Source organism: Sminthopsis crassicaudata, chromosome 2 (genome assembly GCF_048593235.1).
Source record: "Sminthopsis crassicaudata isolate SCR6 chromosome 2, ASM4859323v1, whole genome shotgun sequence".
NCBI classification, from domain to species: Eukaryota; Metazoa; Chordata; class Mammalia; order Dasyuromorphia; family Dasyuridae; genus Sminthopsis; species Sminthopsis crassicaudata.
This window is the reverse complement of record NC_133618.1, coordinates 585,516,011-585,660,189: the sequence shown is the minus strand read 5'-3', so window position 1 is coordinate 585,660,189 and position 144,179 is coordinate 585,516,011. Positions and strand designations below refer to the sequence as shown.

General features: G+C 36.2%; 2 protein-coding genes across 7 annotated transcripts; one reads left to right on the top strand and one right to left on the bottom strand.

The window, feature by feature from the left end:
* The first annotated feature begins 1,610 nt into the window (after positions 1 to 1,610).
* SMNDC1 (survival motor neuron domain containing 1) lies at positions 1,611 to 14,239 on the top strand. Of its 2 annotated transcripts, XM_074295566.1 has the most exons (6): positions 1,611 to 1,813; positions 4,025 to 4,144; positions 9,114 to 9,256; positions 9,696 to 9,857; positions 11,351 to 11,504; positions 12,793 to 14,239. In XM_074295566.1, exons 2-6 carry the CDS (start codon positions 4,025 to 4,027, stop codon positions 12,928 to 12,930), a joined length of 717 nt encoding a protein of 238 aa, XP_074151667.1. In that variant the 5' UTR covers positions 1,611 to 1,813; the 3' UTR covers positions 12,931 to 14,239. The 2 variants fall into 2 exon arrangements, with proteins under 2 accessions (XP_074151667.1, XP_074151668.1); XM_074295567.1 differs by lacking the exons at positions 1,611 to 1,813; positions 4,025 to 4,144 and adding an exon at positions 7,073 to 7,207.
* A 14,117-nt stretch (positions 14,240 to 28,356) lies between these two features.
* MXI1 (MAX interactor 1, dimerization protein) lies at positions 28,357 to 135,795 on the bottom strand. Of its 5 annotated transcripts, none has more exons than XM_074295565.1 (6): positions 135,283 to 135,795; positions 109,088 to 109,220; positions 79,877 to 79,906; positions 32,787 to 32,901; positions 31,983 to 32,154; positions 28,357 to 29,405 (listed from the first exon to the last, which is right to left on the bottom strand). In XM_074295565.1, the coding sequence occupies exons 1-6, from the start codon at positions 135,542 to 135,544 to the stop codon at positions 29,242 to 29,244; spliced, it is 876 nt and encodes a 291-aa protein (XP_074151666.1). In that variant the 5' UTR covers positions 135,545 to 135,795; the 3' UTR covers positions 28,357 to 29,241. The 5 variants fall into 5 exon arrangements, with proteins under 5 accessions (XP_074151666.1, XP_074151661.1, XP_074151664.1 ...); XM_074295560.1 differs by having other exon boundaries at positions 28,357 to 29,402; positions 135,283 to 135,794; XM_074295563.1 differs by lacking the exon at positions 135,283 to 135,795 and adding an exon at positions 110,693 to 111,104.
* Between the last annotated feature and the right edge of the window lie 8,384 nt (positions 135,796 to 144,179).

Here is a 144,179-nt window from a genome sequence, read left to right as displayed (position 1 = left end):
TAACTATAATAATTCAAAATAAAATAGCTTTGAAAGATTAAAAAATTATCTTTCTTCCTACTCTTTTCAAATATTCCTATTCTTATTGAAGACATCACGCCATCCTACCAATTCAGACACATTGCACTATATATAAGGCAGCCTTTTAAATATCTACGTTGCAGTGATGGAAAGGTTGGCCTTCCTATCCTAACCTAATAAAATTATGACTGTCCGGGAGCCCAGATAAGACCTTCAAACACTGATAACTGCTCTGCCCCTGAGGATCAGGGAAAAAAACCACATCTTATCCTCATCTTGAAATTCTTAGAACAAGAATACAAAGTTTTTATTGGCTAAACTTAAACAAGTCTCTAATGTCATCTACTATGTACTCAATGAGAGAAATCCTCAACTTCGACATTTTTTTTGGCAAGCTAAAATGAAAACAGCAAAGAACACCAAGTTCTCTCAATCATTCCGTCTACCTTCTCAGCTTCTCCAAGCCAGTAATTATTTACTTATTTACACATTGCTGCCCCCTGCTGTTGGGGAGTGAAATGAGCTTGTCAACTTTAGGCGACAACCTAAAATTTAACAGAACAGAAGCCGGCTTCCTGGAGCCAAACTAGACAGACACCCCAAGATAGAGTTCCCGAATTAAACCTCTCCGCTCCCTCCCGTCCTTCTCAAAGCAGACATTAAACTTAACCCGCCAGCCCCCATTCACTCCACAAACACCAGGACTATCCCAAGTGGAGCCGACTCTGGAAATAAAAGGAGATAGATCTAATTCCGGTAGGGATGACAACAGGTAGGCCAGTGATCACAAAACGTCCCCCAGGACCGCCAGGTGAGACTCCAAAGGCCCCCGATCGTTTCTAACAACTGAAACATCGTCACTCCGCACTCAGCATCCACCGCGGGCAAGGCCATCTAAACCCGGCCCGGCAATGACCGAATCCGAAGGATCACAATTCCAACTTGCTCTCACTGGGGAAGTCCTGCCTCCAAACTGGTGAATCACAGAAAGGGGGTGAGACTCCAGGGCCCTCGGCTCCCGGGCTTCTCGGCCCCGGCCTTACATACTCTGGGCCTCCTGGGTTTACATCGCCCCCACCTCATTTTCGGTCTTTAAACCGCCCCCTTTTCTCTTCAAGTCGGATCCTCGGAAGAGAAAACCCCTCGGGTGACTCTTGGCCGGGGGTTAAGAGATTTCGCTTTCCCACAACTTTAAACTTCCCCTCCCTTTGGGCCTCAATTTCCTAATCCACATAGTGGGGGCACTCCCTGCTCAAAGTCAAAGGCAAATTAGAAAATCAAACGCAATCAGGCAAAGCAGAGACAGGGGGACATTTTTATAATCTTCACCCTAGCCACCTCCGAACTACAAGACGCCCAACCTTCCAACCGCAGCCAACTCAATACAGGATGTGACGCAGACGCACCCTTCTCCCTACCAAACCATAACTTTCCTTCTAAGTCACTTCCTCTCCTAACAGTCTCTAAAGGCCTAAAACAGAGACAGAATCCACTGCGGAAAATCACGCGAATGATCTGTCGCCTCGCGAGGCGTTAGAAATATCGCGAGATTTCCCTCGCGTCTCCGTCCCTTCTTCCTCTCTTCCCCCAGCCCGCTCTGCTCTTCCCCTCCCCCTCCCCGTCGACCGACACCCTCCTCCTCTCTGCCCCCGGGTCGAGTCGTCGCCGTTGCCGCCGCTAAGAAAAAAAGCCGGTGCTGCTGCCGCTGTCCTTGTCTGGCCTTTTTGCCCCACCTTTTGCTGCCGCCGCCGCCTCGGCTCCGGCCCCGGCTCCGGCCCCGGCCCTATAAAAGGTAAACCTCCGGGTAGGCGACGGGCGGGAGGGAAGAGGCCTAGTTAGGCCAACTGTGGGCCGGGCGGAAACCGAGGCCTGAGCCGGAGGCCTTGTCGGCTTGGCCTAAGGCGGGACGAGCGCAGCCCAAAGCCGGCCGCTTCTTGTACTCCAAGGAGAGGAAACTGAGATCCTCTCGGCCTGTCCCAGGCCTGGAGTGCTGACTCTGTGGGGCCTGGCCTTGTGATGGAGTTGCTGGTTGTCCAGGGAAACCAGAGTCCGTGCGGCCGGCCCTAGGGACTGAGGAAGCCGGGGACCCTGGGGACCCTGAGGAAAAGGAGAGCGACGTGGTTCCCAGGGAGGGGAGGATATGGGAAAGGGAAGGGGCAGACTTCGACTTAGAGGGAGGTGGGGGCAGCGGCCTGAAGCCCCGACGCCCTGGGGCAGGAGGAGCCACCCCCGGTTCTCTGGGCCTGTTTGTTGTACGCTGTCCTGTCGCTGCCCAAAAGTACTCGACTTTCCTTCCATTGGTGCCCTGGGATTGTAAGAGAACTAGACGTGCCTTTCGTTGGAGACTTAGTATCAGGAAGAGGCCCCGCCTCTGAACCCCCGAGTCTCGTGCAAATTCGTCCCATTTTGTATTCGTTATTTTTGTGTACCGCCACTGAAGCTTACAATTCTTTAGGCTAGTCTGTTACTTCTTACTTAGCTTTTGTTTTGCACATTGCACCAGCCTAGTATAACCCAACAAGCTACATTGAGAGCTCCGTACTTTTCTACTTGTAAAGTCCTGAGTTGGCGCTTGGTGGAGATACAAATCCATTGATCCAGCCCTCCATTGCTTTATTTTTTCCTCCTAAGGACACTTTTATGCCTAGATATTGATAGAACAAAGAAAAGATGTGGTAAATACTGATGCAAGCACTAGCCCCCGGGGCTTAGTGATCCCATCCTGATTTGGGAGGGGCTGAGATCGGAAAGCTTTATAAATCCCGAAAGATTTAGAGTGGTAAGTTGGGGAGCCATCATCCACTCCTAATACCCACGTTCTGCTGTTAGGCAAATATAAATAAACGTGTGTTAGATTTGTTTGGTTTTAAGCCCCAGATCCCTTTAGATCCTTTCATTTTCATGTCTCTTTGTATAAGGCAATTCAGACTTTGATTTGAAATTCTGTTAAAGGTGTTGTGTTAGATTGTAGTGATAGAAACACAACATTTATCTATACAAGCTAACCTTACAGTGTCAGACTGTCATGGGACAGAGGAGAAATTCAGGCAAGAATGCTTCCATTGGATCAGACAAGATCTGGTACAAATTTGCTTTAGCACATGCACTACCTGACGGTTAACATAAGTCATTTCACCTCTTTGAACCTTATAATGAGATTAAGTATCTTAGTTCATAGGACTGGGAAACACACATAATGTATGTAGAGAGAGCACGATATGAATGTAAGCCTTACAATTTGAAGGTGAAACTTGGTTTGGGAGAGGGTCGTAGAAGACTTTATGGAGCAAGTAGTATATTTGGTAAAACTTGGAAATGCGAGAATTCCAACTTGTAGAAATGAGGAAGGTAATGCATTCTGGGTAAGAGAAGTGACCTGTGTGAAGGCAGTAGAGTGAGAGATTAATGTCACCTTGCAAAATTGGAGAAGCAATTAATAGAAATGATGAAATAGGACTGGAAAGGTAGTTTACATCTAGATGATGGAGTTTGTATTGTATTACATACTTGGGGCCTCTAAAAATTTTTTTCAATAGTTGAGTGATATGATCAAAAACTGGGTAAATATTGTAGGTGGATGGTGTCTGTTTTAGAGTAGAGGTATTAAATAAAGTTAGGTTAAAAAAAAATCCATAGTCCCTCAGATTTGAAAGAGAACATAGGTTGAGTCCAGCTTTATTTTACAAATGAGAAAACAGACCCAGAGGGACTTTATTTGCCCAGTGTTTTGTAGTAATAAGTTTGTGCTAGAAACCAGTCACTCATCTTTTAATCTTCTCTCCTCCTCCCCCCCAGTTTCTGGTTTCCCTTTCCTTAAAAAAATTAAGGTGGGGATAATTGTAAAAACATATTTTAAAAAGCTATAATAAAGAATTGACAGTTATTTTGAAGTACTGTGAAGTACTCTTTTTCAGGAAATTTTTTTTTTAAATCTAATTGTGTCATTTTATTGTGTTATTGGTTCAATATTTATATTTTAATATTCCTTTCCCCTTTCTTGAAGATGTCTGAAGATCTAGCAAAGCAGCTGGCTAGCTACAAGGCTCAGCTTCAACAAGTTGAGGCAGCATTATCTGGGAATGGAGAAAATGAAGACTTGCTAAAATTGAAAAAAGATTTGCAAGTGAGTATGGGGGACACCAGAAAATATTGCTTGAAAAATTGTGCTCCTGATTCTAATTTCCATATAGTTATACTTTTTACTAGAGGCACAGACACATCAAAAAACACCAACACAAAGCAACTTGTTATTGAAGAATGTTTGCATGGTTAATGTTGCTATACATTTGGATGGAATTGCATAAAGGCAAAATGAGGACCTCTTCCAAAGTTTTAAAATGTTTTCTTTCATATTAGTTATAATTTTTAAAAAAGATCATAAGACCTAACAGAAAAATTGTGGGTTTTAGATTTTTAAGAACTCTTGGGAAAAGTGCACGTCTGTAAAAATTGCAAGATCTAGATTTCTTCTTTAAGAAATCAATATATATGTAGGAATGAAATTTAAAGGGATTGTCAAAAAGACTGAACTAGTCATGTATTAAAACTTAAAACTGGAATTTAACTCAGAAATTTTAGCTTTAAGTCCTATGGAATAGTGTTTTACAACTCAAAGCTTCTGCTTTTTTGTTACTTCTTTGAAAGTAAATTGTAGCAATGTATCTTTCAGGGTTGTTTTTTTTTCTGAATAGGAAATGTTACACTTCTGAACTTAAAGGTTAGAGTTTATAGTGTACTCATTTGTCATTTGCAGATTACAAATACTATGTTGTTGGCAGTCCAACTTTTTTTGACAAGTAACTAAATTGATGTCATAGTATATTGCAAATTATAGTTCGTAAAGTTTTTTGTAAATCCCTAATCCTTACTCTTACTAGCAAGTTACTACCTATGCCTTTTCTATAAGTTGAATTTTTAGGAAAGCTAAGAAAATAGTTTACTGCTTAAGTAGAAGTGTACTTGCAATTTAAATTGCAATTATAAAATTTGGCATTCATTTTTAAAGGGTAAGCTATTAAAGGGGGGGTGAGTTTTCATATTTCAAATAGCTACATCTTTAAGTTTTATAGTTTTTTATAAGTATATTTAGATTAAAATGATTTCCTTTTTCACTCACAGATATAGCTCTAAATAGCTGTCTTTATGCTTCCACCTATCACTCACCTTCAGTTTCAACCCTCTTAATAAAATCAATGCATATTAAATCCTATAGTGTTTTGCTGGTATTATTCTCAATGTTGATATAAAAATTAAAGTTTTTATTCTAAATATGTTCCAAAGTATGAGGTCATAAAGAATTCATCTGAGATACTTTGTTTCTTTATAATAAATTCTAAACATAGACATAAATAAATGAACTTTTAAAGTTAAAAGTAGTGTGCCTTTACAGAAAAAGTCTATATAATTTGGCTTAATTTATGTAAAAGTCAGATTTGGATATTTTGGGAAGAGGAAAAGTACAAAGACTGGAGAAGAGAAATAAACAAATCCTTCTTATATCTCCTTTCTACATTCATACCTACTATCCTTATCTGTGATGCTCCATATAACATATGGACAGGTGTGGGTATTAAAGATAAAACTGATATACTGACTAACCAGATGTTTATCTTGTGAAATCTATTTAATTAAAATATTTTCAAAAATTCCTAGTTTCCCCTTCCTCAATATCATTTTGTCAGAAACATTCCTTTTTTATTCTTAAAAATAAGGTAATTGATAGATAAGGCATTAAAGCAGTATGCCTAAAATTAGTGTTTACTATTGAGAAATTAATAACCCCATTGACTTGATTTTATTTATTTTTGCTGAGGCAATTGGGGTTAAGTGATTTGCCCAAGGTCACATAGCTAGAAAGGGGTTAAGTGTGTGAGGCCAGATTTGAACTCAGGTCCTCCTGACTTAAGGGCTGATCTGATGCTCTATTCACCGTACCACCTAGCTGCCTCATGAATAACCCATTTTAAAAGATCCATATTAGAAACTTTGAAGAAGATAAAAGTGTACGGTTAGCTTTAATATAATGAACTTAGAAACTGTGCTGTGGGATAGTGTTTATGGGTGAAAGCCTTTTTTTTTTTTTTTTTTTTTTCATGAGGTCTTTACTTCCATGAAAAATATACTCAACAAAGTCCAAGGCAAAACTGCCTTATGCCACTGTCATTTGTATTAATTTTAGATATCCAGCAATATAATCTTTTTATTATAGAATCTTTAATTTTAAATACTCATTTAAGAGATCTAATTAAGTTCTAGTTCCTCATTCAGCCATGTTATATAAATTCTCTTAAAATTAGAGCAATAGGGTGTTTTCTTTTTTTCTCCTGCTTCCTAACATGTAAAAAATGTCACGTTACTGCAAAATACAGGCCCATTATTAATGAAACAGAGATGAGTTTTATCTTTTAAGACAAAAGGTTCTGAGAAATATATGGATTTGTTTCCTCTCTTTGAAACTATACAATTAGAGTTTATATTGCAGCATTTAGTATTTCATTATGCCTTAACAGTTGGTTTTAAGAAATCTGTTTAAATTCAGTTCCTCTTCATTGAGTTTTTTGGCATTTTCATTTTTTTTGCATTTACGTATTCAAGTCATTTCAAAACTTCCACTTTTTTTTTTTCTTTTACTGAACTTGACCTGGTTTTTAATTTTCTGCCATCCATTCATTTGATGCTTTGTCACATGAGATGCCCTTTTCTACTTTTCTTTTAATATCTTGGCTTTCTTCTTGCCATTGAATTTTTTCTATTTGTCCTTTTAAGTGCTGTCTATTATGGCCAGTAAAATTACTCTGCAGACAGCAAATTAATCTTTGTAAGTCATACTTTGCATTCTCTTTTCCCTTCAAATAAAGTGAGTATAGTAACTTCTAGGTTTGCTGCCCAGTAAGTCTATGGATATTCACAGAAATAGTCTATATATTAAGCTGTTTTGCTAAATAAGCTGGTTCTAAAGGAGGCAGGGGTCAAGTCACCTGTCTCATATATTACAGTGGCTCTCTGCATCCCCGAAACGCCTTCCTTCAGTAAGCACAGTGCTTGGGTGCACCCCCTTTGACCTGCTGATATGTATATCACAACTCCTGATGCTTCCTGGAATTGCCGATTACTGTAACTGCTGCCCATCTGTCAATGAAGGAGCAGTTTCAGAACTCAGACATGGGGGAGGAAAAGTTAATTAATGGTATGTACCTTCAAGAACTCCCTCATACATAAAATACTTTCTATTTCTAATACCTTGGTCCACATGCACAATTGGGGAAAGCATTTAGAAGTGTGTGTGAAATAAGGATTCAAATATTGGCAAATTTTAAAAGGCCCTAGGTAAATCTTTTTTGGGGGGAAAACAATCTTCATATAGAATTTTGATCATTTCAGAGTTGAGCTCTGTGAATTTTGATTTCTCTTTTAACAGTTATAGCTTTTCAGGACCTCTCTTTATTTACAATACCTCTTTATCATGAAATAAACAAAAGATTGTTATTCTAATATGAGGTCACTACTTTTAAAATGTGGAACACTTAGATTGAGTCAATTTTTTTAAAAATTTGTTTGCTTTTTATTTTATTTTATTTTGGTTTTTTGCTCTGAAAAAATCCAAAAGAGCCAGAAATTAGTGTAGTTCATTGATTAGAGAATAAAAAGGCAGTACAAATAGGTTTTCTGGGTTCTATTCCTAGTACTTAAGTGACCAGCTATGAAGAATAAGCTAGTTCATTAACTCCTCTAACTCAAGTTTATAACAAATTTTTAAACTTTATTTTATCTATAAAAAGCTATATTATTATTATTAAAAACTATTTGTATAGCTACTTGGTAACAGAATTTCATTAGTATAAAACTACACTGTTTTTAGCTTTTATTTTTCTTTTACTAAAGGCATCTGAATCTTTGCTTTTATGCTCAAAATTTTTACCTTTCTTCAAGGATTTGATATTACTTTACACCAAAGTGAAAATAGCAAGTAGAAATCTGTTAGGAGTAGCCTAGAAGATTTGGAAACTTGAAGTGCAAAGTAATGTTTAGGGTTTTTTTCTATTCACTAAAAACCACCATAATCAACTGTAGTAAGAGCCAGAAGAAACTCAGTACTGATATAACTTCTCTGACTTCTCACCCTAGGCCTTCAAGATAACATTTAAAATAATACTTAATATATAGCATTGGAACAGATTGTTAATGCGCACATTTGTTAGAAGTATTTGTGTTCTGATGCTTTATAGCTAGTTAAGCAGTGTTTTAAAAATTAGAAATTAGATAAAGTTGATGCAGAGTAAATTTGTTCATCTAGAACCTCTAGAAGACAGATTTAAAATGCCTCTTTTCACAGTAATTTTTTCAAATATTTTTAAAATGTTTTTTGTTTAAATGTTTTTTAAAATACTAGTATCTATCTTAGCCTGATAGTAGCAGAGCAACTATTAACAAATGATTGCTCATCTCTTACCTGATTGCTTTTAAACCTCAACTAATACCTTTTTATGAATCTGTGCTAAATTGCATGGTTATTATGAAACTAAAATGCCTTAAGTTGTTTTAAAAAATATGATTTCCTTACCTTTGCTGGGCAAGTAGGAGAGATTGCTGATTTTTATCTATTACCTATATAACTTCATGGATATTCTAGTGAAACATTTAGTGTGTGTTGACATACTTTGATATTAATAAGGCTGCTTCTAGTGCTCTTTGGCCATTTTGGGTTTTTTTGCAGAGGGGGAGGAAGGAGGGAGGAAGGGATGCCAAGCTCCCAATTCCAATTCAGTCAGTACTATTACCTGGTAACCTCTTTTAAATAGGACAGTCACATTAAAAGACATACCAATTATGTTTCCCTTTTGAATGGTTGACCTTATTTCTGTTCCTTAGGAAACAGTGATCTGCTAACATAGCCACTTCTAATATGCTATATAAAATGTGATATTTTATATAGGTACATGTTTAAGTATAGTCCATTTTCACTAATGTTTATAGATAAAGGGGTTTCAAAGTTTAATGTGTTTCTTGAGTTTCTTCTGCTTGAGAATCATTGAATTCAAAAGACTAATCAAAAGAATAACAATGTGTTATATCACTTTTGCTTTTCCCTATAGGAAGTTATAGAACTAACCAAAGATCTTCTTTCAACCCAACCTTCGGAAACCCTTGCAAGTTCAGACAGTTTTGCTTCTGCTCAGCCTACTCATTCCTGGAAAGTAGGAGACAAATGTATGGCAGTCTGGAGTGAAGATGGACAGTAAGTGTAGAAACAAACTTCTCTAACTGTAACATGAATTATTACAATACAATGGTAAGAAATTTTCATTAAGTTTGAGATACTCCACTTGAATTCCTCTCTCTAGCTAATTTTACTCTTGACAGATAACAATCAGTGATAATTTTCAACTTTATATTTTCTTATAAAGAGAGGAATGGATTATGTTAGCTTGGCAGTGTAATAAGATAGTCCAAGCCACTTTTCCCCTAGATTGTAGTTTTAAACTTAATGTAAGCTCTTATCGAAAGTAGTAGACCATCCCAGACTTTTCTGAAATATATGCTATTTTTATGTACCAGTTAATTATGGAAGATTTATTTTAGCTTCCTATATAATAGCTGAGAGACTGCAGTATAGATCTTATGAGGTTGAGTACCAAACCTTTACTCACCTGCTTACAGCCATGATATCTTTACAGGTGTTATGAAGCAGAGATTGAGGAGATAGATGAAGAAAATGGGACTGCTGCCATCACATTTGCTGGTTATGGTAATGCTGAAGTCACACCTCTACTAAATTTGAAGCCAGTGGAAGAAGGAAGGAAGGCAAAAGAAGACAGTGGAAATAAGCCCATGTCAAAGTAAGTGATCAAGTGATGAATTTGTGACATATGAAGTTAAGTTGTGTTTTATCCATTTGAGTTCTTTTGTACTAACAGTAATCAGAATACTTGTGGTTGAGGCAGATTTTTTTAAATTTTATTATTATTTTTTTTTTTTACTCTAACTCATTTCCCATTGTCTTGATTATTAGGTAGAAAATCTTTTCAAATTAGTGTGGAATTTTGACGAGGGTGACACATTTCCATTAGAAAATATGTTTCTTCAAAGTTTAATGTTAAGTCACAAGAGTTTAAAGCAAAAAGTGTGTTAACTTGACTACAAGTCAGTTTATCTTTTTGATTCTTAAGAGTAAATGAGAATTTTTTATTATGATTTACCATTAAAAATTTTTCAAGTAGAAATATTCCTCTATCTGAAGCATGAATTTTTCAGTTCCTTGAGAATAGAGGTTGCAATTATTTGGGGAGGGAGAACACAGTTTCTCACTAGTGCCTTAGCATATAGTAGCCATTTACTTAATATTTGGATTTAATCCTTGACAAGTGATTTTACTTTAAGATCTTAAAAGCCAAGAAGTTATTCTATTCTCTAGACATTTCATTTCTTTTGGTTAGCATTAATTTTTAGGATGTTGTGCCATCACAGAAATAAATTCTTCCCTATAGCTTTTATCCATTAGTCCCATTTTTTTCCTCTTTGGAGCCAGGCAGAGAGCAGAATTAAGAAATGAACATTTCAAAATTTAACAGAACAAATAGGTACTTCAACAGATTTGAGACATTACTGTCTTAGAGCCATTTAAAGTAAATCTTGGTGAAGCGTCATAGTCTTTATTTTACCTTACTCTTAATTTGTCATGTTCCAGTTCTCAATTGTTATTTTGCCCCTTTTTAAGGCTCTGGAGTTCAGTATAAAGCTGTTCCCTTATTTTTGTATTGACTTAACATTATTCAGTTAGTGAAAAATCTAAACTCTAAGTAACAATTATCATAAGAAACTTTGTTATTTCTGAACTATATTCAAAATAAAAAAAAATCTACATAGTTACTTTGATGTATTTATAAACTCTGGGTGAAGAGATTAGTTTTTCTTTTTGATAACAATATTGCTTATGTAGATGGAGAAATTTTACTGTTTTTTCCTGCATGCATGCATGCATGCGTATGTGTGTGTGTGTGTGTGTGTGTGTGTGTGTGTGTGTGTGTGTTTTTGAGGGATTTCTTACTACTACTCTTTAAAAAAATGTCTGATACGTCTTGACTGCCAATAAAAAGTTAATACTTTATTCAGATACATAGTAACAAGAATTGTGTGATCAAGTGAAATGTTAATTATTAGATTCAGTTATTATCAGATAATTGAGATTATATTTGTGCTATATCCACAGACACCATTTGGCTAAGGAAAGGTTTTAAATTGTTGCTTTTGATTGGCATTGGTTTGGGTGAATTATGACTTTTTTTTAATAGTCACTGACTTCAGAATTGACATCTTATTTCTTTTCATATAGAAAAGAAATGATTGCCCAGCAACGAGAATATAAAAAGAAGAAGGCATTGAAAAAAGCTCAAAGAATAAAAGAACTTGAACAGGAAAGAGAGGACCAGAAGGTGAAATGGCAACAGTTCAACAATAGAGCCTATTCTAAAAATAAAAAAGGCCAGGTTAGTAGGTCCTTTTATTATGCTTTGTTTTCCAAAGGTGAAACAGCTATTTTTAAAAGAATCTTTGAAGAAAATAAGGTTCTGCAAGAAATATAAAAATTAATAACTTTTTCCCCTATTTAACTTTAGTAAATTGAACTGGAGGATAAATCCCCTTTGAAAATCTCTGATATCTTACAAGACTACTTTGGGTTAATACATAAGTCCAAGACATTTTCCTTCTAAAATGTGAAACTTGGAAAATGTTTTACACAAAGGAGATTTACTCTACTATACAACATATGATTAAGTAATGCTGTGTTTTACCTGTTTTTCTAAGTATCTATTCTCTCTCCCAGGTTATAATTATGTCTTCACTTAGTTTCACACTGATACTAAGTATCTTTTACTCATATTCAAAAGTATACATTAAAGGATGGGGAAACAGCTGCAGTATAGTCTAAAGGCAGTAGAATACTAGATTGGGAATCAAGATTTGAGTTTACATTTTAGCTATGTGAACATAAATCAGTGTGTCCTTTGAAAAGGTCACTACCTCTAGAAGTCAGAAGATCTGAATTAATCTGTGGCCTCTGTAGCTTACTGCCTGTCTGACCTCAAGAAAGAGATTTGGACTTGATGACTTCTAAGATCACTTTTTGCTTTTGTCCTATGAGGTTATTGATGTGCTTACCACTCTGTCTCTGTGTTACGGGTAAAATGAGGACACTGTACTAAATTATCACTAAATTGCCTTTTAACCCCAAATCCTTTGACCATGATGTTTTAAGATCACATATAGGAATTAAAGTATTTCTGCATAAAATAGTTGTCATTGCTTAATATATAGTTCATATAGTAGAGGGGCTTTTTTTCCCTAGTGAAGTTTATTTTTCAATTATCAAAGAGCAGAGCAACCCAGAATTTAAATTGTAGGTGCCTGGCCTCCATTAAACTCATAGTCATGATTCTAGCTGGTATAAATTTAAATTTCCCAAAATAAAATTGAATAATAACTTATGAGGACTTAGTTAATATTTTTTGAAGAAAGAAGTATTTAATCAGTGCCTATGACATTTAACACTTGCTTCATGATGTCTCACCCAAACTGAAGTTCCCTGTACCTGGAAACTTCTTTGCCTAGCTTTAACATCAATGCTTCTTCATCATAATTGGTAGGACCTGTGTATGTGTGTAAATATAAAAATATAAAAAATATATATATATATCAGCCTAAATGTGTATAGTATTTTAAATTTAAGAATTACATTTTACTTAACGCTAATCAGGAATTTTTTTTCCCCCTTAGGTAAAAAGGAGTATTTTTGCCTCACCTGAGAGTGTAACTGGCAAAGTTGGAGTAGGAACTTGTGGAATTGCCGATAAACCCATGACACAGTATCAGGATACCTCTAAATACAATGTCAGGCACTTGATGCCTCAGTAATCAGAAACTGGTGGATTTCATCTCTGCAGGGCTTTACATTTACCTTTTTATCCTTATATTTTTCTAAAGGTAAATTATTTGTTAGATAGTAAGGAACAGACCATTGTCATCATTATCCGACTTCAAACAATAGACTGAGACTTGAAGAAAATGCATTTGATAACTGCTTTTCAGTTGACTTTCTTCATTACTACCATTTCCCCCAGAATATATCCTGTAATGCAACTTTTGTAGACAGACGCTGCCTAAATTCAGCACTTAGATGAAGTGTTTACCTTCCAGATATCAGACTTTGCCACATACCTAAGAATTGTACCCTTTCCAAGTTATAACTTGCAACTTTCAAATGCTTTGAATTTGCCACCGTATTCCAGCAGCCTTTGGAGTGTCATGGTAAATCACCATCTTGCCGAGCAGATTTGTTCTTTCCAATTTGTTCTAATTTCAGTTTATACCCTAATTGTTATCATCAAATTATGCCTAGATACAGGTCCATTTGTGGATGGCAAAGTTTGTTGTGAAATTCCCTCTCCCTTTCCCTATTCCCAATACCTTCTTGAGTCTCTAGCCTTTTCTGGAATGACTTCAATCCTCTTACACTTTTCATTGAGACTTTATTTTGTGTGAGAAACCATGTTGAAGACCAGCTACCTTTTATAAGTTTTGTACCTGTTTGCTTTTCTCCTCCGTTGACTTTCACTTCTGGTAGTGGTGCCACCTTTGGATGTGTAATGTTTATATGAGAAAAAAAAAAAAGCTAATGTATAGCCCTGTATACAATGTAGATATTATTTTTGTAAAGACTAAGGCTGAATTAATGAACAAGAGTACTCTGAATGTTTCACCATTAAATTCTACTGTATTTCTTGTGCATTAATCTGACCATAATTTCCTTGTATATTATGTTCATGTAGCTGAGTTTGTAATTTTTGTTAACTAGATCAGGTTGTCAGCATTCATTGATGCAAGTGACCATCACAATTACCTGAGTTGCATTCAGTTCAAGCTAATATATGCAACTGATAGTTTAGAATGACATGCATAGAAAAAGGTACTTCCTATTAATGGAAGATGGTGATTTTTATGACAAATGTGTTAATTTCAGTTTTGTATGTTTAACTTTTATTAAATAAAGTGTTTTTAAAATCTCTAGCATGTGTGTAGAAAAGAAGACAAGTCATGAGTTCCTCAAGACTTGCTTCTAGCATTTAAGACTGAATATGACATACATTTTAGTTATAGAAGATTTTGATGCCTGGTGATGACAATAATTGTTTCTTTTAATAAATATGGGACTCAGCCTTATAAATTCTGCTTTTTAGAAAGAAACAGTGGGGTCTTAGAGATTGTGGCTCTGGGAAGAAAGGACATAGGTGATTTAAAGAACTTTTGTTGAGGTTTCATGGCAGAAGAATGGGAAGAAAATGGCAAAATTTATGTTTCAATAGACAACTGCCCCCCTGAATGAGTTAAAAGGAAGAATTTTCTCTCCTATCAACTCTGGGAGAGAGATCTTTTTATGTTACCATAGGCAAGTCATGCAGAACAAATGGACTAGAGAGAAAGTTGAGATGGAAAATTCCAAATATGCTTAAACAGAGAAGCACAACCCTAACTAGAGAAGAGATAAATAGCAAGAAAGCCTTTGTATTGCAAACAAACTGCAAATCTTACGGATGTTATGTATGATTATGACTAAATCATTTTTTCAGCCATAGGATTTAAGAGAAATTTGTGTAGTTTTGCCTATTCAAAATGGTTTGTCTGTAGAATGATCTTTATGTGTTTTCTCCGGAAGTAGCTTATACTACATATTTCTGTACCTGTATTATTTCATTTGAAACCTCCAAAGACTTCTGGGGTCTTTCCCATGATTCTTCCTCTCACACTCTAGATCCTCCTTTCTTCCTCTGTATCTGTTTTGGTTTTGGTTATATGAATATGTATATTATATACACATATACATACATTTAAAGAAGGATGAAAAATAACAATGAAATCTAAATCTTCAAAAACATATAATTTATTAATCCCATCTTCCTATATTTACATATGTATGACCTTTAGAAGAGATTTTTTGCTATGTTCTGATAGTTCCCTTATTATTTATATTACCAGCCTTGACTTTTTTTTAGCATTTGGTAGATAGTTTTTTAACTATTAGAGCTGAACTAATATTCTGTAATAGGTGCTGTATCTGTATTCCTAGGATATGCAAAACTACATAGACAGTCTTACATTGTAAAGCCATACTTAAAAAAGGCAGAGGAAAGAGAAATAGAAACAAAAGCCTCTCTTGGAGATGGGAAATTTTGTTATCAGGTTGTAGCCTTTTGTCTGTATTGCAGTGATGAATGCAGATAATCAGAGACACCTAAGGAGATTGATCCTCCTATCTAAAAGTGAGAAGTTAATGGAACCTTGGGCAGCTACCCCAGTCAGCACCTGCCCCCAAAAAGACTTGAATATTCCCTTATTTGCTACTGAGTTGAGAGAATTTTTCTTAATTCTCTATCAAATAGCCAACTGTTCTATAGATCTTTGTAGTTTTTTCTCAAAAGAGATCAAATTCTGAGCTAAAAAATTGTAACAGAAAAAACAGCCTTTTCATCTGTTCGTTGTCAGTCTTAAAGACTGCCATGTGGTGCTATGAGGCAGCTTTGTAGAATAGATACTAGGACTCCTCCTAAAGGGCTTTTGCTCAAATCCAGCTGCAGATGCCTACTAATTATGTGACTCAGGTAAGTCGCTTAATTACTGTGTGCCTTAGTTTCTTCATTTCATAGAGATATGCATGTGGTGCCCATCTCAGGATTATTATGAAAATCAAAAGAAGTAATCTTTGGAAAGCAGGTGCTGCTTAAATGCTCAGACCCTTCCTTTCCCCTACTGTTGCTGTATCATATGGTGCGTGTACATGGCAGCTGGTCTTTGGGATCCATTTCAGTCAGTATTGTCAGATCTAAGGAACTGGTTGGGGCCAAGAAAATCTTAGGAACTGGAGGCAACCTCAGAGGTTGTGTCCAATCTGCATTCCTCATTTTACAGATAATGCCCAAGTCATTTTTTGTTCCAAGGTAGGAGTTTAATCCATGTGCTAACTTCACAAACACACTGACTGGATGTGTGTCTTAGGAACCAATGCTGTCTGGCTTCTTAATCTGACCCAAACGTTTGCCAGTGTAAAACTTGAGTATGGAGCTGCTCTTCTTTTAACCATGGACACAAAATGGTAAGGAAAAGTTGGAGACTAGTCAGGAACTTCTCACAAATCCTGTTTCTCTGATGTCTACTCTTAATTCTGCCTAGGTTTTTCACCCAAGTATCCATACTCATCAACTTTATCCCCATTTCAGTGGTTTTGATCCCTTAGGTCATTCCTCATCTACCTCCCACTGCCCCAAAGCATACTTCTTTCACTGTTTTCTAGAATGTTTGTTCCATAGGCAACAAATTTACTTTCATCTTGAATCTTTTCCATTCCCTTCTAATCTAACTTTCACTGTGACCTGGACCGTTCCTGGTGATAGGTTCCCCAGGCATTCAATTTGTCTCTGACCACTTTGACTCATTCCTGTCAGCTTAGTGGGGATCTAAGAGAAGTTTGAATATTCCTTGCTCCCCATTGTTACATTTCAGTTCTCCACCTTATCACTATGACTCAATAACCTCTCCTCTGATATTCACTCAAATCTAAATTTGGGGCAGCTGGGTAGTCCAGTGGATAAGAGTGCTGGGGCCTGGAATCAGGAATACATCTTCCTGGGTTCAAATATGGCCTCAGACACAAGTGTGTGACTTTGTGGGAGTTACTTAGTCCTGTTTGCCTCAGTTCATTATGTTTAAAATGCCTGGAGAAGGAAAAGGAAAACCACTCCAGTATTTGCACAAAATAACTCTAAATGGGGTCATGAAAAGTTGGAAATGATTGGAAAACAAATGAACAATCTATCTGCCAACCAATCGGAATCTTGGAACCTGTTGTCTCCTCAGTGAGTTTAGTGTCTAGTTCACAATCTTTCCTTCCTAACTAATGACTTTATACTAGGAACTTTAAAATATATTGATACTCTGTCAAACATCCTACCCTATCAGTTCAACTTATTTAATTCCAATGCCTTAATTTTTTTTTTTTATTATGAGACTGGGGTTAAGTGACTTGCCCGGGGTCACACAGCTAGGAAGTATTTAAGTGCCTGAGATCAGATTTGAACTCAGTTCCTCCTGAATTCAAGGCTGGTGCTCTATCCACTGCACCACCTAGCTGCCGCCTCCAATGCCTTGCTATATCCTACCTCATTCCCATGATTTTGCTGTAACTCAGAGGTGCACCAATTTAATGCTCGTGAATTCAAATTCTCATACCTGATTGGTGGTTATAATATATTGACATTTCCAACTCTCCCTTTACCTTCTGAAACCAAACTTTGTTCTTCATCCACATTGTAACGTGACTTCAGTGAGAGAACATCTCAGTTTTTTTTTTTCCCAGAGCATGATCCCTATGCTAACTGAATTAATCTTTCCCTGTCTTTATTTACCTCACAGTGAATTCTACTCATCACTGTCTTTCAAGTACCCTTGCCCTTCCTCTATCACCAATCTTTCTCTGGAAAGTCTCAGCTCTGGATCACTCCCACCATTCACTGCTTTCTCTCATGTACATGTGTTATTGAATGAAATTTGGAGGAAAATTACAAAACTGCTGAATGCCTCCATTAAAATGTGTTAGACAATCCCAAATAGGCCTTCACTGTTAGGCAATCCTTTATCTCCCTAATTCAGTAGCTTAGTCAACAGTGGCTCTTCCATTCTTTTCATCTCTTGTGGTTCCTATCCTTCCATCATTTCAGGCTATTGTAATAGCCTGCTGATTGGTCTACTTGCCACAAGTCTCTTCCCCTCTTCAGTCCATTCTCCATTTAGCTGCTCAAGTGATCATCAGAATCTAATATAAAATCTTCCGTTAGACATTCAAAGTCCTTCATAACCTCTTGCCACCCCAACATCTTTCCATTCTTCTTACATAGTACCCTATACCCTTAACATATACTCAGTGATTCTTGCCACTATATTACTATTCCTTGAACAAAACACAGCATCTCCCAACTCCAGGCATTATCTTTGGCTGTTGAGTGGAATTTTCTCATCTGGATCTCCACTTCCTGGCTTCCCTGGCTTCATGTTGCAACTAAAAGTCCACCTTCTTTGGGAGGCCTTTCCCATTCCCTCTTAATTCTAGTGCCTTTCCTCTGCTGATTAATTCATATTTATTCTGTCTATAGCTTATTGCCACATAATTATTTGCATGTTGTCTCTTCCAATTGGTTTGTGAGCTCCTAGGAAGCAGAGACTTGACTTTCTTTGTATCCTCGGCACTTAAAACAATACCTGGTACATGTTCATAGTCTTAGTAAATATTTTATTGCCTGACTTTTGTTTTACTCTTTTTCCATTTTTGATAAATTACCCATTTTTGTCACTTTTTCAGTGTATTTTTTTGCATTCTTTTCTGCCTACATCTTTGTGTTAAATGGTTACAAGGACCATAGATTATAACTTAAATATTCAGTCCTATTTGAAAATCATAAAACATGAGATTTGTCATGTGTCCTGATTCTTGGTTCAGGAAAGATGTTTACTATGCCCTTTAAGGAAGTTGAGGAGGGAACAAAACCATGAATCCAAAAGAGAGGGAAATCTCTTGATGGCTCATTTCTATATTTTTGGGTGTTGAAAAAGATTTTTCTCCCAAATTCTGCACCAGCTTTTGGTGAATTTCCATATCTGTGATGCTTAGCCTCCTTTTCATGTTCTTAGTAAGTTTAAACTTGGGTCAGGGTTTAAAAGAAAAGTTTTGGTCTTTTGGAATTTTGTTAAGAAATACGGGAAGACTATTAAATGAGGCAGAAGTAAGAACTAAGAAAGCAACATACATGATTGTAAATAATATAAATAAATACTAAGACAAGCTGAAAGCTATATAATTTTAATGGCTTTGCAATGGCAAAGAGATGAAATGCTCCTCCTTTCTAGGAAGAAGGTGATGAATGTAAGGATATTGCATGTGCCAATTAGAGTTCCTATATCATTTTCCTAAACTGCTTTTCTTAAAAAGGGAAGACTTATTGGGTGGTGGTGATTGGGGACAGCATGTCTGAAAATGACTGATGTAAAAAAAAAAAAAAAAAATTAAGAACCATCCCTTAAAGTGAATTAAAAAGTTGTAGGCCTAAAAGTATATTACAATTAGGTTAACTTAAATTAATTCCAGAAAAAAAATCAAATTTTTCTTAATTTGAGCAGTAAAGACCTAAGTTTTAATGTGATCATGGGCAATCACTTTTCTTTGGGCCTCTCATCCGTAAAATGAGAAGCTTTACTTAATGAGCTCAAAAAACCCCTGAAGCTCTAAATCCTAAAATGATTCAATTCAATATTTGTTCAGTAACAATAATATGCAAGCATATTCAAAGTGTGAGTAATCTATAAAAATGTCAAATCCCAGTTCCTTCCCTCATTTAAGAGTTGCAAGCATCAAGTAGCATGTCAGTGTGATGTAGTTTTAAAAGTCTATGATTTAAGAGTCAGAAAGTTGTTGGAATCCTAAATCTGCTATTTGGTTGTCTTGACCATTGGCAGGTTACAATTTTTCCTTTGTCTCAGTTTGCCTATTTGTAAAATTAGGGATTGTTCATATTAAAAGGTCCTGAATATCCCTTCCAATACTAAATTATATATGAACATAATGGGGGCAAAGGAATGGCACAAAATGTAAGACAATCTGAGGAGAAGGGAAAAAAATCACATCTGAAAAATCAGTGAGGTCCTGGAAGAAGAGTAGTACCCAAATTTATCTCAGAATGAAGAGGCTTTTTGACCATTGGATGTGTGGAGGAAATACAGGCATGAATGATAGCTTTTAAAATGCTTGGAATGCAGTGTTATTTAATGTAAGGCCAGGAAAATGCTTGAATTGCACTAAAGAAGGCTTGAGCTTTGATAATTCAAATAGCAATTTTAGAATCAGTTTGTTAATAACTGATGAGAATTAAGTTCTGGGACCATCACTGAGCTTGTTTTTGTTCACTTCTCCAACATTTTGTTCTTCATAGGTTTTGGTCAAGAAATATAAAGAATTTATTCGTAGACATAAGTTTACCAAATTAACTGGACTACTAAAAATACTTTCTTTAAATGGAGTAGGGGGGAATCTGACAATTATATTTATGATAACTCTAGAAATACATGGCTTTGTGCGTAGATTGAACATATGAAAACAATGGAATAACGTATCTAAATTTTTTCCCCCATTTTCTATTTAAAAATTCATCCTTAAAAAAAGTACAAGTACAATTAGGAAATGACTACATTTACACAGTTCTTCATGGTTTATATCTCTTTTCAGTTGTTTGATCTCATTTGATCCTCACAATAAACCAACCAGATAGGTACTTTTATTCTCACTGAGGCAAACCATATAAGTAACTAGTCTAGTCACACAGCTGGTAAATATCCGAGAGAATTTGAATCCATATCTTCACAACTATAAGTCCACAATGAATCTGACTTTAGACTCATCACTTTTATCTCCTGTACCATCTAGTTGTACTCCACTGGAGCTCAGAGATGTACTATTTTATTAGACCATAGGAATAATCATGCTTAGACTCCCTAGACCCACCACAGAAATCTCTTTCAGAGATACAAACGAATTCAAAGGATAAACAAGCCAGGACAGATTGTGAATCAAAAGCAGAGGGTAAAGCAAAGGCAACCAATTCTGGAGTCTTTTTAGAAAAGTCTCTCTGGGACTAGGGTCCCGTTCTCTATCTATTATAGTTGTCATGGTTGTATAAAATAATTCTGAAAGATGTTAGTTATACAAAGAGGCCATTAAATGTCAAGCCAAATTTTGTGTTTTGTCTTACAGATAGAACTATTAAAAGTTTTCAAATAGGGAAATAGTAATAAAAGTTTGCATTAGATTATTTTGGCAGTTGTGGAGAGAAACCTATAGAGAGACTAATCAAGAAGCTACTTAGGGTTATCCAGGAAAGAAAATGATAAGAGTTTAAATTAAGGCCATGATAGTGTAAATGGAAGGAGAATGGATGGGGAAGAGAATGAACAGGAGAGATATTTTAGAGATAGGATTTTACAACAATTTTAAGAAAAAAAAAAAAAATCCAAGATGACTCAGGTTTTGAGTTTGAGTGATTGGAAAGACAGTGAGTGTTTTCCCCAACAAAACAGGGAAGTTGAACATGAACACTTCAGGAGGTGGAAAAGATAAATTCAAGTTAGTCCATATGAAATTGAGCTATTAACGTAGACTGTCAGGTAGAGCTGTCTAAGAGGCAGCTTGCAATGTAATCTTGAGATGGAGAGATCAGAGCTGGATACGCAGATGTCTGCATAGACTATAAGCCCCTATAAGGCAAGGATTGTCTTCTGCCTTTTTCTATCCACAATGCTTACTACAGTGCCTGGTACATAGTAGGTACTTAATGTTTATTAACAGAGTAATTTTTTTTTACATATTCTTTAAATGTCAATTGAAATGCTGTCTCTAAAGTCTTCCCTTAACCTTTTATTTGATAGCAGGTACCCCCTTTAGGACACTGTAGCACTTTTGTTATGTATTATATGTAATAGGCACTTAATATTTATTAAATTTAAATTATATACTTATTGTATATTTTTGTTATCCAGATACGCTTTATTGAATTATAGAGTTCCAATTAAAAAACAAAAACAAAAAAACCCACTACAAGTACAAAACTTAGATTCCTTCTTTCACTAGCTCTATGAGGGCAGGATCTGTATCTTAATAACATTTTGTCTCTTTCCCAGTACCCAGAATACTCCTTTTAACACAGTAGGTGTTTAGTAGAGAATGTAAAGAAATAACATAGCCTTGGAAGATATTCATTCTTACAGGGCAGAGATGGAAGAAGAGGAATTTGCAATGGAAAATAAGGCACTGATACATGGGTAAGAAGAGAACAAAGATGGGATTGTTACAAAAGGAAGGGGAGAATAAAAAAGACCAAGGTGCCAAGGACAAATGCTGCAGAAAGATCAAGAAAGAAAAATACTGGAGGCCTTGTTTTCTAGGGTCTATTCCTAGTTCTATCATTCTATATATCTGAATATTTGCACCATTATAGTTAAAATTCTGCCATTACCTGTCTGGTTTTTATAGTTCCAAGTTAATAGGAACACTAAACTGTCATGTATATAGTATAATTTTGTTTTCATGAAATTTTTAAAAACCTTATTGTCAAGGGTCTAATACCCCATCCTAGATTAACATTAAAATTTTAACTATACTGAGATTTTTAAGATTTAAGATTTGTTTAAGTGTGGGATTAGCTAACTCTAAGCTATGAAAAATTTACATGGATTTGTGAGCTAGTTAATTTATTCAAATCAAGATAATGTTTAAAATCTTATTCTATATTTTTGGATAAGAGCATAACAGTTTTATTTGGAGGAAAAATAAAACAACTCAATCACTTACTTGTGGTAATTCTTCATAGTTAAGCACTATAAATAGATTCCATAGTTTGAGCATTGTAGTATTTTCCTCCATCAAGAATGCTTGCCCAGTTTCTTAAATATTCATGGAACCCCTCTTCAATTAACGTTGTACTTTAATAACTCATTGTGATGAGGAGTTGACCTTAGATTATTTGAAGGTTATGCCAGCAAAACAAAAGATAGGTTTTAATCAGTGAAAACTCGAAAACCAACTGAATATAGGCTCAGGGATACCTTCTTGTCTGTTATCAGAAGACCAACCAAATTTGAAGAAATGTGTCACTGTATTGAAATGTCCACTGAAGTCATAATACCTTAAATATTATTGTATACCTAGGATTATTTTTTACATTTATTTTTAGACTTAAACTTATTTTTAAAAGAACCATAGTCTTTAAAATGGACACTTCTCAAAATGAAGCAAAAGTATAGCTCTATCTGCATGCAAGCAAGTCATTGAATAAAAATGCCTTGGAGATAAAACTATTATGAGATCTTTTCAAAAGGTCTGGGCTGGCAATTTATATTGGTATTTTCCCAAAAGAAAAGACAAGATTCCAACTTCTCAAATTAACCTGACTTTTACCATTTTTATGACTTTATTGTCAACTCTGAGCAATACTTTAAGGAATTCAATAAGTTACTAGTTAAGTTGTATTACATATGCATATCACACCATGAAGCAATCAACTAATGTAATATACATTTTCAAGTTCAGTACTAAAGGCAAACATTCTTGGTTGACATTCAGTAGTTTCCTAATATAAATTAAATTGAATTTTTAATTACAAAAGAGATTAAGGGAATGGCATGTAGAATATAAAATATTGTGGTTTTAAGAGACTAAATCCAGTCATTTAGTTCCCTAATCTAACATTTTTATAGTTTATATATAAATACCTTTTTAAAAAAAATCAAACTCTTCTGAGAGTTTCAACAGTTTATACTTTAGTCAGCTTATTTTATTTACTTTAGTCAGCTTATTTTATGGACTTTCTTGTTCTTGAAGTAAGGACTGTTTCATCTTTGAATCACCAGCAGTTAGTAGGTGTTAATAAAAGTTCATTGATTCTGAGATCCAACTAATGAAAGGAAGGATAGATTCAAATAGAGCAATTTGCAGTTCTTTATTCATTTTTTTGTCCTGTGCCTTTTGTTCTGATAAGAAAGCTGATATTTATAGTCAGCATTGGTAAAGTAGTTCCTAGCATTGGTACTAGGCTTGTTTATCAAAGATACCAGATCAAATAGTTGCTCCTTTCATTTTTTCACCTTCTAATTCCTTGACAATTTGTCCTTCACTAATCAATTACATCAACTCTGTGGTTAGTTTTTCTGGGGTTTTTTTTGTTGTTGTTTTTTGGTTATTTTTGTTTTTAAATAAGACAATTAACAAATTCAGAAGAGCAAGTTCCTGGAAATCTGTAACTTGTAATCAGTTTCCCTATCAGCCACAGGAAAATGCCAGGGCAGAAGTTACTACTCAACTAATTAGGGAGGAGGTAAGTTCTCTGTTTCAAAGGCTGCCTTAATTTCTTAATCTAATAAACTCCTACCCTCTTTTCTTCTGCTTGGTAAAGGTGATATATTCCTTTTCTTTCTCTCTCCAATAACTCCATCTTCCCCTTCCCCTCTAGCCCTAAGACCCAAAACTGATTTCATCACTCATTTCACAGTGAATTTCTAACCAGAAAAAAAAAGCCAGACTTGGAAGGGACAGTTTCCACACATTATAAGACCTACAGCCAAGCTAGTCTCAGCAACAGTAATTACATTGTCTTTTGCTCAGAAGCAGAAGGCAGCAGCAGGTACTTCTTCAGTCTCCTTGCCTGGAGTGGTTTATTTATTTATTTTTTTTTCCAGAAGGGCTGTCAGATTTATTTGACCTACCTTTCAGTTGGCAGGATGGATGAAGCTACCACAGATGTCACAAAGGAGCTTCAGTGAAGCTGCTGACTTAGAAACATGCCATCCCTCAAAATAGCTATCTTTGGATTCAGCTTTAATAATCACTGTTGTATTTTAAGGAATTTTAAAATGACAAGAAGGCTGAAATAATGTATTCAGAAAAGGTATAATTGAAAACATGTAAGAAAATAAATTCAATGGCCAGAAGTTGTCCTGGAAAAAAAAGTTTGTTTAGGTTCTCCCATAGATTCTAATAGCATGAAAAGAAATAACAAAAAACTAGCTGTCAATACTTTAGAGAGCCCTTTTCCAAGATGATTTCATCCAAAAAAGTCAAAAGTGACAATGAAATTATACCATCGCTTTCAAATCTAAAGTATGCAAACAGTATAACATGGAGAATTTTTAAAAACCACTTTTAAAATCATTGCCACAAGAAATCAGTAAACAGAATCTTATTAGTTCATTCTAGAGCTGGACCAGTAACATTATTTCATCAAGCACTCATGCCCATGTGCCATTCCTTACATTTAATGAAATTCAGACATCACTCCCATACATTACATTTTAAAAGGACTCAATACCCAGTTCCATAGGAAAATCCATTCCTTAGTAGACCATCTTTAAGCCACACAGATCCTAGGCTGGCAACTCCAAGGAAGCTAGGGTTTTTCCTTAGCAATTTAAATTCAGATTAAAATATCAAGAATCCTTAAAAGCCCTAATGAAATCTAAAGATTTCATAGTATTTCTTATATATTCTTCATCCAAAATTCATATCAAAATTATTTGGTAGCCAGTGTACTTCTAGTAGATGGTGAGACTGTTTAGAAAGTCAACAGATTCCTTATGAAACAATAAATTGAATATGTAGGCCACGGTCAGATGTACTTACCAAGTGTTTTTGGTTAATAGGCCGAAGTGCCACTGATGTACAAAATGCTCTTCTTGTGGCCTCAACTTAGGCCTTTTGCAGAAAATTAGAAATGAAACACCATTGTGACTCATCTGACTTTGAAATACAGTACACAGACTTTTATAACAATTTCACAAGGCATTAAAAGTTTTTTTGTTTGTTTTTTAGGAATCAACTTGTCATAGAATTTTGTTAAAACGAATTGTAGTTCTGATACCTCATTGTGATGTGAAAATGATCTTACATTATTAAATGCTATATAGCACTTAAAGACATGGCACGTCATGAGACTGGGGTCAGCAACAGACTACATTATCTAAGACCAGCCTAGACAAGTTCTGTGAGGATTATATATAGAAGGTTGGCTACCAGGTTATATGTGGATTGGGGGAAAGGGTGTTGGTCAAGACTCATCATATTTGGGAAGGTGATGAACACTATAAGTAAGGGAAGGATGTTGATAACATAATAGATTTTTTTGAAGAAAAATTCATAAATAGAAACAATTTACTGTGTCTAAGACAAAGCATTGAAACAGAGTTCTATTTTTTCTGTAGTGCAATATCAGAAAGGAAAGGGAAAAGAGAAATATATGGAACTCAGGAAGTATTTTGCAGCTCCTTGATCTTCTTGTTTTGGTGGGTACTTTTGGGATTCAGGTTATTTTACCTGGGTACTCAGGATGCCTAAAGTGATGTGAGGGCTATAATAAGCAATGGCTACTTGCTTGCAAGAGAAAATCCTTAATTGATTAAGGGATAATTGCTTTGCATCCAGGAAGAAATAACCCAGAACTGTTTTCTCCTTTTTATTAAATTTCAGTGATGAAAAAACAAATGACCATAGTGGCTATTAGTTTCATGGACAGGGACTAGGGAGAGCACTTCCACAGAAGGAACCTTTGCATAGAATTGGCGTAAGTAAATTAACACCACATCATTTCTATCTATGGGCATGTGAAAATTTTGCTACAAAACACCCTCCTTTCATGTTATCATAATGGGACATTAGCTATACTACAGGGATAAGGGATTTGGGATGCCTCCAATCAGGTAACTAGTGACTTGAGTAGGAACCTGGTAGATTTGAAAGCTATAGATAAAGTCATCACTAAAGGACTCCCTAGGAAGCAAGCTGGAAAACAGATAATGAACATGACAGATGGGTTTGTGCTTGACCTGCAGCGGTTAAGGTTATCAGATACATTAAACTATTTCATTTCTGGTTGTGGTAGTCTATTATCAGTCAGTTGGTCTAGGTACCTCTTTTAAATCCCAAGTCTGGAAACAACAATGATAATTCAAAATGCCATTAATTCCTGACTTCTCTATATAATATCAGTACATGCACATTTAGGAGGTAAGTGAACAAGAGAAGGGAGCAATCTGTCAATGTCTATCAAAGAAAGGAGTGCTTTCCTGAGATTTATCTTCACAGAGAAACATGGTACAAAAAGCACTCAAATAGTCTTCATTAATAATTTTATTTCTTACAATTAATTTCACTTTTGAATCTTCAAAGTTGATTTGTCTTTTTAAAAAATTAATACTTTTTCCTCATTATACGATTTTCCCCCCAAAAGGGAAATAACCCAGGAAAGGGAGTTGTCTAGGGGGCAATTGAAATCCATAGTATATATTCCCAACAAAATCTTCCAAGCTCACCATTTTGTGACTGCAACTAAAGAAGATGCAACAAGATGGTGGCATCTCAAGCTCACCTGAATAATGTCACAAACATCAAACCCGGGCTAAGTGTTTCATCTCAGGGTCATAGAAATAGCTATGGAAGTTTAGTCAATGGCTCCAATTGTATTTCTATGATAGACAGCCATCAAATTGTGCCTCTCAGAAAAGACAGAAATAAGCGGATATAGAGCAGTAATTTGGCCCAGGCATGAATGAGATTAATAATAAAATTAGAAATGCTTCATCTGGGCCACAGCAACATATTTGCTTTGTCATGTTTTCCTTGAAGGTCCTTAGTGCCTGAAGTACCATATTATAATGGAATTCTAGTTTCAAAACATGCAGTGGTTTTTTTTTTTTTTTTTTTTTTTTTATATTAAAACAAAAAAAAAATCTACTTTTAAGAATTTTGCAAGAATTTCTTCCACTCTGATATATCACATAATCAAGGTAAGATATTTTTGGAGGCACAGAAGAATACAAGAACAACAAGTATATCCTAAGGTCTTATGTATGACCAAGATGGCAGAACACAACACATCTCATATATAGGAGTGGCGAATGTTGTTAAAGTGCTACTTATACAGGATAATCTAATTAACACACAACTCAACTGCACTGCTAAATAAGGTTGTCTTTATTTCTTTTTTTTTTTTTTTTTTTATCTTGCCCAGCCCTACCTAAAACATAAAATAAATCTACAGGACTGAAATTAACAACCCATTAAAATCAGCAATAAGTTATGAAAATCATAAAGTAATTCTTTTAGTAATTAGGGGTAGTTAAATTACTTAAGGTATACAAAGTTCAAACAATGTCAGGGTTGAGGTTGCCACAAAGGCTTCAAGGGGACATGGAGGGAGGGGCAGAGAAGTAGTAGGGAAGAGAAGAGGATAACTGGGTAACTTCTGTAGTCTGCAAGACAGGGGAAACACGAGACATCAAAGTGCAGGCTAAAAATTTCTCCTTGAAGAAAATAACATTGCTGATAATATTTGATATGAGCAATAGCACCTGCACAATGGGACTGTGAGGATGGGGAGGGGGAGAGACTGCCCGAAGGGAAGTGGAGGCGAAGTTTTACATGAGACAAGTGCTGAACTTAAACTATGTTAACTATGATAGTGTAGGTACCGATGGTTAAAAGCTGGTCAAGGGGAATGATTCTAAAAAGAAACTAAAAACATTAGCTCTGACCTTTTTTCTACCTAGCCCCGACCTCATTCATTTTGTGCACTATAAAGAGTGAGGTGTGAGGTGTTTGATCATTATCAAATGCTGCATCAAAATAGATGATTTTTTTCCCATGTGTTTTTCCACTATAAAAGACATCTATGTTTTTTATGGACAAGCTTTAAAAAGATGTCAGTTTGGTTTTTTTTTTTTTGTTTTTGTTTTTGTTTTTTTTAACACATACAAACATTTATCAAAATTGGAAATAAAAACGCTGCCGTGGCTCAGACCTGGGCCCGCTTATGCTGTGGGCACAACTCTTCAGGCCCATGCAGACATGGAGGCGTATGAAGCTCGAGCCTTCCTATCCCCAATCCAGACCCAAATGGGCTCCCTTCAGTCACCCGGGGTGGGTAAGTGAGTTGGCCCCTTCGGTGCCCTAGTGCTAACAATGCAGGAAGAGGAGAACTTGCTTTAGCATGGAGTCCAACAGAAAGCTGAGCTGCATGATGATCCCTTTCAATAGGCTTCACGGGAGTCTCTCCTTTTGCAGGGCATGAAATGAGCTTTAAAAAAAGAATTGATCATCCACAGGCTTCATGATAAGCTGTCCCGGGCTGAGCTACAATAGCTCTCAGTTACACAAAATTAATGCCTGATTGTTTTACTGTTTCATTACTAAGGGTTGGTTTGATTTTTTTTTTTTTTTTGTAGGATCATAAAGCTCAAGAAGGGCTCAAAGCCCAGTCCTTAAATGTGTCCATTCAATGCAGTGTGAGCAAACTGGAAAAGAAGAGAGAGGGTTGAATCTCCAATGTCCTCTTTCAAATCAAATCAATTCAAGGACAATTCACATGAATTTTCTGCTGCCATTTAGAAATTATGATTTTTGCAATAGGAATAACAACTAATAGGTTGATTCTCCTAGGGGAGGTCTACTTTATCTATAGGCCTGTTTTGGACCCTTTTGTTCAAGTATAATTTTTGAAAGAGGAGACTGCATGATGAACCCAATTTAAGAAACTGGGTTGGCTTGGCCCAATGAACAATTTGCCCTGCACTGTTTTGTCATGCTGAATTCTAGGAGGTAAATGAGAGTTTGACACTGGCACTGGAATAACCTTCATCGCTCCCAATACTCTGCAGGCTGCTGTGATCGTCAATGTCACTGATGCTGGTGGTGCTGATATTGTCCACTTCTCCATGGGAGAACTCTGTGCTTTCAACATCCACTTCAATCTCTTCTGGTAAAGGGGAAAGAAAAGAAGACTATTAGTATTTGTTGGTGTATGTAACTTTAAGGAGGAATGGGGCTGAGAGGAAAAGGAATTGCTTTTTTGGGCACTAAAAAATTGTTACATAACAAGCTTATTATCAGTGATCTCTCTGGAAAGCAGGAGTGGGTGAGGGTGGGGTGACTTGGGGATATTTTTGCAAAGGGGAATGTCTGGGATACAGTGGTGGTCTCAATTTAGGGAGCAAGTTACTAAATCCTTTGACGCCAGCACGTCTGGACCTCCCACCAAAAGTACTCAGCCTATTTGGAAATTAGTGCTTAATATTAAAAAATCCCAACCCCAATTGGTTAACCAACATCTGGTTTGCATCACACTAGAAACTAATTCTTAGTGTTGTTTATTAATCAGTGTTGCCTTGAGAGGAAAAAAATATATATAAACTTAAGTAAACATAGGCTAATGGGAAAATATATTCAATCAGAATTCTGGTGGCAGCAGTCCTAAGGGGTGCCACTAACTACTAAGATTTAATATAATGATTTCTGCATCTAGGCAAGAACCCATATTCAATTCAATTCAACAAAGAATGAGCTAAATCTATCATATAATTAATATGGATTGCATCATTCATGTAATAAACTTTGAGGGATAGATGTCCAAAATATGACATAATTTTAAAAAATACACTAGATTTTAAAAAGACGTGGGTTCAAATTACAGCTGTCCTGCCTACTTACTCTGTAATGAGAGGTAACTTCATAAACTTCTGTGAGCCTGAGTTAGTGGTTGTATTAAATGGGTAGAATCATTCATGGCCTTATGATCTGAGAGATACTTTGAGGATCAAATGAAATAATATATACATAAAGCACTTTGAGATGCCATTACTGAAATTTAATTATATCAACTATTGAAATTAAGTGACTAATGATTTAGAGATCACTATATAGTAAACTTCATTTTAATGGCATTTCATGTGGTAAGATGAACAAGAAAGCCCAATCATACCTGCAATCTAAAAGCTAAATTGGTGAATATGTGCTTGCTTAAATAAGCATATACAGGAAAAAAAATATGTTTGGAAATAAAAGCTACTTTAAATTTTTTAAAAAGCATATACCAGACCAAAATATATTTAAGATTTTACATTTCTTCTCCAATAAATCCAAGCCTTGAAGTCTTGTATTTGGCCCCAATTCCATAGATTACAAGAGGCACAACCACTAAGGAAAAATGAAATTCTGCCTGCTGGGTCCATGGGGTCAGGATGAAATTAGTTTCATGAGGATTTGTTGCTTCAAAAGTTTTGGAGGCTTACTTTTCAAATGCATCCAGCTGTCTAAACAAGCTATACAACATAACTCTTTGCCACATCCATAGCATTCTGATGCTGCTTACTTTGCATTCTCTGATTCAACCCAATCCAATAAGCATCATTTGTTAAGCACCCACCGTGTCATTGCACCATGTGCATGTCATTGTACTGGCTGCTGGGGAGAGAAAGACAAAGGAAGGAACCAGTAGGAGTCCTTTCCCTCAAGGAGCTCACAACTTATTAGCTGTAAGTATCTGAAGAATAGCCTGTGCACTGTGAGCTTATGCTTTAGAAAAATGGCTGAATCTAAAGAGACTGTCCAGGAAATTATTTTGAAATTTAATTAGAAATTAATTATTATTAATTAAGTTAGGAATTAATTCATTTCTTCATTGGGAAAAGAAAAAAAAATTCAAAGAGCAGCTAATCAGGACCTACCTCAACAGGCTGTTAAGAGACCCAAATGAGAAAATTTTGCAAGGTTCTTACTTAGCCTAATGCTCAGCACAGAACAAATACTTAATAAATGATTTCCCCTTTCCACTTTCCCTATGAAGTCAATAAAAGTTCCTTTTAGGAGGAAAGAAGATTGCTGAATAAGCAATAAGGGTGCTACACATACAATAGGCACTCAGCAAAATATTTGATGAAGGAGGATGAAGAAGATGGTTTGCCTCTTGGCTATGAGGATTCCTTCCCCTTAAGGAATTACAGAATCACGTATAGAGTTTAGAACTGAAAGAGGTCTTAAGAAATCATCTGGCCCTAACCCTATACCTTCAGATAAAGTCTTGTTTTTACAGATAAACTACTCAAGTATCAGACCTTTTCACTCATTCTAATGATTTCTCCAGAAAGTGGTGTTTTTTTTTTTTTTCATCCTCTGCTGCAATTATATCTAAAAGATTTTCCTTCCTTGGTGCTGCCTGGGTGTCAATGAGATATTGCTTTGATACTCTCAGCCAAATAAACCCCAGAATCCCTAAGACTTAATAGTGCTCCCTAAGAGGTAAGCAACTTTTTTTTCAAGAAGCCTGGAAAAAGAGAAGATTCAGCTGACTGGTAGATAATGAGGATGTAGCCAATTGCTTGTTTTTCTCCTATCCCTCACCCCCAACTCCAGAAAAGCATCCCTTAGATATCGTTTTTAAGAAAATCACTGAGTTTTACATCTTTGCTTGAGAAATAGCTCTGGACTCTCCCAGATTAAACGAGAGTAAAGAAGGCAATGTTGTGGGAGAAGAGGAAGGGGTGCACAAATCGCCTACCTCGCTCTGAATCAGAACGATCTGAAGAAATGGTAGAGCCAATGCTGTCCATTCGTATTCGCTCCATCTCCTGAGGACCCTGCAGCTGTTCCAGTCGGCGCTTTAAAAACCTCTGTTCTCGTTCCAGGTTTTCAAGCTGGTGTTGGCTCTTTCTCTCAGCTTCTTCAAGTTTCTAAAATGATAACGCATTGTTTATTTATGTTTGGGTACAGAACATCAACAAATAATGGTATTTTCTGGTCTCCTACCCTAACATCTAAAAGGATTTCTTCTAAGGAAGAAAAAAGAAAAACTGGAAGATTTCCTCCTTTTTCACCATAAAACTATGCCTTTATATTTCACTAATTTTGAGTTTGCAATGAATACAATGTTTGTTCAAAATGAGGAAGTAAGTAAATAATCTCCTTGAATAAGAGACTCCTCTTGCTTGAACATCGATGGAAAAATACTGAGGAATAGCGTCAAATCTGAGCTTTTTCCACTAGAGGGCCTTATTTCTTTCCTTCCTAAGGAACAGCAAAATATTTAGTATTTTCTCACTGCAGCACTCCAAAGGGCCACACTGTCTAAACAACTTATAATAGGGGGCTGTGCTATTCTATTTTGCTTAGCTCATTGGCAGTTTTCCTTTAAGGCTTACTTATTATGGCCAATAAGTAGGCAGAATGAGCTGCTGACACACTAATTTGGGTATATAATGTTACCTAAGGTCAGATTAACTTCTGTCTAGGTTGTGGATACCATACCTTAGAGTTAAAGTATCAGGTGCACACAAGGGAAGGTGCCTTTGGCCACCTTTCTTACCTTGATGTGTGCTTTGGCTTTGTTGAGCAGCCCAAGGGTTGTGTGCCTGGTGCAATCTGGTCCAAGTGGGATCAGCACTTTTAAACGTTCCAAACAAAGGCGCAGATGAGCTCGTCTGAGGAGATGGAGGAAAGTCAGCTAAGGTGATAAGTGTCTAAGAAAAACCAGTATTGCTGTCACCTTACATTTAATACATCATGAAACTGATGCTTTGTCAACAGATAAGCAGTCTGTGCCTTTTCCCTTTCATACCCATGTTGCCCTTTTGGACAACTCTCTTATGTTACAAACTCCAGCTGTGCTAGGCTATTATCCCTATTTTGATAAGTCCTGGCATAGATGGATCATTTCTTTGTCCTCACATAAAATAATCTATTTCAAACTGATAATATCTAGAGTATGGAAAGCACACTGGGACAATTAAATATGGTTTTGGCTATCCAAAGCCTTTACTTTACATACGTAAAGGTATGTGTGTGGGGAAGGAGGGGATTCAACTAAAGTATCTTGTAGAGATATAAATTTTTTTTCTCAGAGTTTTATAGTTAGATTTAGATTTAGATTTAGAGCTAAAAGGAACCTTAAAAGAAATCACCATCTACTCCTTATTTTGCAGATAAGAAATCTGAGGCACAGATAAGTGACTTGCCCAAAGTGTCACAGTTAATATCTAAGGCAGAATTTGAACTCAGGTTCTTATGACTGTATGTAAGGCCACTACAATGCAGTGACTATACTCTATTATCTCTTTTGTGCACCAGCCTTCAATGTCTATCCAAAACTAAATAAGTGGCAAACTATCTCTAACATTTCAGTCTTTTTGTGGAGGCAAAACTATAATGAAATACTGAAAATCTGTATCTTGCAAGGAGGAATAGGAAAAGATAGAAAATGTGGCCATGGAATCTCCTTTAAGTCCAATCTCTGAAACCACCTAAGTAATTCCACTTTTCTTTCTTTCTTCCTCTTCCTTTATAATTGCAAAGGAAAATACTGATTGACAAAATTATTTTTAAAAAGTTACTGTTTCACAAACACACTCTAATGGAAATTCTGAGGCAGATCCTCCTATAAATCCTGACAAACTCTTGTCTTTTTTGGGACTAACAAGGTATGATCAGGTCAGTCTCCAAAGATATGATCTCATCCAATAGTAGCAACAGTCCAATGCAAAGTAATCTATCAGTTAGCATCATATATTAAGAGAAAGTGGAAGAATAGTTTTTCATATCACACATCCTTAGTCCTGCTAGTACTCTTGTAAGTGAATGTGCAGTATCTACCATGAACAATACAGAAACATCCTCCATATTCTCACAGAGGGTTTTACCAAATCACCAACCCTAGCCCTCTTCATCTAAATGGGCAGAAATAGTGTTAAGTAAAATTCCCATTGTTAGCAGGCTTAAAAAGCATCATACATAGGCAATTCTACCACTGACAAGCAAGGATGATTCAGAGTAGGGAGGTTAGGGATTTGGCTGATAAACTATTAATATTCTTTTTTTTAAAATAATTTTTATTATATATATTTTTATAATATTATCCCTTGTATTCATTTTTCCAAATTATCCCCCCCTCCCTCTATTCCCTCCCCCCATGACAGGCAATCCCATACATTTTACATGTGTTACAATATAACCTAGATATAATACATGTGTGTAAATACCATTTTCTTGTTGCACAATAAACATTAGAATCCGAAGGTACATGTAACCTGGGCAGACAGATATTAGTGCTAACAATTTACATTCATTTCCCAGTGTTTCTTCTCTGGCTGTAGCTACCTCTGTTCATCACTGATCAACTGGAAGTGAGTTGGCTCTTCTTTATGTTGAAGATTTCCACTTCCATCAGAATACATCCTCATACAGTATTGTTGTTGAAGTGTATAGTGATCTTCTGGTTCTGCTCTTTTCACTCAGCATCAAACTGTTAATATTCTTGTACAGTCCAACTATCTTTAAGGGTCTGTCAATAATTCCATTACAAGCTAAACTGAAAATTCAACTCCAAGCAAAAATCTGGCAAACTCAGTTTTAATAAAGGAGTGCTTTTTGTTTTACCCAATTTATAAATACATATATACATATATATATGTATGTATAAACTCCCAACTTATCAACAGATTTGTCTAAAAGAGGCTTAAACTTAAAATCTTTTACCTGCTGCCCTATACCCTCTAATTTCATGAAGCTTTCCACTCATTTCCTAAATAAATCTCCCAGGTGAGGCAGGTCACAAGATCACAACAGACCTTTATTCTTACTAGAAGAAAAATAACTACAATGGAAATTTTTTTAAGTCATCATTAAAATTATACCATTTAACAAACAAGGAACTCATGACCTGAATGAAGGGAGAAGGCAAAGGTCTACATCTCTCTTGTCAATAATTAGTGTAGTTATTGAAGCTCCCAAAGAGACCACCAAGAATGAACTATCATCTTTACAAAAAGCCAAAACATCAGGCTGCCAGCTTAATTAATCACTAATATTAACATAAGAAAAACTTGTTCCAGAGGAGACTGAAGTTGTTCCAAATGATCTACCTGTAGTACCCATGGGAAATATTTTTTTTACTTCTGGTTTCACTAAAGAATTAAAAATGATTTTTAATTCAACTATAGTTTCAAATAAAGGGAAAAAAAGCTCAATTGAGAATTGTTTGGTCACTAAAATATATTAGCATAATGTTTATACTAATAGAAAATCAAGTTGTATCAATGATTTATTGTTACTCATTTGTTGCTCTAACAAGTGTTTTATAAATCTAGTCTGATATTCATAATATACTTTAATGTATATCTGGTGTGTGGTAGGCACTTAAAAATGCATATTGATTGATTAATGATGCTGCTTTTCATTGTCATGTGTATCTACCTAGTAGCCAAAAGTCAGGATAATAAACATTAAGGATTAACTATATATTAATTTTTTTAAAAAGGATTAACTATGTGCCAATCATTGTGTCATGTGCTGGGGCAAATAATAATTCTTGTTTTCAAGGTATTCACACTCTAATGGAGGAGATAACATCCAAATAACTATCTACAGACAAGATATAAACAAATAAGAAATAATTGACAGAGAAAAGGCACTAGAATTAATGATGATTAGAAAAACTTTTTTTTGAAAATGGGATTTTATCTGAGAGTCAAAAAAAGCCAGAGACGCCAAGAGAAGAGAAATGAGGAGGAAGAGAATTCTAGGCATAGGGGACAACTGGTGAAAATACTGAGATGGGAAATGGAGTATTTTCTGAGAGGAATAAGAAAATTAACAAAAAGACCAGTGTCACTAGTTACTGAGTACTTGGGGATGAATAAAGTATGAGAAGGTGGGAGAAGTAGAAAGTGGCCAGTTTAGCAAGGGTTTTGAATGCTAAACTAAGAATTTTGCATTTGGTTTGGGTGGAATAAAAAGCCAATGGTATTTACTTCAATATGTGTGTGAATTAGCCTGAAATGAAAAGTATCTTAGTTTCTATAATATAACATTTCAATGATCAAAATCATCCAATGTTATTGATTTGGATACTGAGAATAATCTCGAAAACGGTAAATACAATGTTTGGGTCTTGAAAGTGGCAAAAAGAGCTACCAGAACAATTACCTGGTTTCTTCTACAGAGTGTCAATTGGCTGCATGTTCTCTGCACGAGGTGCATTGTAACTTAAGAACATACAAACATCATAAAAGAACATACCCTGTGGTCAAACCTTAGAGATAATCTAGTTAGTAATACAGAATCTAAGACTTGGAAAGAGCTTCCCTCAGAGGCCATCTAATACAATCTGTACCCAGCCAGTAGGGTCCTCTACATTTTCACTAATAGTGATTATCATGCCTCTGCTTAGAGACTTAGTCTTCATATCTAAATCCTTCATTTAGACTCTACCGAACTGATTTGTCCATGGTTACAGAAGTAATAAGTAGTCATATTTTCAAAAAAATTTCAATTAGTTGATTTTTTTTGGTAAATAGTATCTTATTTTTTCCAATTACGTAAAAAGATAATTTTCAATATTCAACTTTTAAATAAGATTTTGAGTTTCAGAATTTTCTTTTCCATCACCCCTGTCTCAAACAGCAAACAATCTGGTATAGGTTTTACATGTGCAATCATGTAAATATATTTTCACATTAGTCATGTAGTTTAAGAAGAAACAGGAAAAAAAGGGAAAAGCCACTAAAAAACCTCTCAAAAAGTGAAAATAGTATGCTGTAATCTGCATTTAGACTCTACACTTTTTTCTCTGGATGTGGATAACATTTTTCATTGTGGGTTTTTTAGAATTGTCTTGGATCATTGTATTGCTGAGAAGAGCTAAGTCTATCATCTTAAGTTGATCATCACACAATGTTGCTGTTACTGTGAAGTAGCCAGATTTCTAACCCAGGTCATTTGGCTGTAAATACAGTATTCCTTCCACTATACCCTGCTGAAGATGATGTTTCTCTATCTTCGTCTGGAGGAGTGTCATACTCTGTGCCAATGTAATTTTTGCTCTCTTCTGTGCTCCTAATTGGGTCAGGCATTTGGAAAGCTGAGCAACCATAAGGCTTAGTAGCAGATGCAAGAGAGCAGCCAATTGGGGGAAGCCACATTTTCCAAAGTCACCATCTGAATCCTGCCTGCAGGTCTCCAAAAGTGCTTATTTATATGCATGCCACACTTTGGTTTAAAAAAAAAAAAAAAAAAAAAAAAAAAAAAAAAAAGGCTTTTCCAAGGTAATGGAGGTCATGTGCATATATGCTAGGAAGAACCAAATCAGAAAAACCTGTTCTCTCAATTTAGAAGACCTCTCTTCCTGGTAGATCTGAAAAATTGGAATTATTGAGTAAAGCACTTCTTCCCTTGAGGTGGTGCTGCTCTCCATTCTTTTCTACAATCTCATTGCTTTTAACTGGACAAGAAAGGCATATTTTTCAATGCCATCTGGTCATCTTTTTTCTTGTCTTCATGCTCAAATGATTGATGATCCAGGAAAGGCATCTGCATATGAGGGCAGAAGGTCTGTGGGTTGGGGGTCCTTGTTGATGTACAACAAGGAAGTGGAACATCCACGATGGGCAGAAGACATTTAGGGGGCAGAAATTCATGAGTCTTGTCATTTTCTTTCAAAGTGAGGGCATGCTTCTGATTAGGTGAAATGATACTTCTATGAATATTCTAATCATCTCTGAGCTAAACAGCAGGAAAAATTATCAAGATTGGACACTGAGTTTTTCTTTATAAAGAAAGATGGAGCTTAAATGAGGCAACTTTTTGGTTCTTTGATATTCCCTTAACTTTTCACTTAGACCTCTCCCCCATGTCCTTTCTCTGTCCCTCTCTCTCTCCCTTCCTCCCCCCATCATGGTATAGTCTCTCCCACCCCCATTCCCATTTCCATCCTTATTTCAACAGAAACGCTAAAGCTGAAATCTTTCTAATTTTGATTCTGGGACAATAAACTAAAGTCAAGAATGGAAGAAACAGCAGGGGGTACCCTGTGGGAAAACTGGAAGCTCCTTACTAAGAGGGAGGGGGTTGGAGAATGAAGAAATCCCCAAGCGCTTTTATTTTCAAAGACACTCTGGGGTCTGTTCTAAAATGAGACTAAAGATGGGTTTGTGTTTGCTTTTACCCAGGGGAAGAAGCGATTCCCAGCCACTTAGCTTGCTACAGAGGAGAGTCCTGTCAAAATTACCCACACCTTCAAAAGGGGTAAATCCCCTTTTGGGACAAGGAACAATTATGGTCTGTTTGGCTTCTGCTCCGGCAGATTGGGATCACTTTCCCCTAAGAAACCAAGGCTAGCTTTGGATTTCAGACCCTGTAAACTCTGCGGGCCAAGCTGAAATGATTAACATGGAGCTGGGAGGGAGAGGGAAAGGGAGGGGAAATCAGCAGTCTTTTAAGATACTGGCATCAGCAACCAAAAGAGGAACTCCCTTTGAGCAAATCTCCATAAACATCATATGATGTTTTTCACGTCTCTAGTCTTTCCGAACTCTAATCCCCCTGCCCAACAACAATAAGAAACCAAGCCCAGTCCAGCCCTGACAGCCTCTCATTGGCTGGTGCCCTTGGAAGCACACTCTTTTATTGGAAGCCTCTTCTTTCATTCCTCCGCTACAGGATACCAAGAATTTGCCAAGTAACTAAATCAGAAATTGAAAACAAGTCAAGTGTTGGGGACAGAGTCAGTATTTTCCTCGCTGCGGAGTGTTACGTAATGAACCACAAGCCCTTGAGCTATGCTCTTTAAAGCTGCTGTGACGTGGAGCTAATTTTCTTTAAATGTAAAAATGACATCAGTGTGCAGCCCTTATCTTTCATATTCAATTCTGAAATTTCCTGATGTCGAACTGTCCTATAAATATTCTATTTCAAAATACAAAATACATTCCTCATTCTCTTTTGGAAAAATATCCTCCTCCTTTTTTGGAAAAATGGCATGCTATAGAAATGAAATGTTAAAGAAGTTAACAAGGATGTGAATCACTATTATCTCTGCCCATAACATAAGTGAGCCCCAAGAGGCTGATTAACAGAAAAAAGTTAACCACAAGATATCAGTCTTTATATATTCGTTACCTGTGGATAAAATATGATTGAATACACAGAAGATACAAATTCACTAATTATTGGCAACGAGGACTGGTCAATTTGATTGAGGTTGTCATGGACTTAGTGACAAACTTAGTAGACTTTTCAAGACTTTTTACTGTTCACATCTCAAAAAGGGTTTTTTTTTTCCCCTTGTAACTCTTTAATTTGGTAAAATAATCAAACAGGATCATCTGCTGGAGCTGGGATGAAGTTGCAAAGTATGGTTATACACATGCAATATATATATACATACATATATATATATATATTCACATACACATAACATATATACACAAAGTATATAGAATACATGTATATGTGTGAATATATGTTTGTGTATGTGTGTATGTAGGTATATGATTCTACTGTGACAAGACATGCTGCAACTTCAGCATTATAAGCAGACCAAGCAAATCAATTAGAAATGAAACTGTGGGTTTGGCATATAAGCACTGTTCACTTTTTTTTTTTAGTTGCAGATTTTTAAATTCTTTTTTTAAATTATTAATAATTTTTATTTACCACCTATATGCATGGATAATTTTACAACATTGACAATTGCCAAACCAATTTGTTCTAATTTTTCCCCTCATCCCTCCTCCCCCAGATGGCAGGTAGACCAATATATGTTAAATATATTAAAGTATATGTTAAATTCAATATATGTATACACATCTAAACAGTTATTTTGCTGTACAAAAAGAATCGGACTTTGAAATAGTGTACAATTAGCATGTGAAGGAAATAAAAAATGCAGGCAGACAGAAATAGAGGGATTGGGAATTCTATGTTGTGGTTCATAGTCATCTCCCAGAGTTCTTTCACTGGGTGCAGTTGGTTCAGTTCATTACTGCTCTATTGGAGCTGATTTGGTTCATCTCATTGTTGAAAATGGCCACATCCTTTAAAATTAATCATCATATAGTATTGTTGTTGAAGTATACAACGATCTCCTGGTTCTACTCATTTCACTCAGCATCACTTCATGTAAGTCCCTGCAGGCCTTTCTGAAATCATCCTGTTGGTCATTTCTTACAGAACAATAATATTCCATAATATTCATATACCATAATTTATTCAGCCAATCTCCAATTGATAGGCATCCACTCTGTTTCCAGTTTCTGGCCACCACAAAGAGGGCTGCCACAAACATTCTGGCACATACAGGTCCCTTTCCCTTCTTTAATATCTCTTTGCGATATAAGCCCAGTAGTAACACTGCTGGGTCAAATGGTATGCACAGCTTGATAACTTTTTAAGTATAGTGCACTGGTCACTTCTAAAAGGCTTTCACAAAACTCACATCCTTCCTAAATTTCCAATCTTTAGAAATAAACAGGTTTCCATACAAGACAACTACAATCCCTCAACAATTTTTGGTTTCACTTACCACTTTTTTTAAACCTACAGTTAGAGGGTCTCAATAAAGCTTAGCATAGGTTAGCTGGATGGTTAATTAATTTTAAATAAAATAATTTAATAATCATATCTGATGCACCGGACACAAAAATATGATCTCTTTTTATGTTTGTACTTGAAGGTATATTCATATGTTGCTAGACATAAAACATATATGGATATATAATCAATATATCCACAGGTATGCATGTGTGTGTCTAGAACATCTAAGATAGAATGATATATTCCTATTTTATATATAGGATCCCATATATTTTCTGTTCTCAATAATTTTCAGTTATGATATCAACATTTATGACATATTCTTTTTCTCAGAACACCCAGAAATCACAACAGGCTAAATATTCAATTGGCCTTTATTTCTCAGACATAAGGATTGATGGGTTAAAGAAACAATAAGAATCAGTTTGTCATCATCAAACATTTATTGAGTCTTCTTTCTGTGCCACTATATTAGATACTACAGGAGATTCAAGGACATATAAAATTCAGCCAGTCTCCCTGTTTTCAAGAAGTCATAATCTAGCAATTACTTTCAATGCTGATTTAAAATAATCAGTGAATGACAGAGAAGCTGAAGATAGCAGAAATACTCCATGAGGCCACAACCATCCAATTAAGGTAAGGAAAATGAAGTTCTATTGCTATGAAACTTGCATTTACTACATGTGGCATTTTACTTCCATCCCTCCTTCTAGGAGAAGATCATAGTGGTGAGGGGAGTAATGAGGAAATTATAGAGAATAGTCTCCATCACCCTTTCTCAATCTTCTAGACCTGTTCACAGTCACTATACACAAATTTCACACAGTATATGATCAGGCTGGAGTCCAGTATCAGAGAGTAATACATTATGTAAATGGAACATGCAGCTGAAATGGTATACAGAAATATTAATATGAGTCCATGATTTTTTCAATATCCCTTCAACAAGTTGCCTGATAAAACAGTCTGTCACCCAAATGCAAGCAGTTACAAAAGCTTCCAGGAACATGAAGAGTTCATGTTTTGCTTATGAAATGCCAGGTTTCTAATATCTTGTTATTTATGCAAGTCCAGACCCAAGATAAGAAGGGAGGTCAAATGACTTGAATTCTCAATTTACTTCTCAACTTCCTTTCTTAAAGAGAGTAACAAGGTTCCTTGAATCTTTAAAGAGTGCTGCTATCTAACTTTCAAGAAGGCAGGTAAAAGTCTAATGGAAAAATCTAAGAATTAAACTAGTAAAGCCGAACAGACTATAAATTACTTAATTATTCCTAAGTGATGTTGAACAGAGATACTCTGTACAAGTAAAACTCAAAGATAACTTTTAAAAAACTCTTGACCTTTTATCATCAATTTCAACTTTTTTGTCCTCCTTAATAGAGATCTTATAAAAGTAGTAATTTGATAAAAGTTTAACTTATTCCCATAACCTTGAAGGAAAGAAAGGTGTTTGGTTAAATCAGAAAAGTTTATGAGCCAGTTATACATACTCATAATTATTTCAGGAAACGGTTACTAATCAATTGACAAACAAGCATTTATTAAGTGCTTACTCTATGGCAGAAACTGCTCTAGGGATATAAAGAAAACCAGAAATACAATCTCTGCCCTTAAGGAACTCAAGTGACAAAATGCTAGTAACAACTATGTATATACAAGAAATACAGCCACAATATAGGGAAGATAATCTCAAAAGGAAGATACAAAGGGACTCGGGATGGGAAGCGGAAGATAAAACTAGAACTGGGATTTGAAGGAACCCAAGCAAACTAAGAGGCAGAAATGAGGAAGAAGAACATTGTAGGCACTGGGGACAGTGGGCAAAGATAAAATGATGGGAGATGGACTGTTATTTATGAGGAGCTGCAAGTAGACCAGTGAGATCACAGAGTTGGAAGAGGAATAAGAAGAATAAGTACACTTGTAAAGCATAATATGGCTATAAAGATAGGAAGTTATGAAGGGCTTTAAGTACCCAAGGGAATACTTCATTTGATCTTATGGATAAATATAGAGCTATTAGAACTTAAACAACTGTAGTAACTAAATGGTAGACAGACTGGAGTGGGGAGAGATTTGAGATCCAGATAACAGAAGGTTACTGCAATAGTCCAGGTGAGAGGAAGGCCTGACCTAGACCAGCTGTGAGAATAGAGAGAAAGGGACATATGTGAGACATTTTGTGAAAGCAGAAAAGACAAGATTCATCAACACTGAAAATGTGGGATGAGAACAAGGAATTTAGGTGACATTGAAGTTTTGTACCTTGACTTGGGGTAATAGCAGCACCATTAACTATGAAAAGAAAATTCAGGAAAGGAGGCATTTCAGAGCATTTTGGGGATGATTTCTGTTTTAGACATGTTACGTTTGAGGCATGTGTGATATAAATAGAGGTGTCTAAAAGGCAGTTGGTGATGTGGTTCTGCAGCTCAGAAAAGAGACTCTGGCTGGATCTGCAGATCTGGGAATCATTTGCACAGAGTTAATTGAAGTCACTACAAGCTATAAGGACAATTTGGTTTTGTAATATTTCATTTGAAGTTTATAAAAGGTTCAATGACTATTAGCTAGGAAAGACTAACATCATTCTTTAGTACTATCTTGCATTCATCATTAAAGAAGAGTTGACATTCAATAGCCTTATGAATAAACAAATAAATAAATAAATAAAATTGTATTCCAGAGGCATCTGTTCTTCACTGGAACTCCCACAAGGAACCCAGATTGTCTTTTAATCTCCAAAGTGATTTAATAGAAATTGCTCACTTGACAGCTATTCTGTACTAGGTTGAGCTTTACAGTAAAAATCCCCTTACAAATTCACTCAATTCCTCAAATTCTGGAAAAGGGGACAAATCATGGAAGAAAACAATAGAAATTTATTTTAAATGCAAAGAAGCTTATTTTTCCTTTGACAATTCTTCAGAGATTTAGGAAGAGAGCAAGGGATCCTATACATACACTAGCTTTAGACAGATCGGGTATCTTCAGAACCTAGCTAATGAAACTTTGTAAAGTAAAGAAGTTACTTTGGGATTTAAAAGAAAAAAAAATCTTTCACATCAATTTTGAAAGCAATGAAAGATTTTCTCCTTATTAACATTTTTCTATTGTTTGTTCTTTTGTTGGTGTTCATCCTGATGTTGGCAGCCGCCTTTTGCTGATTTAATGGTATGAAGGGGCCTAGAAGTACTGTAGTCCAAAAGAGAAAACATTCTCTCACAGGGGCTGGGAAGGCAATCTGTAATCACAACAGTAGCTACTTGTTAATTTTCTGTTTGAAACACAGTGATGTCAATAGTATTGCACCCTGCCAGCTACCATGGGGTAAAGTACATTCTGAAACCAAAACAAACTTCTTACATGCTGGCAAGTCAGGCTTAAAACATCATGATAAACTGCTGTAAGATATCACCTCTGTGTGTGTGTGTGTGTGTGTGTGTGTGTGTGTGTGTGTAAAACATACTAAACACGATTTTGGTCTTTTATAATAACCTTCACTGTTGTTTTTTTTTTAATACACAGGTGGATTTTTTGGGTAAAGGAAAGGGAGAGAACATGTTTAATGATCTCTAACACAATGGTGGGTGAGCTTTGATAAAAATAATACACTCAAGAAATGTCTAGTAACACAATTATAAATTTAAAAACATCAAATCAAAATGGCATAAACTTCCCAAGTCAGCTCCATTAGTGAGATGTGAGTAGTCTAACTAATTACTTAAGAGATTCATTAACTTTTTGAGGAAAATACAATGTTTAAATAGAGCTTCTTAGTCTGGGGTTAAACATGTGCGTGTGTGCACCTGCACATACATACACATACACACTCCAGAAACTGAACTTTCACAATTACACTGAATACAGGTAACCTGAAATGTTATGCTAAATTATTATGTGTGTCAACTCTGTTTACCATTGGCAGAAGACAAACAGCTTAATGTTACTAGACTTTTTTTTAAGCACAACTACTACAGTATTCAAATGCTTTTCATGTATTCTTCCAGATGATAGTATTAGAACCTATAAAATTTGAATATTATAAAAGTAATGAAGAGTTATCTACCAATCAAACCCACTTTTGTTCATTGTGCACTATGAGAAAATGTGATTAAAATAATTTCAAATCTGCCACAATGTTGATTCTGACAGAAAAATTAAAGTGTTAAGTCTTCTAAATAACACAACCCCAAAATTTACTTTGAGTTTTCTAGATCATATTTTTCTTAATGACCTGGTAACAATGCTCAATCAAACAGTTCTTATTTGAGAGCTACATTTGGGGATGGCTTAGCACAAACACCTGGCATCCATCCTAGGTATGCTTTCCTCTGATAAGGCAGACATTTTTTCAACACTGAATTGGGATGTGAAACAATGGCAGACTTGCATTTTTAGGCAGGATGATAGAAGTCTTACTGCAAAAAAAAAAAAAAAAAAAAAAAAACCCAACAACACAAAAAGCTTTATCTTTTTTAACCCACCTAAAAATGAAAAGCCTTCAACAGATTAGCAGTATTATCACTATCACCATATAAGGCAATCTTATAACTAATAAAAAGCTGGATTAAAATTTATGACCAGGTTCCTCCATTGTAATGGATATCTTTTGTTTCATTTTTCTAAATCCAATTTTAAAATCTTGTCATCTTGGATAAGTACATGAAGAGTTTAAATGAGGTCAGATATCAATTTTATTATTTACATTTTAAGATCCCTGGAAATGAAGCCTCAAGGTATAAGGCCAAAAAAAGATCCAGAATGAAATCTCCTAATTCTGCCAACAGTTCAACGTAGTAGATCTACAAATTCGGCAGTTTTATACTCCAGTGAGTGCCCAATTCTTCATCAATGCAAGAAAGAGTAAAAATTCTATCACTTTTCATCAGAATAAAAAAACAACCTGGAAAGATGATGGCCACCTTTGCCCCAATATAGCCCAAATACAAGGAATGAGATTGATGTTCTTTTCTAAAGAAAGTGGCAGAGCTGGAGAGGGGGGAAGTTTGCCCAACTTGGCTAAATTTCCTTTCATATATTAAGGGCTGAAAGTCCTAAAACATCTTTCAGGACCACCAGCCTCTTTCATCTCACAGAACAAAGTGGTGCTTTGAAAGCATGAAAAAAAAAATGAAGCCCAATGGTAATTCAGTATTTTCTTTCCAAAAGCCCCAACATTTACACAACAAAGCAAGCCATTCTGCCCATTTCTCCACCTTTATCCGGGCACAGAATTCCCACTGGCTTTCAGGGGAGTACCAGGAGTCCAGTATTACCAGACTGCTCTTTAGGAAATGTCTTCTCCATTTCCAAAATAGCAGTTTTGCTATGCTGCTCAACTTTATCTAAATTGTGATAAGTGTTTACAAATATTTTAACTGTAAAAAAGAAACTCTCTAAGGAAAAATCCTTATTTAGTAAATACTGGCATTTTTACAGCTATGTAAACTGCAAGCTGTTCTGAGAAAAGATAATTATGAATCAGGGTAGAATAAATGAACTATGAAAGGAGGCCATAGGAACTTACAAATCACCAAAACAAGAGATGCTACAGGAGGTGAGACCCTTGAACAATTTGCCTAAAATTGAGTTTGTATCAATGGCACGAAAGGATTATTCATAGGCTAGCATGATAGCGTGAGTCTATACAAAATATCTGAATACAGAATACTGGCTCATGGTCCTTTTGAACCCAGCTGTGTCTTGCTAAGCCTACCTTCCTTGTTTTCCTTAATGAGCTTCAGCTGTGGACAGCTCCCAGCTGCAGGGAGCGTTTTCTATATGGGAAAAAGCTGTACCTGAGTGTGTTTGGCAGGTCACTTTCACTCCGACACAATACTGTAAGGGCTGGAAGATAGAAAAAGTAGAGGAATAGTACATGTACAAATATTCCTTTTGCTTTAAATGATTACCTATTATTTGTCTAAACACCACTATGGCATATTCTGTTTTTGGTTCCCTCTCCCACTTCCCCAGCAGAACTAGAAGCAATAGGTAGCTTAATTAGGTTTGATGTAAGGAAAAACTTCCTAATAATTTGAACGGTTAAAAAGTGGAATTAGCTGCTTCAAGAGTAAGTGCATGCTGCCTCTTTGAAGGTCTTCAAGCAGAAAGTGGATGAGTACACATTAAATGTTATATAGTAGAGATTGCTTTTGGATATGAAATGAATTAGATGGTCTCAAAGGCCCTTTCAACTCTCAAAGTCTGTGATTCTGTGATAATGGGAAAATGATAAAATAGAGCTTGGATTAGTTCTAAAAAGAGAAACATGCTCATCTATGAACAGTTACCTCATAACCAAGTCTTTCCGGATTAGTCCCAATCCATATTGATCATCTCCTCTGAATTTCTATTGTATTTTAGTATATAACAAACAATTCAACACTTAATTATATAGTGCCTTGTTGTGTTCTCTAAGATATTTCATATATCCATAGTTTGTTTGATTTTTCCACCCCTAATGGACTGCCTCAAGGAGAGAAACCATGCTTTGAACTTCTGCATTATCCATAATGCTTAGCATAATGCAAGTCCTTAATATGTGTTTTCTGAATGATAATCATTTTTAGAAGTCCTTTGCAAGAGGCCAGAAATAAGTTGTTACAAACAAACTTTAGTATATTACTTCTACTAAAGATCTCAAATAGGAATACATGATCTCATGAATGTCAGTAACACTGAACATTGTTAAATCTGAAAAAATACTAGCATCAACATCTGGCTGCTATTATCTGGAGAAGAGTAGCCTGAATTGAAAGAGGTCGATGAAAAAAAAAAAAAAAAAGAATTCCATCTTTCAGCAGTATCCCCCTTATCTCCTCCTATAAAGAAGAAAGTTAAGAGCTAAGTGACAATTTGGTGGAAAGAATAATATTAAAAGATAATTTTTTCTAACAATGGCTTTGAGGACATCCAATCTTTCTGTACAAAATTGAAGATAACTTAACCAAAAATGGTGAGACATTTCTGACTGGCTAAAAGGAAGAAGGGGGCCATTTTGCAAGTTTTGTCTACCAAATTCCCAAACCATCCCTTAATTTGAGCTGCATCTTTTTCCACTTTCAAATTACATCATCTATATGGTAGCAGAATGCAGTCTGTAACATCATTCCTCTGGAAGAAGTGCTTTGTCATAGAACCATTATTATGGAACATAATTTCAATGTGAACCATTTGCCAGGTAATACAATCCCCAAGTTAACATTTATGAAACTATTTTATTAAATAAAGTATTGTTAAATTAATTATTGCTACATGTCATTTTGAAATGAGAACCCATCTTGTGACAGCTACTTCTAATTCATTCTTTTTTTTAAAACCCTTACTTTCATAGAATTACTATTAACACTGTCATTTAAGAATTTATCTACATAAGTAATTTTATTCTCCAGAAAAAATAAAATTTCGGTAAAATCTTAGGTACAATGAAAAATTACAAATCAATATCTTTTGTTTCAAGCATAACAGATAAGAATGAGCAATACATAATTATTTTAAAAATATCTAGTAATATTCAGCATATTCCAAATTCACTAAAATAGTTACAGAATACTTCATATTTCACAACCTATCATCTTTTAAAATATTTTACATTTTAAAAGTATCTGAAACTTACAATGGCTTTTTATGTATAAGAAATAGAAATTCAAAAAAAAAAAAAGAAAGAAAGAAATAGAAATTCTATTCTGGAAATTCAAGAATGACTCCAGATGAATACATATGTATTATCCAATACATGTACACAGCATTAAAAGCCTGGTTAGTACACTTGAAACAGTAAATTCTTAGTCTAGAAACAGTTGTTCAGATTCACTAATTTGTTCCTCTTAATGCCATGTTTTCCTAAAATTCCCATCCCAAATAAAAGACTTTAAAACTTTCTAAAGAACAGTCTTAAAATCTTCCCAAAGCTTCTCCTAGCTGAATGAATTATGCTTACTGAAATTTCCACAAGGACATCTAAATTTAGTTTATTATATAGTATTAATTTTTTAAAATTATGTCTGTTCTGATAAGCCAAATTCAAAGATATAAAGTAGAACCATGAATACAACTACAGATGAGGAAAATACTGAAATAACTAGAAGCCTCAACAAGACTTGACATTAGTTAATATGCAACTTATAGGACTCTCCAGGCAGACACAAAGTGTATCAATGATGTTAAAGAGAAAGAAATTTTTTTGTTTCCTAAATGTTATGAAAAATATCTTTATATAAAATATTTGTCACAAAATTTATGCTATTTATGATCAAATTCTCAGTGACACAATTCTGGATCTGTTTAACCAATTCAAACAGAGAAACTGAAAGCACCAAGCTGAGAGGCCCTTTCCCATGCCACCATAAACCACAAGAGGTTATATCAGGAAGTACAATCACCACATATTTCCTAAGTGGGTCATATTACCTAGAATATCCTATCAGGACAAACTGTTCTGTCTGAAGTAAGAGTGGAGATCAAAAGAAAAGAATTCTTTTCCTTGGAAGGGGAAGATATTTGCAGGGAAACATTACTTCAGTACATGCCTCCTTGAAATATTTTTCTTTTCTGAAGAGGCAAACTTCACAGAAAACAAAATCACTGCTATTTATTTGGCTTGGCATTCAATAATCTTCTCTTAACTTAAGAAAAGTGGCAAGTGGCCTATCTTGAAAACATTATTCTATTAGGTTGACAAACATTTATCAAGCACTACTGCATTTAAAGCACTGTAATATGAGGCAGAAGTAAGGGTTTACAAAGTTGCACAAGTCTTGGTCCTTAATGAACATATTATTTATGAAAAATACACAAAGGGTTACAATATAAAATATTTGTAAGTGCAAAAAAGTGGCTTAACTCGCCCTCCTCCAGAAAGATAAGAATTCAAAGGCACGAGAGATCATTTCAGCCTTGGGGATTCAAAGAAAGGAGCATCTGAGTTGGGCATCTAAGGATGGCTAGGATTTCAAAGTAGACATTGAGTGCAGGAAGAAGAAAAGGAGTGAGAAAGGCATTCCAAATGGAGGGAAAAACATAAATAAAAGTCACAAAGAAAGAAAATGCAAGTAATGTACAAGGAACAGAAGGCAGTTCAGTTTGGCTGGGTATAAAGTGTACACACACACACACACACACACACACACACACACATACAAACAGTTAAGATCTATCATCCTCTCCACACCCTCCTCCACCTTCCACTCCTCCTTCTCCTTTCTCTCCTCTTTTTTTTTCCCCCCCATTCTCTCTCTTACTTCGCTTACAGCTTTCCTCTCTATCCCAATTCTTATCCTTCTACTTGGGAATATACATATATATATATATATATATATATATATATATATATATATATATGTATGTATATATGTGTGTGTGTGTGTGTGTGTGTGTGTGTGTGTGTGTGTGTGCCTTCAACCACCTTACCACCTTAGCCTCCCAGTTTATCATCTTCCTTGGATCCCATAACCTATACCATCTCTCTACACACAAGGGATGATCTTATCCTTGATCTCACCATTATCTCTAAGTCTAAAAGTTGCATGATCAAGAAGTTAAATTCTTCTGATCATAATTTCTTTTTACTCTATCTTTTCCTGTACCCTCATTCCTTTTATAACTCTTTCAGGTCACCATCCCCACTCTAGGTTTATTTTCTTCCTTCTTAATCCTAATTGTATAGTTCATGAGATTAACTTTATAGTATTTTGTATTCTTGAATCCCTTTTTCCCTATCCTACTGCTACTTACATATTTAAAAATCCCAACCTTCTCTGTTCTGACTCACATGCTGCTTACAAAGACGTTTATATGGTTAAAAACTCCAAATCCTTCATTTTACTATTATACCCCAAACTATTATTCTACACCTCTCCTCTTTTTGATAAACTTTTAGAAAAAGATGTCCACATTTACTGTTCAACTTCCTCTCTCTTGACTTTTCAACCCCTTGTAATCTAGCTTCTGATTTTATCACTCAACCAAAATGTCTCTTTCCAAGGTTAACAATGATCTTTTACTTGCCAAATTTCATGGTCTCTTGAAGGAAGGAAACAAATATGTATTAAGTGCTTACTATATATATATTCAAGGCACTGTGATAAACACTGGGATACAAAGACAAGCAAAAACAAAGGCAATGTCTCCCTTCAATGTTTATATTCTAATGGGATAAAACAACACATAAAAAGGATGGAAAAAGGAGGGACTTAAAAAGGGAGTGGGATGGGAAGAGAGGCAGTACCTCACAGGGAGGAATAGTTAAAGTCTAGAAAGTCAGGAACAGGATGGAAGGAAGTTGGCAGGACCCTTCATAAAATGGAAGGTTCAGGAGAAACTCACCAATAGGAGTGGAGGGAGAGCAGTGGCAGAATGTAGAAGGATTTTGCATAGTGAGCAGTACACATGGCTGGCAGCATGTTCCAAGGCAAAGAGGTTATATAGGTAAGGTACAGGATGAAGATGGTACGAGTGCCATGTCTTTGAAGTCCTGAAATTTCTACTCAGTAACAGGGCTGGGAAGGGAAATAGAGGTAGGCTGGCTTAGCCTCTTCAGGGAGACTTCAGGAAGAAACCAGCAATAGAAGGGAAAAAAGGCTGTTCCCAGAACCCATCTTTCTTGATATCTCTGCAGCATCTGGCAGGACTGACCATCTCATCTTCCTGGATATTATTTCATTCATTGGATTTTCAGGACACTGTTCTCTTGTGACTTTTCTCTTCTTACATGTTCCTACTCAGACTCATGGATAGATCATCAACTATGACCCATCTCCTGCATATGTATATAGTCTAGGTTTCTGTCCTGAGACCTTACTCTCTTGTTTATCTCAGCTCCTCTGGCTTTAACTACCATCTCTATGCAGATAACTCTCAAATATTCATAATCAAATGAATCATAATAATTTTTTCTAAGCTCCTGTACTTTATCACCAACAGCCTATTGAATATTTCTAACTGGATGCCCCACATATCTTTAACTCAACTCTTCTTCCCTTGCTCCCCCACAAAACTTCTCTTTTCCTGTTGAGGGTACTTGCCATCTTTCTAGCTATCCAGTATCACAAGTTTAGGTTCATTCTTAACTCTTCTCTCTTCTTAAGTACCACCTCCATTCTCTGACCAAATGCTGCATATTGTCAATTATACCTACACTACATATTTGTTTTCTCTTCTCCATTCACATAACCACTATCCCAATTCAAAAGCCCTGAACATTTCTTGCTTGTACTTTGAGTTTCCCCTTTCTTTAATATGGAATTTACAGGAATATCCAACTTATATTCCTAAAATGGAGGATTGGCTTCAATCCTTGCTCAAAAAAGCTCCAGTGGTTGCCTATTGTTTTTAGGGATTAAATACAAAATTTCTGTTTGGCATTTAAAGCCATTCACATGATGGCTCCAGCCTATCTTTCTAGGCTTATCAAATCCTTTCTTTCATTCACTCCATATTTTAGTCAAACTATCCTGCTTGCTGTTTTCCCCAACATTTCCACACTTGTCTCTGTGCTTTTACACAGTCTATTCCCCATGACTGAAATACATTTTCTCACCTACATTTTTTAGAGTCTCTGGCACTCCTGAAAGCTCAGCTCATATGTCATTTTCTATCCTGATGCCCCCATTGCTAATCTTTTTCCTTGAAAATTACTTTGTAAATGCAAATTTATTTATTGTTACCTACATATGTTTATGTTATTTGCCCCTTAGAGTAAAAGTTAATTGAGCTCAAGGGCTGTTTTATTTGCTTTTGTATACATAGTACCTAGGATAATGTCTGGCATATAACACATACCTAATAATTTCTTATAGAATAAATGTCATACTAAGAAGTGTAGATGACTTTGCTGAATGTAGATACTGGAAATCCATTGAATATTTTTGAGCAGGAAAACCACAGAATCCTACAGAAAGTAGACTGAATCAGAGAACAAACTAGCAATGAAAATAGCTATGAAACTGGGCTGATAGTCCAGAAAGTAACAAAAAAATATATAAATTATAATGTCTTCGGAAATAGAAAGGGTAAGATGAATATCCTAACTATTGGAAAGGAAGAATCAGTAGGAATAAATGACTAATTGGAGGCAAGAGAAACTCGGATCTTGAGCTAGGTGGCTACAAGGATAATAGAATTATTAATAGAAATAGGGAAGTTGAGAAGGATAGGTGGTTTGGGATGGAACAGAATGAGTTCAGTTTTTAAGAAAATTTAATCCACTCACTCAGCAATCCTTGCTCCTTACCCACGATGATCTGAGGTTTGCAATGGAACTCCACTCCACTCCCTTCTTTCTTGCAACATAGAACACTAAAATTAGATTCTACTGTAACAGTATTCAACTAGAAAACTGAGGAACAGAAGGTACTAGCGCAGGACATTAGAATGTGTGATACCCCACTTTGGCTGAGGAAAAGGAGAATGGCATCCAATTAGAGCTGCCTCTCCCCTTTTGAAGTCACTTTGGGGCAAAGACTAAGACTGGTGAAACATCAATTATCCAGTATTAGAGGAGACTGAGACAGCTTTGAAGTCCAGGACCTGGAGTAACCAATATCAATGAGAAAAGGACTTCAGAAAGTGAGGAATATAAAGGGGAAATGACTGAAATTATCATAAAAGGTTATCACGAAACAAAAAGGTCATGTTTTTGAAGGAAAAGGACCCACATATGCAAAAATATTTGTAGCAGTTCTTTTTGCAGTAGCAAGGAATTAGAAATTTAGTGGTTACTCAACAATTGGGGAATGGCTGAATAAGGTATCTAAATGCAATGGAATATTATTATTTTATAAAAAATGATGAGCAGATTGATTTCAGAAAACCCTGGAAAGACTTACATGAAGTGAAATGGGCAGAACCAGGATAACATTGTACACAGGAAAAGCAAGATTATGTGATGATCAATTCTGATAGACTTAACTCTTCTCAGCAATGTGATGATCCAAGATAATTCCAAAAGAATTGAAATGGAAAATGCCGTCCATATCCATGGGGAGAACTAAGGAGACTGAGTGAAGATTAAAGCACACTATTTTTGTTTGTTTGCTTTTTTTTCTGTTTTTTTTTTCTTTTGTTCTGATTTTTTTTTCACAACATGACAAATAGGGAAATATGTTTAAAAGTATCATAATGCAACCTATATCAAATTGCTTGCTATCTTGGGGAAATAAGGAAGGGAGGGAGAAAAAAATTTGGAAATCAAAATCTAACAAAAATGAATATTGAAAACTATCTTTACATGTTGGAAAAACAAATTGGAAAAATAAAATACTATTGAGGGGAAAAAAGAGTCATCTTTTCCTTTTATGTCTTCTAAAGTAGGAAAAGCTGACTCTCTTCTTGAAGAGTTTCAATAAAAATGGTTAATGATATTGAATGCTACAGAGAAAAAATTGGACAGGGACTAAGAAAAGACAACTGGATTTTTGTGATTTCAAAGTTCTTATTCATATGGAGAAAATGGCTTTACTAGGGTTGTGGGGATGGAGTAAATGGTGGGAAAGAAAAAGAGGAAATGGGTATAGATTACTCTTCTTAGTATTTTGTTGATAGAGGAAAAAGGGATAACAGGTTTCATAGGAGGGCTTTTTTTTTTAAGAGCAATTAATGGGCATATTTGTAAGCAGAGAGAAAGGAGCTAGTGGAGAAAGAGATAAAAGATGTGAGGGGGAAAAAAGGGATAACTGATGGAACAGGGAGCAAAGGGTCAGTTAATAAATTTTGGGGTTGAGCTGTGCTAGCTCAACTCTGATCTTTTTTGAGATGATAGGCCCACTACCTGATTTGTCTTCCTTTGCTCTCCCTTAGCTAAGGGAAGGGACAAGTTAGTTAGCAACACATTATCATATAATAATTTTGCATGGACTATTACAAACTGTCATGCCATCATAAAACTTCATGACTGGGAAGTAAGCATGGAATTGGAAGAATTGCTCAATGAGCTCAGTCCAAAGAATACAAATGGGGAAATTCCATCCTCAACTTGGGTGTGTTCTGAAGAGAATATGTCATTCTCATATGGGGCTACCAGATAACAAGACACATTCGGATATGGGGTGGAGTCGAATTTTAAATATGCATGTTCAATTATATTAACCTACTGTAATGTTTCTGAAGCTCTTTTCCTCTTGTAAGTCTTGAGTGTATAGAATAGGTTGGGATAAAAGGAACTTAGAATTAGAGCATCTAGACAGTGGTAACAACTAAGGGGAGGAGAGATAGATAATTAGAATTTAAGGGCAACAGATCTCTGAAAATAAACCTAGACAGCTCAGAGGCCAATAAATACCAAGAGAATCAATGAGATTCAGATACCAGGGAAGCTTAGAAAAAAAAGTGAAAAGTGAAACCTCTCAGGCCAGAAGGCAAATATTCCATCTGAAGGTTTCCCTGGGAACTGACAGCTGGTCAAAGAAGTATTATTAAGGTCCAGGGGTTGGTTTGCTCATCCTTCCCATAAGGTCCTGAAGAAAGTTTGAGAATATGGAATCAAAATCATCATTAGAAAGGTAAATCTTGAAAAGGAAGACAAACAGCTCTTTTGAAGCTGAAAAAGTGGGAGGAAGAGCAAAATTTTAATAGTAAAAAGGTGGACATTGAGGTGAAATGCTAGATGTGAGAAGAGGCAAGGGTGGAGGGCCTAGGGAATATAGACAAAGTTACGCATAGCCATTGTGAGGAATGCAAGATTAATAAGATTTAAAAAAGAAAAAAAATAATACCAAGAAGCCATGAAGGTCCAATTGAAGTGAATTTTAATTTCTAATGATTTCATGACTTTCTCCAGCCAAAAGTTCACAGGAGCTTGGGAGCAACAGAGATGTGGGTGGAGTTAGTTCAGGTGGAGAACTGGCAGAAGATCAAGGTGGGTGAAAACATCTAGAGTGAAAGGCATTTGTTCTCTTAGCAGAAAAACAAACTTGCTTTCAGTTATTTCCTCTTCAAGTTGTTTACAATCAAATATTTAAAATAAGCTCAGACCTTCCTTCCCCAAGTAGTATGTCACAGCAGTGTGATGTTTCCTCCTGGGATAGCATACATCATCCAGTGATCCCTGGGGCTTGCTGAACTGAATGATACAATGCAGCAGTATGACAAGAGTTCTAGTCAGGAAAGTTGATTTCTGGGACTCAAGCAAACATAGCCTGTTCAGAAGCAGCTACTTTGGGAAACATGACCACATAGCTAAAGCACAATATAGTTTACACATTAATTTAGATTATATTTCCTTGTGTACTACTAGCAGACTTGTTTTGTTTCAGACAGGGAAGAGTTAAGAATTTCAAAAATAATTTTATAATTAAACCATTCGCAATTAATTTTGTGCATGTCAAATATATGGCCTTACATGAATACATAAGAAAGCATTTTTACTTGAATTTTAGATAACACTCCAGTTTTTCAAATATTTATTGTCAACTTTTTAATAAAATAGGCCCAGTGAACTGTAATTCTAGCACTGTGTTAATAACATAGTTTTCCTAGAGTAATAAACCAGAGTATAGAAACTTGAATATAAATAGGTCTGAGATTAATTTTCTCCCCAAATTATTTACTTATCAACTTGGCCCTCTCTTTGCAAACACAATTTTCTTTTTAAAATTGAGGGAGGAGTAGAATTCATGATAGATCAAGCTTCCAAAATGGTTCTTCTAAAAGTTATATCTGCAATTACTGAAATTGGAATACATGATCACAGCAATTTAGAACTAAAAGAAATTTGGGAACAACAAAAAAAAGAAATTTGGGGGATCATCTAATCCAGACACCTACTCACATTTATAAAGCAGTGGCTCAGGAGTTAAAGTGATTTAGCACTGGCCACACAGCTAATTCAGAAATAGAACCCAGGCCTTCTGCTTCCAAATACATTGCTTTTTCATCATAAGCAAGTCTCTTCAAGGAAATGACTAATATTTTATTCCCATAAAATTTTGAATTAGCTCCTGAAATAGAATCCAAACATTCCTTTTGACAGTAAGTGGTCTAGAGGCTATCATATCATTAAAATTTGCTCCTTCAACACTAGTTTCCTTAAAAATTATATAACTAAGAAGTTTTAAGTCCATTGAATATCAACTTTGAAAAAAAATTATACAATATGAAAATAAACTCTACTATGGTTCAGTTTTGGACTAATTATTTTTCAAGTAAGTTTGTCTTCATGCATTATTGGTTAGCAAGTACCCAGATTAAGAAACGATGTTCTCATTAACTCATCCTCTCTTAGCACTAGTAGCCTCCCCATGTGGTTTTTCACTAGTGACACCCATGGGTTTTTTGGGTAGTTGTTATTCAACAAAGTAAGTGGCATATGCTAAGTAAGCATGAGATAAGTATCTTTTGCTACTAGATAGTTTTATAGTAGTTTTATGGTCAGGGTCCCTGATCTCTAATTTTAGTATGCCTAAGGGAAAAGGAATGTCTCTTGAAAAGTTTGTTTAAGGTTCCAATCTTTGCTGACTTTGTAACACAGATTCATCATAGCTAAGTGCCTTTGTGCTCAAGACTTTGAGTAGCTCTCCACAAGACCCCTTGAGGAATACTAATAGCCCAGGGAAATATACACAGAGCCTTAAAAAGAAAGAAAAAGCAGCTCATCTGACCTCTGTAGCTACACTGATCTGTCACAACAAAGTTCCCACTTGTCTCCAGCTCTCTCTGGACTCTTAAGGATTATCATGTTCTGCACAGGCTGTATTACTGAGGATAGTCTCACAAACAGCAATAAGAAAAACCTTGCTTCTCTTGCCTCTTGTGTGATAACTGCCAGCAACCCCAGAATGGGAGTGAGAATACTAACTGCAGTTGCCACCTTCTTATTCCCCACCGCTCAGCTAGACTATTTTTCTTTTTGTATTAACACTACCTTCTACTAAGCACGTCTCTAGTAATGACTGAAAATTGCTTGGAAAATCCCTTCTTCACTAAAAAGGAGGGGAAAAAAAGGTTGGAATCATAGAAAAATAGAGTTAGAATTAGAAGGGAACTTTGAGGTCATGTAAGTTCAAGCCACTCATTTTATAGGCATGTCACCAGAGGCCCAGGGAGTTTATGCTCAAGGTCATACAGACAGTAAATGGTAAAATTAAGATTCAAACCAAGGACCTCTTATTCCAAGTCAGGACTATTCCCACTGCTTCTACACTGCTCACCTTTCTGCCTGTTGCCATATTCTAAGTGCAGCTTCTGAGTGTTAGAAACCAAGGCTTAGATAACAATGGAGATTTCCCTAAATGGAGAATATATAAGTTTAAGAATTGCTACTAGATTTGTGGTGAAAAAAAAATCTATATACATATTATTATTACTATAAAGCATTCATTATTTAGCATGTTTATAATTATTTACAACTCAACTTGTCCCTTCATAGTTCTAAAGAAATTATAAGGAGAATTTCCTTATACATTAGAGTTGTTTTTTTGGTTTTTTTTTTCCCTACCACACAAAAGTTTAAAACTCCAGGATAATAGTGGGGTTATGCAGTTTAATGGGTTAAATACAGTCCCAAAAACATACACATAAACTAAACTTTGGGACTATTTTGAATGTACTGTTGTATTTACTATTTAAAGGAATTATCTTATGAATTTTCATAATAGTAAGTGATCATTTCTTGGCTTTTCTATAGTGCAAACTCTATTTTTATATCATGTTTTCTTAATGAAATATACTTGGAGAATTGTAGGCAATAGAACAGTATTTCAATAAAGCTGCTAGATCTTTGCATACAGCTTCGGTATAGAATCTCCTCCCTCTATTAGTTATTTAAGGTATAATGTGACTATGTAATAATCCAGAGATAATTCTAACAAACTTACTTTTTTTTTGGTCCTACTATCTAGGAGTTCATTTAGATCTGCGTTTCAGACTCTTCTCCAAGGCATAAGTTCAAGCACTCTCTAAAACTAAAAATCATATAAAAAAATTTTTAAAGAAATTGAAAAATATATATATTTAAATTTGTAGTCAATTCATTAGTTCTCTCTCTGGAAGCAAATGGCATTGTTTATCATAAGTCTTTTGGAATTGTCTTGGATCATAGATCACAGTAGCTAAGTCTTTCACAGTTGATCATCATTACAATACTGCTGTAATTGTGTATAATGTTCTACTAATTTTGCTCACTTCACTTTGCATCAGGTTATGCAAATCTTCCCAGGTTTTTCTGAAACTATGTCTCTCTTTTTTTTTTCTAACAGCACAATAACATTCCAATCATATACTACAACTTGTTTAGCCATTCCTTAATTGATGGGCATTCCCTCAATTTTCAATTCTTTGCCACCACAAAAAAAGAACTGCTATAAATACTTTTGTACAAATAAGTCCTTTTCCTGTGTGTTTTTTTCAATCTCTTTGGGACTAGCAGTGGATCCAAGGATATGCATACTCTTTTGGGCATAGTTCCAAATTGTTTTCCAGAATGGTTAGGATTAGTTCACAACTCTGCCAACAGTGCATCCATGCCCCTACTTTTCCACATCCTTCCAGCATGTCACTTTCTTTTTTGTGTGCATAAGGCAATTCTAAGAGGGCTTTGTATTATAGAACATGATATTACCGTGTGTTAAAGGCAGCCTCTGTAATCTGGCAGCATACCATATTAGGACAGAGGAATAGAAGAGCTAGAGTTAATGTGCTATTTCTGACAAAGGTCAATGTTGCTGAAGCTTCATGTGATCAGACTTAACTGTAGTGACTTGATGGAATAAAATGAATTTTTAAAGTACTGTGTTATCTTGGTTATGCCACTTCAATTAATCATAATACTTTTAATCTATAATACTTGTTCATTACTTGATCTTTAGTATAACCTTCAGTTCTAATTATCAGGTGCCCATAATTGCACTTTACTGGCTATTTTGAGATTTATTACATGTATTCAATCATTTCTATCCCTTTGGAAATACAGTTAAATCCTTTTACAAACAAAATGAATCAGTTACATGCTCCTGGCACATAATAAATGCTTATTGACCGATTGATTTTAACCCCCCCCAAAAAGAGGTTGCTAAGTATTATTTTCTGATGTTTTATCCTTTCAAAGAAATGCATCATTTCAAAGTTGGAAGTCTAACTCATTTTTTTCCAGATGGAGAAATGGAAGCCCCCAAAAGCTAAGTTGTTTTCCTAAAACTAAAAAAAGTCACAAATATATGCAATTAATTAATATGAGGTCCCACATAGTCATAAGACACAATTTTGAGTCATTTTATTAAGGATTTATTAAACTAGGCACTCTACTGATAGGAATGCAAAGACAAAAAAGAAATAATACCTGCCTTCAAAGGAACTCACATTCTTTGGCAGATGCTAAATAAGTTCTTACTATTCTTATGACCCAACATTTTTTGTTAGCAGTAAAATATGATACAGTGAAAGGACACTGTGTCTGGAATCAAAAAACCAGCATTCCAACACTGGTTCTTCTAGTTACCAACTGTGTGACTTTGACTAATCACTTCAACTCTCTGCATATCGGTTTCCTAATCTGTAAAAATGAAAGCAGAAGACTAAATGTGTTTCAGGGGTCCTTCCATCTCTAAATCTGGGCTAATTAGCCATATTCTGTCAAGCAAGTTAACTGTTTCCTTTAATGTTTTCTAAGGCATTGTTTTGAACCGTGCTAAGACACTCTTCAATTCTTTGACATAAGACCCTATATAACTCAATATATTTAACTGTCACATTATTGGCCTTAAAGAAAAGAAAAGTAAGGAAAAGTAAAAGGACCTCTCAAAGTACTTACCCTATCTGGTGACTCACTTAGGCGGTTTGTTTTAGAAGCCTCATAGTATTATATTACTGGATTCAAATATAAAATATAAAGGAGAATACTATATCCAGTTTCTTTATTGACCAAGCCAGAGAACTGGGTTCACCAGTTATTTCATTGTCCACAAAAAGGTACTTTTAAAATCTCTTCTAACTCAGCTTCTCCAGCCGCACAATTGATGTATATTGTTTTGCTGTTCAAAAAAACAAATTTTACTATCTCTTACTTTAAACTGATAAAAGCAATTCTACATTTTAGGATAATATATTGTTATTGTATAGATCCTTCAAATCTATGAGAGTCCAAAAATTAGTCTTAACACTTTCTTCCCACCCCATTTGATGCAATTTGGAACTCAAACATTTGCTAATAACAAAATGTTGCAGAAAAATCAGATGAACTAAGTAAACAATGGGATTAAGATAGTAAAAGTCTCATTTTGAGTTTTAACTATGATTTTTACTACTCATATATCCATGAGAAGGTGAAACCTCACTGAGTGTCATGGTTCTTATTTATAAAATAGGAATAATAATGCATATACTTCTCCACAGATTGGAATAGCCCTTAGGAAATATCTTGTTAAATGAACATAAAATATTGTAGAAATCACTGGTGACCTTAAAGATAAATTTCTAAGGAGAAATTTCTTTAAGAAAGCAGACTGCAATATTTCAAGAAAAGAAAGGAGATATATTTCTTTAGTCTTCATTTCCAATAGTTTTGAAATATATACTTCCAAATGTTTAAAATAGGATTATTTTTATATTAGTCCCTGGTCAAAAAACAAACTGAGAACTGGCAGATGACTACTTCTTCAGGTGAAACAGAAAATATTGTGTCATCTTCACAAGACCATTAGCATTTCCAGGAACCATGATGCCAAGCCAATGGACTTTACTAGACTTCCTTTCCTCTTCCTGGATATGATACTTCATTACCAAGGAGGCTAGTAGAGAGTACCAATAAGCCCTGAATTGCTATGAAGACATAAGTTTAGACTTGTGAGTGAAGTAGAAATACTGTAATAGATATACTGTATATTTAGTACACTAAAAAAAATACTATAGAGACAGTTATAAAGTATAATTATAGGAGATTTCCTGTATAATAAAATGTTGATCCATAGAAACAGGTAATGAAACAAACTGGAAGGAGGTTATTTACAATTGTAAATAACAAGTTAGAATAATAAATCTGCTTTTTGTTTTTAAAAAATTTTATGCGTCTAGAACAGTGTTGACAGTATACCAAAACTCCACTTTAAAAAAAAAAAAAAAAAAAAAAAAGAAGAAGAAGAAACAAGGAAGTCATTTAAATACCATTTAAATTTCTTCACCACCACAGTGACCATATCCTTCCAATAAGAGCAAGATTAAGGAAAATATTGTAACTATTTCTATAGTCCTTCCAGCACAAAGTACTTAAGTACAGTAATCACTTATTGGTTTTAGTGATATTTTAAAATAGTTCAGTGGGGTTTTAAAAATTTATAAAAGTCCTACTTTACATTTGCTCTGGATGTCCCAAAACATCCAAATTTCACATCTTCATGTTGAAACATAAGTTTTTAAGTTTTGCAACAAAATATATAGGAAAGTCTTGGGTTTTGCCAGTTATAAAGAGTAGCAAATACATCTCTTCTTCTAAATCCAGAAAACTAGATAGTATTTTCACTCTTAAAGTTAGATAGTACATTCTGAATCTAGGATTATCTGGAAATTTGGTAGAATTAAAAGCTCCTTAAACCATTAGGCTCAGTCCTACTATTCTGATAATATATCTATTGATGGTCTTTGGATACAACTGCAGTTAAACTTCAAAAGAGATGCAGTTTTGCTAGCACAAATGATTAAGAAATTCTCATCTAAGAAAAAATTTCACAATCTAGATGCCATAACTTAGAGGCTGTTTCTCCTTTCTGAAAGCTTTGCCAATCTAATCTTTATTTTTCTTGATTAGCATAAAACAAACAATTCTATAGTGTTTATACATTGTTATATATAAGTGAATGTTATTTTAAATACAGTTCATATAAATATAAGCATGTTGCCAAACAAACAAATTCAGCCCCTCTGATCAAATCATTCTGATCAACTAGATGATGTTTGTGGAACGCAAACTGGTGCCAATAAAGTGAACCAAAAAAAAAATATCATAATAGGATCATAAAACAACAGGGACAGAGCTGGAAGAGAATTGAAAGATTACAGGACTGGGTAGAGAAAGGACTTTCGAGGTTGTCTAGTTTGACCCCCTCATTTTACAAAAAAGAAGACACTGAAACCTTGACATGGTAAATGATTTGCCCAATGTCACACAAGCACTAAAGGACAGGGCTACGACATGAATCCTGACCTTCTGATTTTAAATTCAGGGCTCCTTCCATTGCATCATGCAGCTACAGAAGACACATTTCAAAATATACCATATTCATTATCATGGCCAAACAGTTAGTTTATCATCACATATCTTTAACATATTCAAAATTCCATCATCAAAAAATGGTGGGATATTTTTCTTAAAAAGGATATTTATCTTTTTCTACAAACTTACACCTTTTAGCAATGCTCATTATTCACAAGTGTTTGTGGGGGGAGATGAGTGAGAGGATAGAAAAAAAATACATTTCTCATACAAGGTGTATAAATTCCAAAAAAGAAATAGACCCCATATGCAAAATTACCTTTCCCAGTATGCAGCATGAAATTCTAATGGTCTAGAAAAAGTTAATATACCTCCATAAAAGCAAATGATTGGTTTTAGCTGTCAACAGATTCAAACCCAACATAGAAAAGTCCATTCATTAAGTTTTCTAATAAAATTTATTTATATTTTGTGAACATATCACTATTACCTCCCCCTCCATAGAGGAAATTCTTTCAATATTGCCAACAGTAGTTCTCAAACTATTTGGTCTCAGGACCTCTTAAAACCAGAGGACTCTGAAAGAGCTTTTATTTATGTGGGTTATATCTATCTATATTTACCTTATTAGAAATTAAAATAGATTATTATTAAAAATAATTTCAATCTCATAGATCCCTGAAAGGAATATAAGAACCACATTTTGAGAACTGCTGGTTTAGAATAACTAATTTGGGTTTTTTTAGAAATCAAGAGTTTTTACTGTATTTTTTCATTTCTTCAGATCAAGTCAGTCACTCCTAAATACTAAAATCTTATGTATCACTGACTACAGACTCAGTAACAGTATATAGGATCCATCCTTTGCAATGCCTCACAGATGCAACCTTTCCTTTCCATTTCTAGTGCTACCACTAGCCTAGTTCATGTTTTTCCATGTCAGTAGTGAAATTCCTAACTCATCTTCCTGCTTCCAATCTCTTACCTCTCCAATCTATTGTATATGCTACATGTTAGATCACTGCCTCTGAAACAAGTCTAAGTCTAAAAAGACACAAACAGCCTGTAATGCAATGGTGTCAAATGCAGCCTGCAAGGCAGTAATGTCAAATAGAAAAGGGGTACAGAATGATATTTGCAGGCCGAATATTTACTTAGAAAACCATGTGTTTAACATTATCTATGTATTATTTATTGTATTAAACATTTCCCAATTATATTTTTTATCTGATTCAGACTGCACTCAAGAATGTTGTTGCCATGTGTGGGAGTACTGTGTTTGACACCTCGGCTGTACACTATTACCAGATTGAGATTCCTAAAATATCACTTGATGATATACTCCAATGTTAAAATACTTTTGGTTGGTGGATCACCCACTATCTACAGGATAAAATCTGAACTTAGTGTGACATTCTAGTTCTGTTACTCTAGCACAGATTAATCTTTCCATCTTTATCTTCTACCTTCTTTACTCCAGCTAAAACTGTTTATTACCTATTTCTCTGTCTCTATACTTTTACTCTATAAAGTATTATGTACTTCTCATCAGCAATGTCCTATCTACAGCTTTCTGCTCTTTTAAGTCTTAACCATCCTTTAAGGCTTGAGTTTAATCTCATTACTTTCTGAAGCCTTTTCTAACCCTAGCTACAAATTGATTTTCTCTTCTTTGAAACTGTATAGCATTTATTTGGATGATTCATCTGCCCGATTATCATTTATTGCCTGGTATCATTTATGATTAGTTATCATATCAGCTTTTGCATTTTCCATATAGTAGGTACTCATTCATTCACACATATATTAAGTGCCCCGCATATAAGAAATAAGAGATAGCACAATATAGTAGAGACCTAACCTTGCAGTTTAGAAGGATACAAATCCTGTTTCTAATCATATACTAGCTATGTGATCATAATCAGGTTAGTTAACCTCTCAGTACTTGGGGCAACTCTCTAAGACTCTACTTTACAAATGGGTTGTCAATGTGCACTAGTGGAAGAAATTTCCCCATTGGTAGTTCCCTAGATAGATAAAATGATAGATCTAAATTAAAAAGAAACCTTGTGCTAGGTACAGGGGGAGATGCAAAGATTAAATAAAACTCAGTATTTGTCCTTGTGGAGTTTGTAATACATAATAAAGATTCTGGCAGTGCTCATTCAATAATCTGACCCAAATAGTAGCCATTAATAGTGTAATGTTAACTTGTACAGAAGTTTCTAGCATAGGACACAGGAATCTGTGCTCAGTCCTGTGTTACTTTACAGCTTTTATTACTATCTTGGATAAAGGAATAAATGATATATCTATCAATTTGACCAAGTCAGGGTCCAAAAATATTATGGTAGGCTAGTATAGGCTAGAGCAATAGGATGATTCTAACAAGATGAAATTTAGTAGGAATAAATGAAGAGGGTTACACCTATGTACAAAACATAAACTTTCTAAACACAATATGAGTGAAATAAGGATAGAAGCATTTTCTCTGAAAAAAAGATGTTTTAGTGGCTTGCGATGTCAAGGTGAGTTAACAATATGATATGACAACCCAAAAAGCTAATGAGATCTTAAATTGTCTTAAGAGGCAGCATTAAGGAGGAGAGTTCTGCTATACTCTTTATTGATCTCACCCTATTTGGAGTGCTAGGTTCAATTCTAGGCAACTACATTTTGGTTAAGGACAATGATGAACTGGTGAGTGTCCAGAGGAAGGCCATCATGTTAGATTTGTTCTTCATGTCCTCTGACAGCAGAATTAGAAGTAATGATTGTAGAACATTCAGAGACAGATTTTAATCTGATGTAAGGAAAAAAAAATCTTCCTAATGATAACAGCTATGCAAAAGTGGAGTAGATTGCCTCTGGAAGTGATTACCTGTATTCAGAAGAAATTCTTACTCTTATATAAGTGGACTTGATAGCCTCTGAAATTTCTTACAACTCTGAGATTCTATGACATATACAAAAATAAGTATAAATATGTGATAAACACATTAAAAGGCAAATGCAAAGTAAGATTCAAAGAGGGGAAGATCATTTTTAATCAGATAGTAGGAGAAGATAAGGGAAGGCTTAAAAGATGGGTAGATTTCAATTTTAAAATTTCTTGATTGATTATTACAGAAAAAAGTTTAAAACTGGACATAGCCCCAAAGGACATAAAAAAGTCCTCAAAGTGAGGATGCTTGTCATCCATTAGCCACTCGCCTCCTTTATATTATACAAAAGCTCTCAGGAACTTTTGTACTGCCTAGCCAAGCATTCATTTCTTGCCCTGTGTCCTTGTTTGCCCTCTCCCCCCCACCCCAAGCTTGCCAAAGTTGTAATCAGGGTGAGCCTTTTGTTTCAATGGCATGACAGCTATTAAGGCTGAACAGCCCCTCCTGCAATCAGCACTAAGACTCCTGACCATTAAAGTCCTGCTAAAGTTGTTGACTCCTTCCAAAACATCATCAGTAATTTGAATTAAGAAAATGAAAAAGCAATGAAGCATCTAAAATCTGCACTGAATGGTTTATTCTCTGGCAAAGGCATCAACTGCACAGTTGAGCCAAATAGCCAAAGCAAATTCTTAATTCTAAATCTGAAAGACCAGCTGAGCTCATCATTATGCTCTGCACAGGTTTCAGAGCAGTCAGTGAATCAGTCTGTCAACAGGTATTTATTAAGCACTTACTATCTGCCAATCAACATGCTAAGAACTGGTTATAGGAACAGAGGCAAAAAACAATTCCTACCCTTAAGTAGCATATATTCTAATGAAAGCAGCTTTCAGAAAGAAAGATTATTCCCTTTCCATTTATATTTCAGGATTTGTCATACCATGTACTATCTTCAGAAAACTTAGGTGACTAACTCCAAAATGATCAGATACCCAAAACCACTTTAAAGTACAACTTGTTTGTCTTTTAAAGAGATGGAATAGAATCCTCAAGGTCTACCTGAATTTCTAAACGAATTCCTGAAGCTTCCTTTCCATGGATCTTTGGGCACCACTTATGAACCAGGGTAGACTGCCAGGGCTTGCTTGCTGTGCCTAAGACCTAACCCTAAGACCTCTTCTAAAATTAATAGCTGGCATTTACTTCAATGTTTGCAAAGTCCTGTAAATACATTTTCAGATGTGAGCCTATATACTACCTTCTCAAGGTCAGATCTTGAACATTAGCGATCTTAAGAGTCTGCCTCAGCATCCAGAATTTGTGAACTCTGCCATTCCTATTAAATCCAAGCCTTTAAACCATCTACTCTGCTGGTTACTAAATTCTGAATCAGATGAAAATTACTAATAAGCTTTATATGAAAGATTTAAAAACCTAGGTAAAAGAATGAAGATGAACACAGTAGCAAGTCTTCTGCACCTAGAATTGCTTTCCTAATACATTTTAATACTCCTCAAAATAACCATATGGAAGATGTTCTGAAAGAGAAACAAAAATTAAACTAATTGCATTAACACTGAACTATTTTCCTCACATTGACGGTCAAAAACTGAAGACAGATGAAATTAGTCCTATTATAAATGCAATCCTTTTTAATTTTTAAAAAAATTATTTATTTTTGTGTGTTTTTATTGAAATTTTTAATTTTCAAAACATATGTGGGGCAGCTAAGTGGTATAGTGGATAGAGCACCAGCCCTGAAGTCAGGAGGACCCGAGTTCAAATGTGGCCTCAGACACTTAACACTTCCTGGCTATGTGACTCCAATTGTCTCCTCAAAAACAAAACAAAACAAAAAAACAAAAATGCAATGCCTGGGCAAGCTCTCTGGAGGACCTTGTGATCAGCCTGAGTCCTTGGTCTTGAAGTGAAGAAGTGAAGGGGGCAGGAGAGCTACCATGTGGCTAGTCAAAGATGGAGTCTGGAATAAAGAGTCTGGAGTCTGCAGTCTGAAGTCTTCTCTGTGTCTGTGGCTGAGAGATGTGGCTGAGAGAGCCTTTTGTGTCTGAGACTCTCTTAAATACCTCGGTATGATTACATCACTAAAGCACACTGAGCAGGCGCAACCATTACATCATCATAAGCACCATGCTGTCCTAGGTTCAAGTATACCTCTTCAGAGTTCCGGCCCTCTATACAAAAACATATATAAGGATAGTTTTTCACCAATGACGCTTGCAAAACCTTGTGTTCCAATTTCCCTCACCTGCTCTCCTAGTGGCAAGTAATCCAATATATGTTAAACATGGTAAAAATATATGTAAATCAAATATAGGCATATATATTTATGTAATTATCTTGTCGCACAAGAAAAATCAGATCAAAAGGAAAAAATGAGAAAGAAAATAAAATGTAAGCAAACAACAACAAAAGAAGTGAAAATACTATGTTGTGGTCCATACTCTGTTCCCATAGACCTCTCTCTAGGTGTAGAGGACTCTCATCATCATAAGATCATAGGAACTGGTCTGAATCATGTCATTGTTGAGAAGAGCCACATCCATCAGTCATTGTATAATCTTGTTGTTGCCATGTACGATGATCTCCTGGTTCTGCTCATTTCACTTAGCATCAGTTCATGTAAGTCTTTCCAGGCCTCTCTAAAATCATCTGCTGATCATTTCTTATAGAACAATAATATTCCATAACATTCATATATAATTAATAACTTATTTGGCCATTCTCTAACTGATGGGCATCCATTCAGTTTCCACTTTCTTGCCATTATAAAAAGGGCTGCCACAAACTAAATGTACTTCTTTTGAAAGTCAGAAAAACGAGAATATCCCTTTCTAACAATTAAGCAATTTTCTCCACTTTTAAAAAGCACCAAAATACTGAACTTTTGTAAAAGCCAAACCAAAAATGTTGTCTAAAGTCTAAAAATAGACTTATTTTTTTAAATTGCCTTTTCTTGTTGGTTACTAGCTAAAATTCCTCACATTATATTTATTTATTTATTTATTAGTTTCTTTATTTATTTATTTTTTTATAATATTATCCCTTGTATTCATTTTTCCAAATTATCCCCTCCCTCCCTCCACTCCCTCCCCCCGATGACAGGTAATCCCATACATTTTACATGTGTTAATATATAACCTAGATACAATATATGTGTGTAAATACCATTTTCTTGTTGCACATTAAGTATTAGCTTCTGAAGGTATAAGTAACCTGGGTAGATAGACAGTAGTGCTAACAATTTACATTCACTTCCCAGTGTTCCTTCTTTGGGTGTAGTTATTTCTGTCCATCATTGATCAACTGGAAGTGAGTTGGATCTTTTTTATGTTGAAGATTTCCACTTCCATCAGAATACATCTTCATACAGTTTTGAAGTATACAACGATCTTCTGGTTCTGCTCATTTCACTTAGCATCAGTTGATGTAAGTCTCTCCCAGCCTCTCTGTATTCCTCCTGCTGGTCATTTCTTACAGAGCAATAATATTCCATTACATTCATATACCATAATTTACCCAACCATTCTCCAATTGATGGACATCCATTCAACTTCCAGTTTCTAGCTACAACAAAAAGAGCTGCCACAAACATTTTGGCACATACAGGTCCCTTTCCCTTCTTTAGTATTTCTTTGGGATATAAGCCCAATAGCAGCAATGCTGGGTCAAAGGGTATGCACAGTTTGATAACTTTTGGGGCATAGTTCCAAATTGCTCTCCAGAATGGCCGGATTCTTTCACAACTCCACCAGCAATGTATTAGTGTCCCAGTTTTCCCACATCCCCTCCAACATTCATCATTATTTGTTCCTGTCATCTTAGCTAATCTGACAGGTGTGTAGTGGTATCTCAGAGTTGTCTTAATTTGCATTTCTCTGATCAGTAGTGATTTGGAACACTCTTTCATATAAGCCTCACATTATATTTATGTCTACCATGACATTTCTATGCACTGAGGCCAGGGCTTAGCAATAGGGTACAGACTCCTGACCATCCATACTTTGCCAATTCAAGATTTATTAAACTTGCCTTTTAGTAAGGTTAAGCCTATCATATATACTTTGGAACAAACTATTTTGATTGCCTAATCAAAGTTGGATCTCTCCAAACACCTAAAGACCCATTAAAATTCTAAAAGTGGAAAATGTCAAGGGGCAGAACTTTTTTTTTTAAGAGTATGCTTGAAGAGAGCAAAGACATATTCCTACTTTATCATCAATACTTCTATGAAACTGGCATAAATGATTATTAATCCCACTACTTTGATGTTAGAACATCCCACCAAAATGTGTTCCCACTTCCTTCAAATCTATCCTATGTGTGCACATGGGTACTTAAATATACAATTCATGTGCATACACACAAAAACACATACACACAAAAGCACACACGTACATTTTCCAAATGCAGAAATATGATCCCATCACATTACTATTTCAAAACTTTCTAGTTACCCTTTTGTATAAATATGGCATACCCAATATAATGGTATAACCATTCAAAGAGCTCCTCTGGCTCGCTATTTACCTCCAAGATCATACATAAATGCCCTTGTTTGCCTTTTAAAGCTCGTCATATCCTAATCCCTTCCTACCTTTCTAGTCTTCTCACATTTTACTTCCCACTAACCAAGGGTGTGCTTGTAAATGTTTAAAAATCAGTTCTCTAGAAGAAAAAAAAAAGCATGCTGGACACATTTTTAAAGTTCATTTACATTATTAACATTTCCTCCACTACCTATGGACAATTAAGAAAATAATAATTCAAGCCCTTAATTGTAGTGTTTGCCAATTTCTGAGGTATAAATACTTACACTGAAATTTAATAACAGGATGTACTGGAAAGAGCTGTCTCCAACACGTCCTTGCCTCTACTGCATTTTATGATCCAGTTACACTGACCTACTTGCAGGTCCTTGAACAAAACACTCCATGCCTGTGCACTGCCAAAGGAATCCAGGCACCTGATCCTTGGAAGCCTTTGCCCCTTCACCTGTCTCTTGATTTCCCAGGCTTTTTTCAGGACTCAGCTCAAAGCTTCTTTCTGTAAGAGGCCTTTCTAGATCCCCCTAAATGACAGTGTTTCCTCTTAGATTACCTTCCATCTAATTACTACATATGTTGTATGTACCAAGGTTATTTACATATTATCTCCTGCCAAAAATGTTCACTCCTTAAGGGAAGGGGCTGTTTTTAGCCTTTCTTGGTATCCTCCAGCACTCAGCACAGTACCTGGCAAATAATAAGCGCTTCATAAATTCTTGTTGACTGACTTTATGGACATATTACTCTAGTACTTAGGCAGCATGGTATTAAAAATGTATCTAATCATACAACCAGGGTTTGAATCCTACTTCCCTACAATGAACACTTTACATGGTCTTGATAAAGAGTTAAAATACTAATTTCTCTGTTTTTTCATCTGTCAAATGATGAACTAAATGGTTTGCCATTTTCTTCTCCAGTTCATTTTACAGATGAGGAAACTGAGATAAACAGGGTTAAGTGACTTACCCAGGGTCACACAGTAAGGATCTAGGACCAGATTTAAACTCAGAAAGATTAGTCTTCCTGACTCCAGGCCTAGGGTTTCATCCATTAAACCATTTAGCTGTGCAATATTCTTTTAGAATTACTCATTAAGTACTTAGAATAACTACAATGATGACTTTTTCCCCAAAAGCCCCAAATTAAAATGTATATTACATAATTATGAAATATAAATTTTACTCTATATATCACTATGAAAAATCTAAATATAAAATTAAAATACCACTTCCACAAAAACTGATTATGCACTAAGGCATAAAAATCTTACAACCAAATGCAAAAAATAGACCATAGTGCAATAAAAATTACATTTGAGGCAAGAGGTGGTGTGGCAAATAGAGTACAGGCCCTAGAGTCAAGAGAGCCTGAGTTCAAATCCAGCCTCAGAGAGTTGATACTTACTAGCTATGTGACCCTGGGCAAATCACTTAACTCTGATTGCCTTGGGGAAAAAAACAATGATTTTTAAAAACATTTCATAAAGAAGTGTAGAAACATACATTGAAAATTAATAAGAAACTAAATATCCCTATCCTAAAGAATGAGTGGGTTAAAGAACAAATTATAGAAACAATAAATAATTTCATTAAAAAGAATGATAACAATGAAACAGCTTACCAAAATTTACGAGATGCAGCCAAAGCAGTATTAGAGGAAATTTTATATCTCTAAACATTTACACCAATAAAATAGAGAAAGAACAGATTAATGAATTATACTAACTAAAGGCATACAACTTAAAAAAAAAAGCTAGAAAAAAAGCAAATTATAAATATCCCCAATTAAACATCAATTTGGAAATCCTGAAAATCAAAGAGGATAATAAAATTGAAAGTAAGAAAACCACTGAACAAATAAATAAAACTAGAAGCTGATTTTATGAAAAAAAAAAATGTGTATATATATATATATGTATAAAACAAAGGAGTAGGTAGGTAATGCTGTATATAGAGCAGCCAAACCTGGAGTCAAGAGAACCTGAATTCAAATTTGACCTTAGACACTTGACACTTGGGCAAGTCACTTAACCTTGAATGCCTTGCAAAAAAAGAAAAAAGAAGAGAAAACAAACAATAAAACAGGTATACCACTGGTTAATTTCATTAAAAAACCCCAACCAACCAAACATGTCAAATTACCAGCTTTACAAAAAAGAAAAGGGTAAATTCACCAACAATGAAAATAATATTTAAGCATCATTAGGCAGGTTATTTTGTTCAATTATTATGCCAATAAATCTAAATGGATGAATATTTACAAAAATATAAGCTGCATAAATTAATAGAAGAGGAAATAAAATACTTAGTCTCATCTTAAAAAAGAAAGGAAGAAAAAAGAAAAAGGGAGGAAGAAAGAAATTGAACAAGCCATCAATGAACTCTCTAAGAAAAAATCCCCAGGACCTTATAGATTCACAAGTAAATTCTTCCAAACATTTAAAGAAAACTAATTCCATTATACCATATAAACTATTTGGAGAAGAGTCCTACCAAATTTCTTTTACACACAAATATAGTGCTGATATTTAAATGAGGAAGAGCAGAAACAGAGAAAAAAAAAAAACATTAAACAAATTTCCCTAATGAATGTTGATGTGAAATTTTAAAATAAAATACTAAGAAAATATTACAGAAATACATTACAAAGATTATACAATATAACCTAGTAAGAGTTATACCAAAAATGCAGGACTAGTTAATATTAGGAAAACTATTAGCATAATTGACAATATCAGTAACAAAACCAATAAAAATCATTTGATTATCTTAATGGATGCAGAAAACATTTGGACAAGATACAATATGCATTCCTTTTAAAAAACTAGAAATAGGGTATACAAAGAACTTCCTTAAATGACTAGTATCTAAAACTATCAGCAAGCATCATGTCATGGGGAGAAGCTAGAAGACTTCTCAATAAAATAAAGAATGAAGCAAAGATGCTATTATACCATTATTATTAGATATTTTACTAGAACTGCTAATTGTAGCAAAAAAAAAAAAAAAGGAAGAAAAGGAAACTGGAGGAATTAGAAATTGGCGATGAGGAAATAAAACCATCACTCTTTGCAGATGATATGATGATATACTTAGAGAATTCTGGAGAATCAACTAAAAACTAGTTGAAATAATTAACAACTTCAGCAAAGTTGCAGGAGATAAAATAGAACCTACCATAAAGTAACCAGTATTTACATATATTGCCTAAAAAGTTCAGCAGGAGGAGAAAGTGAAATTCCATTTAAAATAACTAAAAACAATGTAAAATATTTGCAAATCTACCTGTCAAGATAAACCCTAGGACTATATGAACACAATTACAAAATAGTTTTCACACAAATAAAATCAGATTTAGAAAACAATTGGAGAAATAGTAATTGCTCGTGAGTAGTAGGCCAAGCCAATATAATATGAATGATAATTCTATCTAAATTAATTTACTTTGTGCCATACCAATCAAACTACTAAATTTTATTTTGTAGTGTTGGAAAAAATAGTAAAAAAAAAAAATCATCTGGAAGAACAAAAGTCAAAAATATCAAGGCAATAAGTGAAAAACATGTGAAGGAAAATAGCCTACTCGTACCATATCTCAAACTGTATTACAAAGCAGTAGTAATCAAAATAATCTAGAATGGCTAAGAAATAGAATAGTGGATCAGTGGAACAGAATAGATATACAGTATGCAGCAGTAAATGACAATGATGTCATTTTTGATAAACCCAAAGATAGATACTTTTAGGACAAGAACTCATTTTTTGACAAAAATTGCTAGGAAAATTGCAATACAATTTAGTAGAAATTAGGTAGAGACCAATAACTCACATTATATACCAAGATAAATGGGTACATGATTTGCACATAAAAGATGATACCATAAACAAATCAGAAGAATATGATATAATTTACCTCTCATATCTAAAGGCAAGGGAAAAATTTATGATTAAACAAGAGACAGAGAACACTGCAAAATGTATAAGATTATTTTGATTACATACAAGTAAAAAGTTTTTGCACAAACAAAACCAACTAAAGCAAAATTAGAAGGAAAGTAGAAAACTGGGAGAAAATTTGTAACAAGTATCTCTGATGAAGGCCTCATTTCCCAAATATGTAGGCAACAGAATCAAACTTATTATAGTTCCCCAATTGCTAATGACCAATGAATATTAATGGGCAATTTTCAGAAAAAGAAGTTAAAGCTACCCACAGTCATATGAAAAAGTGTTCTAAATCACTATTGATTAGAAAGATGCAAAGTAAAACAACTCTGAAATATAATTTCACATCTATGAGATTAACTTGACAAAAAAGGAAAATAACAAATATTGCAAGGGATGTGGGAAAACTGGGACACTAATGTTGGCAGAATTGTGAACTGATCCATCCATTCTGGAGAATAATATAAAACTGCCCAAAGAGGTGTAAAATTGTGCATACCCTCTGATTACATTAAATTAAAAATATTTTGTATAAACAAAACTAATATTGCCAAGATTAGAAAGAAAGAAGGAAATTGTAGAAAAAAAATTTAAACCTCAGCTTCTCTGCTAAAGGTCTTATTTCTCAAATATTTTTCAAATTTATAAGAATATAAGGCAATTCAGAAATGTTCAAAGAATACAAACAAGTAGTTTTCAGACAACACCCCCCCTCCAAGTTATATATAAAATCATATGAAAACATGATCTAAATAGCAATTAGAGAAATGCAAATTACAACTCTGAGGTAACATCTCACACCTATCAGATTGGCTGATAAGACAGAAAAGAAAAATGCCAAATATTGGAGGGAATGAGGAAAAACTGGGATACTAATGCATTGTTGGTAGAGTTATGAACTGATCCAACTATTCTGGAGAGCAATTTGAAACCATGCTCAAAGGGCTATAAAACTGTGGGTACAATTTGACCTATCAATGCCACTACTATGTCTGCATCCCAAAGAGATGAAAGAAAAAGTAAAAGAACTTAAATATACAAAAATATTTATAGCGGCTCTTTCTTGTGGTGGCAAAGAATTGAAAATCAAGGGAATGCCCATCAATTAAGGAAGAGTTGAACAAATTGTACCGTATGATTGTGATAGAACATTATTGTACAATAAGAAATGATGAGCAAGATACTTTGAGGAAAACTTCAAGATTTACATGAATTAATGCAAAATGAAGTAAGCAGAATTTTCTTCACAATAATAGCAAAATTATAATGATGATTAAACATGAATGACTTAGTTATTCTTAATAATACAAAGATCCAAGATAGTTCTATAGGACTTATGATGCAAAATGCTATCCATCCCCAAAGAAAGAACTGACAGAGTCTGAAAGTAAATCAAAGCATACTTTTTTACTTTATTTTTCTTGGGGTTCTTTTTTTTCCCTCTGTTTCTTTTTATAGCATGATTAATATGGAAATATGTTTTGCTTGTCTTCTCGATGAAGGGGGTGGGGGGAGAGAGAAAATTTAAAACTCAAAAATTTGTATGTGTAATTGAGAAAAAAATAAGCCATGCTCAAAAAAATTACAATAACCTTTAAAATAAAAAAAAAATTATATATATATATACAGTTATAGAAATAGTTGTAAAACAATTAGAAATATTTTGTGTGGCATATTCTGCAATATTAAAAGAAATAATGTAGCAAGACCTCATGCGCTAATTATTATTTATAATGCATATTCAATTTATTTTGTTGAATATGCATAAATTTTAATTAAGTTACGTCTTAGAAGATGTTTAACATAATATAGTTATGTAAACTTAATTTTGATGTTGGGTTTTTTATAAGGACAAAAGTTTGAAATAATTGGCTCAAATCAAATGCAGTTTAAATTTTATTCTTCATGGAATTTATTTCTGTATTTTTACTTTAAAAAAGAATAAAGTGAAAATATTCACATAAATATCTTATAGAAAATAGTTGTAGATCACAAGTTTGTTATCTGAAAAATGTAAATTAATTTAAAAAATTTTAGCCACCTAATCAATTGAAAAAAATGAATCCCCAGTTGTGATATAAAACATATACCTTTTTTGTGGGCTAATGACAAGTACTGTATTAAATGATAAATGTTCAATTGTATAAATTGGTTCTTTAAAAAAAAACCAACAACAACATTTATAGACAAGCTAATCTTTAAAATAAAAGGCTCTCTTTGGAAATTACTTTCTAGTTTTCTCAAGTGGCACACAGCTACACTTCCACAAAATCTTTACTGAATGACTGACCAGTGCTGTCAATCAGTTCATTTGAAAAATCTGCCAGATCTTTTTTTAATAGCGAGGTGATATAAGCCATTTCCAATGGGTCTACTGTGATGAAGAGAATCATCTGTACCTAAAGAGAAGACTGGGGACTCAGTGTGGATCACTTCTTTTGTTGTTTGCTTGAATTTTATTTTCTTTCTCATTTTTTCCTTTTTGATCTGATTTTTTTTTTGTGCAGCATGATAATTGTGGAAATATGTATAGAGGAATTATACATGTTTAACATACATCCTATTACTTGCCATGGGAAGGGGGAGGAAGGGAAAAAAATTTGGAACACTGTTTTTGCAAGGGTGAATGTTGAAAATGTTTATGCATGTGTTTGAAAATAAAAAGCTTTATAAATAAAGTGTATACACATATATTGTATCTAGGTTATATTGTAACACATGTAAAATGTATGGGATTACCTGTCATCGGGGGGAGAGAGTGGAGGGAGGGAGGGGATAATTTGGAAAAATGAATACAAGGGATAATATTATAAAAAAAATAAAAAATAAAAATAAAATAAATAAATAAAGTGTATATATTAATAGATGGAAAAAAAGAAAAATCTGAAGCATAACTTTAAATCAGAAAACAGTCTTAATATTACAATATAAGGTTTGTTTTCAGAAAATCATCTGTGATGAATTAAAGATTGTAATGTGCATGCTCAGTGATTATGGTTTTCAAAGTGCCTTGTATTTGGCCTACAAAAATGCAAAAAGAAAAAAAAAAAGGTAAAATTTTGATCATGTGATTATATAGTTGATGAGGCACAATTACTAATTAAGAGAGGGGAATAAGAAAGCTATTTTCAGTGTACAAAATATAAATGAAGATACATGAATGTATGTGTTCATTCATTGGAAATCACTTTAAACTCAAAGGCTGAACACTCCTAGCAGTGTGGAAACAATTTGATGACAAATTGAGAAACTGCGTAACATGCTGTTTAGTCAGAAGTGATCACTTTAATACAACTACTACATGAACAATGAAATCATTGTGTATATGATCATGACATATAGAAGTAAACCTATGTTGCTTATATATGCACTTGCTTATTGTTACAGAGTAAAATACACTTGTAAAGTAAGTAGGAAATTTTTTACTGCTTAAGTCGCTATTTAAAAACCCCTTGAGCCATCATTGAAAACCTTCAAGGAATTCTCAAACCTCTTATTGGAAACTACTCCTCAATACAGCACAAACCTATTTAGTTTTCTCAATTCAATTCTTCAGCAAGCATTTATTTAGCTAGACTATACAATGTATGATGAAGAGTGATATAAAACAAATTTGGAAAAAGAAATTGTTGCCATGTTATCACAGGTTTTAAATGTCAACTTGATTTATATTTTATTCTAAAGCTAGGGTTAAACTTTTTTTGTGTGTGCCACGGACCCCCCTTCAGTATTCTAGTAAAACTTTTCAAAATATTATTTGCAAAAGCACAAAGTAAAATACACAGGATTACAAAGGTCTCTTAATTATAATGAAATAAAGATAAATTTTTTCTTACCTAAGTTCATGGATTCCCTAAATCCTATCCATTGGATCCCTAAGTGGTCAGTGGACCCCAGCTTATGAACCCCTGTGCTAGAGGGATTAAGGAAATTTAAACTTTAATAATATCTATTTGGCAGGTATAAAGGATTTATTATAAAAGGAGAAAGTGGAAGTAGGATGAAAAATTAAGAAGATACTGTAATCATCTATGGGAGAGATAATAAGAACCTGAACTAGCTTTGTAGCCACATGAAGGGAGAAAAGAGGAAAGATTTAAGAGATATACAGGTAGAACTGACAAAAGTTAACAAATACTGAATATAAGGGGTGAAGAAAGTGAAACAGCTGAAGATGATTCATAGGATTATGAATATGGAAACTAGAAGGCTAGTGACAAAAACAATGAAGTTGGGGAAGCAGATGGATTTAGGAGAAAAGATAATGAGTTCCACATTGGAGTTTGAGTTTTTAATTCATAACTTCAGCCAAACTGAACTGGACTACTCACTGATCCCCAAATGCATCTTTTGTTTTATTCTTCTCCACAACTGCATCTTTCTTCTTGCTGTTCCTTATGTCTAGGATGATCTTCATCAATCTGCTTGTCAACAATCTACCCATTCTTCAAAGCTTAGCCCAAATACCACTTACAAAATCCATGAAACTTTTCTTGATCTTCCAGTTGACAGAGAAAGTGTCTTCCTTTTACAATAAATTCTCATATATAGAGAGAAATTCAGTTCTTTCCTCACATGAGGTAGATAGGACAAAGATTATCTCCATTATATATATAGTTAGCTAGCTACTAAGACTTAGAGAAGTTAAGATCCTTAACCACATTAGAAGCCAGTTTAAGTTCATCAAGTTTCATCATGGGCTTCCCGCCCAGGCATAGATTAGATGACTACACATATGAGATCTCACCCTACTCTGATTCTAGACTATGGCTTTTCTTGGCTCCTCATCTACAAAATAAAGAATTTGGTCTAGATTATCTTGAAAATCTCTTGAAGCTCAAAATGCTACGTAAGCATCATTCGCTTTTGCATTCAAACATTCATTCAATAAATCTTTAAGGAATCTATCAGATACTATTTTAGGCATTCTGGGAAATAAAATGATAAATAAGACATGGTCATTGCCCAATAAGTTTATAAACTACTAGTCTATGTAAAACAAATATATACATAAAGCAAAATGATATGAGTACTATAAAAGAAATATAAAAGATATTCAAAGGGAAAAAAACAGGGGAAAATAAAGAGTGCTGGCTAAAATCCTTCACTAACTTGATTGGTTTAATAATGGTCAGTGAAGTGAATATTCTTTATTTAATACTAATTTCTTTTCTACTACAGAGATTATGATAGTCCTATCAAGGAGAAAGAAACTCATGGGTTCGTTAGTCTGTGGTAACAAGAATTAACTAGTGCCTTAGAAATTTGATATCTTAGTACTATCACATATGGACCATTATTCATAACAATTAACTTACACTGGGAAAATAGAATAAAAGCGATACCATAAACTCTATGGGTCACTTCTTTTGATTTAGACAGCAAAGTTTATTTGGGGGTTGTCTTTTAGAAATCATTGGTTAGGATTATGATATATATCTTACTTAATAATATTACTATTGCATATACCATCTTATAATCCCTTCATATCAAAGTTGTTAGTTTATTTTAAATTATTTATTATTTTCACTTTATCATAGACTCACCGATTCTTTTCCAGCTCATTGTGTGTAGACCTGAAAGATGAGAGAGAAAGAGAGAGAGAGAGAGAGAGAGAGAGAGAGAGAGAGAGAGAGAGAGAGAGAGAGAGAGAGAGAGAAAGGGAGAAAGGGAGAAAGGGAGAAAGGGAGAGAAGAAAGAAAAGGAAAGAGAAAAAGAAAGAAAGGGGAAAAAAAAAGATTAGCCAAGTTCTATTGCTGGGGGAGCAAGTCAATCACTAATGATATTACTAGCACATTCCAGTGAATATCCCTAATAGTAAAACATAGCACCTCTCTAATTCTTGTTAAAATGAACATCTATTCATCTAAATTTACTTACTCAGATTCAATGTTTTCTGTTTTCAGTGTGAAAAATACCAGTGAAATGCTAAAGTTAAAATTATATAATTCTATTAATAAAAGTAACACTGAACTGTCTCAAGCTCTTTCTTGCTATGAAGAAAGAAACTCTGTAACAAATACAAAATTAACATTTTATTGAAACCTCTAAGGTACCAATATGTGCTTAAAATGATTAGGGCTGTATCTGAAAAAAAGGAGTAAAACTGAATAGCTAAAAATTTAAGATACACCAATTATTGAAATTATTGTAGTCTTTATGAACTTAAACATTTTAGTGCAATTCTGACTCCTTCAAAATAATACTATCAAGTATATGCTATACAACTTCAATATTATTATTTTTATCACACTATTAATAGTTCCAATAATTTCAGTCCATTTAACACATATTTATTAAGCATTTCCTCTATGCTAAGTATTGAGGATACAGAGACAAAAATAACAGTCCCTAAGAGCTTACATTGAACAAGAGGGATACGTCATATACACTATTAAGTAAATACAAAGTAATTACAAAAAGGAGAATGGACAAATACCTGGGAGGTAGAGTAGAGAGGGATCAGAAAGGCTTCCCATACAAAGTGGCATCTAAAGTGAAGCCTTTGAAAGAAAGCGGGGAGTCTAAGTAGACATGAAGGAGAATGTATTTTAGCTATGGCAAATAGCTTATGTAAACTCAAAAGAGACAGGAAACAGAAAAGCCAAATTCAGGGAACAGCCATTGTTAATCCAGTTTGGTTGGAGTATAGAATTCAAGAAAGAGAGGACTATGGAATGTCTGGAACAGTGAGAATGAGATTATGAGAACAATAAATGTCAACCCAAGAGGTTTATTCTAAAGGTAATGGAGAGTCACTAAAGGTAAAGCAGGGCCAGAACTATAGTCATGTCTGTAATACAGAAATACTAGTCTGACAGTGGAGGATGGATTGGAAAGGAGAGATACAAGAATTAGAGCAATTAGGAAGCTACTGAATAGTCTAGGCAAAAGATAATGTGGGACTGAACTAATGTAGAAGTCATGAATGGAGAAAATAGGATAAATACAAGAGATGTTGAAGTAAATTTGGTAAATGATTTGATTTTGGGGTGGGGAGAAAGGATAAAAAAAATTATGTACCTGAGTGACTATAATAATATAAAATAATGTGCCCTTAAAGGAATAGGATATTGGGAAAATGATAGGGCTGAGGGAGAAAAATAGTTTTCTCCTGAATATTATGAGTTTGAAATAGTGATGGAGGGGGGAACATGATGGAGATAGAAATGTCAGATAGATGGAAATACAAGGATAGAAGTCAAGAGAGAGAGAGAGATTAGGACAAGAGATGGACATTATAAGTCATTTTCATAAAGAAGAGAGGCTGGAGTGTGGCAGTGAATATGATACTGAACTGGGAATAAGCCTAAACTGAGTTTAATCCTGTCTCATTCAATTCCCAGCTATATTACCTTGGACAGTTACCTTTCTGAGTCTCAGTTTCCTAATCTTTAAAATTAGGGGGTCAGACTCAACTTCTAAAGATCATTTCAGCCCTAATCCTATCCTATGTTAAGATAATTACTGAGCCCAAATGAGCTGATAACATCACCAAGATTAAAGTCTGAGATGGAAGAGAAGAGGGGCCAGGACAAAGCTTTAGATGTCATCTACAAGAAACAGATAATGATCCAGCAAGGTCAAACCAAGTATACTGACTGGGTCAAAAAACTATAGATGTCAAGATAAATCAAGAGAGAGAAAAAATATTGATGGAGCAGTTAAGAGAGCCTTGGAAATCTGAGAGAAAAATTTTTGCAGAGTGTTAAGAGTTGGAAATTAAATTGCAACGGATTAAGGAGTGAATAAAAAGTAAAGGAAATAAAGACAATGGATTTAAATGTTCTCTTGTAGGAATACGAGTGCTACTGCAATAGCCTTGTTGTTTGGTCAGTCTTCTTGCCTCTCTTCTCCCTCCTTGTCCAGTTTCCACTGAGCTGACAAATTCTCCTAAAGGGCAGATCTGACCATGTCACTTATACTTCTATTTTTAAAACTCCAGCAATTCCCTACCAGCTCTACAATAAATAACTTTCCTAACTTTCCATTCTTCTTAAACTTTATTCCCTTTGAAGTATATGGGATCCAGTGACATTAGCCTCCTTGCTGATCCTCAAATCAAAAACTTCATCTGACACTTCATCTCCATCTCCAGGCATTTTCACTGGCTGTCCTCCATACCTACAAAGCTCTCTTTCCTCACCTCTACCTTCTAACTTGTCTAACTTCCAAGTTCTAGATAAAATTCTACCTTCTATAAGGAGCCCTTATTGATCCTCCTTAATGCTAATGTCTTTCATCTATTGATCAACTCCAATTTATCTTGCATATATATTATTTGTACATAGCTGGTTTTTATGTTGTTTTTCCTATTAGATAAAACTCCTTGAAAGCAGATACGGTTTCCTGACTTATTTTTAAAAAATCTCTAGCACTTAGCACAGTTTCTGATATATATCAGGTGTTTAATAAATGCTTGAAGAGATACATGTTGATAGATTAGAGGGACATAAAGTTTTTTTTTAAAAAGGTTATTTTGAAGAGTGGGAAGATTTATGAAAGGGCAGCTAAGTGGCAGAGCTAGGTAGTTAGTGCTAGGCCTAGAGTCAGAAAAATTCATCTTAATGAGTTTAAATCTGGCCTCAGACATTTACTAGCTGTGTGATCTTGGACAAGTAATTTAACCCTACTTGCTTCAGTTTCCTCATCTGTAAAATGAGCTGGAGAAGGAAATGGCAGATCTCTCTGGTATCTTTGTCTGAAAAAATGCCAAATGGGATCACAAAAAGTTAGATAAGACTGAAAAAAAATTGACTAAACAACAACAAAAAGACCTATGAATGTTTATAGGTGGCAAAGAATAAACCAAGTAAGGAAAAATTAAAATGAGAGATTGAGGGGACAAGTTCTTAGAGGAGACTGGAGAATAAAAGTACAAACAGAAGGGTTGGCCTTGGCAAAGAGAAGACTCATCTTCCTCAAAGACTACAGAAGAGGAGAAAAGAATGGAGACAACTATAGAAGATTTGAAAGGTAGAGAATAGAGCAAACGTTGTATCATGGACCCCTTTGGCAGATGGATGAAGAATATGGATCCTTCTCAGAACATCTTTAAATGAATCAAATAAAATATGTGAAGATGACCATATAAAAAGAACATCTCAAAAAGAGCCAAGACTATTGTAATATACTCATCAAAATATTTTTTTAAAAAGCTCACATACTCCCAAGTTATGAACCCCTGGATTGAAGGTCAAAGGGAAGCTCATACTGAAAAATTTGTTTTCCCAGTAAAAAAGGGTCTTGGTCTGAGAGGGCTCAAGGAAAAGTAATAAGGTCAGAGATCACTGACTTGGAGCTACAAGGGACCTTACCAATTATCAATTTCAGCCCCTCTTGTTTTACAGGTGAAGAAATCAAGGCTGAGAGTGATTTTGCCCAAAGATAAATGACTTACCTAAGGTCACAAATTAATAAGTGCCTGGTGCAAAAAAAAATTTGAGATATCTTAGATTTCAAGGTCAAGGCTATCCGCTTTAGCCTTGTGCTGCTTCTACTCCACAAATATCTAAGCTTCTATGAATATGGATTTAAATTAAAGGGGACCTTAGAGGACCTTGAATCTAACTCCCTAATTTTACTGATGAGGAAACTGAGGCTGAGATTGTACCCATATAGAAGCAGTATGTGAAGTCCATTCTTCTTGACTCCAAGCCCAGAACTCTCCCCTGAGTCAACTATCAGCCTAAGTTGCTCAGAGTATTTAAAGAAAAAAAAAATGCTTAGAATAGAGTTTGGAATCAATCAGGGAAGAATGAAAGAATTTTTGAGCAGTAGTGAGACTCCAGATGAGATTAAAACAAACAAACAAAAAACATATCTATTGGGATCAGTTAAACAGCTTCATAACTTGAGTAGCATACAAATAGACAAATGCTTGGATTGAGATTTAGAAAGGGGAATGCAAAGAAGAGACATGGAGGGTTGTAGACAATGAGGCTTCCCTCAAATTTGCATCTAGCTTATATCTGTTGTTTAGAGTAACTCTGACAGAAGCAGCAACAGAAGGCTTTCCTCTCATTTCTAGTTCCCGTACAGAGAAACTATGTTTGCAGGGTTCAATACTTCACAGTTTCAATGCAGACACTGAATGCAACACAAGACACGCAATATAGATTTCTGCTACTCATCATGAATGACTGAGCTATCCTACCCAGGGAAGACAAGTTATCTGGGAGGCAGTAAAACTACTTGTAGGCTGAATTTACTTTAAGAATTAAGGGCTGTATTCTGGAGAGAAATTTGGGACTATGCTCAAAAAGTTATCGAACTGTGCATACCCTTTGACCCAGTGTTACTACTGGGCTTATATCCCAAAGAGATTTTAAAGAAGGGAAAGGGACTTGTATGTGCAAGAATGTTTGTGGCAGCCCTTTTTGTAGTGACCAGAAACTGGAAACTACATGGATACCCATCAATTGGAGAATGGCTGAATAAATTGTGGTATATGAATATTATGGAATATTATTGTTTTGTAAGAAATGACCAACAGGATGATTTCAGAAAGGCCTGGAGAGACTTACATGAACTGATGCTGAGGGAAATGAGCAGGACCAGGAGGTCATTATATACTTCAACAACAATACTATATGATGATCAATTCTGATGGACAAGGCCCTCTCCAACAATGAGATGAGCCAAATCAGTTCCAATAGAGCAGTAATGAACAGAACCAGCTACACCCATCGAAAGAACTCTGGTTGTTAATTATGAACCACTACATAGAATTCCCAATCCCTTTATTTTTGTCTGCCTACATTTTTGACTTCCTTGATAGGCTAATTGTACACTATTTCAAAGTCCGATTCTTTTGGTACAGCAAAACAACTGTTTGGGCATGTATACATATATTGTATTTAATTTATACTTTAACATATTTAACATGTATTGGTCAACCTGCCGTCTGGGGGGGGGGCAAGAAGGGGAAAAATTAAGACAAAAGATTTGGCAATTGTCAATGTTGTAAAATTACCCATGCATATATCTGGTAAATAAAAACTATTTAAAAAAATAAAAATAAAAGATGGTAGAGTGAAGCTAAGGAAAAAAAAAAGAAAGAAAGCATTAAGGCTGCAGCAAAAGAACTATAGGAAATGAATATAAACCACAACATAGCATTTCCACTCCCTCTGCTTGTGTCCTCTTGCATTTTTGATCTCCTTCTCAGGTTATTTTTACCTTATGTCTAAGTCCAATTTTTCTTGTGTAGCAAAATAACTGTATGGACATGTTGTGAATATTGGACATATACTGTATTTAGCATATTTAACATGTATGAGTCTGCCTGCCATCTAGGGGATAGGGTGGGGGGAAGGAGGGGAAAAGTTGAAAAAGAGGGTTTTTGCAAGGGTCAATGCTGAAAAATTACCCATGCATATATCTTGTAAATAAAAAAGCTATAATAAAAAAATAATAAAAAGAAAATTAAAAAAAAAGAATTAAGGGCCAGAAGTGTTTGGCATTAAATTGCATTTTTCTGTTATTTATCCCACTTTTCAATTTAAGTTGTCCATTTTCATCACTATGATGTAGTTTCATATTTTTAACACTGGCTGTTTGTAGAAAAGAGATGCAGAAATGGAAATTCTAAGGAAGATTTGGTTCCCTATCAGAAAAGATGGAGAAGACAAGTTTTAGGAGCTTTGGGATAAAGGGATCTCTACTGTTAGAGAAGGAAAATGAAGATAGAGTAGATGGAAAATGTTGTGAAATAGGAAGAACAATGAGAGGTGGAAGGTTTGAAGATCTGAGAAGCTAAATAATAGGTTTGGGAGAAAGGAGACAAAGGGAGAGAAGAAGCTCAGGAAGAACCACTTAGTATTTTACCACTGGATTCCTTGACTTAATCAACAAAAATTATGCCAAATCCATAAATTATCGGGGAGAATTCACTTGAGAGTCTTTTGCAGTCCAAGAACTAAAATATTTCCTTAAGTCTAATACTTCCATTCTCAAGGCGTCCTTTGAAAAGTTTTATGAGATTTTCATTGGGATGGGAAGAAAGGAGTGAAAAATTACCTCCTTACTCCTCCCCACCTAGAATTGATGATGAGTCTCTTTCAAAAGAAGTAAAGCATTCTGGTGATGTTAAGACTGTAGCCACCAAATCTGAAAACATTCCAAAAGAAGGGAATTTCCAGTTTTAGCAGATAATGCACAATTAGATATAAAATATTAATATACACATACAGATATATATGTACACAATTTTTTAAAAATCAAAAGAAGAGTTTGTCTCCATTTTCACAATATTCCTTGTGCCTTCCTCACACTAACCCTAATAATATTCAGACTTAAAGAAATTTCTGGACAAATCAGAGAGGAAGAAGTGTGCAAAAACAAATTTAAAGTTAGCTGGGTTTTTTTTTTCACCAAGTATGAAGAATAATCAATAGAGAAATTAAACTCTCTTGTGAAGAAGTACTTTTGATTCAAATGCTCTTTATACTGATTTTTTAAAATGAGTATTGTGAAGTGTAATTCATATATAAAGCAACTGGACCTTTGGTAAATGGAACATTATATTTATAAAAGAAGACTTATTTACCATAGCCTCTCAACATTTTGGCAATTCTAGAAATAAGATATGTAATGCATAAGATATGTAATAGCTGAATTCCAATATTATATTGAACCGATTATCAAGGCCAGCACCAAAAGAACAGAGTCTGACCTACTGCTGTGAACAAAATTAAAACAGCAGGTTCTCCCCACTGCTTTCAAACAGGCGACTCTTTATTATTTATCTTCTTTCTAAAGAACAAAATGATTGCTAAGAGTGTGAACCTTTTAATCAAGTCAGGAAATTTATGCCATTTTTAGCTGTATCACTGACAACATTTCCAAATACCAACAGGCAAAAAATGGAACTAAATGCTCTAATCTAATTCCTTTTCAAAATGTTCTTTTCTGTAATTAAAAAAACAAAAATCAAAAGTGGGGGGGAGGGAAATAGTAGGAGCTAAATTAATACCTTCCTTATGTTAAATGAAGTTTTATCTAAAATTGAGTTTACAAATATTTATCATATACCTACTATGTGCAATGCTATGAATTGCATAGGATACAATGATGAAAAATACATGGCTCCTATTCTCTAGCACATTATAATCTAGTAAGACTGATGGCATGTATACAAATAACTATTTCAAAAGGGTTCCATAAAATGTGTGCAACAGAAATCCAAAATGCTATGAGTACAGAAGTGAACTTCTTCAAAGGCATGCCCAGTCATCCTATCCCTACCTCTATCTACTATTGCCAAGTCCTGTCAATTCTACCTATATCTATACCATATCTCTTCTATGTGGTCCCTTCTTCCCTGATACTGCCATCACCCTGGTGAAAGCCTTTATCATCTCGGGTTTTGACTATTTTATTGTAACATTTTGATTGGCCTTTTTGCTTGAAGTCTCTCTCTGATTCCAGCCAGTTTATCTTCCACTCAGTCATTGAATTCCTCAAGTGCAACTCTGACTATATTACATCTACTCCCATTCAATACATTGTAGTGGCTCTTTATTGCCTCTAGCATAAAATCTTTTGTTGAACTTTTATATCCCTTCATGATCTTGCCCCTTCCTTCCTTTCCAGTTTTCTTATATCTTAAGAGCCCCATATATTCTGTGAATCAGTGACACTGACCTTTGCCTTTATACTTGCCCATAACTGGAATATTTCCCTACTTCATCTCCACTTCCAGCTTCCTTCAAACTCTCAGATAAAATTCTACCTTCCACAAGGAGGCTTCTTTAATACTAATGCTTTCCCTCTGTGATTATATGCAACTTATCTTGTATTTAGCTTGTTAGAATATAATTATTTGTATGCTGTCTGCCCTCATTAGATAGTGAACTTCTTAAGATTAGGGACTATATTTTGCCTTTTTTTGTATCCTCAATGCTTAGCACAAGGCCTAGCACATAGTAGGCACTTTATAAAACTCTGCTGATTTAATGTATCATGGAAGAAGCTGCATTTTCATTATATCTTAAGAATGGATTAGATTTTGACAGACAGGGATCAGGAAAGGCATTCCAAAAGGAAAAAAGTAAAAACCTAAGGCATATTCCAGATAATGTTTATTTTCATTTATAACAGTGCTAAACAATCTATTATTTAAAAGCTTTGTTGAGTATATGAATAGGACCTGCTTACAGGATGCACAAAGAATTATCCTAGAATCAGCTTTACAAAATTAAGCATGAGAAAAAATGGCAAGAAGTTAAAAAAAAAAACCACACTAGGATGAATAATAGAGAACTTCAATAGTGATAAAAGTGATTGAAGCATCTTTGTCTAATGATCTAGCTGTTCAAAGGGAGGGAGGAGGAAAAAGGAGAGGGAAAAGAGAAGATACCTAATTATGTGTACAGAGAGAAAATGAAGATCAAAATCGTAATGACAATAAACCATTAATTTAAGTATCATACTTAAGCATGCTCAGAAATAGCCCTTCTGCTTCTCAGAGCCTAAGTATTAGACCTCGTTCTTTCTAATAATATGTCTCTAAAAGATTCAATTATACTAAATTCCTCATAAGATGGAGATGCTGTGAATAATACAGCTGCCTGTCGTATTTTATTATTGCAATGAAATATATTTCTGAGGACAAACACTAATGAACCCTTATCCTTTTTTGCCACCATTTTTTTGATTGCTTAAAACCTTCCAAGGACACAGAAAGACATTTCTATTATTTTATTACTGAGTCACATGTAACCTTTTTCACAAATAACATTCCTTTGAGAGAGGCAACTTCTTGTACTTCCTCTTTGAATGAAAGTTGTTATCTTAACCAGATCTCTGACTTTTCATTGAATACAACACAGTTCTAATACATAAACTTGTAATTCTACAGGGTGCAGTTTGGTGGCATTCAAGGAAATGAAGCATAGAATTGAAATTGTATAAAATGCTCCACTTTGACTTAAGAGCCATGCCAAGACTGGGAACAACAAACCCAAGGGAATCCCCTTCCAACATGAACACTGTTTCAAAGTATAAGAAAATACCTCTTTCTTTGTTGAACTAATCAGTACTTCCTCGTTTTTTGTGAAAATGTTTGTTTCACCTACTCTCTTGTCAGTCATGATTCTTCATGCAAGTTCCCTTCTGAGTTACACTTTAGTAGAACTGAGTTAAACATTCCAGACAACCAAAAGATCTAACCAGTATCCCAAATCTATAGTCCTTCAAAACATATTTCAAAGGCAAAAGACAGAAAAATGTCATCTAGATTAACAACTTAGAAACCATATATAAGGCAATTTTTAAAAAGGTAATAAGTGGCACAACCTAAAAAAGTCAAAAGCACTTCTCTTAGACTATATTACTTCTGCCGAAAAAGACAAACTAGACTAAAAAAGGATAAAAATGAAGGCATTCAATCAAATTTCTATTATTTATGACTATAATCAGAATTTACATTATGCAATAAAAATTGCTGAAAATCTACATGTAAAGTGAATTATTATAAATTAAATCATATTTTAATTGGGGTAGAAGCCCTATTTGAAGAAACTGTGGTTAACAAAAACTCCTAGTTTGGTAGTGAGAGGACATAAAGTCAAATTCCTCCCCTGTTTTAAGTGTAAAATGATTTGGGGAAAGTCAATGAATCTTTCTGAGCCTCGGTTTCCACAAAATAAAATGAGGTAGTTGTATTAAATGGTCTCTAATATCCCACAAGCTCTAAATCTATTCTCCTAAAAATTCCTAATTTGTGTTTCATAAACAAAAGTTTTCATGGATCAGGTTTGCCTAAAACAAGGAATACTATTTTGTAAAAGAAGCAAAAAAGTTGTTTAGCTGATACTGACCTCTGATTATACACAAAATGGCTGTGCTTACGCGTGCCCAAATCTTATTTTGACCAGTATTTTTCTCCATTTTGTTTCAACTCTTAAAAGCAATATTGAGATCTTCAACGATAGCAAGAAATGCAGTTGGCTTTATGATCTTTTAGATTATGTCTAATCTAAGAAGGCTACCAATCTCCAATAATGAATTAACAGAAAAAATAAATAAGTTATTGCAAAAAAAAAAAAGTATTAAGATCATATTTTAAAATCAGTCAAGGTTAGTCCAAGAGCACAATTACCTATTAGAGCACTATACAAAAGAAATAAAATCTAATTAAATTTCCTGAGAGTTCATATCTAGAACTGATAATAATAACAACAAAAATCTATAATTTAAAAATTCAGGGATGATCAGTTCTGGAAAAAGCTTCAAAAAAACCTCATTTTGATAAAGAAAATCCCAAATCATCCATCAAAAAGCCTGACTGACAAGTTCAAGAGCACTTACTTTTATACTTAAACATCTCTAAAGAATTGTAAGAGAACAAGAAACAAAAGTAACTAGTCAATCTAATTTTCAAATCCCAAGTCTGTAAAGGAGTCACTACTTAAAAGTGTTGTAGTTTAAAAAAAATTAAATCTCATTTTTCTTTAAAAGATCTGAAATTAAGGAAATGGCCTATTAGGGAAAGAATTAAGGAAAGAAGATTCTTGGTGAAACGATCACCTTTAAAATATAATAAATCAAGCCAGAATGTGTAACGTGCTGTCATCTCCAGAAGCTGCCGATCGCTCTCTGGGAGGAGATCTGCTATGTCAACTCAAATCTCTCGGACAGATTCTTCTTCCTGTAGAGAACCATTGTCTCCAGACAGTTGCCGTTAACTGTCATCCAGAGAAGTGACTTCCCTTCCTGCAGAGAGCCGTGTCAAGCCTGGTCTAAAGCAGAGACTCTCTATCTTTGGAGTGCTGCCCTCTTTATCCTCTTAGAGAATGGGTGTGGGATAATGCAAGGGCTTCTGGGAAGAACCACTTCAACCAATGAGCTTGCTCCTCCAAGCATGCAAGCTGTTCCCCAGGAATTCACAAGTAAAACTACCAGGAAAGGCCAGAACTAGAAAATTGTTAAGTACCGACTTAGCACTTAGTAAAAACCCAATATCTCATTATCTCATTAGTACTTAGTAAGAACCTAACATCTCCCCCTTTCTTTTGATTTAGAACATAGGGTGGTCATGACCTTGAAACATAAATCCATCAATATGGGGGGTTATTACACATAATTACATAAATTACATAAGCACATAGTAACATAGTACCATAATACATGCTAGAAGTATATAACAAATAACATTATCAAATAATCATAAATTGAAAATTTATAAATGTCCATAAGTCCATTGTCCATTAGTCTCATCTTGTGTTAGGAAGTCCAATGATTCCTGCTGGTTTTTAAAGTTCTTTAACAGTCTTCTTATCAGCCATGCTCTTTCAGTGTCAGATGTTTCTTAGATTTTTCTCCTTTGTTTTGAATTCTTTCTCTTTTTCTGTCTCTGATGGACAAGGCGAATACAACTTGTTGGCACCCATCTGATTCCTTCTCCTGCTGAAGAAATACAAGCAAACCCTCTCCCCCAGGCAGTTAACCTATCTGGTCCCTTCCATTCACCACTTTCTGGGTCTCTCCACATCACCTGGCGATTATCTAAGGACAGTGGAGCTGCTCACACTGGACACTGCCCTTCTGGTGGGTTATAAAACCTGTCTGCCAGAGCCAGTGCATCTTTGTCAAAAATTAGAAAATTAATGGTATAGAGAACTAAATTTAGAAGTTCCCTAGGGCTACCTGTGGCTCCCCCTTTCTTTTGTTTTTGGAGGAGTGTCTTAGGATATACTTCATATCCTAAATATTGAAAAGGAGCATGTCTTTGAATTTTTTCTGTAGCTATATGCAGTTTGTAGTACTTTAGTGTTTCCATGGTCTTTTGTAGACATGCTTCTAACATTTGTTCCTCAGGTGCACATCCCAAAATATCATCTATATAATGTAACAATATTACTTTTGGAAATGCTTTTCTTATTGGAGCAAGAGCAGCAGCAACATAATTTGGCACATAGTAGGGCTGTTTTTCATTCCCTGTGGCAAAACTGTTCATTCATATCTTTTATAAGGCTCAGCCAAATTAACACTAGTCACTGAAAAAGCAAACCTTTTCATATCCTCCTTATCTAGAGGGATAGAATAGAAACAATCATTAATGTCTATAACCCATAGAGGCCATTCTCTTGGCAACTGAGTAGGAGATGGAAGTCCATCTATGGGAAGAGTTCCCATAGTTTCCATCTGTTTATTTACTCTTCTTAGATCAGTTAACATCCTCCATTTTCCAGATTTCTTTTTCACCACAAATACTGGGGAATTCCAAGGACTTAGAGAAGGCCGTAAGTGTCCTTGGTCAAGTTGTTCGTTAACTATGTCTAATAAGGCCTGAATTTTATCACTTCTTAAGGGCCACTGTTCTACCCACACTGGTGAATCAGTTTTCCACTGAATAGGAACCGGTGAAAGTGCAGGTAGGCCTTCAATAGCAGCCCTGCCTAAAAAGCAGAAGTGCTTATTTGTAATCCTATCTGCTGTAAAATGTCTCTTCCCCACAGATTGATGGGGATTTTTTCAACCACAAAAGGAGTAAAAACTCCTGTTTCTCTTTCAAATATCCATCTCAAAGGCCTAGCACTAACTTCTGCTGCTATTGATCCTCCTACCCCAGACATATAGGTGTCTGCCTTAATCTTTGGCCAATGATTGGGCCAATTGGCACCTCTAATAACTGTACGATCTGCACCCGTGTCTACCAATCCTTCAAATGGTATTCCATTTATATAAATAGTAAGCATAGGTCAGTCAGCTGTCACAGCTGCTGTCCAATATTTTCCTGGATTTTGTTCATTGGAGTCAGAATCTAGGCAACTATCACCAGGTTGCTTATTAGGGGTACGTAACAATAAGCCTGATGCTACTACTTCTCCTGGTTGATAAATCACACGTTGTCTACCTGTGTTAGTGACTGGGATATTAGCTACACGTTCTCCAGTTTCCCACATCAGTGTATGGATGGACACTGTTTTGTAGGCACTCTCAGAAGGTGAAATGGTCAAGCCTACTATGCCTGGAGGCAAAGAATCCATAGGCTCAACAGGAACAGATTTCACTTCTCCAGGGAGTATCTCAGTAGTCTCTACTGCACACAACTCTATTTTTCCTAATTTCAATCCCTTTCTTCCACCTGATTGCCTTTTGGCTGATTGATCATGTCTTAAAATTCTCTGGATGTAACCTCGGCTGCCATCATGCCCCACTTGGGGGGCTGAAGCCGGGCCTTGCCTCTCATTTCCCTGGGTCAATCTAAATTTGGAGGCCCAGTGGAGACCCTTGTGACATTTTGGACATGGAGTGTTAGGTCCTCTCTCACCCTGTCTTCTCACTGAGCTCTTAGATGTCCAATTTTTCCACACTGAAAACATCGCCGAGTTTCTCTAGAAGTCCCTTGCCAGGAAGGACCCTGTCTTTCCACGTTCTTCATTGTCCCGGTGTAAAAAGCATTTGTTCCCACTATAGCACAGCATCTTATGATCTCCTCTAAAGGAGCATCTTTGTCTAATCCCCATATAATTCTTTTGCAAATCTCATTGGCATTTTCCTTAGCCAGATGTCTGGTCATTATTTCTGTAGCTGCATTTTCTCCAATAGTTCTTGTGACAGCTGTTTGCAGATGTCCCACAAAATCCGCAAAGGGTTCATTGGGACCTTGCTCTATTTTTGTAGAGGCTTTACCTCCATGTTTTCCTGGGAGGGTACCCCATACTTTTATTGTAGCAGCAGCAATTTATTCATATGCTAATATGGGGTAATTAATTTGTACTGAATTGTCTGCATACTGACCTTCACCTGCTAGTTGGTCAAAGGTGATTTTATATATTAACTCCAGTTTGCTTATTGCATTGGGCTTGAATCCTACATAATTCATGATACTCCAAAAGCTACAACAAGTTTTGTTCAGGTTCTGAACATGTCCTTGTTATGGATTTCCAATCACTAGGGATTAGGATTTCAAAAGCCAAATTCTCTAATAACATCTTAACATAAAACAATGTAGCCCCATAAATTTTTTTCCCTAATTTTTTTTTCCAGATCAAAGGTGTTAAGACTGAGTTAGCTCGATGTTGACCTCAGGATCAGCCAGAGTCAGAATCACCAAAAATCTTTGGTCTTTAGGGGGGAGAAGAAAAGGGGATTGCTCATGCTCTACACCAATCCATCTCTCTTCTTTGTGTCCTCCTCCAAAGAAACTCTGGCTTATTTTACTCCACCCCCTAATCCCTCTTACAATTATCTGTATACACCAAAAGATGGAGCCAGCACAGAATAGTAAGAAGGGCCATTTTCCAAGCATATGCTGAAATGATATTTGAGACAATTCAGTACGGTAGAAACAGGATCTGGAGTTAAGAGAACTAGTTTCAAACTCTGTGGTCCAAATTTACTATCTATGAGATGAAAAAATTAAGTTATTTAATTTTCTAAAAACTCATTATGCATGCCAGTAAAACAGGGCTAATTATGCTAGCAGTACTGAGAGAAAAAAATTATATACTTAAAAATACTACAAAATAACTAATTTAATCCTGTTCATTCAAGAACACCACAGAATCTCTGAATTCAATATTATTGCCTTTTTTCAAAACATTCTGATGAAATTAAAAAGAGGGGATTTAGGGGAAAAATAATGTACTACAATACTATTGTATTTTAACTAAATCTATTAAACAATCAATCTGATTAAGCTCCCACTAAATGGCAGGATTGTGCTGGGCAGATGGAATATAAAAACAAACATGAAATGATCTTGATTGTCACAGAGCTTACATTCAATCAATAAGAAACAAATCAATAGGCATTTGCTCAGTGCCTACTATGCGTCCAGGCATTGGGCTAAGTGCTGGGGATAGAAAAAGAAATATAAGGCCTTCAAAGAGATGAAATCTAAAGAGGAAGGCAACAAGCAAATAATATGTATAAACAAGTAATATAATGCATAAACAGGAAATGAGTAAGAGAGGCAAGACACTAAAATTAAGGGAATTGGGAAAAGCTCCCTATAAAAGATTTCAGTTGGTACTTCAAAGAATCTAGGGAAGACAACAGGTGATAAGGAGGAGGGAGAGCATTCTAGGCTTGGGGGACAGCCAGAGAAAATCCCTGGAGCTGAAAGCTGGAACATCTTGTTTGTAAAATAGCAAAAAAAGTCAGCTGTCATGGAATGGAAGAGTATATGGCAGTGAGTAAGGTGTGAGAAAACTAAAAAGGTAGGAAGGGTCTAGGTTACCAAAGAGAGATTTTATATTTGATCCTGGAAGCAATAGGAGCCAATAAGGGGTGACATGTTAAACCTACTCTTTAGGAAAATTACTTTGGCTGCTGAATGGAAGTGAGGAGAGACTTGAGGCAGGCAGACCCATCAATAGACTATTACAAGAATGCAGGTTGATGTGATGAGAGCCAGGATGATGGTAGTATACAAGGAAAGAAGTGGGTCTATATTCAAAAAATATTGCATATGTAAAATCAACAGGTCTTGGTAACAGACTGGATATAGGAGATGAGAGACAGTGAAGAGGTTATGAAATACAGAAATGGAAGGATGACACTGTCCTTGACAATAACAGGGAAGTTAGAAGGTAGGAGAAGAGTAAGGATAAAAGATAGTAAGTTCAGTTTTGGACATGTTGAGTTTAATTATCTACTGATCACCCAGTAGATGTCTGACAGGCAACTGATGTAATACTGGAGAACAGAAGAAAGGTTAAGGCAGAATAGATAGATTTGATAATCATTATAACAGATATGGTAATTAAGGCCATGGGAGCTGATGAGATCGCCAATTGTAGTAATATCAAGAGGAAGAAGAAAAGAGAGCCTAAAACAGAACTTGTGCGACATCTCTGGTTAAAGGGCACAATCTAGATGAGGAACCAGCAAAAGACAATGAGAAGGAACAATCTGAGAGGACAGAGGGAAAGCAGAAGAAAGGGCTACTAAGGAGAAAAGGATGATTCACAATGTCAAAAGCTGCACAGAGGTCAAGAAGAATGCAGATCAAAAATAGCCTGCTGGATTTGTCAATTAAGGGGTCAATGGTAACTTTGAAAAGAGAAGTTTTGATGGGATAATAAAGTCAGAAGCCAGATTATAAAAGGTTAAGGAAGGAGAGAAAGTAGAGGCACTTATTGCAGATGGCTTTTCAAGAAGTTTAGCCACAAAGGGTAAATATAAGACAATAATGGGGATAGAAGGATCATTTGAAGGGTTTTTGAGGATGGGGGAGATGTGGGCATAATTGTAGGCAGTAGGGAAAGAAACAGTAGACATGGAGAAACTGAAGGTAAGTAACAAGAATGGGAATGACACAGGGGGCAATATATTAGAAGAGATAGAATGGAATAAGATTGCTTATGCAAGTAGAGAGGTTAGTTTTGGTAAAGAGCAAAGATACCTTATTTTGTGAGACAGGAATGAAGGAGGAAATAGTGACAGAAGGCATGAATGATATGAAATAAAAAAAGTGGAAAGAAGAAGGAGCTCTGTTTTCTCACTTGAGAGGACGGGGGAAGTAGAACCCTAGGAAATATGAAAAAGATAAAAAAGTTTGGAAGAGCTACAGTGGAGAATGGAATAGTGAATTGATAAGGGAGATGTAGGATTACCTAACAGCTGTGAAGACCCAGATGAGCTCACATCACAAATTTATAATGGACCCCGTTAGAATGATTTTGTGATTTTTGCCACTTTTATTCAGCAGCACATGGGTGGGAACAAGGATAATGGGAGTGATCAAAGGCTGAGATTTGGCAAGGCACAATTAGCAATATAATAATAGATTCAAGAGAAGAGAAGAGTATAGAGTTGAACTGGTTCATCAAGGGGTCAAGATGGGAAAAAGAAAAAACTGGCTAAGTGTAGAAAAGATGGCTTAGAAGGAAATTGAGGGGTTGAAAGATTAGAGTTCATCATGTACACAGAGTAGGGTATGATAAAAAAAAAAGGCAGAAGGAAAGGTAGAAAATCAAATATTATCAAATAAAATGATTTTGAAATCCTAGACATGGGTTTGTTATATCTAATCCTAGACAAGATTAAGAACATGACCCTCAGGGCAGCTAGGTGGTGCAGTGGATGCAGTGCCAGCCCTGAAGTCAGGAGGACCTGAGTTCAAATGTGATCTGAAACATTTAATACTTCCTAGCTATGTGACCCTGGGCAAGTCACTTAACCCCGCTTGCCTCAGCCCTTCCCCTCCCCCAAAAAAGACCATCTTTCTTTGTGACTAAAATGGGGTGGAGGAGTAGGTCAAAGGAAGTGAAGTAGGCTCAGAAACAGAGGAGTTAGGATATTTGAAGAAAAGTCAGTATTTATCTTAAAGTCCCTTAGTATTAGAGCAAGAACTGGGGAGCAGAGAAAAACTGTGAATTAGGCATCAAATTCACCGAGAAAAGAAGAGAAGTGATAGAAGGTCTGTAGATAACAGCTACCAAATTTTGGTTGAATGGTAGAGGTAAAATTTCACCAAACTTAAAGGAGATATACAAATATACATAAAATAATAGTAAATTTTGGAGGAAGATAACAGCAGCTGGGAGCATCTGCAAAGGCCTTATATACTTGTGCTGGATTTACTAAAACTTTTTTGTACCACCTGACTGGAATGCCCCCTTGAAAAGTACCTTACACACATGTAGGAGCTCAAAAAATAATTTGCTGAATGTTCAGTGCTAGAATTAATGGCACTATCTGTAAAAGTATACACTCAAGTACTATATAGTAGATCTTATTCTTGTTCTGTTAATCTACTCAGTTCTTTTCCTTAGTTTAGGAAACAGTTCTTAAATTAAAGTCTATTTCATAGATCTCAAGTGCCAAGGGGGGAACCCATCAGTAAGTATGGAGAAATATATCCAATAGAGTTATATTATAAGTTAATATCTTTATCAGTCAGAGTACAAATATATGTTACCTTATATTTTAAGATAATGTATTACAAATCTGAACACAGAAGAGATCCAAAATCTGGATCTCTAATTCCTGAATTTGGTACTAAAAAGCTAACAATGAGAAAAAGAGTATAATAAAATAGACACCCAATAAGTAGTCCAAAGTTCCCCTTAAGATGTCTATCAAAAGTCATTCTGAAGAATGTGATCATTTTCTGAATTTTTACAGAATTATTCATCATCATCATAAGTCACTTTTATATTTGCAAAGTGCTGTCCTCATAAGAGCTCTTTGAAATAGTACAAATATCATTCCCATTTTATAGATGAACAAATGTCTGAAATGCTGTGACTTTCCCAAAGCTAGAAAATGGCAAAATAGAGCCTTAGGATATGTCAAATATCCCATTAGTATCATGAGATGTTTCCATCTTCTGTTCTCCTATTACAGGCCATTACTGTTGTCATGAGCTCCTTATGGGGTCTGGTGAAGCCAATGGACTACTAAGAATAGAGCTCACAGAATTACAAAAATAAAATCATTCTACTGAAATCCAGTAATCAAAATAAAAAACAAATAAATATTCATGGACCCCAGGTTGAGAACTCCAGGACTACATTAAATGGAGGTAAGAACTAACTACATTACACATGTGATGATTCAAAACAATTTCAATAGTCTTGGGATGGAAAATGTGGGTCAAAACATTGTATTTTCACCTTTTTGGAGAAGGGTTGTTGTTTGTTTGCTTGCTTGCTTTTTTTTTTCTAGAGGTTTTTCTTTTTAGTCTGATTTTTCTTGTACAATATAACAAATGTGGAAATATGTTTAAAAGGATTGTACATGTTAAACCTATATCAGATTACTAACTGACTTGAGAAGGGGGGAGGTTAAGGGAAGGAGGAAGAAAAATTTGGAACACAAAATCTTACAGAAATGAATATTGGAAACTATATGTATATGTGGAAAAAAAATACTGAGAAAAAAATAACTATATTGCATGATACTGTATCATATTAAGCAACAAATTATATAATTGATTGCCATCTTGCCCTCTCAATGATATTTGTTTTCAATTAAACAAACTTATCTAGTCATTTCATAGTAACAAAACAATTGAGACTCAATATCAACTATCCATTTTATTTCAATCCTCTATCTTTTGTTCTCTGAAGTATGTTTTTTACATGTTCTGACTTGGTTCTATTATTTCTGAACTCCCTAAATGTATACCAGGAAGCAGCACTATTTTTGAACAAAACAAACCCACACCAGAAATTCTCCTCAATCACAAATTCCTTTCTGTACTAAGTAACAATTACTATAATTTTATTCTATACGCTTATTAGTGAAACGACAAGCTTCTTCATGATTTCTATTTAAAATGAATGCTAAAGTAACCTTGTCTTATTCATTGAAACATGTAATGAAAACACACACACACACACACACACACACACTCACCAATTCTTTCATTTAAAAACAAACAATGCTATTGAGAGTATTTTCAGATTTTTGTTTTCAACAATAAGAGAGTACTCATTTAAACATATTCAAAGTTTTGACCATCCTGTTATCTACACTTCAGAACAATGAACTATTTTTGACATGTTTTTTTCAAAACACACACACACACACACACACACACACACACACACACACACACACACACACACACTCCATTCAATCATTTTCTGTAACTGCTTTTCCTGACTTGAGATTTCATTCCTGTAGGGAACTCCAGATGAAAAAACAACTTTTATCAGGGCAGAGTAATAACTCCTCTACAAATTACAAATCTTTTGCAGCCGTAAGGGGTCTTATGAAGAAAAGTGATCTGTCCAGAGTTAAAAAGCAGTGTTTATCAGAGATGAAATTTGAACTCAGGTTTTCCTTTATCCCATGATGAAACACATAATAAAAATATTTTTCTCTTTGGCAAAAAATTTCAAGGAAAAGAAAGAAAAGAAAACCCAAGATATGTTTTCTGCAGTAGTTTATGTAATAATATCCGTTATGTAAGTTATCCCCAAATATTTCACGTGACCATATTCTACTGCCTTGCCATCATGCTTACAATATGTTTTCTGCAGACAATATTTCTACTGGGGAAATTTCTCATTAAATACAATGCTGCCAAACTTTTAGTTCCAATTTGAAACACTTGATACAAAGTCAAGGCATGCTCCCTATAAGGAATCTGTATAATTCTGAAGGGATTGTCACTTGAATCAAGTTTTATTGTATATATGTCTCATCTCACTCCTTTTGCTTTACTATTTTGAGATCATCAGATAAATGTATTCCATTGAAAGGCTGAATTATCAAAATGTGAAAAATTCTAATAAAAAGCAATTCTGATATCATTAAGGGCTTAACTGTTACTAATTTTTAATATTTTTCAAGAAATTAGAAAATTCTCTATTGAACTGACTATGGCAACATATATTTCTTGAACAAAGAAATAAGATTTCAATATGCAACTCTCCTTTTAAGTGCAAAGCCATAAAACAAGCATAATAGAATGAGCTTTTATAAAATATACTATGTGCAAAGTATAAAATAAGGAAATCTCCCATCGCTTCCATTATGTAAAACAAAAAAGCAAGAGACTCTAGTCAGGAAGGAAAGTGCCCTAACCTTCATCCTACCCAAAACAACATACGAGAAAAGATGAGAATCTAAAACTAACACCACAGCAATTAATATAATTACCTTCCCCAAAATGAAGTACTGAAACATCTCTCAACTCAGAAACTGCTATCTCAAGAAACCTTAAATTACAGTCTTATAAGCATCAGGAAAGTATTCCAAAAGAAGGGCACAATCTTAACAGTTAGAATTGAAACAGTGCCCTTGTCTTTAAGGTTCCTGGCCCTGAGAATAAACACAAGCTCCAAAGGATTTTTAGAAGGGGAAATAATGTGCTAGCTTCAATGGCGTCCCCAACTTGAAATTCACACTAACACACTGACTCCTTTTAAGTTTTAAGGCACACTTTCAACATTTCAGATCAGTTTGTAACAATCTGACTGATGTGTGCTAAAGGCTCACTTTCACTCCTAAGTGCAGATAGACTTTTATTTCTTTGCCAAATACAAATCTGGGCATCATTTTATTTTTGTGGCAGGTCTGGCCACAATCTTTGAAGGATGGTTTTTATTTTAACTGATCAAACCTTTCTAGCAACCCCATAGGCATCATAGATTTAGAGCTGGGAGGAACCTTCACTTTACCTTTTCATTTTTACAATTGGGAAAACTGAGGACTAAGAGACTTATTTTGAATCCAGGTCTTCTAATACCCAATCTGGCTAAATTCCTCTGTACCAAACTACTAGGGATCAATTAGTAGTTACTCATTCCTCTCCAAGTCCCTCCCCTTTAACATTCCTTGGGAAACCAACTAGTGGAAAATGTCTTTCAGGCTAAAAGTTTTGTCTCATTCCTCTGGATCTTCCTATAGTTATTTTGGTACTCAGCACACAAGAAATAGTCAATATATATCTGGGACAGATTACCCATGGTCTTGGGCTGGAAGACATGTGATGTGACCTGGTTTGTTGCAAGTAGGATTTACGAGGACCCAAGGATTTTGTTTAAAAAAATCAGAGGAAAAGGTGAAGCAATGCATCATAATTAGACAAGCTTGGGGAAGAATTTTGTGCTTACCAGATGGTTCCTATAGCCAGATTCCCTAATAGCAGTGACATCTTAGCATGGGGTATTAATTTAGGAAAGAATCTAAATTTGCATTATCCAGGATTAACAGCTAAACAGTATATTTTAAGGAAATAATTGCATTTGGTCCTACTTCATACCTGGCGGTAAAAAAAAAAACTCAAAATGGTTGTTATAGGTTTTTAATATTTTTAATGTCATTTGTTTTCTCTTTTTCATACTTCTTTGAAAACTATCCTGAAAATAAGTTGAAAAAAAAAAACTTAATAGTGTAATAGCAAAGAGCAACTAAACAGTACAGTAGATAGAGCACCAAGTTTGAGGACAGAAAGACCTGAATTCAAATCTGATCTCAGATACTTACTAGCTTTATGACCCTGAGCAAGTCACTTAACCCTGTTTGCATCAGTTTCCTCATCTGTAAAATGAGCTAGAGAAGGAAATGGCAAAACACTCCAGTGTCTTGGCCAGGAAAACACCAATGAGGCCATGAAAAGTGAAAAACAACTGAAATGACTGAAAAATAACAAAGGACACAAGTCCACTTTCAGCATAAATGTATAGAGTAACACTGGTAAAAATCAAAAGGCAGCCACAGTCTCTGTGCAGCCCCTGTAAAGGGCTGAAACTCTTGAGTTAATGCACTGAGGTCAGACAACTGAGCACTTAAGGCTAATTACCAAATGGTTAATACTCTATTAGAATATGCTTGGAAAATGGCTCTTCCCACTATTTTTTGCTGGCCCAGTCATTTGGTGTATACAGAGAATTGTAGGAGGGATTAGGGGGTGGAGCAAGACTAGAGGGAGATGAAGAAGAGAGGTTGTGGAGATCCTGCACATGCATTCCCTTCACTTCTACTGCTAAAGACCAAGAATAAAGACCAAGGACTTTTGCTTATCCTGACTCTGGCTGATTCTAAGGTATCCAGAGTGCTAATCCAGTTGTCACATGCCCCCAAGATAAAATATAAACTCATCAGTTTGGCATTTGAAGCCCTCTAAAATTTAGGTTTCTCCAGACAAACGAACCTACCTAATGCTCCCTGTCTTCTGTCTCTACACCACACCTTTGTAGAGGTTGTTCTGGATGTCTATAATGTGTTCTTTCTTCACCTCTACTTCTCAAAATCTCCAACTTCATTCAAGGCTCAGCTCATGTACCATTTCCTCAGGAAGCCCTTCTACATCTCCCTAGTTGCTGGTGCTTTCCTTCCTATTAAATTATCTTGCACATATACTTCTCTGTTTACATAAAACTAATTGGTCCACTGGATAGTGTTGGATTTGAAGTCAGGACAAGCTGAGTTCAAATTCTCCCTCAAATGAAGCTACATGATGCTGGGATCGTTAAGTAACAAGCTCCAAAGGATATTTAGAAGGGGAAATAATGTGGTAGCTTCAATGCCATCCCCAACTTGGAATTCACACTAACACACTGACTCTTTTAAAGTAGACACACTAAGGCAGATCCATATTCCTCATATGTAAAATTGGGATATATAGCAATACCAACTTCACAGGCTGGCTGTGGGGGGAGAGAGGGAAAGGAGATAGCACATCTAAAGTGCTCCGTAAACCTTAAAGTGCTATATAAACACTAACACTATATAGTGTAGTTCCCCAGTATAATCTAAATCCCTCTTGAACAGAAACTACTTCATTAGTTTGTTTGGGTATCCCATTACCTAACAGAGTGCCTTGAATTTGGAGGGGGAGGGTTCTGGAAGAGAATTTCTATAGTGCCCACCAGATGGGAGGCAAACACTTTACACATATTACCTATATGTTAAGGTACCTAGCTATTTCAGAGCCTAAATGGTGAGGATCACAACCCATTCACACATTCTAATCCCATGCGACTCTTCATGTTCTCTAATAAATAGTCTAAGAGGTTCATTCAACCCACCAGGGAATTTCCTTTATGCCTCTTGATATTGTATAGGTACCAAAACTTTATATCAGTGATCCTCAAACTTTTTAAACAGGGGGCCATTTCACTGTCCCTCAGACTGTTGGAGGGCTGGACTGTAGTAAAAACAAAAACTCACACTCTGTCTCCGCCCCTCAGCCCATTTGCCATAACCCAACGGGAGCAAAAACGTCCTCAGCCTGCGGCATCTGGCCCAATGGCAGTAGTTTGAAAACCCCTGCTCTACACAGAACTTAAAGATTTGTTCTAGCCTCAGTGAATCAAGTGATATTTTATGACCTATACAACATCAATGTTCATAATGGAGATTATGAAAAATAATTGCTAGAAAAAAAGCAGCTAAATTGGAATTATTAAGGATGTTTGTGTATATTACTATATCCCAGTTTATTTTTTCACTTCAAATGATTAAAAATGAAGTCTAGACAAATATTCCTTCCTTTCTGCTTTAAGCCAGTGGCGCGGTAATATACAGGGAAGCCTAGTCTAAAGCCTAGACCCGAATCAGGAAGATCTGAGTTCAAGTCCTGCCTCAGTCACTTGGTAACTGGAAGGCCCTGGACATGTCACTCTTCACCTCTCTGCTCATTCTCACTTTCACTCTCACCACTCAGCTTCCTTGTTTGTAAAGGAGTGGCAATAATAGCAGTGTAACTCACAGGGTGATTAGATGTCTGCAAAACATTTATTTTTTAAACAAAAGATTTTATTTCTGCTTTCATATGTAAAACATAACAAACTTACAATACTAAAGTTTTCTTTAAATTCCAGCCCCCCCAAACAGTCAATATTATACTAGTCAATTACACTTCTTTCCAGTTTCAATTTTCTTCAGTAGGTTAGTTCTGTTGCAAATGAACATAACTCATAGTTATTAAACTATGAAATTAACAATAAAATTGTCTTTGAACACAACTAATTAGTTGACAACTAGGAGGATTTTTGTATTAGTCATTAAAAGTAAACTAATGACTCGATAACTCCTAACAACTACATGTTTTTTCTAACATTATGGGTCAAGTCTAACAAGATTAAATTTACTAGAGATAATTTGATATCCTTATTTTGTTTTTTAAAAAAGAACAAGTATGTGATAGGAGATAGGATTTAACATTAGTTCATAGAAAAAATACTTGCGGAGTTGTTTTTTTTTTAATCAAATATAAGCATCAATAGTATAACACGATGGCTAACAAAACTAAGACAATCTTAGGTCACATTAATAAATATAGAAATATAAAACAAAGATCAGAATTCCATTAAATACTTGGTTGGTCAGTCCTGCATCTAGACTATTATATTAAGTTCTAAGCACTATATTTTTAAAAGAACACTAACAAAAACTGGAGTTTGTCCAGAGAATGACATCCTGGATGGTGAAGGAGATTAAAATAGTGTCATATGAGGAACTGCTGAATTAATTAGGAATGTTTAATCTAGAGAAGAAAATTCTATAAGAGTGCCTAAAAGTTGTACTCAAATTTCTTAAGGGTTAACCTGGGGGGGGGGGAGAGTAAATTTCCTGGAGATTAGAAGTCCAACATCAGACTTTGGTTCGGCATAAGAAAAAGCTCTCTAATAATTAAAGCATCCAAAAATGAAATTGAATAAAGAGATCCCTGTCATTGGAACTAACTTTGTAGAGAGTATTTCTTTATTTGATATTTAGACTGAAGTAAATAAGGTCAAAGAAGTCTTTGAGTTCTTTTATAACTCTGAGTAATCTACATTTTTTAATTTGAGTTTCTCATCACTGCAATTTAACATCCAAACTTTTGTTAACAGACACTCTACTTCCAAAAGCCAGGAATTTTGAAGTAATGAGTAGAGTGACCAGCTTATTGTCAGAACTTCATTTTAACCAGTGGATTTTCTTGATATGACAAGGCACTATGTTACATGCTGGGAATGCAAAAATTAAAATTGAAGGCATCCTTGCCCTTAACAACCTTAAACTCTATATGTAAGATAATGAAATCTTTCTTCATCCCTTCCTTCCTTCCTAAAGGAAAATTATTATATTTAGTCTGGATGGTCTGGTTTGTGTAAGAACAGTCATCCCCCTTCAAGTATCAGTAATAGTAGCAACAACACAATGCTCGTATTTTCAACCAAATTCCAAAGGCTAAATAAGACCAAAGCAGACAGTAAAAACAGTAGTCCCACACACAAATCTGTAGATCAAGCAGCTTGGTAAATCTAAAAGTGTTGTGCAAATGTATGTCACTTATTATTATCATTATGAGGAATTCCTAGAATATGAGGAAAAACTACTCAGTCAAAAATCCAAGCTGAACAAAATGTTCATAGAAAACAATGATGGACTTTTTACATAAAATCTTCCAGTATTATCAGTAAATTATAATAGTTTTTATTCAATCCTCTTAGTATCAGATGGAACATATCATTTAGATCTTAATCTAACATTACTACTACATATATATATATTAGATCTCTGACATACTTATTTGTATCTTTTCAATTGTCACTACAAGACAGAATCATACAATCCATAGAGTTAAAGATGTCCTAAAATCATTATAAAATCTTCATCTTACAAATAAGTAAACTGAGGCCCAGAGAGATGAAATTTGTTCATCAAGGTTATACAATTAATGGCAGTGCTGGCAGCTACTTAACAACTACATTAGAATCAGGTATTACTTTCTATAGAAATCTTTCCTTGATCCCTCTACTTGTTCTCTTTCTTTAAATTATCTTCTATTTACTTATTTGTATAAACATTGTATATCCTCTCTAACAAAATGTAAGCTCTTTGAAGATAAGGATTTTGGTTCATTTTTGGTTTTGTATGTAGTACCTGTCACATAGTAGGTATTTAATAAATACAAAATATACTAATAGAACCAATTAATGGACCTTTTGTCAATAAACTTGTTTTATTATTTTAAAATATTCTGATAACTACATTTCAGTGGAACTGATTTCCTTTATAATCCTATATTTTACTTTATTATTTTGTCTATTTTATTTTAAAAACATGACTCAGAAGAGGAGTTTATATTGATGTTGTCTGAATAAAGACTGAATCTTACTATTTTTCACTTTTTCTTTGAATCTTCTTGCACAAAGTGACTAATATAAAAATGTTTTACATGCATATGCACATGCATAATCCATATCAGATGCCTTACATTTTCAGGGAGGGGAAAGGGATAGAAAGGAGTGATGAAATTTAGAGCTCTAAACTTTAAAAAAAAAAAAAAAAAAAAAAAAAAAGACCAGACAAAGGTTAAAAATTGTTTTTCCATGTAATTGGAGGAAATTTTTTTTTAATTTGAAAAGAGTGTCTATGGACTTCAACAGATTGTTACCTAAACTAAAACATTTAACACAATAGTAAAAATGTATAAAATCCTTCAAAGCAACATGAGTTCCTAAATAGTATGAGGATTTAAAAATCTTAACCAGAGGAAAATAATAAAAATAATGGTGCCTATATGATAATAATGCCTTGCATTATATGGCATTCTACAAAATACTATCTCATTTGACACTTCACAACAATCCCCAAGGAGGCAGGCTCTCTTATTATCCTTATTTTACAAATGAGGAAAATGAGACAGTTTAATGACTTGCCCAGGGTCATACAGTTAGGAAGTATGTGGCCTAATGTGACAAGCACACCTTTTGTCACTGATAACTAAATATACAAATACCCCTCTTTCTTTCTTACCTTGAAAGCAATTATTAATTTTACATAATGGATATGTGTATCCTATCAGATTATTAAAGAAAGGATCTCACTTTTCACAGAAGTACTATACATAGATATTCCTAGAGTTTGCGACTCAAAACTTCAAGCTAAAGGGAACATAAAAAACACCAAAGAAAAATTTTCCCCAATCCAAATGTCCAAAAGAAAAGAAAAGTCCAAGATTATCACCAGAGTAGTTAAATACTCTAGCCAAAAAACACTGTTTTTTTTTCTCCTACCCCAAACATCAGGTTAAGATGAAAAAATATAGCAGCCACAGATGGCAAAAGAATCACAAAAAGAAAATATGTAGCCTGAGAGGAATGTGTTGTAGGAAGGGATTTTGCTTTGATAGTATCTATTCTACTGCTTTAATTAGCTTATAATTCCTTCTCTTCCTTACAAAGACATATATATATATATGTGTATATATATATATATATATATATATAAAATATACACATCTGTATAAAATATACATACAACTGATTTAAGCATCAATAAGTAGGAACTATTTCTTTTTCCCTCAAAAGCTGATTACCACAATCACTGACCAACTATCTGGGTTACAATAAAAACACCATCAAAACTGAATGCCTCACATTATTCTCTAGATGATCCTTTAGGAGCCAATGCTGAAATCTTATGTAGTTTTTCTCTTATCAATGGGGAAAGCAACACTGAGTGTGTGTGTGTGTGTGTGTGTGTGTGTGTGTGTGTGTGTGTGTGTGTGTGTGTGTGTGTGTGCGTGTGTGTAGGTAGACATAAGAAGGGAAAGGGACAGAGAATCTTAAATATCCAGAAAAAGAAAAAATAAAAAGAGAGAAAGAAACCTCCAAGATGAATCCTTGAAAATTATTGGTTCTCAGGGGAAAAAAAATCTGAAGAGGCAGCCAGACTCTGCCAAAAAGTTTTCAAAAATGGAAGCCAACTCTGTCTGAGTACACCCAGACAAGCATTTTCGAGGGATTTGTTCCGCTTGAAAGACAAGCAGCTCCTTTCAAAGCTTTTTTTGCTTTGAGGGTCTCCTATTTTGGTTACAACACAATACATCTTGTTTATTATTAATAAGAAAACTATACTTCCACAACATGTTCTTCCTTTCCCATTCTCTATCCTTTCCCTCTCAATAAGACTATTTCTTGTTCTACTCAAATATTTTCTTATGACTTGACAACCAAACATTTTTTTTCCTGTTTTCTATCTAGCAAAGGGTGTTTTTGGATTTTCGGACTCTTGTTCATGAAAACGGGAATAGATGAGAGTCAGATACAAGATTACTACTTACAGCTGTATGCATGCAAGTACACACATGCCAGCTCTCGACTTGTTATTTTCTTACATCTGTGACCTCCCTTTTAATAATCCCAGAAAGAATTCTTAAGGTCACTTCCACTGTTTCTGTTACATTGTATCCTCACTAAGCTACATCATGCTTTTTTTCTTAGAGAACTAAACCCATAACTCTTGCTTCCCTTTGGTATTTGAACAGAACTACATTCAGAGGACATGGTACTGTTGCTTCAGCTTGTCCTCTCCAGCTCCTTTTTCTGGGATCCTCAGAATGGTACCTGTTGGCAGTGCTGGTATTGCTGCTCCCACTGTTGTGTTTCTGTGCCCGGCTCAGTCTCCGTGGTGGCTTTGAGTGTTGCATTCGAGGACTTGGCACGGAAGGAAAGGTTGAGGCATAGCCATGTTCACACTCTGCATAAGACAGAAGATAAAAAGGTAAAAAGGAGTGTACCTGAATCCATAAAGCCAAGAGCCCTCTTCCTGATAGCAGGCTGTTGAAACAAAAAAAGATGAAAATGATGTTCCAACTAATACTAGAAGAATACATAAAGTAAATACACTGCACAACCTTGTTATATATGAGATGGATCCCTAAAGCCTAGTATTTTTTGACACATAGTAGGCACTTTAAAAAATCTGTTCAATTGAATATTTTCTTTCCTTCTCACTAGTGTATGTTCTCCTTCACCCACTCACATCCACTAAATTACCCACCCTACCTTACCTTTTTCCCTACCACCCTAACATTTTACCATCAAGGACCCTTTGCTCCCCTCATAATCTTAATTCTTCCACCCTTGACTTTCAAGTACATTTGAATCCTATTTTCTGCCCCTCCTTTCCCCTCAGAAACCCCATCCCCAGAAGATCCTGATTCTTTTTCGTTCTCCAAACATACATACATCCACCAACAAATATCTATTAGCCACGTTACTATATGAAATGCACTGTTATCAGGTATTAAGCAAAAACAGAAAACAAGCCAGACTCTTTCCCCCTTATTCTTCTCCATTCAATGATTCCTCCCCTTCCCCAATTCTATGGTGCTATTTTCCCCTTTTTTTCACTCTCCCCACACAGTTGTCCCCTCCTTCTCCATTCCAAGATCTTCTTTCCCTTCTCTTCTCATTCCAAAGTCCCCTCCCTCTCCAGCTGTGATCTCCAAATGTTCCTTCTTCCACCACTCCCCAATCCCACAGTCCTCTCCCTTTTTATCCTAGTCTCCTCTCTCCATCCAACCTTCTCCAAATCATGTTCCTTTCTCCCCATCCATTTGGTCTACAATATCCCCCTTCTTCCATCCTTTCTCCCCCAGTCCCATGGTCCTCTCTTCTCTTTCTTTCATCGCCCTTGTCCCCTCTTTCTATCTCTCCCCATCGGATGGTCCACTTTCCATTTCTTTGACTATCCCTCCACCCAGGGCCTTCTCCCTCCCCATGCCATAGTCCATATCCCATTCTTCCATTATCTCTCTGTCCATGTTCCTCTCCTTCCCTAGCCTATGGTCCCCTCTGCCCCTCCATCCATCCCTCTTCATCCCATGGTCCATCTCCCCATTCTTTCATCATCTCTCTGTCCATGGTCCTCTCCCTCCCCATCCCATGGTCCATCTCCCCATTCTTTCATTATCTCTCTGTCCATGTTCCTCTCCCTCCCAATCCTGTGGTCCTATACCCCCCCTTTTCTACTACTCCTCATCCCGTGGTCCCCTCTCCTTCTTCATTCTCCCTCCGCATTCCATAGTCCTCTCCCTCCCCATCTTATGGTTCTCTCTTTCCCCATCTCGTGCTTTGCTCTACCCCTTCACACTCTTCCTCCCCGTGACCCCCTGGCCCCTCCCCCAGCCCTAGGACCTCCTCCTCCCCACTACCCGAGACCGTTACCTCTCTCCCTGCGCTCCAGGAACTCGGCGGCCTCCAGCAAGCGCTGCACGTTGATCATCCGCACCCGCTCCATGTGCTCGGCGGGGAGACCCCAGAACCGGGGGCGACCTCTCTCCTCTCCCCAGTCCCTTCCCGGAGCGGCAGCGGCGCCCACGGGTGACTATTCACCACAACGGGGCATGCGAGGGACGGCGGGGAAGCCCGAGTACCCCCGGCCCCAGCTCAGCCCCCCGCTCCGGCCGAGGCCGCTTCCCCCGCCTGGCTTCCCCCCAGCCCCGCTCTGCTCCTCGCCGACCCCAGCGGCTGTCAGGTCGGCGACACAGTTTGTTTACCTCCCGGGCGAGAGCACGGGCGGAGGGGGGAGGGAGCATCGGCCCCCAGGCCCGCCCCCTCCCCGCCTCTTCCGCTGCCCTCTGGGTAATGTAGTTTCCCCTCTGCCCACGCCCGAAGTGTAAGCCGGGAAACGTAGTGCCCACTCTGTCTTGGTGAGCCTATGTCAGAAAAAGCTAATTCAGTGGCCCTTGGGAAGTGTAGTTCAGCCTGGAAATCCAAGCTGACCCTTGGATCTAGGATTTCATTAGTATTGAGCAAAGTACTAACCCTTTCAGGTTTTCCCTAATTAACGTTAATCTTAACCATTCTTTTCTATAAATCCGCCACAGAGTATCTCTCCAAAATGCTGTAAGCTTTCCTTCTAGTTATTTTTTACATTTTACTTATGTTTGGGAAAGACGTAATAATAGTGCTCGTTTATTTCTTAAATGCATATTTACTCCTAGTTTTTTTTGGACTAAGTGAAAAAGAAGATTCTTTGCCTCAGTTTCTACTTAGCCTTAATCACTATATGAATATAGCCTCAGTCAAAATGAATCCTGTTGAAAATCTTAGATTAAAAAGGGCCAAGGTCTCCCATCTCATCCAGGGTCATCTCCAGTCGGCTTGCTCTATATCTGGCCACTGGACCCAGATGCCCTGGAGGGGAAAGTGAGGCAGGTGACTTTGCTTCTCCCTCCATCTTGTTAAGGCATCATCTCCCTGATGTCCTGGTCCTCCTCCAGGCTGAAGGAAAAACAACTCTTTGCTATATCTTGTGGTGAGGATAATTCTGGATTTTCAAAATTTATGCCAAACCTGGCAGACTTATTATTATGGAAAGGTTTCCAATATAGACACAGCACCAAACAATGACTACTTTCCAAACTACCTTAGTTTAGGGAAATAAGGGGAGACTTTTTTACCAGTAGATTGTCTTAAGTCAAGTTTAAAAAAAAAAAAAAGGCTCAGTTGTATTCAGATTTTCTTCTATTTTTAAAATGATGGTGGCAGAGCCATAAAAGGGACCAGAGGGTGCTAAGAATCATTCCATTTTTAGGTCACATCCATAAAATTTACTTAGTTGTGGATAACCTAAACATCAAATCCTTCTCTAGTGACCAACAAATAGTATTATCAATTAACAATGTTGATAATCTTGATATAAATAAAACCGGAAGACAAAAAGTACAGATGAATAGTAGGAAAACACTGAGGTTATATTTGAAAGGGAGAATAAAGAGTTAGTAGATATAGTTTATTGTATGTCTCAGGGCAACAAGAAATATCATTTGTGTCATACTGTAATACTCATAAACATTTTCAAGAAGAGAGACTTGAAGATAATTGAAGTTTATGTACCAATATCAATTATAGATGAGTTTATATAAAAATTGATAAAATGCTTAAAATTGAATCAGTTTCTGCCTTATTTGGTGACCTTATTATAAAGGTGGAATATAACATTATGGGCAAGTCCTTTTTTTCATATCAATTTTGTGCACTGTGCCTTGCAAGTAGTAGGCATTTAACAAGTGCAAGATGGATTGACTCACAAAGGAAAATGGGACATACAAAAAGGCAGATTTTTTTTCCTGGAAAATGTCTTAAGAATAAACATCATTGAAACATCAAAAGTCTATACACTACATGTTTCATGCTTTTATATAATGAAAACTTTTAAGAAGTAAATGTTGAACATGGTAAACACAGTCATTAAATATGAAACTGGTTATATTTTAACAGAGGAAAGGACTGCTAACTGGTGTGTAATTTTTTAAATTGGATGAATTAAAACTATTAGCTTGTTGGAGAAATAACAAACTAAATATATATATATATATATATATACATATATATATATCATGTATAATTAAAATTACAACTTGTTCTTTTTTAAGCTATTGATAACAAAATATGGATAATGGATAAAAAGAACAGGTAACACTATTTCCTAAGAAAGTTTAATCAAAGTAGATAAATTGTCAAAACAAAGACAAGAACTTAGAAAACATGGCAGTCAGCAAACATACTTAGAAGAGAGATGGAAGCCAAAGGCAATGCTAAATTAAACAATTTTAAATTGTTTATAAGATATTAAAGATGATAAAGCTTATGAGCAGAGTCACCTACAAAGGATAGGAATTAGGGAAAAGAAAACAATTCTATAAAAAATTTTGTGAAAGACCTAACTTAATCATTCTAAGGTAAGATTGGAATGATAAGGAAGGGTATCTTACTGTTTCAGGTGAAAAAATGAAACAACTTTTATAAAAATTTTCATCAGTGATAATGGAGCTATATTTGGATTCCAACATTACAGACCCAATAGACTGCATAAGGAAGAAAATGAAGGGAAAAGCATTTATAAAACCTCAGCTGGAGATACAAAGACAAAAGTGAGACATTTCCTGTCATCAAGGAACTTACATTCTAAAGGGGAGTCTCCCTGTGTGTGTGTGTGTGTGTGTGTGTGTGTGTGTGTGTGTGTAAATGGGAGCATGAAGCTCTAGACCAAGAGCCTGGAAGATCTGAGTTTAAAATCCTATCTCAAACACTAGCTATGTGATCTTGGAAAAGTCATTTAATAACTGTTTCCCTCAACTGAAAAAAATGGAGATAACAATAGCACTCACCTTCCAGGATTATTAGGATAAAAGAGAATTTGTAAAGCACTTTGAAAATTTTAAAATTCTATATGTTAGCTATTTTGTCTGGGAAATAACAGGAATGGTGAAACTGTAAAGAGCCCATTGTTATAACCTTTTCAGAATGATAGTATAAATTTCTTTATTATTTACAGGGGAAAAAAAAAGGTGAGTAATAGAGGGGTAGGGATAGGAATAGGAATATACAAATGACTTAAAGAAAAGATGAGATGTATACATATATTGTATTTATACTCTAACATATTTAACATGTATTGGTCAACCTGCCATCTGGGGGGGAGAGGAAGGAGGGGAAAAATTGGAACAAAAGGTTTGGCAGTTGTCAATGTTGTAAAATTACCCATGCAAATATCTGGTAAATCAAAACTATTAAAAAAAAAAAAAAAAAGATGAGAAAAGTCGATTAAAAAGGAATTTTGTGCCAGATGGGACACAATCTTGAGGGTGTTGAAAGATTTGAGTATATGAAAGAGGGAAGCAATACCTAAGGAAGAGAAATCATGAATCTTGTTAGCTAAAAAGGTAACTATTAACTACTAACCTATATGTTACTCCCCTTTTTGTGTTTTTTTGATGTGTTTTTATATTATAAACATTTCCATATTATCCCCACTTTGTAACTGGTATCTTACAACAAAGACAATTAAGAAAAATAAGACAATGGCCTTATCTGAAACTATATACAATATTTAGCATTTGTAACACCCTTATCTATTTTAAGTTTTTAAAATTAAATATATTTTCTCTTGTCCAAGTCCATTGGGAAAAAGAGGAAAAAAAATAAAGTCCTTATATGCATAAATTAAGAGAAATTCCCAATTAGCCAAAATATGTGTGATTCTGCATCCCAAATCTAATTCCTTCTGATCAGGAAGTATGTTTCATCTTCTTCTGGAATCATGATTAGACATTATAATCCTGTTAAATCTTTAAAAGTTTTTGTGGTATTATATGCTACTTTCCCATTTCTGCAAAATTTTTATGAAAAATTTCCAAATGTATTAATAGAAGAATCCATGATGCAAGAATGGATAGGGATCTAACTTTTTTGAACACTATTTTCCAGTAAATTACAAATTTCAAGCCATATAATTGAAAAGTATAAAGAATACATGACACTACTGATTTTGAGTATGGAAAAAGCATTTCATTTAGTACAGTAAAATGATATTTTAATGTTTCTTTAACAAGATATTTACCAGGATTATGCCAAAATCATACAAGATTCTTTCAAAGATGTAATAAAGTTTCATTGCAAGACTATATTCAAGAATGAAATGGAGATTTATGCTTGCCAAAGAGATTTGCCAATGTCAAGGAGGATAACTCAATGTAGAGTCCAAATAGAAAAAAAGATATTGTTTTTAGATAAAATAGCCATCTGGCCTCAGAACATTGCAGAGTTTCCTAAATGAAATCTATAATCAGAAGATTTTGGCCTAAGAATGCTTTTTTTTTTTTTATTAAAACTTATTTACAAAGCATATGCATGGGTAATTTTTCCAACATTGACCCTTACATAAAGAATGCTTATTTTCAAAACTATGATATGTGGTTGGGTGGACAAACAGTGAAATTATTTTACTTGGATAACAAAGTACATGTCTTTTGGGGAATAGCTAAATGAATTGTGCTACATGAATGTAATGGAAAATTACTACATTGTAAGAAATGACAAATACGAAGACAGGCATAAGATTTACATGAACTAATGCAGAGGGAAGTAAGTAGAGCCAAGAAAACATCTCCCAGAAAACATACAATCTACAATATATATGGGGGGGAAGTAAAACAGTTGAAAGTTGCAGAATTACGAAGAATATGATTCCCATATATGCTGAACAGATAAGCCGTATACAGTCTAATTTGAAACTTCTCAACAGACGGAAAGTATTAAAATTGAGAGGTGGTGATAAACTTCCTGTGGAGATTGAGACTTTAGCTGGGACATGAAGAAAGCCAAGGAAAACAGGAAGCAGCAATGAGGACAGCATGGGGAACAGACAGCTAGGTAAAATGCTAAATCTGGAGATGGTGGCTTGTTCAAGAAAGCACAAGGAAGCCAGTATTACTGGATGGTAGCACATATGGTTATATAGTTATAAAATATAAAAAAAAAAAAAATGGAAAGGTAGGTGTAAAGTGGGTGAAGGGCAGATTATAAAGATCTTTGAATGCCAAACAGAAGACTTATATATTGTATTACCAGTGAAGGTAACACAAGAGAAGTCCCATGGAAAAAAATCATCAGATACACAATTAGAAAAAAAAAAAAAAAAAGGGCTAAGCACGGATTAAAAAAAAAAAAAAAAACTAATGCCCCAAATTATCCACTTAATGCTAAAACAACTAGAGGAAAGCCCTTGATACATTAGGTGTGTCCACTATGGAAAATTTACAAAGGTATATTAACAGGATTATGAATGCACAGATAGCTTATAGTCTCTATCAGTGAAAGGAGTACTCACATTGATTTGATTCACCAAAGAACCAAAATATTATTTGCAAAATACTTATGACAATTTTGCAATTTAGGAAGGAGACGTCCTGTTCTTTGGTAAAGTTAGGAGAAGAATGAGTTCAGTAAGCAATGAGTTCCGTGCCCAAAGATGAAACCGACCAAGTTACTTCTCCCTACCCTTCAAGGTTCCTAGAAATGGCCCAGCCCTACAGAAGGAGTGAAATGGGGTTTAAGAAAAGATCTAGATCTCACTGCTTTGCCACTAATTAATGCTGTTAACATTGGGTCAGCTTCTCTAACTTCTCTAGGATTCGTTTCTTCATCTGTAAAATATATCTACACAAAATTGCAAAATTATAACTGAGCAAACAGAGAAAAATTCCTTTTGAAAGCCAAAAATTCTTCCCAAAACTAACAATCTAAAAGTGAGAGGAACTTGAAGAGATCCTGGTTTGGAGTAGGCTTTCGCTCAATCTACCTAAAATTGGTGACTTCTAATCCCACAGGATCCAAACTGTCTGAACTGGCTAACAGTAAACAAAAGGCTAGATTATGATCAGTAGGCACCTGTCTTTTCAAATGCAAGCATATTTGAGATCAATCACCTCTTGGATACTAATGGAAATGTATCCACTAGACCATACAACCACCCAGATACCTTTATTCATAGCATAAAAAGGCACTTAAAATGGGGGGAAAGTTGGCAAAGAGAGAGGAAAGATTCAAGGATGCAGATTCTAAGAGGAACCAAAAAGACAATCTGACTTTTGAAAAAGTCACTTTTCCTCCTCTGTGCTCTGAAATGTCCTGAATATTAATTAGCTCTGCAAGGATCTTAGAGATCAGCTACTTAGAAGAAAATTGAGGCTCAGTAAAGAGGTAGTGACTTGGCTTCAGTAAAACAATAAGCTCAATTGACCCACACTTAACACTGTACACCAAGATAAGATCAAAATGGGTCCATGATTTAGGCATAAAGAATGAGATTATAAATTAGAGGAACACAGGATAGTTTACCTCTCAGGCTTGTAGAGGCAGAAGGAATTTGTGACCAAAGAAGAAGTAGAGATCATTATTGATCACAAAATAGAAAATTTTGATTATATCAAATTAAAAAGCCTTTGTACAAACAAAACTAATGTAAACAAGATTAAAAGGAAAACAAACTGGGAAAACATTTTTACAGTTAAAGATTCTGACAAAGGCCTCATTTCCAAAATATATAGAGAATTGACTCTATAAGAAATCAAGCCATTCTCCAGTTGATAAATGGTCAAAGGATATGAACAATTTTCAGATGATGAAATCGAAACTATATCCACTCATATGAAAGAGTGTTCCAAATCACTATTGATCAGAGAAATGAAAATTAAGACAACTCCGAGATACCACTACACACCTGTCAGATTGGCTAAGATGACAGGAAAAAATGATGAATGTTACAGGGGATGAGGGAAAACTGGGACACTGATACATTGTTGGTGGAGTTGTGAAAGAATCCAGCCATTCTGGAGAGCAATTTGGAACTATGCCCCAAAAGTTATCAAACTGTGCATACCCTTTGACCCAGCAGTGCTACTACTGAACTTATATCCCAAAGAAATACTAAAGAAGGTAAAGGGACCTATATGTGTAAAAAAGTTTGTGGCAGCCCTTTTTGTAGTGGCAAGAAACTGGAAAATGAATGAATGCCCGCCAACTGGAGAATGGTTGGGAAAATTGTGGTATGTGAATGTTATAGAATATTATTGTTCTGTAAGAAATGACCAGCAGGAGGAATACAGAGAGGCTTGGAGAGACTTACATGAACTGATGCTGAGTAAAACGAGCAGAACCAGTAGATCATTATACACTTCAACAACAATACTGTATGAGGATGTATTCTGATGGAAGTGGATATCTTCGACAAAGAGAAGATCTAATTCAGTTCCAATTGATCAATGACAGATTCAGCTACACCCAGAGAAGGAACACTGGGAAATGAGTGTGAACTGTTTGCATTTTTGTTTTTCTTCCCAGGTTATTTTTACCTTCTGAATCCAATTCTTCCTGTGCAACAAGAAATTCGGTTCTTCACACATATATTGTATCTAGGATATACTATAACATATATAACATATATAAGACTGCCTGCCATTTAGGGGAGAGGGTGAAGGGAGGGAAGGGAAAAGTTAGAACAGAAGTGATTGCAAGGGATAATGTTGTAAAAAATTACCTATGCATATATTCTGTCAACAAAAAGTTATAATTAAAAAAAAAATAAGCTCAGGGCAAAGTTAGGACCAGAACCCAAACTTCTCAGTTTCAAGGGTGATACTTTTTCTACATATTCCCTATAATGAGTATACAGTGAAAGTGATCTCCAATGAGTTCATAGGGTTACAAACTTTTGCCAGTGCTTTCAAATATTATACTTGGCACCACATTTAAGAACTAAAAATATGGTCGCTAAAATACAGATGTGTTCATAAACCACAAAAGACATTATTTTCTTTAAAAAAGAAAAAAAAAAGACCCTGAATGGTTTTGCTTTCTCAGCTGGTAGCTTCATAGTCTCTGATCTGGGTTTCCCCATCATGTGTCAGTAACAACCATCATCAAGAAGAAAGCTAGAGGGAGGTCGGTACGAGACAGAATTATCTAAAAAAAAAATGCTCTACTACTTACTTCCAAGAGAGAGGAAAAAAAAAAAAAACAAACTGATTTGCACAGGTCAGCTATTTGGAGTGAGAAACTATTAGGATGCAATTTAATCTCATCTATTTACAAAATACCTTTACAGATCCCAAACTGCTTTGCTTCCTCCAAGAAGTAGCCACAGGAACTTAAGATACACAGTTTGGGGACAAAGAAAGGAAAATACTACTTTCCACAGTAGGGAGTAATAATACCCAGAAAAGTGTATTGTGGGGTTTAAATATAAAATGTTCAATGTGTTTAGATGGGTTATTAGGGAAGCTGGAATGTTTGGAGCAATGTCTGTGGCCCTTGAGGGTCAACAAAAAGGACAATCTTGGTCCCCTTTAGGGCCAAGCTTCCAACAATATGGGTTCACTGGGAAAACAATTTTATATGGATGAGGACAGCCTTGAAAGAGAAAAAAAAAGTCTCTAAAGGGCAGTTTTGTATTACATTTATGACATTATCAAAGTGTCAAACATACTTGTGTGTGTGTGTGTGTGTGTGTGTGTGTGTGTGTGTGTGTGCCTTATCTCCCTGAACTAGACCCTGAGCTCTGGGCAGAGACACTAACTTACCTATCTTTTCATACACAGCTGTTTAGCATGCATGACTCTACACATAGTAGGATTTTAATTCAAGGATTATATGGCAAGACAGGGGGCCATGGAAAACTTGGAGGTTGATTATATGTCCATGACTGAGTCTCTACTAATTAGCACCAGTCGGGGAAGCCACCTTCTCCTCATGTGGCTGCCCTACTTGAGTCATTGCCCAGCTGTGGGCAGTGAGCTTCCCACCCTACCCTTAAGGTTCTGGGCCTGGTACAATCACCTCAATTACCTGTTTTCTATCCCATGTGCTCCTGACAGAACAGAATCCTAGTGGAAAGTGACCAGGGAAAGCATCACATGTGGCACTTTTGATGTTCTTATGATAGAACAATGTGTACATCGTGAGTTCCATACAGCAGATGGGAAAAGTAAAGACAAGAGGGGTATCCTTTTGTAAATAAGAGGCTCAGTCTTCCTGGCTATCAACCATATCCTATCATGACATTGTCTCTTAGAGTATCTCATTTGAGGATGAAAGGTTCTATGTTTGTATCAAGCTGAGTATTCAGTGATCCTAAATGTCAGTGTTATGTAGAGTAGAATGTGCAAAGCTTTATGTTTTAGGGATATGAACTCCTTTCAGTTTCTAAAGTTCAGGTTGCCAATAATAGTTATCAGTTATTCAGGGCCAGTAAATAGTGTTTCTATTTCATGGATGGAATCAGGAATAGAGACATTACAGACAGATTATATAACTTTCCCAAGTGACTTGTTCAAAAAGTGGTTAGTGTGTAGATCAGCTTTTTGTAGATGCGTTGAATTAATCAATGACAGGCTCAATAGAGGGTAAAGATGGTATAGGGCTTTGGAAGAAAGATCAAAGTCCCAGAACAATAATAATGTTTTTGTCTTATTTTTCACCTCCCTGTACTAACCTTACCTTCACATCTAAATACACACGCACAGATAGACCACCTCTCCCACCCTACTTTGCACTCCTCACCATGCCCAAAAAGCTCAGGACAACATAACAAGAAACAGGACTCAGTCCATGAATCAGACATCCCTCATGTGAGTTCTTTCAAGGCCAGCCTGCAGTTAGAGTGCTGCCGGTCTGTATGCATAGAGATAAATTTGGGTCTAAAAAGAGTGACGTAATGATCTGCCAGAGAAGTAGTCTGCCAGATTCCATTCACCCATGCTGGCTGACTGCTCCAATCCAGGACAGGACGCACTTAAACAAATCAGGTGCTAAGGACACGGGAAACTGGGAAAGGGGCAAGAAGAGCCATGGGATTCAGGGAAAGGGAGAAGGAAGGAGGGTGTTCATCTGAGATCACAGAAAATGGGAGTTTTTAACTTCAGTTTTCTAATGGTGAGATCAGGCTGCTTGGCAGGGGTTCCAACAGCTGCACTTGACTCCTATTCTGATCTCTCTTGCTCTTTAGAAAAGAGCTTAAAAAAAAACAAAAAAAAAAAAAACATTTTATTAAATGGCCCTTACACGACAGCCGATTTTCAGTGATAATAATGGATTTGTTAATCTCACTGATGTTCTCTTCTTACTCTGAACAAGTTGAATCCAAGAGGAATCTGCATTGCAGAAATCAATTAACATGCATATCTGAGAGATTTGTTAGGTCTTCATAACATACGCATGAGATATTATTTTTCATCTGGTTTTAGGTGTCTGATAGAATTCTGCACTTCTATGTCAAGGTCAATGTTCCACAAATAGTGTTTAATATACTTTCATAAAGCTTTAGAGGTTATCTAGATCAGCCACTTTATTTTATAGAAGGGAAAACAGATCTGGATAGACAAAGTGATCAGTTCAAGGTCATGGAAAAGCAAGAATTAGAATCCAGGGCACTTTTTCCTATATTGCTCTCCTTTTTCTAGGTATATAATTTGTGTAAACCTAGTTATTTACCCGCAGGTTCCCTCATTAGAATACAAGGTAGGAAAAGCTGTATTCTCAAATCAACCCACAAGTTAGAAACTATTTCATTCTTTCTTTAAAAAAAAAAAAAAGAAGAAGAAAAAAAAAAGAATCTCTAAATCAATTCAGTCAATGCTGCTAAATCTAGTCCCACTAAACATGCTTCTTCCAATGAAGACCATGGTAGACCCTGCTTCCCAGCAGGGAAGGAAGCTCCTGCATTCCTGGCAGAGTGCTTGTTTACTTTGTTGTATCTGCTTGGGCCAAGAACTAAATTGTTTTTTCTCCTATTTACCATCAACTTTCTGGTCTACAGAAACTGACCAAGGCGTCTCAGCGACACCAGGTCCTTGAACAAGCAGAGGAATCTGAATATCCTATTATAGCTCAAATCCCACTTTCAACAGGAAATCTTTCCAAACTGCTCTTAATTTGTGTTTTTTGTCTTTTAGTTATTTTCTATTTATCTTGTATATAGCTTACTCTGTAAATATTTGCTTTCATGTTGTCTCTCTGTTAGATTGTAAACTACTTGAGGGCAGGGACTTTTTTGTATCCTTAGCACTTAGCACAGAGAAAGTGCGGAATGAGTGTTGATTGATAAGTACAATGGAAAAAATATTATAAAAGGAACCAAGAGACCAGACTCTGCCATTGAGAAAATGTGTCTTTGAACAAGTCATGCTATAACTTTGGGTCTTACTTGCCTCATCTGTACAATGTGGGCTTTAGCCTATAACACCTCTTCAGCACCAAAATGTTTGTATAATTCTATCCCCCTCCCCCCCCCTTTTTTTTTTTTTGCTGTGGTTCTCATAGGCCTTATCTATAAAGCAGAAATGATAATAATACTTCATCTGCCTTTAGACCAGATCATCTCCAGAGCTCTCCAACACTTGACTCTATCCATTTCACTAAATTTTTAAGGTCCTCTACTAAGATCCAGGAGGTTAGAAGCTGTGTCATAACAACTTTTGTATCTTATTCAGTATGCAGCATTACACTTTGCATTATAGTAAGTTTTTTTTTTTTTAAATGATGATTGAACTCTAGAGTGTCTAGGTTGGGACTGTTGTCATGTGCAAAATAATTCATCTGGATTTCCACACACTATTCATCAGCCTAAGTTCTTTTTCTGAATAAGCAGCCTGGTTTAGTGAAAAAAAGAACAAGACAGAGTTTAGACACATGTGAGTTCAAATTCCACATGAGATGGATCACATAAACACTCTGGGCTCCAGTTTCCTCATCTGCATAATGGGGAGAATAACATGCCTCTAGTCTCTTTCTCTCAAGATATAACCACCATCACCTTAATTCAGAGCCTCATCACCTCTCCTCTGGACTATTACAATATTTTTCAAATTAGTCTCTCTATCTCAAATTTTTCCACATCCCAATCCAACATCCATTCAGCTCCCAAAGTGATTTTACTAAAGAATAGGTCTAATTATAATATTCTACTATTCACTAAACTTCAGAGACTTCATATTCCATTCAGGATCAAATATAAAGCGCTTTCTTTAGCATTTATGCTACTTATACTTGGCCTCTTCCTAGTGGTCAAGTTTTCTCCACTTTATTCCCTTTCCTCGTACTCTATGTCCCAGCGCCTTTGACCTACTTAAAGTTCCTCCCACAGACCCTTCGACTTTTGCTTTACATTAGTTATGACACATACTCTCTTCTGACTACCACCTGTTATTTTACCTGGTTTCCTGCAAGACTAAGTTCTAATCTCTCCCCCAAGAGGCCTTTCTAAGTTTTCACAGCTGTTAGAAACTTCCCTTATGAAATTATTGACTTTCCAATCCATATAAAGATAACATATATCTTGTACGGAGTTAGTTATTTATTGCTGTTTCCCTTATTAGACTTATTAGAAGCAAAGGGATGTTTTCATCCCTTTTTCCGATATTTAGCACATTGCTAAACATAGGCCAAATTTTAAATAAAGGCTTATTTACTGGTTTATTTTTCTTTCAAAGTAGTGGGGAAGATTAGTTAATCAACAAAGATTTATTAAACATTTCTTAAGTATCAGGTACACTGCTAAATTTTGGGAATACAAAGAAAGGCAAAAAAAAAAAAAAAGGTACCTTCTCTCAAGGGATGGGGAATTGAGGGTAGAGGGGTAAGAAAAGTTTCTTTCAGGTTAGACTTTACCTAAGAGTTGAAGAAATCAAGAAGAAATAGAGAAGCAAGAAAGTGGGGATTCATAAATGAAGAACAGGGAAAGATCTGTAGGAATTTGATCAGGTGAAAGAAAGAATAGAGTAAATAAAATTAGTTATAAAATGTTTTAAGAGTTAATAGCTGACGTGATTATATTAAAAAACCAAATCTAAAATGAGATGTAAAACTAAAGTATATAAAGCAATTGACAAATCTTAAAATGCTATATAAATGTAAGTTATCATCATTATTCTAAGGACAGGTGGAATTCTGGGTTTTTTTTTAAAGAGGCAGAAAGTTGAGAATTCTGTCTATCTATACTTCTTTATTTCCCCTCCCCCCTTTCTCCATCTCTGTTCCTCCCTGTAGGAGGGCCCAACATAAACAGTTCATTCCTTCCCAGGTTACCCAGACCTCCTTATTATAGCTGGTGTCCAGTAACATGGTCATGGCTCCACAGTAACATTTCCAGAAGCCATAATAAAAAGGTTCACAAAAGTTAAATCCTTTCAATTCAGATCTGTCTCCTATCTTCTTACTGACCTCTTCCTGACACATCTGAAAAGGAAGCAAGTGCTTCAGATCCCCAGTGTCCAGAGCAAAGCTTTTGTTGACCCTTGTGACACTGCTTCTTTCTAATCTTTTAGATGTTCTAAAGGCCACAGCTGCTTGACCAACTGGGATACAGATACACTAGACTTAATGATGTGAATACATGAGACCAGCCATCCCCAAGCCTTCCCCAGTGTCTGGGCTAGTCACAAGGAGGCCACTAAGAGAAAGCACTTGAGGAATTCCAAGACTGTCATGGGGCTCACTGAGGCTGGCTCCCACACAGATCTTTTTGTTGCTTCCAAGCCGTCCCTTCCTTTGCCCTGTGACAGTGACAGAATTCCAGGAGCTGGTGTCAAGATTAAAGAATGAACAACCGGAATGTGGATTGCTCCCTGCAGTGTAAATTCCCTGACTGACGATAGAAGCAAAGGCAGTCCAAGGGAGCTTCGCAACCCATTTATGCCCTTCCTTCCTACCCCCACATTGTAGCTGCCTTGCTGTGTAAGCTTGTCTGACACGCTCCACCCCTGCTTCTTCTGCATGAGCTACTGGCTCAAGCCATCAGCCTGGCAAATATCCTTCAGGAAGTCTGACATAATCACCCCATGAGGAGTCTCAGAAAGGCTGTACTGGTTGGATGAGTTTACCAGAAGATGTTGGACAGGGAGGTACCATCCATGCAAAGCAGCATGGAGGTGACTTCTCCCTCAAAGGGAAGAGCCCACTTTGTCCTCAATTTCAATGCCTTAAGAAGAATACAACAGGTTTTGGCTGTCCTCTGCCAGAGGATGACTAGTAAGAAAACAGGTTGGAACATACGCCAAGACCAATAGGCCTGGCCAAGGGGGGACACACCCTACCTAACTGGGGCCTCACTGGGGACTTTACAATTCCAGGTTCAGTTTCTGGCTTTCTTGATAATTCTCTCTTTCCCCAGCTATCTCCTAGGGATCTGATTTCTCCCTCTGAAAATGGAGAGCAAGAAATACTTGCTAGGAACTTCTTTGGGGACTGGCTACTGGATATTCATAAACTTAGTTTCAACTTGTGGGAGGGCCAAAAGAGGAATGAGAAAAAAAAAAAGAAAAAAGAAGTTAAGAAAGACAGGAGCACTTTAATGCTTATATTTGTGTATGTTTTAAAACAAAATTGAATATATTCATTATTAGATGATCTAGAACAATAGTGTCAAACTCAAATAGAAATTGGTCCTTGAATGTTGCACACTGACTTAGAAAAACACAATATTATCTATGCCTGTATTGTATTGTATTTTAAAATTTATTTTGTTTGAAAATTTCCCAATTATATTTTAATCTGGTTCGATCCTACTCAGGAGTTTTGCTAGTGCCTCCATAGCCCATGAGGAGAGTTTTACAAAAAACTCTCTGAACTAGAGAAAGTCCTCACAACAACTCTTGGAAGTGAGCATTTTACAGTTGATTATAAGACCATAGATTTAGAACTTGAAGAGGCTTTAGAGCCAAACAGGCCGGCCTTCATTTTTCATTTGGGGAAAGTGAAACTCAAAAACAATATAGCTAGTATCTTAAGTGGGATTGAAATCTAAGTTACCCTACCTCTAAGTCAAATTCCCTAAACAGATCCAACCATGGGGCCCAGAGAAGTTGAAAGATTTACCCATTCACACACTTTCATATGGCTAACAAATGGCAGATCTGAGCCTTAAAGCCCAGGTCTCTTTACAGGGATCTTTCCACAGTGTCATGAGGCTTTGTCTCTGAATCTCACAAGACTAAGGAAATAAAAGAAGCAGTGTTGGCTTGGCCTGGGATAGGGAAAGGATGTAGGGATCTCACAGGGCAATGACGGAGCTTTATATAGCCTAGGACAATGACCATACCCTCTCCCCACACTCAGGAAAACAGAGCTGCTAAATGTCAGCCCTTATTTACAGATCTGCCTGCATAGAACATAAATCAATTCAATAAAGTGTTTATGCTGTCTTAACTTATTGCAAAAGAGCCAAAAAAACAGAGGTTCAAATAATACAAGTTCTGCCTATCTAATTCCTGCCTACCCTCACTGACCCAGATGAAAAGTCACTTTCTCCAAGAATCCTTTCCTAATCTCTCCTGCAGGAAGTGAAGTCTCTTTCCTCTGCACTACCATAACTCTGAGTTTCTACTTCTTTTACGAATATACTAATTTCATCTTGTAGCATTTATTGGTGTATTGCTTATCTTAAATCCCCAGTACACAAGGATTAAATTTATACTCTTTTGTGTTCCCCATAACACTTAGCATTGGCTCTTGCCATAGGAAATGTTCAGTAAATATCTTTTGAATGAATAAATGAATATTAAATTATGACTTCATAAAAATAATCATCTATTATTTTTACAATAGCATTTTTTTTAGCCTTACCATGTATATTCTAATCAGAATATTACTAAAATACATTTGCTTTTCTTAAACATGTGCTGGAATTGGGCATCAGAATCTGTCAAGAGGCTTTAAGGTGGCATAGTATGCAGGGCATGTTATGAAAAGTGTATCACAAAATGAGTAATAGAGAATGGAGATAGAGTGCTGCCACTTTACCCATCTCGAAAGAATAAAAAGTTGAGCTGAATAAATGACCAGGGATTATACACAAAATATGTAACTCCCCCCCCAAAAAATGGAGGAAAACACTCTTCTTGAAAGTATGGTTTTTATGCAATAAAGATAATGATTAGAAATCAAGGTGAAGTTATAGGCAGAGTGTCTTACCCAAAAATAGACTTTTAAAAATTTACAGTTAACCAAATAGCTGAAAGTGATCTCTCTTTAGAAATCATATCGTTAGGATTTAAAAGGCCCTTAGAGGTTGTTTAGTTTAATCTACTGGTTTTTATTTTTGTTTTATCCAAATGGCAAAGTATTTAACTGAAACAGCATATAATAACCACAAAGATCAAACAATGATTCCATTCTTAGCCCACCCATATGCAAAGCTTTACAGTCTCCCACAGATTCACATGCAAATGAGAAAAGGAATAGCTCCCTAGAAAACTCACATTTCAGAGGTGAGAAGAACATTGCAAATCTCTGACACTTTCCTGGGCCAAAGTTTCTTCAGAAGACTTAATTGTTGAAGTGATACCCCTTTTCCTTATTCCTTTATTTTTACAGACGAGGTCCAGAGAAAGAAAATAATTTGTCCAAAGTTATACAGCTAGTTGTTGTGAGGTTTCAAACTAGAAACTTGTCTCCTAACTTCTAGTCCTTCTATTAGTGTAGAGAATAATCACTAATATTGCAAATTATTTTCCATTTTACAGAAACATGAAACATTTGCATTAGCTTTCCTTTTGAGAATTCTTCTGATGAAGCTGTAAATCTAAATTGATTTATATAAACATCATCTCTCTTATTTCCTTACCTCTCTCTCTAGCAAAGAACAAATCCATTGTGAAGAGCAAAGTCTACCTGTATTTAAAAGCCTTCTTTTCACAAAAGATGAGTTCAGTAAAGCAACCAGTCCAGCCGAGCAGGAAGCAAAGTTGGATTCTCAAGTCCAAATTGGTGGCAAGTGGACAATGTTTTCAGCCAGAGGGATAAAGACAGCTGTCCTGGGCCTTAACATATCTGGCTGAGGATGAACCAGAGACAATCATTTCAGAGACAATCATTTCCATTAGGTCTTAGCAAAGAAGCCACACAACAGGTGTCTGTCTGTACTTAGGGGCTGTCCATTTGCAAAATCTCTGCTTGCTTAGAGCTAAATGTTAATGAGATATTGTCACCCAAGTATCAATGGGTAATATAATGAAGTCAAGAATTAGAAGACCTGGGTTCCAGTTCTTAATTGGACACTCTTTTCTGTGAATTAGGTCACTTCTTTCTGAGCCTCAGTTTCCTTCTCCCCAAAATGAGGGATTTCCAATGTCCCTTCAAGCACTAATCTCTATTTCTATGAGTTCCCAGGAAACAGGGAATCAATAAGCATAGCGCCCATTCATCAATGCTGACTTTAATTCTTCTAGGATATGAAAATATTCATATTTATACTCTATTCCAATCCTGGGTTCTTCATAAATTTTAAAACACATTTTAAAATGACATAGAATTAAAACTAATTTTGTTTTGTAAATTCCATGAGAAATTTGTGATAGCCTTTTGAAATAAGCAGAGGTAGGTGACTCGGGTTTGAGGATCATTAATTTGAATATCAGACTGCTCTTACAGCAGGGTATCAAGTACTACATACATGTACCTGCCTTTCCTCCAGGATCCAAATTCCAGAATTCTGTCTCTATCACAGCTCTTTAATTTAGTTCTGACTGCAAGGGGAAAAAAATCCCCAAAGAGCAATAGAGAGAACACTAGACTAGACATCTGGGTTTTTGTTCCATCTTTACTAGTGGCTAGCTTTGCGACCCACTGCAAGTCACTTCATTTTTTTTTTTCATCCACGAAATAAAGGGGTTGGAATAGGTGATCATTAAAGTCCTTTCCAGTTCTGAGTTCTATGATCTTATATGCCTCTGTTTTTAAATGGGGAAAGGAAGGGAGTGGTTCAGAGGTTCAGACTAAGACAAGCCTTACTCCACTTCTTCCTTCTGAAAATAGCTTTCTGCATTATTCAAAGAAACTCCAAAACCACAAAACCATGGTTCACCTCTCAGAAAGAAGGTCATTGGGAAGCCAAAGTTGTCAGGGGGCCTAGGTGTGTCAGTTCTGATTTAAAGGTGGTATCTTAGCAAGGATCAGGCCAGGCCAAACATGTGATCCTGCTCTAGAAACCCAGTTTAAATCAATATTTATCTAACTATATTTATAGAAAGTGTTGGTAGGGGATGGGGTAGGAGAGAAGTAGAGGGGAGGAAAGGATCTACAGCAGAGGACACCACAATGGGCATGAACACTACTGTGGCCAATTCATTTTTGCATTTAAAGATGCTTTAAAAAAAAAAAAAAAAAAAGGCTACCTTCCATTTTTTCACAGATTCATTAATTCAATAAATATTTTATTCATTGTTGATGCTTAATAAATCACTCGATTTCTCCATCTGGAATACCCCAGAGATTGAACTGCATGATTTCTATGAGCCCTTCCAGCTTTCAAGTTCCATAATTCTAAGGGGAGAGAACCTTCTGACCTAGTGACCCATACATACTCTACCAGGCAAAATTCAGGAATTCTTCTTATCCAATGGCCTCAGATACTGACCTAGAAGTCTCAAGCAACCAGAGACACAATTTCCAAGCACATAACCAAGCAGAAAATTCCTGGCTGAAAAGTAAACGCTTTTCTTGAGAGTAACTCTAGCAACCCCTGAGGCAGGCTGCGCAGGAGTTTAGTGGTCATCAAGGCCATACTTTCTTCCCAGGCTTTTAAAAATGGCTCCTATGTTTCACATGCAGTCCCGGTTGAGCTGCATGTTTCTGTAAGGGTTAGCAGCTGTTATGAAGAGACCTTTGATGGAGAGTTCTGCAGGTGCACAGTTTAATACCTCTTTTTTCCCCAAAAACTAAGAAAAAAGGGATTTGTTTTCTTACATTCCTTGGAGACTAAGTACCTATACCAGTGCTCCTTCTATAATGTACCTTGTCTCTGATATTTTGAGTCCTTAAATGCTGATAACATCTTCAAAGCCAGTTATCCAGCTTTGACGAGGTGCCAACCCACTGTACTGGACACCAGCACTTATCAGACAGGCTTGCAGAGATCAAAATCTAGAACTAAGAAAACATTTAAATATAAGTCTCTTGCAGCGATATTGGGCCTCCTAACCAAAGAATCAGGGGAAACAAGGCTGCCACTGAAGAATCTGCATCACCAAACCCCCCAAATAATAATCCATAGGTTTTTTTTTTAGTTTGGACAGCTCAGTGGTGAAAATGTGACCTGTTTGAACATCAACTGCCTAGAAACAACTCTCCACTCTGAAATACCATGCAGAAACATTGTGTACACAACCCTCAAGTCCAGACCTTTCTACCTCCATGTAGGCTCATATCTCTTGAGGAATAATTCTACCTCATTTCTCCTGAACTAGCTAATGTTAAATGTAGAGCAGAGCCCCAAAACCCAGACTTGACCAGTACTTCTGACAGCCCTACTATCCTAAGTACCTTCCTGGTTCTGGACTTTGGGGCTCAATTCTATTCCTGCCTGGAGTTAATCCTCACTTCCAGTCAGATGAACATATATTTCCTTAACACCTACTGTGAGTTCAGTGACTGTGTTAGGAGAAATTTATTAAAATAGGAATACTATATATAATCTTTACCTTAAGGGATCCAATATAAGTGAAGAGACAAGTAACAGGGGTAAGGAAAACAATCAGAGAAAAGAAAAATGTTAAATTACATATACAAACTTTTAATTGTAATTGGAGTTCTGAGTTTAGCCAGGGCTGAAATAGTTAGAAAAAGCTTCATGGAGGAGGTGTCAGTTCTGAATTGGGCCTTGAGGGATGTGGATAGCAAAAAGAAAGGCAAGTGTGAGTACAACATTAGGAGACAGTAAGTAAACCTGTCTGGTAAATATGGATAACAAGTTAGAAAGAGGATAGACTGAATAATATAGCTCCCTCAAATTCTTCTTGTTGTTTTTTTGTTTTTTGTTTTTTTTTTTAAAGAAAGTTTCTGTCCCTTCACTATTCTTGTGTAGTATTAGCCATATAGGATTTGAAATTGCACTTCTTAGGTTCAAAATTTGGTTCTTCCACTTGCTGCTTGTATGAATTTAATGTTAAGAACCCTTTCTCTGATCCTGAACCTCACCTAAGGCACAGACAGATCTCTCACTTCTCAGGCTCCATTGTCTCCTGTTTCCACCTGAATCATCTTTCTCAAGTAGTCCTAGGATCATTTTTCTCTCCTAAGTACTTATAATACCCCTCCACGTTCCTCCTCCCAAACTAGACAAAACAATCTCTTTGCTTCTGTCAACAGTGATTTATCTGTTGTTGTTTTCGTCCTCCTTGGCTTTTAAACTGTAGGTTAGTATCCTGTGTAAAATGAGGGGGTTGCCCAAGATGATCCCTAAGGCTCCTTCCACCTCATCACCTTATGAGTCTCCCTCATGGAATTCTCCTGTTCTGCTCCTCCCCCACCTTTAGCCACTGAGGGAGATGATTCTTTAAATATGAAGATTACACATATCACCTTAATTTTCAATCACGTGTGCATTACACATCAGCCATGATTTTAGTTCAGTCTTGGCAATTAATTTGACTGTGGGACAATTACAAACCGAGGAAGACTTTGATATTCAAAGAGAATGGTTCTCCTTTTTGTCGTGGAGAGCAAAACTTAAGCCTGCTTCTTTCCCCAGTCCCTTATTACGAATTGAAACACAGGGCCTTACATATAGTAAGTGGAGATAACTAACTATTTGTTGATTTGACTTGGTTACTACATAACAACAAAAACCTACTCCATCTACAGAAAAAATAATATAGCATTTGGAGTAAGCTACCCAAATCTCCTGAGTTAGATTCTAATCCTGTTCCGGTCCACTAAGATTTCGAGAACAGCTCCGGCTTTTATGCATGCCCACACTCTGTCCTCCCCGATTTGTAAACAAGAGTGCAAGTAGAAGGTGAACCCGGGATGGCAACGGGGTTGGGAGATTCCCATCTAGCAACACTCCGGTCCCAGCCTATACAAGAGTGACATCTATTTACTGAGCGTTCTCCTCCTAAAAAAAAATAAAAAAGATTGCCAGTCCGCGTAAAGTCCCTTTAAGAAGAGGGTAGACTGGCAGCTTAAGCACTACAGTTCCCAGAGACTCCTGGGCTAGGCTCCTGGTCCCACCTACAGAACTCTAAGCCCTAGCAACGCGTGACGTCAGAAGAGGCCAAAGTTGCCAATTGGCCGAAAGACGCAGCTAGGTCAAGTCCAGTCAGAGGAGAGAAGTTTATCTCCATGTGGAAACCACGTGTCTCCAACTGGGAGGGGAGAAGCGGCGAGAGGCGGAGAAACTGAGATCAAGTGACTACGGGGGAGCGGGCTGTAATGCAGGCAGGGAGGTTATGCACCTGAGCCAGCAGCATTCTATGCAGTAATGTGACCTAAAAAAAATACCATGCAAGAAACTGGGGAAAAGCTTAAAAAAAGAAAAGCAGCGGCATTTTCCTTCCAAAAACATTCCAGATCTGAACCCTGCGCTCCTGTCGGACCCTGTCTAGAGTCTAAAACTCATTTCTTTTCCCTCTCACTTTTTTTTGCCAATTAAGATGTTCTCTTTAATGCAACCCATGCTCTGTAGCAAAACAAGCCGCACCGCTGCCTGCGGAGGAGAGAGGGGCTGCACGACCCTCCTCGGCCGCTCACAGGGTTTCTAAGCACACACCGGTGACGTGACGTTGGGCATTGTGTGGAGCCAGAGGAAAAACAGCAGCCAAGGGCCGCGGAGAAGATGAAGAAGGGAAAGAAAGGCCTTCCAAAGCGCCTTGTATTTCTCTGGAGGAGGGGGGGTGTAGGAAAGAATTCGGTGATATTTGCAGGGGATGATGGCAAGGAGCCCAGGGGAACAACAAGAAGGGCATGCCACTCGGGTGGCGCTGGTCTGAGAGCAGGGAGGACCGAGAGACTTCGGATTATGTCATCCCCCACAGCACCAACAATGCGTGGGAGGCCGGGGGCGGAGGGAGGGGGAGTGGGGGAGGGAATGTGCGCCTCCAGCTCCTCAGCGTTTTCAGCAATCCAGCCCCGCTGCCTTTTATTCCTCCTCGCCACATTATTTCACGCTCTGCGCTCAGCACATCTGCGGAAATCAGGGTGCTGTTTGCAGCACGTCCTGTAAAGCAAAACAGCAGCAGCAAAAAAGGGAGAGCGAGGTCTAAAAATATTCCAGTGGGGGGTGGGGGGGAGAGGCAGGGCAGGAGTGGGCTCCTGGTGCTGAGAAACAGGGCTGAATACGTTCGTGAAGTTGACTTTGACCGAGGAAAGGAGGCGACTGCTGAGCTAAAGCCTACTCCAAGGAGCAAGTCAGGTTTTGTTTAGTTTTGTTCCTACGACCTCCCCACCCAAACAAGAACACGCGGACTAGCTCAGCAGGGAGGAGACCTTTCCCTCCTCCTCCGCACTCCCCACTGGGCAACCCGGCTCGCTCGGCTTTTTGCCTACGTGACTTGCGGCCATGCCAAGGACTAGGAAAGCGGATAAACGAGAAGACGCTGAGCTCCCGGGTCCTCCGTTCATCCCCAGGGGGAGAGAGAAAGAACGAGGTTAAGTTTAGGGGTGACACAAACCAAAATAAAGGTTTCAACCCACGTCCAAGGTCCCTTCCATAAACACTTCTAAAGATTAGCTTCGTCTACACAAGACGCGACCCTCGAGAAAAAAGACTCGGGAGATGAGGAAGGAGAGACCCCCAGTGTGTCATCCCTCAATCTGCACTCGAAAAACGAATACAAAAATCCTTGCTTTTTCCCCTCCTCCCTTCCCCCTCCACATACTCTCACTCCAGCTTTTCAGAAACTACAACCCTAGCCAATGCATTCCCTACCTCCCCTCCATGAATAATCGAAAGAAACACAGTAACTCGGACATCAGAGCTTTTTTCCTTTGCAACCTAAACACGAAGAGCGTGGTAGAATGGGGGGCGGGGGAAGCCCCCTTCTCTCCTTTCCCCTCCCCGCCCCCGCTCCGTCAACATCAGAAATGCGATTAAAATGTAATAAAGAATTCTCAGGATCTCTCGTGCTTTCATATGATTAGTTTAATCCTGAAAGTCGATGCGTTCGTTTAGTGGGGATATTTGTATATCGTGTGTGATGTTGTTGTTCTTGGCTTGTGGGAATGAGTGTGTGTTGGGGGAATCGTGAGGGGAGGGTTGCAAGATCTGACACGTTGCAATCTGACCTTTTGTGTGTGTGTGTGTGTGTGTGTGTGTGTGTGTGTGTGTGTGTGTGTGTGTACGTGTACGTGTACGTCTTACATTGATCTTACTGCTTGTTCGGACAGATTAAATAGCCAGGGTTTTCTCTCAATCTCTTTCCCCCTTCCCCCTCCCTCCCATCTTTTATTGTCAATGACTGCTCCGAGCCGAGCTCAGGCAAAAGCATGCACCCGTTAGGGATGGTTATTCTACTGAGTTGGGGGGGTGGGGGTGGATGGGGGTGGTCGTGAGGAGTCCAAGAGGAAAAGCTAGGACCCCCCCAAACCAAGGCCAATAGACCTAATTTATCAGGAAGACTATTTACTTCCTTGCCTGTCCGGAAAGCTGAGCTGGAGACATCGCCAGGAAAATAATTAAATAAACCCACCTCCATCAAAACAGCCCAAACCCTCGTCAACTATTGTTTCTTGCAAGATCGTAAAGTTTCCTTTTAGCATCGTCCACTTGGCCAACTTCCTTACTGAACAAGGCCATTTTTGGGGGGGTGGGGGAGGGAGTCTCTTCAGGCTAAATCTTTTTTGTTTGTTGTTTTTTGCTAGAGTATGGGAAGGGAGATTACCACCACCTTGCACTTGTGCCGGCAGCAGCCCCCGATTGTCTCAGTTCGTGGTTCTCTGTAGAACAGCGCTCATGGAAAGGAAAAAAAGAGACAGTGGAGACAGTGCGAGAGCCAGAGACCGAGCGAGAACGCGAGAATGAAAGAAAGCAAGGAAGAAAGAACGGGGTTTTGTTCTGGAATCCTCGTTCTCTACCCTCTGCTTCCAACTTTATAGCCTGCTAATATACCCACCCCACCCAGATCCAGGCGATGGCAAAACAAACACCCGTCCGGCCAAGGAGACCGAAAAAAAGGAGCCTAAAAATGATCTCGAGGAGAGCCCGCTTACTGCTCGGTTGTCAGCCAAACAACACTTTGCAGTTTTCTCCTCGGCCCTTCTCCATAGCCCCAGCAGACAGATACACAGAAGACTCACACCCTCGCTCTCGCTCTCTCCCCCTCTCTTTGTTACATCTCTGTAAGCTCGGAGTGCCTGTCCCTTCCTCTGGTGTCAGTCGCTCAGAGCTAGGAGCTGGGGGAGGGTTGGAAACGGACAGCGGCTTGTTTGAGGGGCTAGGCGCAGACGGTGAAAGGCGAGAAGCTAACCCACCGTCTCTGTCTGTCTCTGTCTCTGTCTCTGTCTCTGTCTCTGTCTCTGTCTCTGTCTCTGTCTCTGTCTCTGTCTCTCTCTCTCTCTCTCTCTCTCTCTGTCTCTCTCTCTCTCTCTCTCTCTCTGTCTCTCTCTCTCTCTCTCTCTCTCTCTCTCTCTCTCTCTCTCTCTCTCTCTCTCTCTCTCTCTCGCCCCCCCTTCTCTCCCCCCCCCCCCCCAAGCCGCAAACTTACTTTTGTTCTCCTTCTCTATCTGCTCCAAGTAGCTGGCGGCCTCGAGCAGGATTTGCACATTCTGCAGGAAAGTGTTGATGTGTTTCTCCACCGAGCTCTCGCTGGTGTTGAAGATGTCACTGAAGGGGCACCTGAGTTGGGCTGCCACGGGCGCCCCGGGTTGGGGCTGGAGTTGCGGCTGAGGCTGGGGCACCGGAGAGGCGGCCGGCCCATCCTCCTCCCCGCATCTCGCCTCTTTCCTCGGCCTGCCGCGTTTGCCCATGGTAGGGGGGGGGCGGAATCTCCGAGCTCTTGCTTCGGACGTTCTGGGAGGAGGCTTGTTGCTGCCAAGTGCAGGACAGGATCTGAGGAGAAGAAAATGCGGCCGCAAAGAGTCTCTCGCAGACTTTCCGAACCTCTCCTGGTTGCAGTTGTGTATGTCTGCGTGCGTGTGTGTATGTGTGCGTGTGTGTGCGCGCGCGGGTGTGCGTGTGTGTGTGTGTGTGTGTGTGTGTGTGTGTGTGTGTGTATGTGTGTGTATGAGAGATTGAATGAACCTACAGGACGACTGAGGCTCTTTGGTCGCTGGGTCCTAGCGCGAGCCGTATACGTACATCTGACCAGTAAGCATAAAAGGTGCGGAAAGAGACTCGAGATTGTGCGCCCCCACCCTCCTGCCCCCGTCCTCCCCCTTCTGAATCCTTTCCTCAGTCGCGGTTTCAACCTGCCTCTGCTCAGTCCTTCACGGAAATTCACCGCATTTGACACGAACTGGAAAAATCCATACGACGACTGTTTTTATACACCTGCACAAACAACACACCGCAGTCTGGAACCGGGTAGAATTAAAACCATCCTAGGTAATGGAGAACTACTCCCCTCTTCTCACCCCCCTTTCTTTCTCCCCACCGAATACTATCCCAAGGCAAAGTCTAGGTCACAATCCCTTCAGCAGACGTCTTCACCCCCTCTCACCCCCTCTTTCACTCTTCCCATTCTCCCCCCCATCCTCCACTCCCCCTCCCCCGGCCCAAGATTTCAATTCGGGAGAAATAGCAAAGATTAGTTTCTGAAAAGTTGGGTTTATTCTTGTTTTGCTTTAAATGCAGAGTTATCTTTTGATGTTGGGAGGGGAAAGTGGGGAAGGGTATTTCTGCTGTTCCTCTTCCACCTGTCATTTCTAGCGCAAGTTGTGTAAAGATCTGGCATTCCATACCGTCACACAATCATAGAATCTCAGAGCTGGAAGGGACCTTAGAGATCATCCGGTTTAACTTGCAATCCAGCATCCATACCTGATGGTCTTTCAGAGCCTGCCTCACCATGCAGGCCCTCTCCCAATTAAACTGTATTGTTGTTTTGTTGTTTTTACTTAACTTTATAGAAGTGTCCCCACCCTCCACCAGCAACAACCACCTCCCGGAAGAGTTTTGAGAGCCCGCCTTTTTCCCCCCTTTTTTTCACCTCAGCAGGCCTGGAACATAGCCTGGATCATAGTAGGCTCTTAAAAATGATTTGAATGAACTAAGGAGATAGCTTCTTCCTTCCACTGTGGGAGTAGCAATCCACCCCTCTCTTTCCTCTCTTTCTGTTAGTGCTTTCTACTCCCTCAAATTATCATCCTTTTAACTAATCTTCGTCAATATTGTAGCCCCCGTTTAATATACTGAGACCAAGAATTGTTTTGTTTTTTTTTGACTTGGTATCCCCCTTCATGATTCACTTCTATATCCTTGTATATAGTAAGTGCTTAATTATTTATTGAATTGACCTGCTGTTTCTGAGGTCTACTCTCCCACTTCTTACTTGTACCCAATGAAAATTGTCAGTACCTCTCATTGTTATTTTCTCCAGGTTAACCGTTCACAGTCCTGCCAGCTAGTACTCAGGGCATAATTTACAGTGCTCTCATCTTCCTAGTAGATGTCCTAGTAGATCTAGCAGAATTCTGTACCTGCTCTTCATCTAGCTTGTCATTTTGGGGGTGAGGAATGGAGGGTGGGTAGAATGGGGAGGAGAAATGGACTCCTGGTTTTTGTCCTGTGTGGGGAAGCTAGTCTGTAATTCAGAAATTTAGGATTGTTTGGGGAGACTAAGATGCCAAATGCCTAGCCTTCAATCATTTATCTGGAATATGTCAGGTAGGGAGGGACTTGAAGTCAGCTCTTCTTGACTCCAAATTAGCTTCTTCTCTAAAGTGTCTTTTTTTTTTTTTCTTCTTTGTAATGAACCTGATTTCATTGCTACAGGAAATTTCCAGTAAGAAACATGTTCTCTGTCAATGCAGATCGTCAATCCCTCTAAATTTATACTTGGCTTATCATGATAGTTATGTGTGGTGGTGGTGGTAATGGCAATGGGAAATGAAGGTAACTTTCTTAGGGTCACACAACCAGTGGGTCAGAGGTATATTTGAATTTAGATCTTTCTGAATTCAAGTCCAGGTCTTTAACCATTATGGCGTACTACTTCTCAATATCTCTCGTAAAATATGTCTTCTTTCTTCTTTTTAAAAATGGAGGTCTTTGGATGGGTAAGAAGAAGTTAAAGATTATGTTATCCAAAGGGAAATTTGGGAGTCATCTAAGTACTTAATTTGTTCTTATCTCCCATCTCCATCCTCCTGACTATTAGTGCTTTCTCCTTCATCAAACTATCATGCTTTTACTAATCTTTGCAAATGTTTTAAGTCCAGTATGATAGCCTGAGGGCAAGAACTGGTTTTTCATTTTGTCTTTGTATCGTCTCTCTTTCCACCTAGCAAAGTCCTGGGCACATACTAAGTACATGATAAATGTATATTGAATTGTATTGATTCTGAGAATCACTCCTACCTCTTCCAGTCATTATTACTTCTTCTACAAAAATGAACAAAGGTCCAGGACCACAGGTCAAGGTATTCTCTTATACTTGCTCCACAGCAGGCTCAAACATATCCCATAGTGAATACTACACTGTCATTTTCGCCACTGAACCCAAATGAGGATTTGTTTTCTTTTTCCAAACCAGAGATCTGACCCTTATGTGACTTCTTAGTGTGTGACCAATGTTCCAAGGAGAAATAATCGAAACTCACAGAGAAAACAATTCTATTTCTGCTAAGAAAATCATCATGTAAATTCATTTAAGAATTGTCATCCAAGTGAGATTTTCATAAACATTTGCCCTGAAAGCTCTTTCAGGAAGTGAAAACTTTATGAAAAAAAGATGAGAGGAAAATGAGTTTGTAATATATCTAGTTATCCTATATATACCAAATCTAGGAACATTAAATGAGTTCTTATAAAGACTTTATGCAGTTTCAAACTGGAATAAACTTAAATTGTAGATTGAATAGAAATATAAAAGCTATCTAAAATAAAACTAATTTATGATCAGAACAACTCTGTGATATAATTGTATTTTAATCTATTTTGCACTTAGTAAACCTTAAAACACTATATAAATGTCAGTTATATTATCATTATTGCTAGTATTATTACTATTTCCACTACCATTATTACTACCACCACTAATACTATCACTCCTCATCCTTTTCCTCCTCCTCTTCTTTCTCCTACTACAACCACTACCATCACCACTATTTCTATTACTACTTTACTGCTACTGTTACTACTGTTACTATTTCTTCTATTACTACTGCTGCTACTGTTGCTACTACTGTTGCTACCACTACTATCCCTCTGAAAAAAATGTTAATAATAGATGAAAAGATAAATTCAGTCCTAGTGAAACAGAACAACTGTCTGGATCAGCACTGAGGAGAAAAAAGTTCCCCATTCATCCCCCACTACTAACATTACATCTGGACAAATAAGTTTAAAAATTTTTAAATGTTCTGAAGGCTCTGTGTCAAGATGTAGAACAGTCCATTTAAAACAGAAATCTCTGTAAGCCATACTGAATCAATGGGATTTGTTAAAAATGAAACTAGGTTTTCCCCAGCAGAAAGTACAAGGTGGAATAGTGAAATTGGAAAATCTGCTTTTGCTTCAGTGATCTTAGTCCATGGAAATACAGATTGTACATGTGCAAATATCTAGTTACTTTAGTTTATGCTCCTATGATAAATCCTCAAGTTTTTTGTTGTTTTGAAACTATCTTTTCCATCTCTTAAAGGTTTGTGGGCTAGAGCTGGCCTAGTGGGAATCTCTGAGCCAGGCCACAGATCTGACCAAGGCCAAGAGAAACAAGGGCTCGTAGAAAATCTGCAAAAAGTGCTGATTTGCACTCTCCCACAGTCAACCAAAGCTTAGTCCCTAAGATTATTCCCATGGAAAAATGATACTATTGGTGCCAAATCAAGTCTCCCTGTCTCACCCCATCTTCTGAATATTGTTTTTTGTTATTCTACAAGTCCATACTCTGGAACCATGGCACCACAAGAGGCATCAAAGGGGTGAGGGAAATGTCTGTTTTTATTTCAAAGCCCAGCCCTGTCCTGCCCTGAAATTTTCCATATGTTTAATATAGTATAATTCTATTGAACATACTCATTTCTGAAATCCATGTGCAAGGTGACTAACATGCAGAGGTCTCTTGCACCCTTATTCTTTGTTTGTCTTTCTTTCCCCCTCTCACACCCTTCTCAAAGCCCATCAAAAGTTAAATGATATTAGCATTGCATAGGTCTCCTCCCCTTCCCCAATGAAAAGATATCTGTAATGAAGTCAGTTTGGACTCGGGGAGTGTAGTTAAGTGGATGACTCATAGGTTAGATAACAGGATGCTGTATTAGGGTCTTTCATCCCATTCCTTCTTTGCTCTGTTTTTTGGATGTAGTGTTTGAACCCCCTAAACCTTGGTTTCATAAACTCTGAATTCAAGATTAAATGGACCATTTTGAGGATAGGATTAGAATTTCAGTGAGAGAAGGAAGGAGCATAGGAGAGAATAAGGAGAAGATGAAAAACTGACCTGATAAGAACTACTTGAAAACACTTGAACTGTTTGAAAGGAAAGTCTTGATGGAAAAGTGTTGTATGCCTAGTTGCAGATGCTCCCTAAGGGATCAGAGTCAGCTTCTGATGCTGGCTCAGCCTGGTTTGTTTCCCCAGCCTCTCCCCCCCACCTTTTTTTTTTTTTTTTTTTTTTTTTTTTTGCTTTCTTGGTAATATTTTTTCGTAGACCTTGTTTGCATATTAAAGAAAGATTGTTCGCTGTTTTATTTCTCCCCTCTTTTCCCCCTAGTAATACTATACTCATACATCAAAGGAGTTGTTTTGCCTGTAATTATGCCTTTATGTACACAGAGGCAGGTTAATTACTGAAAAGGAGATAGGAGAATTTCCACTGAAACCTCTCCTTCTTATATTCAAATGGGATACAGGTCACCTGCTTATCTCTGAGAAAATACTTTTTGACTTTCTAGGTCTTTCTAATTGATCTCAGGTCCTTACTTTTTTCCATTGATACACACATTGATTCTTTCTGTCTCTGTCTCTCTTTCTGTCTCTCTCTCTCTCTGTCTCTCCCTCTCTCTGTTTCTCCCTCTCTCTGTTTCTCTCTCTGTCTCTATGTGTCTCAGTATCTCTGTCTCTCTGTTTGTCCCTCTCTGTGTCTGTCTCTTTCTCTGGTTGTCTGTCTGTGTCTGTGTCTGTCTGTCTGAATTTCTCTCTGTCTTTCTCTCCCCATCCAGGATAGTTTAGACTCTGCTTGCACTCTTCACTGTTGCTTGGCAAATGTTGGGGTTGGGGGGGAGTGTTGTTTCCTTTGCCTCACTAAAGTATTGCTAACTGAACTTTTTGATTTGGAAGGAAACCTTCCCAGTAAGCCAAGAAATTGCCTCAGAGTTCTAGGAACCAGAGCATTGGTGAATCTCACTCCTATTCTTCTAGGTTTCATTATTTTTAGGGGAGAAATCTATTCAAGTATGTCCAGTGATGGAACTTTAAGAACTAAAAGAACCTTCTAGCATTCCTAACACTGCAGCCATGTCTGAATCAGGAATAAGCTGTAGCTACAGAAAAGACTTTGATTCTTCCTATAGCTATAACCAGATGCCTTCCAGTTCAGATCCCTTTTGTGATCAATACATTAAGGAATATATAAGAGTAAAGAGAACAAAAAGTCTCTGCATTAGCATAAGAACCCAGGGTTTTTTTGTTTCTTTCTTTCTTCTTACTAATATCCTGATTCCTTGAATCCCAGAATTCCAGAGTCAAAAAGAGATCTCAGAGATCATCCTAAGCCTTACTTGAAGCTTCTACAATATATAAACAAGTGGTAGCCCAGCCACAACCCAAACATCTCAAGTGGCAATGAACTGTTTATCCTTGAATTAGAAGGAAGCTTGGAAGTCATTCAGTTCAATTAGTACTGAGTATGAATTCTTTCCTCCTCAAATCATTATCCATTATCAGTGATGGAAAGCTCACTATTGAGGTAGCCTATTTTACTTTTGGACACTTATGATTATCTGGAAGTTCTTTCTTATTCTTAGTTGAAATGTACCTTTCTTTGAGGCTGCGCAAAATAAGTCTAATCCATCTTCCATATAACAAAGCTCTTCAGAGCCTACAAGATGCCTATAAGCTTTTTCTTCTCCTCCTCCAAAGTCTTTCCTGCCTCAAGCTAAGCATCCTTAGTTTCTTCAATAATCTTGTCTGTCTACAAAATTTTTTTTTAAACTTTTTTCAAAAACTTTAAAATATAACTTCTGAAAACAGTACAACTAACTTTACATGCATTTTTGCATTTACTTTAAAAAAAATTTTAAATTAAATCTTTGTTTTACATTGTTAATCTTTTACACTCTAATGCTGTCAGCTTAAGCTACCATTCTAGTGTTTCCCCTCAATATCAATCATTAGTGATTATTGCTACAATATTAGTTAGCCAATTGACATTAACTTTTACAAAAGGCATTTACTGAAAAAACATAATGAGAACCAAAATATAAAATCATCTCCTAAACCAAGTTATGTATTCCTCCTTGTACCTCAGTCTCTGAGGAGACTGTTCTCAAACTTAAAAGAGTTGCTATATCAGGTTTTTATCATCAGGTTCATTTCTTGGTGAGAACCAGCCAATGGATGAAACTCCTTTGCTGAAAGTCATATCTTTTGATTTATCGTTGGACTATATTCTGTAGATCACTCTTTGGTGTTGTGCTTCTTACTAGGCTCAGTTTCCAGGAAATTCTGGAATGGACTTCTACACTTCCATGTTTAATGTCTCTTTTGCCCTCTCAGCATCTCACATGACCATATAGCAATGGAAAGAAGACAAATAGGAAGCATCCCTGTCTCAGATGCAGGCTTGCCTAGGAAGTCCTGTGCTCAAATGCAGTCCCAAACATGAAGTGAAGAAGGGAAGAGTTCCCTTCTATTATCTCTCTAGAGTTCAGAGACACATTTTTCTTGTGGCTAGCAGGAAAGACAAAAAAAAGACCTTTATTTGGGAAATTAGTGATTTTTGTATTTAAATTTAGTTCTAGCTTAGCAGCTAATTATAAGGTCTTTCTTCATCATTCAGTAACCAAAGAGGCAACAGCTATATAGCCAAGACATGCTCTGAATGGAGGAGCTAGGCCCCTTTATTAAATGTCATCACAATTTTCCAAAAGCAGGTCCTTCATAGCTCTATAGGCTGTCATCAGGAAAATCTTGGGTCCTAACCTGTAAGTCTCCCTCTCAATAAAGATGAAAAAAGTTCAACACAACTAGCCAACATATTGGAAAAGTATGACTTTATAATGCAGTGCTCCATACCCATGGTTTTCCACTTCTACAAAGAAGGAGAGTAAGATATCTTCTCCCATCTCTTCTCTGGGACCATGCTTCATTATTATAATTTCACAGTAATAAGTTTCAATTGTTTTGCTATTATTATTCTTTCCATTTAAATTGTTGTATTCATTGTTTATGTTGTTTTCCTGGATCTACTCACTTCATTTTTTATCAGTTCATTTAAATCTTTCCATTCTTTTTAGTATTCATCAAATTCATCTTTTCTTATATTCATGTGCCAATTTTTTTCTTAATCATTCTTTAATTGACAAGTTTTTATCTACTTTCTGGTTCTTTGTTTTTTCTTTCTTTCTTTCTTTCTTTCTTTCTTTCTTTCTTTCTTTCTTTCTTTCTTTCTTTCTTTCTTTCTTTCTTTTCTTTTCTTAATATTATGCACTTAGCAAACAACAAATAAAATAAACATTCCCATCTGTTAACATTTGGATAATAGGAGAGAATTGTACACGAATCTCTGTCATATAGAAATTTCTTTTATCTTTTAAACATATAATACATTCAAAGTGTAACTTTGAGAACTGTCATGCTTATCTGTTATTCTTTATTGATCTTCCTTCTTTTCTCTTCTGCCTCCTCCATTAAAAAGAAAAGAAAAACTAAACAAAACTCATGTAACAAATATGTATAGTCTAACAAAACAAATTTACATTGGCTATATCCAAAAACATGGTAGGTATCATTATGTCTTTAGTATATCAGTTCTTTATCAGAATCTGAGTAGCTAGCTTCACCATCAATATTCTGTAATCATTGAATAGGGTTCTAAAGGTTTTTCAAAGCTGTTCTTAGCAGTCTTCTTGTTATTGTATAAATTGTTTCCTTCATTCAACTCACTTTACTCTTCATCTGTTCATATAAGACTTCCTAAGTTTTCTTGAAACTATTTCTACTATGTTCGCACATCATAATTTGTTCATCTATTCCAGCATCCCATTAGTTTCCACTCCTTTGCAATTACAAAAAGAGATGCTATAAATACTTTTGTACATATGGGTCATTTTCCTTTTCCTTTAAGCTCTTTGAGGTATTTGAACCAAAGGGTTCAAATGTGGTTGGTATTTTTTCAGGAATAGTTCCAATTTGCTTTGTAGAATGACTGGACCGATTTATAACCTTACCAACAGTGAATTAACAATCTTGGTATAGTGTAGGCATATAGTAAATGTTTAA

What these genes read in the sequence shown, in the direction of transcription:
- SMNDC1 (XM_074295566.1), top strand. Translation starts at nt 4,025, where the DNA reads ATGTCTGAAGATCTAGCAAAGCAGCTGGCTAGCTACAAGGCTCAGCTT. An exon ending in AATTGAAAAAAGATTTGCAA is followed by an intron (nt 4,145 to 9,113) that starts GTGAGTATGGGG and finishes TTTTCCCTATAG; the next exon opens with GAAGTTATAGAACTAACCAA. An exon ending in GTCTGGAGTGAAGATGGACA is followed by an intron (nt 9,257 to 9,695) that starts GTAAGTGTAGAA and finishes ATATCTTTACAG; the next exon opens with GTGTTATGAAGCAGAGATTG.
- MXI1 (XM_074295565.1), bottom strand. Translation starts at nt 135,544, where the DNA reads ATGGGCAAACGCGGCAGGCCGAGGAAAGAGGCGAGATGCGGGGAGGAG. An exon ending in AATACCAGCACTGCCAACAG is followed by an intron (nt 79,907 to 109,087) that starts GTACCATTCTGA and finishes CTCATCTTTCAG; the next exon opens with GTCTACACACAATGAGCTGG. An exon ending in AATGAGCTGGAAAAGAATCG is followed by an intron (nt 32,902 to 79,876) that starts GTGAGTCTATGA and finishes CCATCTCCTCAG; the next exon opens with ACGAGCTCATCTGCGCCTTT.